The sequence below is a fragment of the Barbus barbus genome (assembly GCF_936440315.1).
Source record: "Barbus barbus genome assembly, chromosome: 25".
Taxonomy (NCBI): Eukaryota; Metazoa; Chordata; class Actinopteri; order Cypriniformes; family Cyprinidae; genus Barbus; species Barbus barbus.
This window is the reverse complement of record NC_136753.1, coordinates 13,228,683-13,339,347: the sequence shown is the minus strand read 5'-3', so window position 1 is coordinate 13,339,347 and position 110,665 is coordinate 13,228,683. Positions and strand designations below refer to the sequence as shown.

General features: G+C 37.9%; 6 protein-coding genes across 10 annotated transcripts; 5 read left to right on the top strand and 1 right to left on the bottom strand.

Annotated features, from left to right (window-relative positions):
- Positions 1–2,229: 2,229 nt before the first annotated feature.
- Positions 2,230–19,113, top strand: LOC306845417 (gelsolin-like). Of its 3 annotated transcripts, none has more exons than XM_079378195.1 (17): positions 2,230–2,416; positions 5,049–5,234; positions 5,388–5,542; positions 6,710–6,871; positions 6,968–7,117; positions 13,920–14,009; positions 15,030–15,162; positions 15,233–15,321; positions 15,405–15,620; positions 16,230–16,363; positions 16,489–16,579; positions 16,821–16,991; positions 17,080–17,254; positions 17,382–17,497; positions 17,590–17,667; positions 18,201–18,261; positions 18,431–19,113. In XM_079378195.1, exons 2-17 carry the CDS (start codon positions 5,054–5,056, stop codon positions 18,589–18,591), a joined length of 2,163 nt encoding a protein of 720 aa, XP_079234321.1. In that variant the 5' UTR covers positions 2,230–2,416; positions 5,049–5,053; the 3' UTR covers positions 18,592–19,113. The 3 variants fall into 3 exon arrangements, with proteins under 3 accessions (XP_079234321.1, XP_079234323.1, XP_079234322.1); XM_079378197.1 differs by having other exon boundaries at positions 2,336–2,416; positions 5,031–5,234; XM_079378196.1 differs by lacking the exon at positions 2,230–2,416 and adding an exon at positions 3,970–4,181.
- Positions 19,114–19,406: 293 nt separating this feature from the next.
- On the top strand, positions 19,407–24,788 carry LOC306844865 (retinol dehydrogenase 8-like). Its single transcript, XM_079377283.1, has 6 exons — positions 19,407–19,605; positions 20,565–20,726; positions 22,037–22,216; positions 22,419–22,512; positions 22,826–23,009; positions 23,153–24,788. The coding sequence occupies exons 1-6, from the start codon at positions 19,509–19,511 to the stop codon at positions 23,390–23,392; spliced, it is 957 nt and encodes a 318-aa protein (XP_079233409.1). The 5' UTR covers positions 19,407–19,508; the 3' UTR covers positions 23,393–24,788.
- Positions 24,789–34,441: 9,653 nt separating this feature from the next.
- Positions 34,442–37,575, top strand: LOC306845481 (protein Dr1-like). The gene is made up of 4 exons (XM_079378323.1): positions 34,442–34,691; positions 34,787–35,153; positions 36,095–36,258; positions 36,407–37,575. Exons 2-4 carry the CDS (start codon positions 34,934–34,936, stop codon positions 36,551–36,553), a joined length of 531 nt encoding a protein of 176 aa, XP_079234449.1. The 5' UTR covers positions 34,442–34,691; positions 34,787–34,933; the 3' UTR covers positions 36,554–37,575.
- Positions 37,576–38,064: 489 nt separating this feature from the next.
- Positions 38,065–85,780, top strand: LOC306845480 (guanine nucleotide-binding protein G(I)/G(S)/G(O) subunit gamma-12-like). The gene is made up of 3 exons (XM_079378322.1): positions 38,065–38,282; positions 78,255–78,367; positions 82,913–85,780. Exons 2-3 carry the CDS (start codon positions 78,275–78,277, stop codon positions 83,036–83,038), a joined length of 219 nt encoding a protein of 72 aa, XP_079234448.1. The 5' UTR covers positions 38,065–38,282; positions 78,255–78,274; the 3' UTR covers positions 83,039–85,780.
- Positions 85,781–89,502: 3,722 nt separating this feature from the next.
- LOC306845049 (growth arrest and DNA damage-inducible protein GADD45 alpha-like) lies at positions 89,503–92,883 on the bottom strand. Its single transcript, XM_079377576.1, has 4 exons — positions 91,715–92,883; positions 91,225–91,326; positions 90,752–90,965; positions 89,503–90,239 (listed from the first exon to the last, which is right to left on the bottom strand). The coding sequence occupies exons 1-4, from the start codon at positions 91,762–91,764 to the stop codon at positions 90,126–90,128; spliced, it is 480 nt and encodes a 159-aa protein (XP_079233702.1). The 5' UTR covers positions 91,765–92,883; the 3' UTR covers positions 89,503–90,125.
- Positions 91,949–107,480, top strand: LOC306845048 (protein transport protein Sec16B-like). Of its 3 annotated transcripts, XM_079377574.1 has the most exons (26): positions 91,949–91,984; positions 92,819–93,005; positions 93,886–94,179; positions 94,513–94,613; positions 94,697–94,799; positions 94,925–95,009; positions 95,210–95,330; positions 95,502–95,647; positions 95,733–95,794; positions 95,948–96,086; positions 96,207–96,446; positions 97,200–97,297; positions 98,026–98,107; positions 98,913–99,030; positions 99,137–99,248; positions 99,335–99,440; positions 99,818–99,955; positions 100,048–100,155; positions 101,735–101,816; positions 102,008–102,349; positions 103,035–103,063; positions 103,210–103,308; positions 103,419–103,511; positions 104,092–104,191; positions 106,677–106,726; positions 106,803–107,480. In XM_079377574.1, exons 3-26 carry the CDS (start codon positions 93,920–93,922, stop codon positions 106,809–106,811), a joined length of 2,823 nt encoding a protein of 940 aa, XP_079233700.1. In that variant the 5' UTR covers positions 91,949–91,984; positions 92,819–93,005; positions 93,886–93,919; the 3' UTR covers positions 106,812–107,480. The 3 variants fall into 3 exon arrangements, 2 of the variants coding, with proteins under 2 accessions (XP_079233700.1, XP_079233701.1); XM_079377575.1 differs by lacking the exons at positions 91,949–91,984; positions 92,819–93,005 and adding an exon at positions 93,362–93,421; XR_013781955.1 differs by lacking the exons at positions 91,949–91,984; positions 92,819–93,005; positions 103,035–103,063; ... (1 more) ...; positions 106,677–106,726; positions 106,803–107,480 and having other exon boundaries at positions 93,782–94,179; positions 103,419–103,449.
- The last annotated feature ends 3,185 nt before the right edge of the window (positions 107,481–110,665 follow it).

Sequence of the window (110,665 nt, the reverse complement as noted above, 5' to 3'; positions counted from 1 at the left end):
ATGGTGCTTGATCTGTGCATATTTCTCTTCTGATTCAGACGAGACTGCTTTTTCACTGGAAAAAGTAATGTTTTAGATCGTTGACTCACGTTAGCCAGAAGCAACAGTTTGAAGTCAACGGTTGAAAGTTTTAATGATGGATTTGTTTATTACAAGCATGCAGCTTTTTTGCTTTACAATGTGTTAATTGATGTATTTATGTCGATTACTTTGGATTATTGTGATGCTTTTTTAACATTTGTTGTTTGTTCAGAATGGCAACTATTGCAGAAGTGTCCTTTGACAAATTACATAAACTGGTGAGGATATGAAAAGAGTCCAGTGCTCCAAATGTGCTCATAGATTTATTAAAAAATCTGTTTTATGCATAACAGTGAGCACAAGTTAATGCAATGGAAAACCGCCATAGACATTTGAGGAAACACCAGGCTAAGTTTAGCACGTAGAGCCTGTGACTCTGACTCACTCTGACTCACACACTCCACTCAATCTCACGCCACTCCTCCTCACTGTTATTCTCTCATTTCACAGTCCTCATGTTTTAAATCCACAGGCCTTGTTCTGAGCAACTCTTTAGGTAGATTTTGAACCTATGATTTCTTTACCCTTCACTTTATGGAAATCCTGCTTGCTAGCTTTATAACCTAAGGCTTATTCAAATAAAGCAGTGCGCTCAGGGCATTACATGATGGATCTGATGAGAATATTAAATAGAAAGCTTGGACCTTCCTAAGGCTGGTGTCTTGATGGAATATTTCATATTCTCCAGAATATTACAGTAAATCTTAGAGTCTTGTGTTGCCAGAGGTTTCTGCCAGCTGCTGTGAGGCATATTCTCAGGTCTGCAGGTGTAGCAGAGCTCAGCAAAAGCCTTGAAATTGTAATGACATTGGAGAGCCATGAGGGCTGGGTGGAGCAGTGTAGGAGAATGCAAGATCAGGGAAGGGTGGCACAAGTATTCAGAGAGCGTTATGGAGGGAATAACTGACATGGGGAAGAGTGAATTGTTAGCTGGACTGTGAATCTAATGTGCATGAAGCGCAAACAAACAGACCTGACTGGAGCTGTAATTACATGAAAGGTGTGGTCTGACCTTCACCAAGGACAGAATGCCACCTCACTGGAAATGTGAGCTCAATGAGATTAACCTTAACTGTGGGAACAATGCTTCACTTGAACAACCAACTGCAAAAATCATTTGAAATGATACTGTACAAGGAATGCATAACACACATTATGTCAATATATCAAAGGAAAATAGAAGTGGTAAACACCTCTTTGTCCTTTGCATGCACTAAAATGTTTGTCATTTGTTATTTTTCCACAGTCTTTGAGACATTTACCCTTCTGTACCTCGGATTCACATTATTACACTCATTATGAATAATGCATTTGACATGCAAAAGAAAAACAATTTGATCTATGCCTATGAACTATTTAATGTGTGGAACATTTGATCACATTTACTTGTATATGAGTGCACATGTACTTTACGAGGATGCTGAAATACACTGAATATGAAAACCTTTTTGGAAGCTGACATGTTCTGCAATGTGCATCTAACAGTAGTGCTGGGCAATGATGAATCGTGATTAATCACATCTAAAATAAAGTTTTTGTTTATATAATATATGTATGTGAACTGTGTATATTTATTATGCAGCCTATAAAGACATACACATAGAGTTATTATTTTGAAAATATTTACAAGTATATTTTTATATTCATAGAATTGATATTATATATATAAACATATTTTCCTTATCCTTATATATATATATATATATATATATATATATACTGTATACACACATAATAAATATAAAGAGTACACATACATACATATATATATATATATATATATACTATGTACACAAAAGCTTTTGTTTTGGATGTAATAAATCGTTGCCCAGCATTAATTATAATTATTATAAAATCTTTATTATAGCTAAATGATGATTAATTAAATTATAAAAACAAGCTAATAAATAACCAACTAGGTGACTAAAAAGACCAGCAATAGTAGCTAAAAGCTTCTTTTTTTTTTTTTTTTTTTTTACTGCTGCACCCAATAATATAATGCATTTCAATATAATAATTTATAGTATGTTGCCCTGTTCTGTGTCTATACAAGTAGAAAGAATAGGGTTATGCTGGTTTATGGTGTGATTTGGTTTGGGGATGTGCCATAAAGTTGCATAATGTGGTTTAGAGACCACTGCCTGAGGGGGGAGAGAAACAGAGAGAGTCATTGGCTGAGGACTCGCATCTGCCTCTCCCCTGAAAATACGGCAGATCATTTAAAGTCGGGTCGCATCTATTGAAACCCGTGAAACTGAGTCTGGACTAAACCAGGAGCAGCTTCTCAAACCAGATCTGTCTTCATTGCCTTCTGTGCATTTCTTTGACCAGGAAGGTAAGAAAACTGAACTCGCTTTACTTTTAGTCTCATACTTCATTGAGTCTCTGAAAGTCAGCAGAATAAACTGTTATTATATCTCTGGGTTATCACTTTATATCTGTTATTTTCTGGTGACTTTCTTTCCGGGATGCTTGAGGTAGCGGATTTTATTTCTTTGTTTGCATTTAATAGACTAACTTATCCAGGTCCCTGACGGAAAATGAAGAACAGGAAATTTCAAACAGTTTCATTTCAAATGTAGACGTGGAGGGTAGCTGCAGACCGCTTTTATACTATTGCAAACTCTTTATCTATATTTACAAACATTGCTATTATTTTTTGTGATTTGCAGACATGCATTTGCGATCGTGCGCACTTTTTAGAGCATAACAGGGAAAAAACGAGTTTAAATGATCGGAGAAATCTGAGAATGATCTGAGAAAATAAAAAATAAAAAACATTTTGTACACTGAATGTGCTTACGGACTTTATTGGTTCTTATTTAATTGAAATTGTCAAAGTTCTTATTCAAACAATTTGTTTCTTTAAAATCCTGGTTAGAACTTCAGTATGTGGGCGTGTCCATTCAGACACAGGCATGAAGCCCTTACGTGATTTACCATGGTTACCATACTTTGCATCAAAATATTTAGGCATAAGTTCTAGTTTTAAGAATTTAAGTTTTATCTAATTAAATTCTTAATGGTTGAAAAGATACAATTAGTTTTTAATTGCAAGGTGTAGGCAATATTTACACCACTTTGATTTTGCTTAAAGGCAAAGGTAATTTTGAGTTATTTTTTTTCAGTGCTGAAGAGTGAAATTAGACAGATAAATTCATATAATCTAGCTATGTATTGTGTGAAAAGTAGTTGTCTGGCTGATAATTGCATTCAAAGTTGGTTAATATTTCTGTTATCCTTTATAGTTTATGGTAAATCGCACTGTCAGGTAGGCCTATTTATTCTAATACTATAAATCTGTAAATGGCAGATCTCATGTACATGCAAAGTGTGTTCTTTGCATATGTTTTTTTCTGGTAAACTCAAAGGAACGGGAACGCATGTCTGCCCACAGCTGTAATCATGCAGCATGACTCATATGTTGACATTCTCACAGAGCCGGGCACCTCACGTGTGTGTGTGTGTGTGTGTGTGTGTGTGTGTTGGGGGGAGGAGGGGGGAGGTTCGTGCAATCTGTGATTGCGTGCAGACGCTGACGCTCGCTAAAGCATGCAATCGCTTTCTTATGTGCGCTGTTTTATTGGTTTCACTTTCGCTTTTGAAATCGATCACGTTCAGCAAGGAGGGGAGAGGATGGAAAGTGGGAGCACAGTAACTCGTCGGCCCTGCCTTAGCCCAGTCAGGTGTGCCGTGAAAAATTATCCATACTTCATATCTATATTATAATTCGTCATTATTATTTTGAATCAGAGGGTTTTAAAATGTTTAACCAATGCCAATCATTAAAAAGAGCTTGTCAGTAAAACTTCGTAACGCCATTGGATCGTCAAGCTCTCAGCGAAAGCTCGTAACTCCACCCCGCCTCCTTTCAGATTGACGCGCCACGCACAGCCTGGAGGAAACAGATCTCCGCTTTTACGCAATGCAAGGGTAAATAATAACTGAAGTTTGAATAGTACAGCGTTTTCTTTACTCAGCAGGCTCGTCCAGGGCGGGCACTATAGTGACTCACAGGACGGGCCAGGCCCCCCATTGCCCCCCCAAGGCGCCGGTGTTGCGCCGAATTCTGCACCCTGCCAAATTATGCACCCCTATTGGTAGGTTGCTACAAACGAAGTTAAAGTGATGAGTAATGAAGTTGGGCTCAGGTTGTTGTGCTGTGAGATGTGTTTCCCATACATTTATTTATTTGTGGCGACCCGCCACGATATCAAAACTGACCGATTTTCCAAAAGGCTTCGTTGAATAAACATGAGCACGTAATGCGCGTTTAAAAATCAAAACGATGCGCGGGTGTTTTTATATCACTGTATTTCTGAAGGAAGACTGCATGTCTTTAAAAAATGTTCGATGTCATTTTCATTGCATCTTGCATGTAACATTAATGCCTGATAACGCAGCGTTTGTAAGCTCAGCCCTGCTTTATCTGTTGCAGTTACCGCTTCAAAGCGCCTCCTGCTGGCAGAGAATGAATTTGCATTTTTAATAAGTCCGTCTGATTTATGCAGCAAACATTTTGCTTGTTATCAAAAAATAATCTACTCTAGAGGGATTTATAAGATATAGCTGTTGTTATTGATTCTATTTGGATGTCTACCGGAAGTTAAGTTAGGGCCACATAAGTGCGCATGCGTAGTAATGTTTGTTTATGTTGCCGTTGAAACCGTCTATACTAGGTCTATGTGGAGAATGATGCACATCAGCTCATTTTTATCGGTTTTTGCAAATGAACTATTCATATATATATATATATATATATATATATATATATATATAGTATGTAGTAGATAAAGAAAATTTAGGTCTTTATTGTTTTTTAATGTTGTTGCTATTCCAGTGTTTTCCTTTATAAGATTAATTCTGCACCTGTTTATCACCCTTCCAGTAGTTTTCGCCTTCAGACCATAGGTCTTTGAATTGTATGGATTTTCATAGTTCAGCCTCAGTATTTTTGTATGTTCCAGGAATCATGGTTTTCCATAAGGAGTTCCAGAATGCAGGCAAGGTGCCTGGTCTGCAGATTTGGAGGATAGAGAATATGGATCTGAAACCTGTCCCCAAACAACTGCTTGGAAACTTCTTCACTGGAGATGCATATGTTGTCCTTTACACCACTTCTGCTCCATCCTACAATGTCCACATGTGGTTGGGTGAGTGACAATAACCACATTTACAATTCAGTGCCCTTTCAAAGACGTGGCACTTTTTTTTTTTTCTTGTCGGATATGTAGGCTAATACAAAACACACCTTGACACTGTTTATTTAGAGTATTTGCATTACTCTGGGTCTGTTTAAACTGCAGGTAATGAGTGCTCTCAAGATGAAAGTGGAGCTGCTGCCATTTTTGCTATGCAGCTGGATGATCATCTGGGTGGAGCACCAGTCCAGTACCGTGAGGTTCAGAACAATGAATCTGTCACCTTCCTTGGCTACTTTAAAACTGGAATAAAGTACAAGGTAATAATGTCCTACAGAGAGCTGAATGAAAAAAAGTCAATTCTTTCAGTTTTTTGTTGTTAAATCTGACAAACTCTGTCATATTTGGTAACATGCTTTTTTTTTTTTTACATTTAGTGCTCCATATAATCCCACCCTTTTAATTATTGGATATGTATTATGTCAAAAATATGCTGTCAGAAGAATATGATTTAATCTCTGCTAGCATCACTATACATCACATTTCAGTAATTTCTATAATTAAAGCCTCTTTGATCGAAAGGTAAATAGAGATAATAGGTACAATTCCAAAATGGAAAATGTCATTGAAATCCTATATTGATAGACCACTAATCTAAAACAAAAGTGTTGATTTGTCAACATCAATGTATATGGTGGCTAAGGCCCTGGGTAGTAGTAAAGTAAAGTCGTGACGTATTGTCAAGTATGGTGACCCATACTCGAAATTGGTGCTCTGCGTTTAACCCATCCAAGTGCACACACACAGCAGTGAGTAGTGAACAAATGCACACACACACACACACACACACACACACCGTGAACACACACCCGGAGCAGTGGGCAGCCATGCTGCGGCGCCCGGGGAGCAGTTGGGGGTTCGGTGTCTTGCTCAAGGGCACCTCAGTCGTGGTATTGAGGGTGGAGAGAGCGCTGGACATTCACTCCCCCCACCTACAATCCCTGCCGGCCGGGGACTCGAACCCGCAACCTTTCGATTACGAGTCCGACTCTCTAACCATTAGGCCACGACTTCCCCCTTAGTAGGGAATGAGAGTTATTATTCCTCAAATAATAAATGTATTTATGTAGAAGGGTGTCGAAAACCACATTCAAATCAACAGTGGAAACTTCCTAAATGATTTTCCCTTGCAAATTTATGGTATATTTTGGCAGATTTAGTCTGAGATGGTTTTAATCATTTAAAAATAAGAAATAATCTAGCAGAACACATCACAGTGTATTGCTGTGATGAATATTTCTCAACTCCCTTTCACATATGTGCAATTTTCCCTCTCAGATTAAGTGCATTTTGCATTTTACTTTTTGATATAATCTCATCTGCAAGTAATTTTTGTGTATCATCATAAGAAAATCTTTTTTTAGTTTAATTGTAATTTGAGAGCTACAAGACATTTTGATATATTTTATTCTTTTCCCCCTACACAGCAAGGTGGTGTGGCCTCTGGATTCCAGCATGTGGTGATTAATGACATGAATGTGAAGCGTCTGCTTCACATTAAGGGGCGACGTGCTATTCGTGCCACAGAGGTGAATATGTCTTGGGCCAGCTTCAATCGTGGAGACTGCTTCATCATTGATCTCGGCAAGGTCAGAAACACATGGGGTGAAGTAATGAATGAAACTGCTGTCCTGTTGAGAAAACCAAAATTCACAACCTCACAAATCATATTTTGATTTTTCTAGGACATCTACCAATGGTGTGGGAGTGACTGCAACCGTTTTGAGCGTTTGAAAGCCTCCGAAGTGGCTATTGGCATTCGTGATAATGAGAGAAATGGGCGTGCCAGTCTGCAGATGGTTGAGGATGGTGATGAGCCAGAGGCTGTCATTGCCGTAAGTCTTATCTCCTTATACAAAACAAAAAACGAAATTCTGGTGCAAGTTTAAACGTGCAGTGCAAAGAATGAGCATGTCTTGAGTTGCTCTGACAGAAAGTGAAAGAGTAAGTTATTGGGTCAGTGGCGGCAGGCCTCAGTGAGGTGTTCATTTAATGAAACACAAATAAAAGACAGCAAAAATAGCGAGACCAGCAACAGCACTGGTTTTCTTGATCAGTTTGTTCTGGCTTTTTTAAGTTGTAAACCACCTGAGCTCCCTCAAAACACAGTATAGACAAGATATTGTGACTATAAACTGGTAGAACATCAGGCTATGGACACTATCATTTTTCTAAATTTACATTTGTTGCGTGGGACCAGACGGAGTTAGATCCATTTGCAGCTCTTTATTCGGAATAGTCAAACAAGCAGGGTCAATCAACAGCAAACTGAGCAATGTAGGCGAGGCAGAGAGAGTTGTGAATACAGGCAGAAGATCGGGGCAGGCAGCAAGAATCAGAATCCGAATTACAATCCAGGTCAGGGCAGGCAGCAAACAATCAATAACGGTAAACAGTCCAAGGTCAAAACTCACAGAAAACAAACACGGGAAATAACGCTCAGAAATGACAGCCGGGGCAAATCAAGACTTCGCGAAGAGTCTGTGTGTGTGAGCAGCTTATAAGCGTGTGTGTAAATGAGGTTCAGGTGTAAGTGCAATCAGTCCCAGGTATGAGGCCTTATGGGAAAATGGAGTTCATGGAAAAATTAATACTCAGGCGATTGCTCCCTCTGGTGGTGCGAGGGAGGCGGTACAGGAACCTCCTCTGTAACAGAGCCCTCCCCCTGCGAGTGGCTCCTGAAGCGAGGAGGCAGCCGACGCCGGGGTCTTCCTCGAGGTCGGGGGGCCGGCTTCTCCGGGTGCGTGCGGTGAAACTCCTCAGTGAGAGTGGGGTCGAGAATGTCATCAGCATTGACCCATGAACGCTCCTCCGGGCCGAATCCCTCCCAGTCAACCAAGTACTGTAGTGTACCCCCCCGGCGTCTGGAATTGAGCAACTCGTGCACACGGTACGCCTCCTCGCCGTCAATCAGGATAGGCGGGGGGGTCTGGGATACGGTTCCTTCCTCCGTCGCTCCGCTCGGACCACCAGCGGGTTTAAGCAGGGAAACATGGAAAGTAGGAGAAACATGATAATTAGCAGGCAGATCCAAACGGAATGATACTGGGGTAATTTGTCTAATAATTTTGAATGGACCGACATACCTGGGACTGAGTTTCCTGCAGGGTAATCTGAGGCGGAGGTCTCTGGTGGATAGCCAGACCCACTGACCAGGGGTGTATGCCGGGGCAGGGCGTCGATGACGGTTGGCTTGATGTTCTTGTCGTCTGACTGCATGGAGCAGATGGGTGTGAGCCCGATCCCAGACGGCCTCGCTATTCTGTAGCCACTCCGTTACTGAAGGCAGGTCGGTGGGTTCCCCTGACCAGGGGAATAGCGGTGGTTGGTAACCCAGGATGCATTTAAATGGAGTCATTCCTGTGGCAGGTTTGGTGAGGGAGTTCTGGGCATACTCCGCCCAGAACAAATATCTGCTCCAATCAGTTTGGTTCCGTTGACAGTATGATCTCAGAAATCGGATAACTTCTTGATTAAGTCGTTCAGTTTGTCCGTTGGATTCTGGGTGATATCCGGATGTGAGGCTGACATTGACGTTGAGATGCTTGAAGAAGGCTGTCCAGACTCGGGAGGTAAATTGTGGTCCTCGATCAGACACAATATCTTCAGGGAGGCCGTAGAATCTGAATACTTGATTGCAAAGAAGTTCGGCGGTCTCTAAGGATGTGGGCAGTTTGGGCAGGGCAATAAGGCGGCAGGCTTTGGAGAAACGGTCTATGATGGTGAGTATGGTTGTGTTACCTTGTGAGTTGGGCAGGTCAGTGATGAAGTTGATAGCAATGTGTGACCAAGGTCGTTGTGGTGTGGGTAATGGAGTCAGAAGGCCGGCTGGTACTTGTCTGGGAGTTTTGGATGTGTTGCAGCTGGTGCAGTTGCGAACGAATGTGACAGTGTCCTTTAACTGAGTGGGCCACCAGAAGCGGTTTCGTAGGAGTTGTGTTGTGGCCGTGATTCCGGGGTGATCTGAGCTGGGTGTTGTGTGTACCTGGGTGAGGAGTTGTTTGCGGAGGGTCTCGGGAACATAGGTGAGGTTGGCTGGACATTCGGTTGGAGGTGTCTCTTGACTGTTCAGCTGGTTGATTTCTGTCATGATGTCCCATTGAACGGGGGCTACGAGCAGGCTCTCGGGGATGATGTTCTCAGTAAGGGTGGTAGGAATCGATTCTTCCGTTTGGCGGGATAGTGCGTCGGCTTTCGTGTTCTTAGATCCTGGACGGTAGGTTACAGAGAAGTTAAATCGAGTGAAGAACAGCGCCCATCGGGCCTGACGTGGGTTCAAACGTTTGGCTGAACGGAGGTATTCTAGGTTTTTGTGGTCGGTGAGTACAATGAAGGGATGTGTGGATCCCTCTAACCAATGTCGCCACTCTTCAAGAGCCAATTTCATTGCCAGGAGCTCACGATTGCCCACATCATAATTGCGTTCGGCCTCAGACAATTTTCGAGAGAAGAAGGCGCACGGATACATCTTGGCCGGTTCTCCATGACGTTGCGACAAGACTGCCCCCACCCCTGTGCTAGAAGCGTCGACCTCGACGATAAACTGCCGTTCAGGATCTGGGTGTCGCAAGATGGGTGCTGAAGTAAATCTGGCTTTAAGTTCGTCGAAGGCCTGACGTGATTCTGTGGTCCAACTCAGACGGGTTGTGTGGCATTTTGTCATGGTGGTTAAAGGTGAGGCGATGGTACTGAAGTTCCTGATGAATCGGCGGTAGAAATTGGCGAATCCTAAGAAGCGTTGGAGCTCTTTCACAGTTTGAGGTAGAGGCCAATCCAGAACAGCACTAACCTTTTTGTCTTCCATGGCTACTCCCTGCTGACTGATCACGTAGCCCAGGAATGATGTACTGGTCTGGTGAAATTCACATTTCTCAGCTTTGGCATATAGTTGATACTGGATCAGACGACTTAGCACTGACCGGACATGACGAACATGTTCTTCCAGGGTGTTTGAGTAGATTAGAATATCATCGATGTATACTATCACCCACTTGTTAAGCAAGTCCCGGAAAACATCATTTACGAAGGACTGGAAGACAGATGGACTGTTGGCTAGGCCGAAGGGCATAACGAGGTATTCATAGTGCCCACTAGTGGTCGAGAAGGCAGTTTTCCATTCATCCCCCTCACGAATGCGGATGAGATTATAGGCATTGCGGAGATCTAGCTTTGTATAAAATTTGGCTCGGTTGAGCTGTTCTAATGCTGCTGGTACCAGTGGTAGCGGGTAACGGAATTTCACAGTGATCTCATTCAGGCCACGATAGTCAATACAGGGTCGCAATCCCCCATCCTTCTTTTTCACGAAGAAGAATCCCGCTGAAGCTGGTGAAGATGAAAGCCTGATGAAGCCCTTGGCTAATTCTTCCTCAATGTAGCGTTTCATTGCTTCAGACTCGGGTTGTGACAGGGGAAAAATTCTTCCCTTTGGGGGTGTGGTACCAGGCATAAGGTCAATCGCACAGTCTACAGAGCGGTGTTCGGGCAATTGAGAGGCTTTTCTTTTGCTAAAGGCCTCGGTTAGATCAGAGTACTCGGTTGGCAAGTTTAGTTTATCAATATCTGGAGCAGATGAGTCAGAAATCTTACTTTGGATTCTTGAGACTTTGGACAAGCAGCGATCTTGACAAGAGGGGTCCCACTGAATGATCTGATTCTCTCTCCAGGAGATGTGAGGGTTATGGGTGCGCAGCCAGGGTAGTCCTAGGATGATGGAGTGTGTGGATGAATTGATGACATAGAAGCGGATGGTTTCTGTATGCAAAGTTCCAATGAGAAGTGTAGCCTCCTCAGTGATCTGAAGGATCCTCCCCTCGCCGATTGGTCGTCCGTCTAGCGCCTCCACTGCCAAGGGGGAGTTACAAGGGGTTAGTTTCAGTTGGCACTGAGTAGCAAACTCACTCGAAATAAAATTTCCTGCTGCCCCAGAATCTACGAGTGCAGATGTCTTAAATACTTTCTTCTGAGTGATTAACTGAGCTGGTAAATTAAAGCAAGATGAGGAGTGGGTGTTTGTGGATGGTTGACTCACCGGTTGAGATCTTGATGAGGGGCGCACGGGGCAAGAGTTCCTCATATGTCCCGGTTGACCACAGTAAAGACAGAGGTGATTCTGCATTCGGCGTTCACGTTCCTCAGGCGTGATGTGGGTAGTTCCGAGCTGCATTGGTTCCTGATCCGTGACCGTCTCGTGAGAGACACGGACTGGGGCTCATGTAGAGCGTCGTGAGCGGAGCAGATTATCTATTCGTATGGTGAGATCAATGAATTCGTTCAAGTTCTTACCCACGTCACGACAGGCCAGTTCAGACTGTAATTCGGTCCTTAATCCTCTTCTGAATAGCAGTTTCAGTGTGTCTTCGACCCAGGTGGTTTGAGCTGCGAGTGTGTGGAATGAGAGGGCGTATTCAGCCGCCGAGTTCCTTCCTTGAGTTAAGGTTAACAATTGCTCACCAGCATCTCCTCTCTCCGTGAAATGTTCGAAGACCTCCCGAAACTGTTGAAGGAAAGCCTCGAACGTGGGAAAAGTGGAACCATCCGTTCGCCAAACTGCTGTTGCCCACTCTAACGCTCTCCCGGTTAATAGTGAACAAACAAAAGCCATGCGGCTAGATTCAGTGGGATATAATAGCGGTTGTTGATTGACAAACAGAGAGCACTGTAACAGGAAGCCCTTACACTTAGTCGGTGTACCGTCAAACCGCTCCGGGAAGGCGAGGCGCGGGCTGACCAGAGAAGGTAGTGACGGTGCGGGGTTGCTGTGTGCTGATGGCTGGGCTCCCATGGTGCTGGTTGTCGACGGATGGAAGCTTTGCAATGCTTGAACTAGCTCCTCTGTCAGGGTCATCAATCGATTCAGCTGGTATTGTTGTGATGCCAGCTGAGATGCTTGAGCAGATAATTCGTTGGAGAGTTGCGCGAGGGCCGCTGGATCACTGTCTGGCGAAGTCTTCTGTTGCGTGGGACCAGACGGAGTTAGATCCATTTGCAGCTCTTTATTCGGAATAGTCAAACAAGCAGGGTCAATCAACAGCAAACTGAGCAATGTAGGCGAGGCAGAGACAGAGTTGTGAATACAGGCAGAAGATCGGGGCAGGCAGCAAGAATCAGAATCCGAATTACAATCCAGGTCAGGGCAGGCAGCAAACAATCAATAACGGTAAACAGTCCAAGGTCAAAACTCACAGAAAACAAACACGGGAAATAACGCTCAGAAATGACAGCCGGGGCAAATCAAGACTTCGCGAAGAGTCTGTGTGTGTGAGCAGCTTATAAGCATGTGTGTAAATGAGGTGCAGGTGTAAGTGCAATCAGTCCCAGGTATGAGGCCTTATGGGAAATGGAGTTCATGGAAAAACTAATACTCAGGCAATTGCTCCCTCTGGTGGTGCGAGGGAGGCGGTACAGGAACCTCCTCTGTAACAACATTCATGCATTTGGCAAACACTTTTATACAAAGCTACTTGAATAGCATTCAAGGTTCACATTTTATCAGTTTATGCATTCCCTGGGAATTGATCTCATGACCGTGGCGTGATTAGTGGAATGCTGTACTGTTTGAGCTACAGAAATGTAGCTCAAAGCAGGTTACTGGTATTAAAATGCATGTTTCTTTCTTTCTTTCTTTTAAATTTTAAATGTCATAAATCAATCTTCCAGTGAAACAACCAACTTTTGTGGTGACTTATCCTGGAATTTTGTCCGCATAAAACCACCACTTAACTGGAGTCCCAGCCATACATTTTTTCTTATGGATGATCTAATAAGACACTCTCTGCAGCTAATGGGTTTAGCATGATCTAGTTAGCTTATTCCAAAAAGCAGAAGTGAGCTGAGCAACTGCCATTGAAATGAATGGGAATGCTAACGGTGTCAGTCCGGTGTGTCATGTGTTCCCGCCTCATGTTTCCATATTTGGTTTGTTTCCTGTCCTTGTTAAATGTAATCATTAGTTCATTCTTGTCCAGCCGTGTTCGTCTTGTTATCTATGATTAACCTGTGTATTTATAGTCCTGTCTGTTGAGTTGGATTTCGTCTGGTCTACTTGTTACCCCCGGTGTTTCCTGTCTGTAAGCCTTGCCTTGTCCTGCCATGTCTTGTCCAGATGTCTATTATTTGAGTTTACGTCCTCGTCTGCGTGTTCCTGTTTCCTCCTTGTGTGTGCACCGTGACAAACGGATAGCTTTCTCCAAATTTTGTAGACCATCTTTGTAGCTACAAAAACAAAGTCCAGTAATGCAAGCAAGAAATCAACACAACATGGAATGAGAGACACTAGAATCTGAATGAATCTGTAAACATTCACTTGGTAGTCACATTAATCCCAAGCGATTTACAGTGTATTCAAAATCATGCATTCTCTGGGAACTGAACTCATGACCTTAGCATTGTTAGCACAATGCTCTAGTGTATAAGGTTCAGAAACACTAAAAGAAAGATGGAATCTGTTTGCCACAGTAAATAGTAAATGTTTAATACAATTAGAGTTGCAATCAGCAAAGAGAGAATCCCAGTCCATCTGGTTTTGATTTGAACTTCTTGGTTAAGGTTCAGCATATTGGTCTTTTTTTTGTCCTGGGTTGACTGGTGCCATGGAGAAAACTGGTGGAAACTCTTATTGTGTTTGTTTATTTTTAGGCTCTTGGGTTGAAGCCCAACATCCCAGCAGGAAGCCCTGACGATGAGACGACTGACAGAAGCAATCAGAAAAAGGGCTCGCTCTACATGGTACATTTATGTATTATGCACACCCATTGTTGGGTGTAATTAGTTTCTAAGTAAGTAGTTACTGTAATTTAATTACTTTTCCCTTGAAAAAGTAAAGTAAGGGATTACTCTTATTTTTTCTGCAATTTAATTACAATTACTTCTTATGTAATTAATACTGTGTATAGACTGTAGAACATTTATACACAATACAATAGTGAATTTAACATCAAAATTAAAGTCTAACCTTAAAATGCATGCTTTTTATGTAGCCTTCTCACCTTAAATACTTTGGTGAGTTAATAAAAATATTGGTAACACTTTAGTGTCCATTTCTCACTATTAACTAGTTGGTTATTAGCAGGAATATTACTGGAATATTGGCTGTTTATTATTACTTAAAAAAACACATATTAATGTATTATTCTGCAAGACTTTATCCTTAATCCTACCCAATTCTTAAACTTAAAGGAACACTTTTTTTGAAAATAGGCTCATTTTCCAACTCCCCAAGAGTTAAACAGTTGAGTTTTACCGTTTTCGAAACCATTCAGCCGATCTCCGGGTCTGGCGGTATTTTAAAAAAATTGGACTGTTCCTTTAACAACTACTTTACTAAGTATTAACAAGCAGTCATTAGGAGAATATTGAGGCAAAAGTAATAGCTAATAGTTAGTTAATAGTGAGAACTGGACTCTAATCTAAAGTGTGACCAGAATAATTTATGTAGTTATCAATTATGATATCTGATTCTGATTTTGATTATTTATTTGAAAGAATTAAAAGAACTGTTTCAGGTCCATCCTTCATTAACTTGTCGAGGTTGATAAAGGATTTAGAAAGTAATTAGTAATAGGTAGTTAAATACTTTTTGGAGAGAGTAATTTGTACAGTAATCTAATTACACTGTTGAAGATGTAATTAGTAACTAGTAATTAATTACTTTTTTAGAGTAACTTATCCAACACTGTGCACACCCTACGAGCACTATATTATGCTAATTGGGTTAAAGTATGCATTCATGTGTTCTGTATGGGTTAGGTGTCTGATGCTGCAGGCTCTGTGAAGACATCTCTGGTGGCCCAGAGCAGCCCTTTCAGACAGGAAATGCTCAGTCCCACCGAGTGCTACATCCTAGACAATGGAGTGGACAGCAAGATCTTTCTTTGGAAAGGTATGGTCAAAATTGTTTTGCCCTTCTTATATTACACATATTGACCATTTCATCTGTTTTAACAACTCAGGACCAGATGCAAATACTGAAGAACGTAAGGCAGCCATGAAAGTAGCTGAGCAGTTTATCAAAGACAAGAACTACCCCAAAAACACACAGGTAACAGACTTAGATCCAGCATGTTAATGAAAGTAAGTCAAGTGCAAGCCAAATTCTAACCAGTCTACCTTTTTTGTGACCAGATCCAGGTTATGCCAGCCAGAGGTGAGACCACACTGTTCAAGCAGTTCTTCAGTAACTGGAAGGATAAGGACCAAACCACAGGTCCAGGCCAAGCCTACAGCATTGGCCGCATTGCCAAAGTTTCACAGGTTCCCTTTGATGCCTCTAGTCTGCATTCCAACAAAACAATGGCTGCCCAGCATGGCATGGTGGATGACGGCTCTGGCAAGGTCCAGGTAAAAATATTGAAGCTAATAACACCAAGGAACTTAGAACTGTTCAGTCTGGTCTGAAAACCCAGAAGAGAATTAGCCATGGGTTGCCTCAGCAACTGGTAATGGATTTTCATTTTAAAGGTGTAAAACTACAGAAAATTCTGCCAAATCTTGCATGCAAAAATGTCCACTGTTCATTGTCTGTAGTGTAGCAATGTATGAAGCACAGCTCACATAGATTTCATTTTCAAACTGGGAAGCTTTCTTTTGGTCAACACATCAAATTCTCATGAATAACCCGTAACGCAATCTATGTATAGAAATCTTTCACACTCACAGAAAAATGGTAAATGTAAACTGTATCTTTGACTAACATTACTTTAAAAAATTCATGTAATTTGTTCTACAACATGTATAACACACAGTCAAATGTCAAACCTGATTTTTGCTAATGCTACTATAGCATTTATTTTATGTTAACTACAAATTCATAAATGAAGCTCTATTCTAAAGACCCATTTGAACCCATGACTGAGCAGCTATAATGGCTAAAAATTCAATAATGAGGTTGATTTTATTGTTAACTACAATGCCACACTTGTATGAAGTCCATTGCTATGACTTAAGCAGATATGGCGCATTGAAGGTGGGGATAGAGTTCCTTTGGACCCTTCCAGCTATGGGCAGTTCTATGGAGGAGACTGTTACCTGATTCTCTACACCTATCGCCAGGGAAGCAGAGAGCAACACATTATCTACACCTGGTAAGTGAAAATAGCCACAGGTTGACATGTTGGAACATGTGCTCATTAACCACCCACTTAGCCAATATTTACCCAATCAAGTCAATATTTAATAATCTAATTAAATGTATTAATTCTTACATCAGGCAAGGACTAAAGTGTACACAAGATGAGCTGGCTGCCTCAGCTTTTCTAACAGTCAAGCTGGATGATTCCATGGGAGGTTCGCCTGTCCAGGTATTACCAAACACAAGTCTGTCTAATGTTTATGCCTGTTGATAATAGGTTTTGTTGTTTGGTCATTCTGTTCTACACTACATGTCTAAATTTTAGGTCTAAATCTCTAGTTTCCATTTTATAAAGGATTTATTTTTATTTACTGCTGTTGTCATGTCTAATACGATACAGAGAAGAGCTTAGTTTATAGGAAATAAAAAGGTCTACACGGTTTACAATTCACTGTTGTGTTGCTCTGCAGGTACGTGTCACTCAAGGCCAGGAACCGGCCCATTTGATGAGCCTGTTCAAGGGGAAACCCATGATCATCCACAAGGGTGGGACTTCACGTAAAGGTGGTCAGAGTCAGACTGGCAATACACGCCTTTTCCATATCCGCCAGAGCTCCAACCGTGCAACACGCGCTGTGGAGGTCAGTGATGACGGCAGGCACATACATGGACACAGTCAGCAATGACCATCAGACAATCATCTTTCTCTCTCTCTCTCTTCACAATCAGGTGGAACCCACTGCATCTCAACTGAACACTAATGATGTGCTTGTGCTGAAATGTCCTAGCGGCCTGTTTCTGTGGAAAGGAGTGGCTGCTTCAGAGGAAGAAATGGCTGCTGCTAAACACGTCTGCAGCTTCCTTGGAGGCAGTGCAACAGAAATTTCAGAGGGCAAAGAGCCGGGTGGGTGTCTGCCTTTTGTAAATGTTCAAACGTTGTAATTTATACAGTTAAAAGGCATTCCTAAACTAATCATGCTTCCTTTTCTTTTGAACTGATTGGTACTTATCTATATCTTTGCTTCGCTCAGCTGGGTTTTGGTCAGCTTTGGGTGGAAAGAAGGACTATCAAACCTCTAAAAGTCTGCAGAAAACTGTTAAACCTCCACGTCTCTTTGGCTGCTCCAACAAGACTGGATGTCTAATTGTGAGTTAACATAAATGGAATTTGCAGCTTATTTAAATTTCTTTGTTAAATAAATCCATATAATTTACTATACCTCTCTTATTCCATTTCAGGCTGAGGAAGTGCCTGGAGATTTCACTCAGTCTGATTTGGCCACTGATGATGTCATGCTGCTGGACACCTGGGATCAGGTTAGCATTTCAAGTACTGATAATGAATTAAAGACAACATGAAATTATGTTTGCAACACATTTTACTTCTGTAATCTAAAAAACTTCTGAGTGAAACAGAATTTTCAAGCAGAAATACAGAATGAATATAGATTTTTCCGTAATTATTTGACTGGTTCTTGAAAATTGGGCATTACATACCAGAAGTTGAGTTATAGAACTTAGTCAGGGTAGTGCATATATTCATTTATTTTTTTACAGGAATGAAAATGAGGCTTTAAAGTTATAGAAATACAGTGTGTTCAATGGATTGTACTGTTGTTTAACAACATACCAATAGTTTATGTGCTGACATAACTGATTTCTAAAAAAAAACAAAAACGTCATTAGACAAAATTTCAATAAAACAGTTTTGAAAGTCGTGAAAATTATGTTATCTGTGTCCATCCATTACAGCCTTGTTATCATGCCTGTCAAAAATTAAATATAAATGTAACCTGACTTAGGTCTAATGTTAAACTTTAAATGTTTAATTCAATTTCTTCTTCTTTTAGGTCTTTGTTTGGATTGGTAATGATGCCAACGAGGTGGAGCGGAATGGAGCAGATAAAATAGGTAAGTTAAGATGCTAAAGTACTAACTAACTTTAACACATACATTTAAACAGTTAAGGTACCAAAAAGCAAAATCCCAAATAGCAGTCCATAATTGAGGATTCAATTTGATTAACATTGCCATTGAATGTAATTCCTGATTATTAATGTGCATGTTTCTTTACCGTTAGCCAAAGATTATGTGGATTCTGACCCCTCTGGTCGCCGTGGCACCCCGGTCATCACTGTAAAGCAAGGCTTTGAGCCCCCAACTTTCACTGGCTGGTTCCAGGCTTGGGACGGAAAGATGTGGGACACAGACCCACTGGATCGCATCCGTGCTCGTTTTTAAAAGCACACGCGTTCAGACAAGCAAACCTTTATATACTTTTGCATAGCTTCCAGGATAATCACCTCCATAATCACCACCTTGTGTTTCATGCATTGATGGTCTGTAAAGGATGCAGATGGGAACACAGTATGCAATAATGCTGCATGTTAAGCCACTATGTACTGTATTTTGCCACTATTAATGACTTTTTGCCTTGTTGACTCCTATGCATTGACTTTGTCTTTTTATACAATTAAACTCTTTTATATGCTTCTGTATTCAAGTGAGGTTTTTTTGACTGCACATTCTTTATGATTTTTTGAATTAAAATTAAAAGAAATGGAAAGGGAAAATGTTTTTTATATAAGCAAGACAATAACATTTGTCTGTATTCGACAACTTGGTGCCATTGGATTGTTAAAAACTGTACACGTGTATGGATAATGTCTCATAAATTTGCAAATTGAAACATCTGAGAGAATATATTGTAGTTGCTGAAAAAGATTCTAATGTATCTCTACAATTTTTCTGAATCCCAGTATAATTAAGTATAATTACTTAATTACTTAATTTTTATCCCAGTATAAAAATTTTTTTTTTTTAAATAGTGCCGAGTTATGTGTTCGTTGATGTGGGGACTTACTGACTGAGCCCAACCTTTTGAAAAATATGCATTTGATGTTGTGTTTTATCAGATACTTCTTTTAGACCACATTGGTGTATAGACTTGCATCTCAGCAGTCGTAATGTTACGTATTGTCCACCACATGTCTAGACTGTAGTGACACGTGGGACGTTCTGCTGAGTCTTTATGCTGTGGATTAGCAGGTGTTTTAGCTCATCTCTCAAGCTTCTGTCTCTTTATCTTCTTTCCAGTTCTCCTTAGCCTTCATTTACTTCTTGTTCTCTCGTCCCACCGTATCATCAGAGAAAGAGCCATGAATCAGAAGGCTGTACTGATCACTGGTTGTTCTTCTGGGATCGGATTGGCACTTGCTGTTCGTCTTGCCAAAGATGAGAAAAAGAGGTTTATGGGTAAGGCCCATAGGATAAGTATAATAGTGGTGTAGACACTATTATACTTATCCTATGTACAGTAGTACAGTTGTAAAATGTTTGCTTTTTGTTGTACTGAACAAATACTGTTAAAAATTAACATAGATTTGTTTTTCTTCAAAAGATGCCATTATCTGTTTATCAACCAAATGTTAAAAACTTAGCTGGGACGTTTGTGACACTTATTAGTGCGCTAAATTAGATAGGTTTACATTTAAGTGAAACACACTGACACATTTTATACTCTTGACTGTTTTGAATCATTTTATTATATGTATCACTTTAGTATTTTTCTTATGTTCTTGATTATTTTCACAGTGGTGACAGATGTACATTCTCCCATTAGTGCTGTCAACGCAGGCATGTCCCAAAACAATTATTAAGGACAAATGTGAATGTGCACATTAAGAAGGGAATGTGTAATATTCACAGTGTTACACCTGTACCCTGTTACAACTTCTTAAACTTTCTCCTATATAAATTGACTTTGCGTGTAGATTACTCCAAAGTAAGCAGATGAGAAGCACTAATCCATTAGTCATTAAATAACGACTGTAATCACAATCTGCTACTTGGAAATATGATCAGATCTTCAAATGAAAGTTAGCCTATATATATATTGAGTTTGGCAGTGTATGCCATGGGGAACTCCACACAGATTTTGACAGTACAAACTTGCAAGAGAAGGGAAATATGCAGTTTTACAACTGTATGCTGTCTGCAGCTGCACTGCTTTTACTAAAAATGCAGCTTAAAATGTTTCTTCATGCGTAACTTGTGTATTCTTCTAAATAATTATACTTCGCTTGTAGATTTTATAAAATAAGTAGCTGAGTAGCTTTAGGAGTCATTAATGATAGTCTCCACCTGTTATCTGAAATCACTTATTAGCATACTAGTTCAAATGAAAGTTAAGCTAAACGTTTTGGCTTTGGCAGTGTATGCGACCATGAGGAACCTGGCTAAACGTGAAGCTCTGGAGGAGGCAGCAGGTCGTACTTTGGGCAGCACACTGGAGATCAAGCAGCTCGACGTCTGTGATGAGAATTCGATCAAAGCCTGTGTGGACAGCCTGCCCATGCGCAGAGTTGACATTTTCAGTAAGGGTTTCCTAGATGTATTTCTTACATCAAAACACAAATGCCATGCTTTAACTTTGTGGCCATTATATCTAATTTTTCCCACATAGCATGTGCAGGGCGCCTATATAGGCGGAGACGGACACGCAGGGATTTTCACACTGCCCTTAACCCCGGATTATTTCAAATCTAAACCCCGCTTTTAACCCTGGGTAAAGGAACGTTTGTAATTGAGAATTGGGTTAGCAGCACCACTTTTTTTACCGAGGGTTATGAAATCCTGCTCTGTCTTAATTAGCATAATTAATAATAAATATGAATAATAAAAAAATAATAAATTCTGGAATTTATAAGATAGCATTTCACACTGTACTAAACTTGAACGTTCCCTTACGGAAATTAACCATGGTTTTATTATAGTAAAAGTGTATAACCATTTTTCTTTTTTTTTTGGCGCATTGATTACCCTTTGTAGGCTGTAACCACATTTGTTTTACTACAAATTTTCGTAAGGATTCTTATTTGCTGCATCAGTGCTTTTGATTGGATGAATGTAGAATGCAGAGCCATGTAGACATAGCATTAACCTGGGGTTTAAATACAGTATGAAACGTCAGCTACTGAACACCCCAGATTACTTTTAACCCCAGGTAAAGTATGAGTAGTGTGAAACATGAAGCAAGATAACCCACGATTTTATTTACCTGGGGTTTTAGAATGACCCAGGGTACTGTGAAAAGCCCTAATGCTGTAATAGGCCTATGCTGTATAAACGGAAGTCCTGCTTTCAGCTAAAAGAGCCAGTCTGCTTAGAGAACAGCCGGAATTCTTTGTGGCATAGATATAACAAGAACCTGAGAAAATCAGAGATTCTGGTCTATGCAGAGCAGATTTTATAACATAGTACAGTTGGTGTAGTATATTTGGCCATTAGAGTACATCCAGTTTCCTGTTCTAATAAGAAGTGAATATGGGCTTCTGCTGCTGCAGTCTATCCACTTCAAGATTCAACATTTTGCATTCAGCATTGCTCTACTCTGTAGCACTGTTGTAACACAACATTATTTAATTCCTTCCTGTCACCGTTAATCTGTCTGTTAATCTGTCTGTCTGATCTCTCTCAGAAAATATCATTACCCACGCAATTGCTGTTGCTGTTGAACTGTGCATGAAAATCTCAGCAGTTTATGAGACACAATCGATAAAATAAAATATGCTTTTGCAGCTGTAGATAAGATAAAACTGAAACTCATTAAAACTTCATGATTTGCTTCATTTGTCTTCTGTGAGTCAGCATTGTTGATGCTACCCTTCCATTATCTGTGTTTCAGTTAGTAATGCTGGAATGGGAATGATTGGCCCCATTGAGTGTCAGACCATTGATGAGATGAAATCTGTCATGGACACTAACTTCTTTGGGCTTGTGCGACTCTTGAAGGAGATTCTACCTGATATGAAGAAGAGAAAAAGTGGCCACATAGTGGTAATCAGCAGTGTAATGGGGATTCAAGGTGAGTTGTTAAAAAGGGACAACAACCAGCTTTTATTAATGACTGGTTTTCTTAAGCTGTTATTTGCATTTGAGCTCTTTATACCAGGGGGTGAGAGGTCCAATTTAGATACTTAAAGGATTAACAACAATGACTAAAGGAGCTCTGAGAGGATTCAATCAGGGTTTACCATCTCTAATCACTGTCGTGTTCACGTACACAGGTATTTTGTTTAATGACATTTATGCTGCTTCCAAGTTCGCTGTTGAAGGTTTCTGTGAGAGTCTGGCAGTTCAAGCTCTGAGATTCAATCTGAAGTAAGTGATCACACTCATATAGGTGTCCAAGCATTGAATGGTCCCAAATACCTCACTACCCAGGAGTACATTTACATTTATTCACTTGAACATAAATCTAGAAAGAGTGGACATGAACCACATTGCCTCATCACATCCTGTGGTTGCTCTGTATGACTAGAAATACTCAAATTTACAAGTTTATAAGAGCTCAGTTTTCTTGTTCATGATAATAGATTGCAGCAGTCATTTCAAGATTCTCGATGTGTTTTGAAAGCTTTGAACCCCACATTAAAGTTGTGATTGTATGTATATTGTATTTGCATCTGTGCAGTATCAGCCTCATTGAACCAGGACCCGTCATCACAGAGTTTGAGCGTAAGGTGTATGAGGATGGTTTGAAGATAGACCTCTCCAAAGCTGATAAAGTGACAGCAGATATGTTTACCAACATCTACTTGAAGAATTACAACCAGATATTCCAGAGTCTTGGACAAACTCCAGAGGATGTTGCAGAGGTACTTGCACAAGCATGAGAACTTTTCCAGAACATTTCATGCAACATTTCATTTATTTCATTCATCTATCTTTCCAATGCTCTGATGTTTTTGTTTTGTCTCTGAATTACTAACAGTCCATATGTTGTTTCTTTTATAACCAGCACACATTCAAAATGATTACCATGGACAACCCACCATTTCGCCATCAGACTAACCATCTGTACACACCCATGACCACCCTAAAATATGCGGATCCAAATGGTGACCTTCCCATTGAAACCTTTTATAAAATGGTGTTTGAACATGACAAGGTGTTCAATGCAAGTCTCAATTTCCTCAAGCTCCTGCGCTGGAGAAGCCGTAAGAGCTTCTCTTTGGATAAAGACAAGAATGTCTCTTAAAGAATATTCTGCTGGAGACCTGGGGGTATTCCAGAAAACAATTGAACAATTTAGTTAAGCAATTTAACTGGGTAAGTTTACCTAAAGTAAATGGACAACCTCAACTTTCGGTTCCAAAAACTCAGGAAATTTCATGGTACTGTATGTAAGTAGCCATACAGCAAATTACTCTCTAAATATAACTTGCTCCGGAGCAGGATTTGTTCCAGTGTTGGTTTACTTGAGATAAATGCCTCTCAGCCTCATAGATATTCAGCGTATTCTTGCCTTTTTGTTGAGGCTCTAGTGGGCGTGACAGCAAAGATAAAGCATGATATTATAATTTTAAGGCATTATAATACTAAATATTTCTATATAATTTATTAATAAAAAAAATACCACTAACGTACACATGAGATACATCACACCTTATCACCAATATGGAAGTAAAATGGCTATATCTAAAAAATCTATAGACATACTGTATATGGCAGGGAAGGTCTAGTTTGCTACTTGAGGGCTACACTGATGCTATATAGCACTAAATCTTGGTGCTTCAGTGGTTCTTCAGCGGCTCTTCATTGGTTCTTTGGCATGACTGAGGGACTATATAGCACCGCTACCATATACAGAACCTGTTAAGCTCCTGTGTGGTTCTTCAGCGGTTCTTCAGCCAAAGAACCACTGTTGGTGCTGTTTAGCACCATTTTTGTTGAAGAAATACAATGCAATATGGCACCTCTTATGGTTCTACATAGCGCCATTTGACAAAGGTGCTATACAGCACTTTTAAAGCTATGGTGCTATATAGCACCAAAAGAGGTTCCCCATATGATTACGAGCCAATAACCACTTTTAGTGCTATATAGCACCATTTTTTTTTAGAGTGTACCGTCCTGCAGAGTTTAGTGCCAACACATCTCCCAAGAAATTTCTAGTGATCCTGAAGACCTTTATTAGCTGGTTCAGATGTGTTTAAGGCGGTTTTTAAAGGATGTCAGTGGAGGAAAGGCTTCCATGCTGAATAAACTGCTTTTGTGAGGAAACAGCTTAACACAGACAACCTATTGACTAATCTTCAAGATGTTTACCAATAAACATTCATTTTGGATTTTTATCTTTTTTTTTAGAACAAAAAGTCACAGACTATTTTACAACAGACTTTATAGTCTGTTCTGTAGTATCTCCAGTCCCTGCTTCTGGAGAGCTATCATCCTGGGGTGCATTTCCCAAAAGCAACTATGGTCACAGGCAGTGGCGGATTAAGACTCTTTGGTGGCCCTCAGCAATGATACCTAGAGTGCCCCCTCCCACTCGCCACAAAAAATAAATAGATAAAAATGTTCTGTTTTTTTTTCTTTTTCTGGAAAATGTTATATTAATAAACTGACCTGATAACAAGGCTACACAAATCCTTACAAAATCAAGTTACCACTTTTTACAGTGTATTCTGAAATTATTATATTATTATATAATACTATAAAAATTATCAATAACTCGTGATACCACCTCTTACATGTGTAATCTGTTCTAAAATGAGATGAAGTAAAAATTAGTGAAGCCAATTGTTGCAGGTATAATAATCCAATCTGTTAATCACTTCAATCTCTATGGGGGAAAAAAGGAGAGTGTGGATAATCTTTTTAGAGTCATTGTTGACCTCAGCTCATTTTTCATTAATTTATATTAAATGTTTTAAATATTTTTTAAAGTTTTACTCCCTTGTGTAAAAAGGGTGTTTTCAGAAATGCAACAATGTCTTGTTTTCAATTACATGTAGTGCTTAAATTTATTAGGCCACCACCCAATGGTTTGTGCCACAGCTGCCCTAAACTAAGTATTGGTGATTACCAAAATATTTGTTTTTATGTTTCTGTAATGGTTAATCCAAAAGTATGTGTAAGAGCTTTAGTCACAGTATGTTTCTAATGCTAAAATATTATTATTGTTGGGATTGAATGGATTTGATGATAGACTGCACAAAATTTTCATCAAAAGCAACTTTCTGGAAACTATTTGAAAGTCAGTAACAACAGAGATTGTCAACAAGACTGCAAGCTTTTATCAAGGCCAAAGGAAAAATGTGAAAAATAATGCACGGTGCTTATGTCGACCGTATGTGAATACACAGTGCGGGCATTTAGACACTCCGGCCTGGTTTCACAGACAGGGTTTAGACTAAGCCAGGATTAGGTTATAGTTCAATTAGGGCATTTGAGTAATTTTTATTAACATGCATTAGAAAAAACATTACTGGCGTGCATCTTGAGAGAAAACAAATGCACTGATATGTTTTAAGATTAGTCAGTGCAAGGTTATTACAGTTGAAACAGCTCAGAATTACATTTTAGTCTGGGACTAGTCTTAAACCTTGTCTGTGAAACCAGGGGTCCGTGTTTTGAGGCGCACCACCGAAGATTAGGCTACTATGCTTGTCAATGTTCCACTCGGACCTCGCGTGCAGAAAACATCCAGTCAGAAGCGGATTGAGTTCCGTTTCGCGGCTTTGAGCTTTTAATACTTCTTTTTGATATACAAAATGTCCAGCATATTACTGTCTCGTTCATTCACTTTCCTTTACAGTCCCACCCGCTGAAAGCTGCACGGAAAAAGCGAAAGTAACCGGCGAAATGTTTCAAAATATAAAATAAATAAAACGTGGAAGTCGTGGCCTAATGGTTAGAGAGTCGGACTTGTAATCCGAAGGTTGCGGGTTCGAGTCTCCGGCCGGCAGGAATTGTAGGTGGGGGGAGTGAATGTCCAGCGCTCTCTCCACCCTCAATACCACGACTGAGGTGCCCTTGAGCAAGGCACCGAACCCCCAACTGCTCCCCGGGCGCTGCAGCATAAAATGGCTGACCACTGCTCCGGGTGTATGTTCACGGTGTGTGTGTGTTCACTGCTCTGTGTGTGCACGTTGGATGGGTTAAATGCAGAGCACGAATTCCGAGTATGGGTCACCATACTTGGCTGAATGTCACTTCACAAAGGGTATATTTCAGTCCTGTCACTTTTTTACATACTTTTTACACTTTTTCTGCTGTTCAAATTTTTTTTTAAAAATCCTTCTTTTCGCTACCACGAGCAATCTTGAATCCGAGTTAAGAGTCTGGGAATCTGTCTGGCTCAGGAGCGCAGTGTAAACACGCAAATCACCACAGAAAAAAGATTACCGTTTACTATTAATATTTTTTTGAAAACCATCTTACATACTCTTAGAATAAAACGGACTAATATGTGAATCTCTTTAAATAAATAAAAAGCTCTCTAATTGTCTGAGAGGCTGCATATATTCATTATTCAGTCTCCTTCACTACAGTGGTGCTGATACAGGCGAACTAACACTTTGCTTGAAGTAGCAAAACCATGCCTATGTTTAGAATACAGCTAGATCTCAAACAGTGGATCGTTTAGTATTGTTATATATCACAATATTGGCCAGTAAATCTGCTCAGTGTAAAGAAGTGTTAAGCAATTATAGAGGTAACAGAACTTACTGTAAGCTGCTTTGAAACGATGTGTAATGTGGATGCTGTGCAAATAAATAATGAACAAAGTCGAAGACTCTGTTAGAGATGCGAACAATCAATGCAAGCGATCAAATAAATGATAATCCTTACAAACAAGTGGCAAGGATCAAAGAGCTGCCACAGATAATATTTCCATATATGATTTTCTTTTATTTGTAGTGTGAGGGCTTACAGTTTAATGCAAATCACTGTATATTAAATAGGGATGAGCGAGTACAGCATTATCTGTATCTGTATCTGTATCTGTTAACCATATGAATTATCTGTATCTGTATCTGTACTCGGACTGGGCGGGGCCTAACCCGGAAATGGGCGGGATTTAACCTGGAAGTGGGTCGGGTTGTCTTGAAATAGGCGGGGCTTTAACCGGTATGTTATTTTAAGCATGCAATTGATATGGGTTGCTTAATTTGTAATATTATACCACAACTACCTTTATTTTTTTATATAAAATACAGCAAGAAAGTGTCACTCAGTGCGTGAAGTCAAAAAACTGGTTAGAGCCAGCAGACGGTTAAAAAAAAAAAAAAAAACTGATGACCGGCAGAGAGAGGGAGAGAGTGCGTGTGTGTGTGTAGCTAATTAATTTGTAATATAGTTTTTTGTATACCACTACTTCGAACCAGCAGACGGTTTAAAAAAAAAAAAAACTCCGATGACCGGCAGAGAGAGGGAGAGAGTGCGTGTGTGTGTGTGTGTGTGTGTGTGTAGCTAATTAATTTGTAATATAGTTTTATACCACTTCTTCCTTTATTTTATTTTTTTATGAAATGCAGCAAGAAAGTGTCAGACACTCAGTGCGTGAAGTAAAAAAAACTGGTTAGAGCCAGCTGACGGTTTAAAAAAGAAAAAAAAATCTCCGACAGGCAGAGACGCGAGTCGCATTCTACCAAGCACCACGTCTGAACAAACCCCACGTTTACCAAAACTCTACTGGTTAATAAGTAAGTACTACAAACCAAAGTAAAAAACAAACCTGAAGAAACCCTAAACGTTAACGGAAACAATCCGCGAACCTGAGTGACTGAGGGAGAAACAGAGAGAGAGCGCGCGCTGTTCTTTTCTCAGTGTCAGGGGCGCTGTGACTAGCCTATCACAGAACGCAGACACAGTCAGCTACCCAATGATAATTTTTATTCAATCCGAGCACAGATATTGACTCGTATTACTCGTATGATACTTGTACTCGGCAAAAGTGCTTTATCCGTACCGGATACTCGTTTCAGCCGAGTATCCGGCTCAACTCTAATATTAAATCTACAGAGATCAATTATTAAGCCATATCTTATTTGAGTTGTTACCGAGTTGCAGTTTAACTTTTATCCGAGATCCGTAACTTATTAGTGCATGTAGACATTTTATATTATTTTATGTTTATGTGATTAAGATCGCGTTGGAATGATTAATGCTTACTGTATCAACAGCGTTAATCAAAAGCAGAGGTATTTCATGCAGACACTAATAAGGGCTAACTTATGGCATCTATTAATGTATGCAGGAAGTAACATCTCTGCTTTTTCAGCTTTCTAAGGCTGAAAAAAGCACGTTTTTCACACCGGCCGTGTATAGGGCTATGGCAAATGATGTAAAGTGAGCCTTAACCACTCCAACGCGATCTTAAGTAGAATAATAGAAACATTAAATAATATCGACGTCTATATTCACTATATTATCCAGTCTCCGCTGTAGCTCCTGTGACCTAAATTCCCAGAATGCATTGCTGCTGTGACGACACAGTCCCAGACTCGCTCTCTACAGTCTACACAGTAGTTAAAGAAAGTTTTATTTTATTTTTAGACTACTATAAAGCATTTGACACATTAGAACATGAGTTTTTATTTCAAGCACTAAATAGAATTGGTTTTGGTGACTCCTTCTGTAATATGGTCAAAATGCTGTATATGAACAGTAGTAGCTCCATTAAATTGAGTAACGGTACCTCTCCCAGATTCTTCTTAAACCGTGGTGTTAGACAGGGATGTCCAGTATCTCCCTATCTTTTCTTAATTGCGACACAATTTCTTAGTTTACACATCAAAGCAAGCCATCTAAAAGGCATCAATATTGGCAATACAGAGATAATTATTAATCAGTTAGCGGATGATACTGCTCTGTTCTTAGAAGACTCTCTGCAAATACCAGCAGCCTTACGTACTCTTCATTTCTTTTCTAAAGCCTCTGGCCTACATCTAAATCTTAATAAATGTGAACTACTTCCGATAAAAAACAGTATGTTCTCTTCAATTTGTGGCATTGCTGTTAAAAACTGTGTTACATATTTGGGTATACAAATAACAAAAGATAACTCTAGATGCTCTGCTAATCTGGACCCAATTATTATAAAAACAATGAAACGCCTGAACTGCTGGCTGCAGAGAGACCTTTCTTTGAAAGGCAGAGGTTTGCTTGTTAAAGCAGAAGGTTTGTCTCGCCTTACTTATGCTGCTCAGTCACTGTACATTGATAAGCACACGTGTAAAATTATTGATGGAATCTTAGTTAAATTTTTATGGAAAAACAAACCCCATTACTTGAAAAAGTCAGTGATACTGAATTCTCAAAAAAACGGTGGCTTAAACTTCATTGATTTTAGTTTACTAAATAACACAATTAAAATAAATTGGCTTAATCGATTCCTTAAAAATCCCTCTTCTATTTGGAATATTTTCCCTCAGCTTGTCTTCTCGAAAATTGGTGGTGCAGAGTTTGCTATAATGTGTAATTATGATATTTATAAACTCCCTGTCAAGCTATCTAACTTTCATCAACAAGTTCTTTTGGCATGGACTCTCATATACAAACACAATTTTTCTCCTCATCGGTGTTACATATGGAACAATAGGAGTATTTTATTTAAAAATAAATCTTTGTTTTATAATCATTGGTTTAGTAATGGCATATTTCATGTTAGACAGCTTTTTAATAACGAAGGTCTACTTTTTAGGTATGCAGAATTTCTTTCAGAATATAATATACCTGTAACTCCCAAAGAGTTTGCCACAGTTATGGATGCTATTCCATCTGGCATACTCATGCTTTTCAAAAATAACACTCTTTCGTTGGGTTCATTATCTTTCCTTGAACCTGTCAACACTCCTATTGGTGAGACATGTTTCACTGAAAAAAAAGGAAGAAATTATAAAGTGAGAGTTCTATTCCTTGAGAACATTATTTCTGCCCCTCCTGCAATCTCATATTGGAATGGTCTTTTTGATAACTTAGATTGGAAAAATATATGGTCCGTGCAACAAAGATTTCTCCTCACAAACAAAGTAAAAGAAATATCCTTTAAATTAATTCATAATATTTACCCAGTCAAATATTTCTTAAAAAAAAAATTCAATTTTGATTTTGACACTAATTGCTCTTTCTGTCAGAATGACACTGAAACTATTCTTCATTTGTTTTGGTCGTGCAGTTACACTTTGCAACTTTGGAGAGATATTAGTTGGTTTATCTCAAGCAATATTTTGCAAAATTTCTCTATGAATCCCAAAACTGTTATTTTTGGCTTTTTTGAAGCGGATTCAAATGCCTGCTTTATAATAAATTTAATTATTTTCCTATGTAGATTTTATATTCACAAATGTAAGTTTTCAAAGTGTAAACCAATTTTTTTGGTATTCTTACAAGAGATAAAACATTATTTGATTACAATTTCTTCCTCTCTTAACCCAAAAGCACTCAGAACATGTATGATTTGCAAGACATACAAACTCTTTTCCTTACTAAATGTTTAGATATCTTTTCTTTTAAGTAATGCCCTCTGTCTTTCTCTTTTGTCTTATTTTTGTTTCTTTTATTTTATTTACATCACTATCTATCTGTTTTTTGTTTTGTGCGTTGATATTGTTGAAGTGTGTTCTTTCATTATTGTAATATTTTTGTTATTTGTAATAATTATTGTTGTGTTCTTAGTTTATTATTTTACATTGTAAACTGAATGTTCAAATAAAGCATTTAAAAAAAAAAAAAAAAAAAAAAAAAAAGTCTACACAGTAGTTTGATGTGATTCGTGACTCTCGCGAACAGCACTGAACACGCACTGTGGCCGGAAAAAAAAAGAAAAGTATTTTTATTTTAAACCTTTTATCAGCTTATGTAGGCTCTACAACAAAGGAATTGCTGATCTTTTGTCTAATTTGTGTAATAGATTATTGGTTGGTAACGTAGGTCAATAGATGCTTGAGAATACATTGCTTGTTTTACCGCAGATATTTTATTATTATTATTATTATTATTATTATTTATTTTTATTTTTTGCGTGGTGCCCCCCTGGACGTGGTGAAGCCATATAAAAAGTCTGTGCTCATCATACGCTATGCAATTTTCTGCAAAATCTGTCAACAGCTGCCGAAAACCTGCAGGCTGGCTCTGACTTTCAGCATTTAGCATCAGTGTGTCCAGACTGAAAAAATCTGGACACACTGGAATATACAACATGGGCAAAAGCCATGTTGTGTATTCCAGCCTTAACTCTAGACCACCTTTCTAGAGCCAATCAATCGCACATGTTCTACATGTTAATTAACTGAGAGTTCAGGATTTATATGGCACTAAATTAACCTTGTTTTCTGGAATACCTCCAAGGACAGCTGACCTTTTTTCATTATTTCAGAATTTCATTATATGTGAATAAATGCAATAATGCATAATACCAAATACTGTACAATCTTTTATTATAAATCACGGAGTTAGCTAAAAGTTTGCAAAATTTTCATAATAGTTACCTGCGCTAATTGATTTCTATCCATCAGTTGAAGACATCTGAATAAATTAATTGTTCATCTAATCTTTTCTCTCTTTCTTTTGGTCATCTTGAAGTCTTGTCATCTACCTTGACTGTAGGTTATCCTTATATAGCCTATAGTACCAAACAAAACTTAATCTCTGCCAAACTTAATCTGGATAAATTCCTTGATACAAAAAAAATATAAAAAAATAAATATGAAGAGTCAGGACATGAGGGAAGAGATTATATTCTTAATTTTGGGATTTTAGCCAATTAATCTATGTATGTCATGAATAAAAATTTTATATTCTTTTACCAACTGTTGGAAGAAGAACATGAACAGTTGAAGAGCTATATAGCAAATGCATGTGTCAGGCAAGGATAAGGAAAAGGTGAGGACAAAAGTGCAAACATCATGTTGCCATTAGATTACATGCACTTGAGGATTCAGAGGGAATAAAAATGGTTTAAATAAAGCTTCTGCATTCTGCACAAAAAATTCAAATCTCTTCTTATAGCACCACCTTGTGGCCAGTTTTGTACATCACAATTGTCATAATATTCAAATAACAGAAATTATCTTATTGGCCCAGTTGTTCAGTTTAGAACAATTCTTCAACATGGGTTGTAAAAAAGAAACTGAAAAAGATTCAGATATTGGATTAGATCCAGTCATTCAATCATGGTTTAATTGTCTGTAGGTGTTGTTCAAAACTTTGATCTTTACCTTTGATCCAAAAAAAAAACACTATTATACTGATCAGATTGGAACTCTATAGAGCGCTCTCCCTCAGGATACGTGCAACCATGGACAGTTGAAAAGTATTGGGCAATAGTAAAAAAGAATAAACCTCATACTTGGTGTGGGCAGAATCTGGACATTCTTTGGAAATTAGACAAATTGACCAGGTTGGCCAATGCAGTTGACAAAGCTTTCACCAGAGTTCACTTTGTGCTTTTAGAAGAGCAATGAGACAGTGTTGTTCCACAGACAGACTGTGACTCCTTCGGGTTCACTCCTTTGGGTTCGGTCTTTCAGGTTGAAGTTTTGGCCTGACAAATTTTTCTTAATATCAGTATTACCAAAGCAAAATCGAGTGTACAGTTCCTGGTGTATTGCTCCAGTGGTTTTGTGTGCTCAACACACGCCCTTTGATGGTATCCTCTCCTACCAAAATAGTGGTGGCGAAGAGCAATACCTGACATGTCAGTGCCTCGCTGTAAGTATTTTAAGAAAGGGTGAACAATCTCTCTCTCTCTCTATACTTTGGCTGCTCCCATAGGAGTTGCCAGAGCGGAATTATCCACACAGCCATTTGGCAAAGGTTTTACACCGGATTCCCATCCTGATTTCACCCAGGACTGAAAGTGCAGGGAAAGGCTATATAGTGTGGCTGTGTAAGTGTTTTTTTTTTTAAACACACACCAATTAAACATCAATTAGCTGATGTGCTTTGGCTTCTGTTTAATTGAATCAATTATGCTCAAGGCCAGTAAACTACCATGTCCACTACATTAGAGTGGTGGATCCAATGTTGGAGAAACTCATGCTTTTATGACTTTATGCTTCAGTTGTAGGAACTTTTAACTCTATTCAGGGTGGAAAAGTGAATAACAGAAAGAAATTGGAGTTGACATCAACTAAATTGCCTTCTTGACAGAAGAGGGTGATGGAGGTGAATCCTCACTGGCAGATCCAGTAGTCATTGCCACCAAGGCTCAAGCTTTAAGCATTCTTTGCTAAATGATGATGATGATGATGATGCCTATAAGTCACTTCTTAAATTAGAAACTCAAAGAGCAGAAGTACAATTTGTCTGGCAGTGTAACAAATCACTCTGACCAAACTACTGCAAACCAAAGCCACATTTGAAAGCTGCCTCCTAAAAGCTGGCTTCAAAAGTCTAAATTAAGAATATGTGCTCAAAATATCCACAATGTATTTGTGATGTATATTTGTTTGTTTTATTTATTTGTTGTAGGTCAGATTAGGGCTCTGGCTGTTGAAAAATGAAAATGGGTAATTTGTTGGATATTTTGTGCTGTTTTGTGCATATTTGAATTGAAAATACTGACTCCATGCTAAATGTTCCACCCATTGTTCTTTACTTAGAAGCCTACATTGTGATAATTAGTTCAGAGCACAGATAATCCAGATTTGGTAATCTAAACAAGTGTATCATGCTGATCTAATCCAACTTTGCTTTGAAAAACTGGCACAGAAATAAGATTACTTGATCCTGAATAGCAAAACAAGGGATTATTCTAATCCAGATTAAATTTTTGGAACAACTGGGTCCTGAATGACGATTTGATCTGTTTTTCACAAATTCTGATAAATTCTTCTGCTTCTATTTTCAGGCATGCAGCTCTTCTACCAAATACAACCCCAAAAGTTTCAAGTTAATGTCCTAATCACAGTTAAAGGATTATAGCATCCTAAACCATGACCTAAACTTGAATTTGGAGTGCATCACCTGTTGTCTGTGTGTGACAATTATAACTGAATATTATTATATCACATAATTATGCATAACATAAGGAAGAAGGAAGAAAAGAAAACCAAAACAAACGCAAGCTGCTTGGACCAAAAACTATAATCTATAACCCCGTGACCTCCCTTAATCTTGAGCTTGCAATTTAATTTTTGTTCTTTTTTAGTACAAAATGTCAGGGGTATACACGATACAATGTTAGAAAGATTTCGAGTTGCTGTGGGTAATAAAAGCGTCTCGAGATCAAATTTCGTAATTTGCATTTCGTACAGAAGGCGACAGTGTCGAGCAACCCCACGAAACAATAACAAGCAGGAGAATCACCGGATATCCGGAAGTGTTGCATTGTGGGGTTTATTTCGTTGATAGCTAACCGAGTGGGTGAAGTAATGAATTAAGAGCTTCGAATGCTTAAAAAAAATACGCCCCGGGTTTTAGCCGAGCGTTTATCCAGGCAGCTTGAGAATGAATGATCGGAGTTGAATCATGAATATAAACGCGCACAGGAACAGCAGCTCTGATGTGTGGATGTGGAGAGTCAGCGTGAACTGATCAACCGAAAGGTACCGACTCCTCTCATCCTCCCTTCCTTGTGTCACACACTTTGCCTGAATTTGAATTCAAAAACATATTCAAAAGTATGCCTTCTCTCTGACAGTGTTTTAGTGATCTGCTATAAGAAAGCCGACAGCATTTGAATCTCCACGCAAAGTCGCCGCTGTGGGTGTTTTTTTCCATTAACAACCCATTGAACTTCCTCGCCTGCTTTCGATTCCCTTCAAAACGTCTGGACAGCTCATCCCTCATGGCCTCTTCATCGGGCAACGACGATGATTTGACGATCCCGAGGGCGGCGATCAATAAAATGATTAAAGAAACGCTTCCCAATGTACGAGTAGCGAACGATGCCAGAGAGCTTGTGGTGAACTGCTGCACAGAGTTCATTCACCTCGTCTCATCAGAGGCCAACGAGATCTGCAATAAATCAGAGAAGAAGACTATATCCCCAGAACATGTTATAAACGGTGAGGATGTCACTTCTTGATGACTGTGAGGTCACTAACAGCTAATTAATCCATTTGGATACGTGGAGGATTTTTTTCAAAGTTTGCGTTAGTAAGCTTGAGTTAAGGGCTAGTTCACTCAAGAATTAACATTAATTTTCATATTATTCCAAAACCTGTATTTCTTGCTTGCTTCTGATGCTTTGGTGTCATTGGCTCATTTTACATACAGTTCATGATGAAAAACCAGCCTAAACTGCTCTGCTGATTTTAGCTACTCTTCCACTCTGTGGCCAGTTGCATAAACATAGCCAATATGTTAAGACTTTATCTTAAGAACTAGTTTGATTACATTTGTCCCCTGGTCAGGCTTAGTAATTTGACTGATTTTAAAGGGGTTTTGCACAATTTTTAAATGTTCAGTCTTGAAGACTGGCTGAAGATGGTCTGGGGGACCATATTAAACTCTCTCATCTGATGAGATTTTTTATTTTTTTGTATGCTCTTCATTCTTCTTTGGAACACAAATTTTGGAAAAATGTTGTAGTGTGTGTTTTTTAGTGCAGTGTTGTATTTCTATGAGCAAAAACGTTTTAAATTGTATGCAGTTCTTCACAGTATCTCTTTGTTCCATAGTAGGAAATAAGTCATACAGGTTTGGAGCAGCATGAGCTATCCCTTTAAATATGTTCATCAAATCCACAATGGTGATTGGATTGTTGTCCCTTTGTGGGTTTGAACCTGCAACCCTTTAGGTCTTCCAAGGTCTTGGATTGTATTAACATGCAGACTTAAACAGGTTAATCTAAAGATTAATTCAGTATTTTGGTGGAGATGGATAGACAAGATTGTTACAGTCATGATATAGATTTAAAGTATGAAGGTGATGATTTTTTGGTTTACTGGTTGTACATTTGATTTCCAATAGATATATGTAACAGTGAATTTATTTTTGTCCTCAGCACTTGAAAGTCTAGGTTTTGGCTCATACATCGCCGAAGTAAAAGACGTTCTGCAAGAGTGTAAAACTGTAGCACTTAAACGGAGGAAGGCCAACTCCCGACTAGAGAACCTTGGCATACCCGAGGAAGAACTTCTCCGTCAACAACAGGAATTATTTGCCAAGGTAAAAATGCTGCAAGAGCTTTAACAGCATGTTGAAAAGGATGAAATCGGTGCTCTTTGGCTTTCCATTTTATGCCTTGTATTTGTGTAACAGCATGAGAACGCTGTAATTTCAAGTGGCTCTTCTGATAAGTTCTGCTGTTTTACAGGCACGGCAGCAGCAGGCTGAGTTGGCGCAGCAGGAGTGGTTACAGATGCAGCAGGCCGCCCAGCAGGCACAGCTAGCGGCGGCTTCAGCCAGTTCCGCTCAGCAGGCCGGATCTTCCCAGGATGAAGATGAAGAGGACGACATGTGAATCCCGGCAGGCTTTCACCGAAGCACACAGATAGATTGACAAATATATATATTTACAGACATGTTCGGTCTCCCACACATGCTCTGTTCTCTGTAACCTTAGCAGAGAGGGACCTCTGCAGTGTTTTCTTCTATATAAACTTTTAAATCCCAGATCACCAGTATAAATTCATACTGACGGTTTAGGAGCAATCATGGGTGTTCTCCTGTGATTTGTTGCTATGTTTGCCTCGATTCACTTGTTAACTAGAATTATTAGCTTTTGAATATCCCTCTTTTCTTTCTCATTTGTTCCTGATTTAATTGAAGGCAGTTGCGTGTGTCAGCGTTTGTGTGTGGGAAGGATGTTAAGTCATGTGATGTGACTGTGACATGAGGCGCACCATGTTAATTGTCGTTGGTTAACTTCAGGAGCCGGTGTTTTGAATCGCATCCTGTTTTAGGCGATTTGCGTATTTCTCTTATATTTGTCTTTGTAAAATAGCTTAAAGAGACACATTTGGGGAACATTTTTTGGAAAATGATTTTTACAGCCGTTCATCCCCGCTTCTGTATTTCTCTTTGTTCTGCTGAGTGAGATCAGAGAATGTGATTTGTAATGTAGGATGTTGCTTTTTGGTTCTTTTTAGTTCAAGTGAGGATAAAGATTGTGTAGATAGGCTTTTACCTGCCCTGTGTTCAGAACAGTATTCCAAGGAAAAGATTTACATGTGCAGAATAAAATCTGTCTCATAGTACCAAAGATAGAAAAACTATGGAAATTCAGTCACCAGATAGGCTTCGGAAATCTGCTCATGGTATTTGCTCTTTGCATATCGCACTGAGCGCTCCGTAACTCACTTCGTACAATGTTTTGATAGCAGATTTTTTCCAGGTGCAATGTGTAAAAGTGGAGTTGTGAATGTGTGGTTTATTCATATCTTGTGATGACTGGTAAGGTGTAGTTGAGAAGCGTATTCACATGCCTTTGCAAAAGCTGTAAGCTGTATTCTCTAAGCAATAAAGTCAACCCGTTTTATAGACAACCCGTGTTTTGTTTTTGTTAATGAAAATATTTTAAACAAAACTTTTGAGTAAAGTGTTTTTGATGGTAATTTTCAGAATTTAAAAAAAATGACAAAACGAAATAATGCAGAAAATGTAAACCTTTGTATAACTGAAAATAGAAATAGTGACCTGTAGTTTTGGAACAGGGTGGAGGTTATATTACGGTGCGTCGACAGATGGCGCTCCTGTGGAGGCGATAGTCCTGCTATGGCAAAGGCTTAAAACATTAATATTAATGAGGCAATCTGACGTTCTCCCAGTAGCCAAGAGTGATTTGCTGAATCATTTGCTCATGAATATTAATAGTTTACGTGACTGGACGCTGCCCGAACGTTACCAGGCAACGTCTGTTTGGCCTAATTAATATTCATAAGCTCTCCCTCTGCCATAGTAGAGAAACTGTTGCGCTCCGGTCCTCCACCGTTCCCACCATTCCGCCTTATTTACGCGTACAGAAGTGAAAGGTCGATCGGTTTCAGAGTTCGGCTGAAGCAGATAAACAGAGACAGTTTTGCAGAGCATTCAGGTCAAGAATAATAAGTTTGAGGTGACAGTTGTTACAGGCGAACTTTATACACTTGTGAAGAATTGCCATCGACAGAACGGTCTGTTTTGCCAGTATTACACCAAGGTTGTTCTTCTATTGCCGTTTTTTCCTCCCCACTAAACCCAGCCAAGATACGGTAAGTGTCAAACTGACAGCATGTGTAAAATATGTATAAAGGCGTTTAAAAGTGTACTGCACTGTCATATTCTGTTCAGGGGTAAATAATCGTGTACATGTTTATAAACACTGTTGCACGGCTGATTTGTTTACCATATTGTTTTGATCTGGCTTTAGTCAATATTATCTGTCTCGTGTTTGATAGTTGCTGTAAGCAGAAGCCCATGTTCAATGATTACCATGGCTGTTGAGATTTGTGGTAACGTACATTTGTTTATTTGCTTTGTATGTGTTTCCAGCTACATTGCTTACAATATGTTTGAGATCAGCTGAGATGTTTAGCTGTCACCTTTAGAAAGATTATATCTGGTAATATGAAGAAATTATTCCTGTATGGGAGCTACTATCGTTACATTTCTTCTGTTCTTTATGCTTTGGAAAGAATGATTATCAATGTTCTGCAATAACAAATCAAGATGTGAGATATCACAGGAAATTCAAGATCGTAGTTCATGTCATCCAAGAAGAAAGCCAGAACAAACTCATTCATTCCATCTGATATGAACCAGATATGTAAACTAACTGTAAAGGACTTTGCACATTGATCTGTTAAATGCAGGCAGTACATTTCAGGTTAGACTTGAATAGGTATTCTGGGTATTCTCATAAAAAGAAAAAAGAAATGGTGTGGAAATCCGAGTCTGTTCTGTCAGTGGCATTATATATTATTTATTTTGGGAATGTTTGCTACAAGATATTAATATAATATTGTATTTACTCCCCATTTGAAATAATGGCTGTGGATGTTTTTAGGCTGTTGATACTGTCTTGTCACTCTTTACCAGCTTTCCATGCTTAATTCATTTATTGGCCTTTCTGGTTGGATTTATATAGCTCATGAAAATAGGTATAGCCTAGTTCACACCACCCCCACCATTTCATGTCATAAAGTTTTCCCGTTATTTCTTATAGGAAATCTGCAGTGTGCAAAACATAAAGAGTATTGATACTTAAAGTTTATATAAGTGAGATAATTTCTGTCTGAATACTACATGCTATCAGCCCAGAGTCATGTGAGGAATGGGGGGAGTTGATCAATAAATGTGGATTTACCAGTTTGGTCCAGCTTCAGGTCCACGCAAGTTGCAATGTTAGCCATTGGTTTTCCCTCTTTACGTAATCTGATTGCTCTGCAATGGACATTCATTTTGGGATTTGCTAAAGATTACCTTTAACATTTTTTATAAAATTATTCATGTTTTTAGAGATGAACTTTTAAGTGTTTTCATTCGGCCAATATATATTCAACATTAATCAATATCAATAAATGAAAAGTCGTCGTCTTGTGGATTGACAGAATGAGGTTTCTGCTTTTTAGATCCCTTTCTGTCCCTCTGAGTAGATCAGAGGTTCTCAGACTTTTTTGTCCACCGAACCCCATAGACGTAAAATATTTACTTGAAGTGTTCCCTGAGCTTTTAAGATAATCTTTCAATAATTTAACAACACATTTCCAAGGTTTTCTGATGTTGGTTATTATAGTCACATGACATGTAAGTTAACTTTTTTTAGTAAGATATTTATTGATATTGTTTGCATTTATATTGTAAAATTATAGAGGGAGTGGTCAATAGATAGATAGACTGTTCATCCTATCACCATTTAAACAGTCCTGTCACTCATCTTGTCACAGTTAACATCACATTTAGTTTAATTTCATACTGCATTGGACAGAAATGAAGCGACACATTGACCTTCTAGTCTTTCATTCCTAGAGCTCTCCTCATGTGTTTGCTCGATGCATTTTAAAGTTAATTACTAAATATATCTTTATAAAGTTCACAGTGTTGTTGCAATATACTGCAGATAACATTATTTTTTATCAGGTTAGATTTTGATTAATTACTCAAATCCCTTTCTCTACTAAACTGTCAGCCTCGCATATCTGCTATTTTTGTGTTTTTTTTAAACACTTGTAGTTCTGTTGAATCCTCATCCGACGTGCACTGGGTTGTGGGCACTGGTAGTATTAGCTATTAGTGTGTGCATGGATTTGCACTTTGAATTTCCACCAAAAATAACATTTCATGTACCTTCGGAATATACCTTTATTTCAATGTACTACGATTTGGGATACATTAATTCTAATTAGAGTACTAATTAGGACAGATGGTGTGCAAATTAGGATGCAGCAATATTAAAAATGTTTTAAAACATGTTAACAACATGCTAAAACATGTTAAATCATTTTGACAATGTGGAAACACATTCAAGTGCCCCTATTATGGGTAATAAAATGTTCATATTTTGGTTTTTGGGAGTCCCCAACAACAGGCTGACATTGCATGCAAGGTCCAAAAAAACTTTTATTGACTTATAATATGCATTTATTTTTACCTACTTGCTCAATAACTAATAATAATAATAATAATATAGTAATTTAAATAATAATAATAATAATTAAATAATAAAATTTTAAAATGAAATAATAATTTTTCCAAACCAGGAGGGGGGTTTGCGTGACGCAGCGTTTGTGAACGCAGTGCTGCTTTATGTACAGCGTTGCCCTACTTTGGGGAAAGCGCTATTTTTACCACACCAAAAGTGGGAAAAGTGGCAAAGAATGAATTTGCATTTTCATTCAGATTAACCAGAACACTCCAACAAGTGGGCGGGCAATATGCTAATGTTTCATGCTGATGTCAACATGAAACGGCTTGGGATTGTTTTAAAAACAACTGTTTTCAATGCTTCAGTCGGCTCTTTATTTTGAGAGACAATAACTTTATATACGGTGCACTTTCCGATTTAAAATTTTGCAGGATGTTTTTATTCACCTAGAGCTGTGTTACACACTGCATGAAAGGCAGACTTTATGTACACTACCAGTCAAAAGCTTTTGAACAGTAAGATTTTTATTATTTATTAAATCATTATCTTCTGTTCACCAAGCCTGCATTTATTTGATCCAAAAATACAGCAAAAGCAGTAATATTGTGAAATATTTTTACTATTTAAAATAACTGCTTTCTATTTGAATATGTTTTAAAATGTCATTTATTCCTGCGATCAAAGCTGAATTTTCAGCATCATTTCTCCAGTCCTCAGTGTCAAGTGATCCTTCAGAAATCATTCTAATATGCTGATTTACTGTTCTAGAAACATTTATTATTATTAATAATATTAATATTTAAAATGGTTGAGTACGGGGGTGTTTTACGGGGGTAAATTATAGAAATTAATATTGTTACTATTAAAATGTTTATTGAAAATATTATGTTTTTTTGAGCAGCAAATCGGAATATTAGAATGATTTCTGAAGGATCATGTGATTGGGTTAATGATGCTAAACATTCAGCTATGAAATCACAGGAATAAATTGCACTTTAAAAAATATTCAAATAGAAAACAGGCTATTTTAAATAGAGATTTTTTTTATTTTTTTTACAAATTTTGCAGTTTTTGCTGTACTTTGGATCAAATAAATGCAGGCTTGGGGAGCAGAAGAAACTTCTTAAAAAAAAAAAAAAGAGACATTAAAAACATTCAAATTCTTATTGTTCAAAAATGTTTGACTGGTAGTGTATAGTTTTAATATGTGATTCCTGATATCATCGTCTGTGTCCTCCCAATGCTTCATCACTGAAATTGCTCGCATGGTGCAACCTTTCTAATATGGTAGCATGAAAACTGCAAAGGCCGAGTTTTTGCCCCAAAATAGAGCTGTCAGTGAAAGTTTAGTGCTTGCTTATTTTAGCCTGTTGGCACTGAATCTCAGTTTCTCCATATATGTATGGTCATCTTTCTTTTATCAATGGATGATTAAGCCACACAAGGCAATAAATGTGTTATGACAGACATGAAGAAACATAGTTTCTGTCCCTTTTATAAACACCCTGTGCTAGGATGTGACGCATTGTGCCACTGGCCTGTTGATCTCTAAGCAGCAGTTATTCTCATCAGTAAGCAGCCTTGCTCTGTTGATCACAGCAACGCCAGAGTTATTACTTTTTTCCATAGATTGATTTGCAGTGGTGTGTTATGGCTGATTTGTTTCTTTGTTTTGAAGTTTTTGACCTTTAAAGGTCAAGTGTCTCATTTTTTGTATTAATATAGCAGTTTAATGTACAGAGCCAACTATAAGTAATCCATTCAATAGTTTTACTGATAAATGTAAACACTCTGGCTTTATGGTACTTTGAAAACATTATGACGTGTTAACCAATAGCATGAGTTTGAGGTGGGACTACCTGCTTACCCAAACAATGTCAGATGAGGGGTCATTCACTATATTATTCATACCAACTTTAAATGTCTCCATGAAAAGATTGTTGCTTTTATTCTGTGTGTTTGCTTTGAATTCATTTGGTAATGTGCCTCTAAATGGGTGCACAGTCTTGGGCCTATTTAGCTATCGGATTTGGGTGCCATAGAATACATCGATACAGTATTTTAAATTGTTCTCTGATATCTACATAGAAAGTATGTGGCTTAGGTAAGGGCAAAAAATCTCCAGAAACGATTTTACATGTCCATTTACAACCCTAGGATTTCTCTCTAGAATGAAACGGTCTGTTATTGGCTTATTTGGCAGGATCATGAATAATAATGAGCTCTGCTCTGATTGGCTGTTTCACAGTACGGCTCATCAGCAAGATGGGGCGGATGGGAGGGTAACATTTATATATGTGGCTACAACAACCAGATACATTGACACTTGTCCAGTTGCCCCTGTAATCCATTTCAAACCAGTGGTCCCATTTGCAACAACAACAACAACAAAGTAGGGGTGGGCGATATGGCAAAAATATCATATCACTTTTTTTTTTAGAAATATCACGATTTTATCACGATTCTTTGTCATGTTGGTTTTACTATTTTATCTGAGCAGTGCAGCCAAAATAATTTCCCTATTATAAAGACAAAGCCTTTCAAGGTTAGAAAATATAAAAAAAGAATGGTGGATATTTAGGCCAAAGTGGGTTAAGATAAAAATCTTTGTCATTATTTTATGTGTTTTATTAAAAATAAGAACAAAGATAAACATTACAAATACACATAATATACAAATAAAACAAACAGTGCTTTATTTTTAGGTACAATAGGCATATTTACCAGGAGCATTCAAGAAACTGACTAAACAAATATAAAAATAAAACACTATATAGATTGATTCCTATTAAAGCAACTGTATTATTTTTTTCAGTCAAGAGTAGTGAGTTTTTTTTCCTTTGCTTTTTGTTGTTTCAACATTAAAAAATAACAAATCTGTCATCTGTCTGTCGATTCTGTTCTAGTGTTTTATATTTATACCATCATTTACTCACACAAAATTAGTTTTAAACCTGAGTGAGTTTCTTTCTTCTGCTGAACATAAATGCTATTTTGAAGAATGTGGAAAACCAAACAGTTGCTGGTTTTTTCCTGCTATCAAATTCAATGTGGACCAGCAACTGTTTGGTTACCCACTGTCTTTAAAATATCTTCTTTTGTGTTCAGCACAAGAAAGAAATTAATACAGGTTTAGGACAACATGTGAGTGAGTAAATAATGACAGAAATTTAATTTTAGGGTGAACTATCCCTTTAATGACAATAAATGCAGTGTCTCGTGAGAGTAACTCTACCGCTGAGTTAACACTGATATGAATGTATGTGGCGTTGTACAGTATCTTGATACGGCGGCGCCAGAACTGTAACTGATAGAATGTGCGCTGTAGCCTGATACTACGATATTTCTTCAAAAGCAGATCGTGGAGACATTTTTATCACCCACGATCAAAAATCTTCATACCGCACACCCCTACAACAAAGATTTTTTTTTGTATTTTTTTTATTTGCAGTTATAATAATAAATTAATTTAGTTAAAATGAATATTGAAATAAATATTGGGATCACTGAATTATTGACACCAATTTGTGAAAAAAAGTGTATTTATTCAGTAATGAAACACTGTGTGTTGCCTCATGTTCACTGGAAGTGTGGTTGTGACAAACAGTTTAGGGCATTTAGGAAAGGTGCAAACATGTAGTTACACTTGGCTCATACAAATAGTTAATTTACTGCATCTTATTTGGGACAAAATCATTATTTACAGAGGGACACATAAGCCTAAATCACAATGCAAGCATAATGTTCTGGTGTAAGCTTGTGGTGTGGTAGACGGTGTGATACATCACTTAAAGGAACACTCCACTTTTTTGGAGATGGGCTCATTTTACAACTCCCCTAGAGTTAAAACAGTTGAGTTTTACCGTTTTTGAATCCATTCAGCCTATCTCTGGGTCTGGCGGTAGCACTTTTAGCGTAACTTAGCATAGATCATTGAATTGGATTAGACCATTAGCATTTGGTCATCAAAAATGACCCAAGAGTTTCGATAATTTTCCTATTTAAAGCTTGACTCTTCTGTAGTTACATCGTATACTAAGACCAACGGAAAATTAAAAGTTGCGATTTTCTAGGCCGATATGGCTAGGAACTATACTCTCATTCCGGCATAGTAATCAAGGAACTTTGCTGTTGTACCATGGGTGCCTGAAAGTAGTCCCCAGATAGGTAACTAGTTATGATATAGCTGGGTGCTACTTTCAGGCGCTGCGTAATATCACTTCGCCTGCTGCACCCATGGTACGGTAGCAAAGTTCCTTGATTATTACGCCGGAATGAGAGTATAGTTCCTAGCCACATCGGCCTAGAAAATCGCAACTTTTAATTTTCCGTTGGTCTTAGTGCACAATGTAAAACTCAACTGTTTAACTCTAGGGGAGTTGTAAAATGAGCCTATTTCCAAAAAAAGTGGAGTGTTCCTTTAAGCAGCTGGGAGGTATTGGTTTATCCTGGTGGAGACCAAACATTTGTGTTTCATTATTACCCAGCAATAAAGGTTGCAATAACCAGTAGTTGAAATTCAGTATTGGATATTCGCAATATATTTTTGGTGATTATTTTTATTATTATTTAAAGGAATCAATAGTTTTATTGAGCAAGGATGCATTAAATTGATCAATTTTAAAAAAGTAACAGTAAAGACATTTTTAATGCTACAAAAAAGAAAAATTCTGTTCATCCTCAAAAAAAAGATCATTGTTTCCACAAAAATGTTAATCAGCACAGCTGTTTTCAATATTGATAATAAGAACAGTTTTTTGAGTAATGGATGTTGACAACTCAGCTTTGCCATTATAAGAATAAACTGCATTTTAAAATATATAAAAATAGAAAAGTTTATTTATTTATTTTTGAATGTTTACAGAAAACATCTTCTGATGCACAACCTTGGACACATCATCAGTGTTGTTTCCAGGAGTTACTGGGTGTTTCGGGTCTTACAACATACACCCTCGTCCTGGCGACCCAACCGAGGCTGATCAGACCCCGGCCTGTGTCCAAGTGGCATACTACTGTCCCCACTGCTCTCCCCTCTTCAACCAGAGCCATCTGGAAGCTTTTTCTGCTGCCTCCACGTTGTTGCCTATGGCTCTTCTTCGGTTAGCACCTGTTATGCCCAGCTGTTGCTCAGGGATCCCCTTGCTGATTGCCTCAGCGATGGATTTGAGAACCTGGTCATGCCTCCATCGATATCTGGCCTCACTCAGCGCCTTGGAGCAGCTGCTCAGGATGTGTTCTAATGTCCCTCTTTTGGAACAAAGAGGGCATGCAGGTGTTTCTGTTTTGCCCCATATGCACAGGTTGGATGGACATCATAGACCCCCTGTATCAAGAACTTGATCCTCTGGGGGTTCCACTTCCAGATGTCCTTCCAAGTGACGCTCCGCTCCATCTCCTGCTCCCACTTCATCCAGGCGCCTTGCTGCCGCATGGCCACTGCTCTGCTGGTTTGCTCTTCCTCGACTGAAGTTTGCACCTCCTCCTGTACCAGCCTCTGCCTCTCCTTTCTGCTGGTGGAGTCATATCGGGTCACTCTTAGGCTCCCAAGTCCGGCTCTGCCTTGCGCCACTGTTCCAAGGATGGCCTTATGCTTCAGCCGAGTCTCTGCTTGCTGAACTGCCTGAGCTGCCCTCCACTTCCTCCCTGTCTTCACAAAGATCCCTGCACCGGACACTTTGGCATCTCTGGATCCAGAGTACTGCAGGTGTTCCCGTGCCCGTGCAACGATGAATTCCTCCCTGACTGAGCTAAAAGGGAGCCTGAGCTTGTTGGTGTTCCCATATAGCCAGATACTGTGTAGGCTACGCGGTAGACCCAGCCATCTACGTAGATAGCTGCTCACTTTTTGCTCAAAACCTTCCACCACAGTCATGGGGACCTCATAGATAAGCAGAGGCCAGAGGATTCTTGGGAGGATTCCATGCTGGTAGACCCAGGCCTAGAATCTTCCAGGGAGCCCAGACTTATCCACTGTTCTCAAGCATCCCTCCAGGTCAGCACCGGTTGCCTTGATGGAATCTCTGTCATTCAGTCTGCAGTTGAAGACCTTCCCAAGGCTCTTCACTGGTCTCTCAGTGACTGATGGGATCTGGTGTTCTCCCAGCCTGAAGCGGAATCTGTCTGTAACCTTCCCCTTCTTTAGAACCAAAGACCTGGACTTTGCAGGTTTGAAGCTCATGCGTGCCCATGACATGAGTCTCTCCAACCCCTTAAGGATCCACCTGGCTCCTGGTACTGCTGTTGTTGTCACTGTGAGGTCATCCATGAAGGCTCTTATGGGAGGTTGCTTTACTCCAGACCTGCTAAGGGGACCTCTGCACTCTGTCTCAGCTGCCTTGACCAGCATGTTCATTGCCAGCGCAAAGAGGGTCACTGAGATGGTACAGCCAGTGATTATCCCGACCTTCAGCTGGTGCCAGTCAGATGTTAGCTGGCCAGTAGAAACTCTCAAGCTGAACTTGCTGTAATAGTCCAGGATGAGATCTTTCACCTTCTGTGGTACATGGTGTTTCTCCAGTGCGACCTACACCAGCATGTGGGGTATTGAGCCATAGGCATTGGTGAAGTCCAGCCACAGAAAAGCCAGGTCCCCTCTACCTTTTCTTGCTTCCCTGATGCGCTGGGTTACCACGCCTGTGTGTTCCAAACAACCGGGAACACCTGGCATACCTCCCTTTTGCACAGACATGTCGATATACTTATTGCTCAACAGGAAGTTGGAGAGCCTCTTAGCCACGATGCTAAAGAAGATTTTACTCTCCACACTGAGCAAGGAGATGACCCAAAACTGGTCGATATTCTCAGACTTCACCTCTTTTGGTATGCACACTCCCTTAGCATACCTCCATGGCTGGGCGATATTCCCTCTCAGTTCTTATACACCTTATAGGTCACTCCACTTGGGCCTGGTGCTGAGCTCGATCTTGCTGTCCTCACCACTTCCCTTAGGCGGGGCTCCTTCAGGTCAAAGTCTGATGAAGGCTCTGGTGGTGTTCTCAGCGCATCGTATGGACCCAGCGGTTGTTCTATGATGGTGTCACTATAGGTGGCCTTGAGGTGGTCGTTTATGGCCTCCTTGGAGCAGGTTCTGGCCAAGGAGCTGCTTGGTCAACTTGAATGGATTGGCCAAGAATGCTGCCCTCTTCCTGGCTCTCTCCTTCCGCCTCCTTCTGTGGAACTCTGCCCTCCATAAGGTCAAGAGTTGTTTCCTTAGGATTGCCCTCAGGTCTGCTAGGCCGGCTCTCTTGACTTCCCCCGCTGACTTGTATTGCCTCTTTAGCAGCCTGAGTTCTTCCCTGAGGCATTGGATTTTCCTTGCTCTGTGGCTTGGAGCATATGCCGATGGAGCAGGCTTGGATGCCTCAGTTCCAAATCGCTCAGCTCCGATGTTCACTATGAGGGTGGTCATCGTTCTCAGTCGGTGGCCCACATCCCCCTTAGCTGTTCCCTCCAGGACCTGGCTTACATCCTTGTCAAATTGTTGCCACTCAACTCTCTTGGAGGATTTGGGCCACTTTGGGTTCTTCCTTACAGAAGACATGGTTTGGGCTGCCAACCCTCTCCACTCCAGGTTGCCGTCTCTCCGGCCGTCATCTGTCTCTCCAGATGTCACCACCCTCTTCGTGGTCGTCGTCACCCAGTCTATTCCTGGTTGTCACTGGTGCTCCCAGAGTATTTCAGTTTACAGAAAACATCTTCTGATGCACGACCTTGGACACATCATCAGTGTTGATATATAGAAAAATGCTTGTATTTTGTATTTGCTTTATCCATCCATCCATCCATCCATCCATCCATCCATCCATCCATCCATCCATCCATCCATCCATCCATCCATCCATCCATCCATCCATCCATCCATCCATCCATCCATCCATCCATCCATCCATCCATCCATCCGAACATAGTCTAAAATAAGTTAAGAGTGATTATATATTGAATGATATTTATTGTGAAAAGCACTATACAATTAATTAAAATTTGAGTTAAAATGTTCTTTTCAGGTCTATGCATCAAATATTAGTTTAAAAGCAGACAGAATAAATGCAAGTCAGAGTAAATAAAAGTCAGCTTACTAGAAAGCTATATATTTACAAGAATTGTTTTAATCACTTCTTTTGGCTTGAGTGCAATGTAAAATATAAAGCAATTATTTAAACAAAATTATTTATTTTAAGAAGGGATATCTAAAAGTTAGAAAATTTGGTTACACCTTATATTCACTAGTAATTAACTCCTTATTTTCTGCTTATCAGCTGTTAGTAAGGTAGTTGTTAAATTTCGGTCTGAGGTAGGATTAAGGGATCTAAAATATGGTCATGCAGAATAAGGCATTAATATGTACTTTATAAGTACTAATAAACAGCCAATATGCTAGGAACATGCATGATCTTAAGCAACTAGTTTATAGTAAGAATTAGTCCTTAAAATAAATTGTTACCAAAAATTCCTCTCATGAACAACTTTAAAGGGCCCTTCATCCTAATTATAAGACCTGGGACACAGTTTCTTATATATTATTACTTTTGGATATCTTCAGCTACAATTGGTGGTTAACATGATCTTATTTCACATGGAAGCCACTTTCTCCACTAGGGGGAGTCACAGAGCTGTAAAAGAGTTTTATATTCCTTCAACATCAAGTTTCCTTCAACAAAACGACTGGCTTCTTTAATTGCTGTGCACCAGGTCCAGCGTGTATATAGTATAGTTCTGTATATTATCTAATTTAATCCCACCATTATTTGGTATTATATTAGACTATTTGCATGCTGGAATGATTATGCTTATTGCTCCTTCATCTCTTCTCCACTTCTCCCAGAGGAATAAAGTGTTTTCAGAATGAAGGCCCTGTTGTGGTGTCCACTCCTTAGAAAACAAAATTCTTTGTGAAAATCTGAAGTTTCATTGTCAAAACTAGCCTAGTATTGTAATAACATGCTCAAGCATATCAGTGAAGGCAGGTCAGGTGTGCTTATGGTTACTCAGAACACAGCTGTAGTTCACATGAATAAAAGTGTATTTGTTAAATGTTTAAACAGAGAGCGGGCTGGAATGCATAAAGTGTAATACAATCTGTGATGGAGTGTCATATTGAGCTGCTTTAGAGGAGGGAGGCTCTTCTTGGCTGAGAAAGGCTGTTTTCACCCCTGCTGGAGGAAGTGTGGGAAAAATTCCTTCTTCTTGCAGGACAACAAGAGCAGCCGGTTTTGGTTTCAGTCTTTCTTTTGTGTGGATCAATGGCTCGCTCTCTCAGAGCTCATAACCGTGTGTGCTCTTGGCTGGTGGGCTTGCATTAATGATATGCTATAATAGGCACAGCGGATGTGAATGTGAATTCGTCTTTGGGAAATGTATGTGCAAGAGACGTGGAAGCAACTCTGGTATCCTGTGGAAGTTTTTAAGCAGAATGTGTGGTTAGGAATGCATTTGTGTGCCTGCAGGAGATACATGCAACAATATGCGTTTGCACGAGTTTATTTGTTTTTGTCTTCTATGAACGTATGAAATACCCACAAGTGAGATGTGAACAGTGTTGTTAATTGAAATAAATCTTCAATTAAATAAAAAATTATAATGCATATATATTTATTCTATTTTTTTAACAGTTCTTTTCATTTTTAAGGTTACAAAATTACCAAAACTTTAAAATTAAATATAAAAAAATGAAACTATACATGCATATATGTGACCCTGGACTATAAAACCAGTCATAAGTAGCATGTGTATATTCGTAGCAATAGCCAAAAATACATTGTATGGGTCAAGATGATCAATATTGCTTATATGCCAAAAATCATTAGAAAATTAAGTAGAGATCATGTTCCATGAAGATATTTTGTAAATTTCCTACCGTAAATATATCAGAACTTAATTTGATTAGTAATATGCAATTCTAAGGACTTCATTTGGACAACTTTAAAGGTGATTCCCCCCCCTCCAATTTTTTTTTTTTTTTTTGCACCCTCAGATTCCAGATTTTCAAATAGATGGATCTTGGCCAAATATTGTCCTATCCTAACAAAGCATACATCAATAGAAAGGTTATTTATTCAGCTTTCAGAGTATGTATAAATCCCCCCCCCCCCAAAACAAAATGACCCTTATGACTGGTTTTGTGGTCCAGGGTCACATATTAAAAAATAATAAAAAATAACAGGCACAGAAAACTACTAAAAAAATAAATAAACAAATTAAAATAAAAACTGAAAATATGAAAAAAAAATTGATACTACAATAGTATATAAATAAAATTAAAATAGCACTATGCCAACGTGAGAAATTACACATTTGGCCTACATTACTTCATGATCTCTTTATTATAGGCCCTTCCCATTCAAGACATCTCTACCTTCCTGTTTCACAAACACCTGCACATATATGGGCAAAGCATTTATATGAACGTGGTTGAGTTCCGTCCACCATTCTTTTAGCTCCCCCTTCTCAAGCACATAGACTCACACTCTCCCACATCCTCTGCACAGTCACACTCACTTGACATCCACGCAAACCGGCCCAAAGCGCAGACAGGCGTGGCCTGGCAGGAAGTGATGTTACTTGGCTTTGTAGGACTGGTCTTTTTGATCATGTGTGTAGTAGTGTGCCCCACAGGAAAATGAGGAAGTGCTTCATTTAGTGTTTGTTGTTCTCTCTGTCTGTTAGTGCGGGTGCTGACCACAGATAACTTTGTAGTTGCTTGTTAAGAGAATATGAAGTTCCTTGTTCCTGTGTGTGTGTGTGAGGGTCATGTTTTGCCTACACTGTGGAGACAAAATGTACAACAAGAATAACAAAACCTGAAATCAGCTGCACTTTGAGGATGAGCCAGTAGTACCAAAAGAAAACAGTTTAATAAATGTACAAAATAGTCATTTAAAGTCATTGTGAATTGCAGTTTGCCATACAAATATGTCCCTCTCTCTAAACCCTTATGAAACAAAAATATATATATGGGAATATACTGGAAAATATAATGCGATATATTAAGTTATACATTTCCATATATGGAAAACTATAGGCTTATAGTTTTCCATATATAGGCTATATATTGATACATATAAAAATACATAGCAATGAAGACAAAAACTCCTCTGCATTTTTACATGCTTTATTGAAAAATTCAATTTCTTAAGAATTCTCGTTGCATGTCTTGTTTGCATAGATCTCACACATTTGATAGATGAAAATGTGCGTGAATGTATAGGAAAAAAGTATTTACTGAAAACAAATTTTAAATGTTTTGGATTTTTGGACAATTTGATGGCAACATGGGTGGAAAATGAGATTTGACATTTGTAAGATAGCATTTATGATATTTGTGATAGCACCCTTTGCAGCTTCCCTGAAAACAGTGGAAAAGGAACATTGTTTTAGAGGAAGTGCAAGACAAACAATTTTGCATTCACAGTCAAAGTTCAAATATGCATTGACGTTTAATTTGACTTGAACTGAAAATCTAAAAGTGCAAAACGTTTAATTTAATTAAAGGGAACAGAAAATATCATAAGCTCAGTATTAAAACAATTGAAGCAATGTACAGTGTAATCTGTGACAGAGAAACAAATGTGTCTAATTGTCTGTTGGTTTATGCCACTGAGGAATAATCTTGCCAGCTGCATCTTGTGACTTGTAGAGCAGGTTCCAGCTCATGACCTCATTTAGGGAAAATAGGGAGACACGCTTACCTGCGTGTCTGCTGCCTGGATCAGTCACATCCGCTTGTGCACATAATAGCTCTGTTCTAAAACCTGGTGAGCTGCCTAGGCAGCATTTAAAGGCATCATATGCATTCCTTATGTGAAGGCTGGTCCAAATATATTATAATTGTTTTGATTTTAAAAATACATTGCAAGTCAGTGTTCTATTTAGTGGAGAAGGCAGTTCCAGAATGCATTGTGTTCATAAGACGGTAGAGGAATGCTGTTTATATATATTTCACTCAAGACCAAAAAATAAGTTCAGTTTAATTATAAATGTAAAGAGACCTGCACATGGAATGCAGAAGAAAAAAAGCATATAATGTGGTGGCTATGAAATAAGTTCCCATGATTTATTAATTTGTGGCCACAAATGTGTTTCCTCATTTTAGTTCATTTGTAGCTACGATTTACTAATTTGTTCCCTCATTTTAGTTAAATTGTGGCCATGTTGCGCTAATTAGGTTCCTTGCACATAGACTATGTGCACCTATAGACTAAACACATAGGGCCCTATCATACACCCTGTGCAATGCGGCACCAGGCACGACACGTGATTTTTGCTAGTTTTAGCCTGACACAGTTATCATTTTCACATCCTGCGCCACGTTGTAGCAAATGCATTTATGCCCATTTGTGCACCCATGGGCGTGCTGGTCTGAAAACGAGGTATGTTCAGGTGTGTTATAGCGTGCATTAGTAATATGCGCCTATAAGCTGGTCCACAACACACGTACACTTTGCTTATTACACACACAGGGACACGCAGCAGCACACAAACATGCCAAATATTAAAAATTAAAGGATTACAATGTAAAAGATTATTATTGTGTAGGCTACATAAATATAAAAATGCCTACATGTCATAATGGATAGTCATTGCATGTATCAGAATTAGCTTACCTATTTGCTCTCGCACGAGCAGCTCCGTTTCCTTTCCTTTCTGGAGACACGTTCAGTCTTTGCGCTTGCAAATTCTGCTGTGTAAATAGCAAATCTGCCATGGCGCGAGCGCAGCTGGCTCTTAAAGGGAATGGGAGATGAGACTCTGATTGGTTTATTGCACGTTATGCCCAAAACACACCCATTACTCATTAAGAGAATAGGGACAACCCTTTTAGACCATGCGCCGACCATTTATCCCATCGTTAAACTAACAAAAGAGGATTCGCACACGCCCTGTGCAGCTGTGCCGTGACTTTAGACCATGCGCTTAGATCGTTGAAATATAATAATGGCCTATAATAATGTGTGGAAGACATCACCATTTTTACAAATTTATGTAAGGTTTTACAAATGTATGTGTTGTTCGGTGGTAATTATATTGTTTTCAAAAACGTGAACATTGAAACCCGTTTTCAAAAGTTTTCAGGTCCCCAAAATGTCATTGTCATGAAAATAAACTGCCAAAATGGATTAAAAAAAATTTTTTTACAGCATCAGTAGTGATTAGCTTAGCAACATGCTAAACTCATAGTAAGTAGTATTTGTTAAAAATATTTTGCACAATGTGTAATAGTTTTTTCTTGTTATTTGTTGTACATTATAATGGTATGTAATGCCCAAAGAGATTTAAAATGAGAGATATATATCAAAGTAATGAAAAAATTTACTACCCAGAAAATGGAACAAAAACTAGACTAAAACAGGTCATTGCCTTGCAGCATGTTTGCAGGAGTTTACTTTTGTATAGGATTTCAGTTCTCATGCTGCTTTGGAAGCCAGCCACCTCTGGAGACAGTCTGTTGAGGCTGCTCACAAAGTTTTTGAAGACAGTTTTTAAAGAGTTGTTTAATACAGAGAGGTATGAACACACACAGACACACAATACTACTGAGACACTTGGACCAGAGCTAATTCGTTCACAGATCTCCCTCATGGCTGAATCTGTCGGATGTCTTGTGCAGTCATGGTCTCCTGACAGCAGTCAGATTTGTTTAACAGTAATAGCTCTGATAAGAGTGTCTGAATCCTGTGTTGTTATGTACCTTCTGCAGCTTTCTCCTCCGGGAAAAGGGCCAATCCAAATCTTACAGTCACTAATTAACTTGCAGGAAACAGGAAGTGCTCTTTATGAGTATATTGTTGTCCACCCACAGTGTCAAAATCAGGGCTTGGACATTTGACTTTTTTGTCCATTGCAGAAGCGTGTGGTAAGATTATCTGGGGAGTATCAGAGCGCTGTGTGTGGGTTACCTGGTCCTTGTCACACTGGCCTATTTCACCTCCTTTAACTGGGTCATCTCAGATCACATTCCTGGAACTCAGGCTTTCTTTCTCACACTGACAATGCATGTCATTCGTGGGATCCAGTCCAGATGCGTGCTAGCAATTATTGTGTATTTAGTTTGCCTGTTGGTATGATGCAGAATGTTAAACTTTATCTCAGCTGTACCTATACTATGAAACTTTATTGACATTTTTATGCATTATCTTCCATGGATCAGAAAATCTCCAAACATGGGGCTGTAGAACATGTCTCAGTGGCAAAATGTGGGCTCATGAGTTTTTTTTTTTTTGTTTTCTCGAAAGAAGCTGAAGTTTGCAGTTTCCAATGGAAAAAACAAAAAACATTGCTCTGTTTGTTTGTGGCAGTTTAATGTTACATTTTTAGCAGACTTTACTTATCTGAATGAGTTCCTATATGATTTTCATCTGAGGGACAATAAAAAGTATAGGCATCAACCAATATAGATTTTCTTTTGATGGCCAATGCTGATATCTTGGAGAGGTGGCTGATGGCTAATATAAAGACAATATACCTCACACAGATTTCATTTGACGATACTAAACAAAATATGCTGCAATAAACTGCATATTTATTTGACATAATATTTACTAAATTATGACGAATGACATGAATCAACATGTAAAATGATTAGAAAAATTACAATCCTGTTATTATCCTGTAATCCTATTGTACTAGTTTTCACAAATAAAGAAATTGTAAAAAACAAAACCACAACAACTAAAAAGTAAGAAAACAGTAAGTAAACAGTTAATGCAATAATCTTGTAATTCTGTATGCACTTGAATCATATCTTGTCAAATAAACACCAGGTAACAATGTACAGTACATACTACAACTAATTTTACATTTTTTTTCTTATCTTTTTTTTTCTTTACAATTGCACACTTCATAGACTCTAACAGCTGAAAGTTTACAAGGTTTGAGGGATTAAATATTGATTCACATGCATTTGCTGAATGCCAAAAGCACATGAGAAAATATTATAGTGTTTTCCTTTCTTTTACTAATTAGACAGAACTGTTAAGCAAAGACAGTAAACTAATGAAGACTGTGAGTGTCTGTGTGTCAGGTGGTTATGTTCTCAGTGCTGTTAAAATAAAAGTCTCGCTTATGGCATTTATTGGCCAAACAGAAGAAACTTATCAGTTGATGCCGGTATAATATATATGTGTATGTAATCTGGAATCATTTCCAGCAACCTTGCCTTCAGCAGGACATGAGATATATTCAGTGATGATCACAGGTCAGCGGCATGTGACCAAACCCTCTGTGGCCTCACAGGAAAAATCTCCACATGCCTGAAATTCTGTTTGCAGTCTGCCTTTCATGGCGTTTTTTTGTCCTCTCTCTTTTTTTTGTTTTTGAGGTTCATTTGAAGTGATGTCTCTTGGCAGACAGAGGAAAAGGAAATATTTGTCTGGCCATAAATAAATAGAATTTAATTGCAGCGGCAGTGGCTGTCGGTGGCCAGAGATTATTAATGTGTTGGAAAGTAGAGGGAGGCAGCTTTGCCAGTCCTCTCACCCCCACAGTTTAATGAGTGTTAATATTCCAGTTTCAGTACAAAATAAACTCTCTCTTTTTCCACTTTTATCATTTCTTACATATTTGCACACTTAAAGAACATTACATTGTTATTTTTTGTTATCAGGGATTAATCACTAGAAATGCCCTAGAAATTCTGACAGCCTGTCTTCAAGACTTAACAAAGTGGATGTCCTCAAATTTCTTGCATCTTAATGAATCCAAGACAGAAATCATTCTATTTGGGTCAACATCTGCTACGACAATGCTTAGAACAAAATTAAAAAAGTTTGAACCGAATATGAGAGCATGTGTCAAAAACCTGGGCTTCCGAATTGATAACGAGCTTAAAATGGATAAACAAGTCAATTCTGTGGTTCGACCTTGTTTTTTCCATCTACGTCAAATTGCAAAAGTAAAACCATTTTTAAATTTTTCAGATACCCGGAAAATCATCCACGCGCTGTTACTCTCGCGTCTAGATTACTGTAATTCGCTCTATTGCGGTATTAATAAGTCAATTCTGGATTGGTTACAACTAGTCCAGAATGCTGCTGCTAGACTCCTGACTCGGACACGAAAATATGAACATATCACTCCCATTCTGATCTCCTTAAACTGGTTACCTGTTAAATATAGAGTTGAGTTCAAAATTCTGGTAATGGTATTTAAGTCTATTAATAATCACGCTCCAGCTTATTTGGCAGATCTCCTTGTAAGACATGTTCCTTCTAGATCACTTAGATCTAGTGATCTGGCACTTTTGACAGTGCCCAGAACTAGATCCAGGTATAAAGGTGATCGGGCGTTTGAGGTCCAAATTTGTGGAATAAATTGCCACTAGAGATTAGAATGGCACCATGACTATTTTTAGATCCAAGTTAAAAAATCACCTACTGTCCTTGGCATTTTAAAATGGATGATGTTTTTTTTTTTTAGTTTTAATGGTTGTATTTTCATTATATTGAGGTATGATTGTTTATTCTGTAAAGCACTTTGGGCAACTTAGTTGCATTTTTATAGTGCTATATAAATAAATAAATAAATAAATAAATTAAATAGAATGTAACATTAAAATTGAGAATCTAAAACTGAAACAGTAGTATATTTTACCAAATCATGGTTATCAAATGTAAGACTTGTTTGTGGACTAAAGTTCATGTGGGCAGAAGAAATTCCTCCAAAATTAAAGCTTTAGGAATTTGACATGTTCAAAGTTTGAGAGTTTGAACATGTGAAAGTAAAATTATTTGACATAAATTCAAATATTTGTATTGTAACTTGCATTGGAAATTTTGTCTTTTGTGTCTGGATGTCTCAGCAGCAGTATGAAACATTTTCATGAAATATCATTTCACAGTTCAATCGCAATTGCAATACATAATAAAATAATCACAATATGTTTTGGCCAAATTATGCAGCCTATACATAAAATAAAATAAATCAATATCAAAAACCCAAATGTATAATTCCACATTTAATGTTAGCGCTTTTTGTAGTAATAAGCAGAATAATATTAAAAAGTAATGTATAATCAAATAATACTGATCTTCATCACTATGTTTTTACAGTATGATACAGGCCAGGTTCACTTTTAATACTCATTGTCCCTAGTTAGAGAAATGAGTGACCAACCTTTAGTGGAACAGGGGAATAGAAATTCATTCAAACTGAATGCTAAATAATCAACAGCTTGAAGCACTTTTTGGCCTTTGCACATAAATTTAAAAGGAAAATTCTGCATTTTTGGAAATTTTGAGCAATTTTAGTATCCTAGAAATATTGTGTCACTGTCACTTTATATAATGCAAATGGTTAGCTTAACTGGACTTGAACCACTTTAAATTACAGCTCTTTTGAAGTAGTTTCCCATCACTGCTGAGAATACATGTGTCTGCATGTGGGTGTAATGTGCTGTTGTGTATGTTTAGTCTGTGTGTATCACAGGCAGTTTAGACACTGTGTTTCCTGTAGGATAAACCTTGTCTCCCAACATGCACATCAAGATCAGACATTCGGACATAGACCCGGTAATTACTGGATTTCAATTAAAAAAGCATTAAAACTTATGAACAACTTACAAGTGGCATGGTTCAGATGCTATTTGTGTACTTGTAATGTATTGTCTTACCGTGTATATATGTGTGTTGGATGAGTACATTTTATACACAAAATGTTTCTTAGAACTGCCTCAGTGTTTATATGAATCATATCTGCCATTGAAATCCTTATCTTATCAGCCTTATTAATATTTATATTAGTGCACATGATGAACAATTTCAGAGCAGGTGAGTGGCACATATTACACATCACTTATTCTGCTTCATTCGAAATGCAGTTAAAGGAATATTCTGCGTACAATTTTGCACAATTAACCTAGATAGCCTAGATTAACCTAGATAGAAGGCGTGTTTATCGTATCTTTACACTCTAAAAAATGCTGGGTTAAATATGGATGAACCCAGCGGTTGGGTTACTGCCCAGAAGGTTGGATTAAACATTTAACCCAACTGTTGGTTGAAAACAACCCAGCAAGTGTTCTGTCCAATATTTACCCAGCACTGGGTTATATTTAACCCAGCATTTTTTAGAGTGTGGTATTCTTTTCCATACTATGGTAGTCAATGGCTACTGTAAACTGTTTGGTTGCCAACAATATTCAAAATAGTTTCTTTTGTGCTCAACAGAATAAAGAAACATACATATTTGGAACAAGTTGAGGATGAGTAAATGACCTCATTTTCATTTGTGAACTACACTGTAAAAAAAACAGTTGAGCCAACTTAAAATTTTAAGGCAACCAGCTTCAGAAGATTTTTGAGTTTTCTCAACTTGTTGTTTTAAGTTTATACAACAAAAAGTTGAGAATCTCCTACAAAAATAAGTTGAGAGAACTAAAAAATCTGATGAAGCTGGTTGCCTTAAAATTTTAAGTTTAAGGTTTTTTTTTACAGTGTATCCCTGTAAAGTAATGGAAAAACATACAGTATGTTTGCATGTGAAATAATTTAAAAAATCATGTGCATCATGTACAGGTGCTGGTCATAAAATTAGAATATCATGAAAAAGTTGATTTATTTCAGTAATACCATTCAAAAAGTGAAACTTGTATATTGGATTAATTCATTACACACAGACTGATATATTTCAAATGTTTATTTCCTTTAATTTTGATGATTATAACTGACAACTAATGAAAGTCCCAAATTCAGTGTCTCAGAAAATTTGAATATTGTGAAAATGTTCAATATTGAAGACACCTGGTGCCACACTCTAATCAGCTAATTAACTCAAAACACCTGCAAAAGCCTTTAAATGGTCTCTCAGTCTAGTTCTGTAGGCTACACAATCATGGGGAAGACTGCTGACTTGACAGTTGTCCAAAAGACGACCATTGACACCTTGCACAAGGAGGGCAAGACACAAAAGGTCATTGCTAAAGAGGCTGGCTGTTCACAGAGCTCTGTGTCCAAGCACATTAATAGAGAGGCGAAGGGAAGGACAAGATGTGGTAGAAAAAAAGTGTACAAGCAATAGGGATAACCGCACCCTGGAGAGGATTGTGAAACAAAACCCATTCAAAAATGTGGGGGAGATTCACAAAGAGTGGACTGCAGCTGGAGTCAGTGCTTCAAGAACCACCACGCACAGACGTATGCAAGACATGGGTTTCAGCTGTCGCATTCCTTGTGTCAAGCCACTCTTGAACAAGAGACAGCGTCAGAAGCGTCTTGACTGGACTGCTGCTGAGTGGTCCAAAGTTATGTTCTCTGATGAAAGTAAATTTTGCATTTCCTTTGGAAATCAAGGTCCCAGAGTCTGGAGGAAGAGAGGAGAGGCACATAATCCACGTTGCTTGAGGTCCAGTGTAAAGTTTCCACAGTCATTGATGGTTTGGGGTGCCATGTCATCTGCTGGTGTTGGTCCATTGTGTTTTCTGAGGTCCAAGGTCAACGCAGCCGTCTACCAGGAAGTTTTAGAGCACTTCATGCTTCCTGCTGCTGACCAACTTTATGGAGATGCAGATTTCATTTTCCAACAGGACTTGGCACCTGCACACACTGCCAAAGCTACCAGTACCTGGTTTAAGGACCATGGTATCCCTGTTCTTGATTGGCCAGCAAACTCGCCTGACCTTAACCCCATAGACAACCTATGGGGTATTGTGAAGAGGAAGATGCAATACGCCAGACCCAACATTCAGAAGAGCTGAAGGCCACTATCAGAGCAACATGGGCTCTCATAACACCTGAGCAGTGCCACAGACTGATCGACTCCATGCCGCGCCGCATTGCTGCAGTAATCCAGGCCAAAGGAGCCCCAACTAAATATTGAGTGCTGTACATGCTCATACTTTTCATGTTCATACTTTTCAGTTGGCCAACATTTCTAAAAATCATTTTTTTTGCATTCGTCTTAATTGATATTCTAATTTTCTGAGATACTGAATTTGGGACTTTCATTAGTTGTCAGTTATAATCATCAAAATTAAAGGAAATAAACATTTGAAATATATCAATGTGTGTGTAATGAATGAATCTAATATACAAGTTTCACTTTTTGAATGGTATTACTGAAATAAATCAACTTTTTCATGATATTCAAATTTTATGACCAGCACCTGTACATGCTGTAGATTACAATGAAGCAGTTGGAGGTAAATGGGGCTAATTTGTAAATTTTAAAAATTTTCATTAGTTTAACCAGAAGGTGTGAATGGTTGTCACTGTAATCACCACAAATGCTGTTGAAACCAGGTTTAGTGTTTTTGACAAAAAAAAAAAAAGCTTTAGTCACTGATGTATAAGGCTGCATGGACACTCCTTATGTTACATTAGAGGTTGTGTCCATGAGATTGTAGAGCTGTGAAAATAATACTTGAGACCAACCGTGCCAGTTTGTGCTTTCTAAACTATTACAGACTGATTGAAAAGGCTCCTTGCATTGTTTACGGGGGGATTTTTTCTCTAAGGTTTTCAGTTTTTCCTCACTTCCTTCTTGGGAGGCTGAAACATGAAAAATGAATAAGAAAGAGAGGAGGGACCTTCCCATGAGTCGTCTGACTCCGTTCTGTCTCTCTAAGGGTCGTATTAGCTCTGGCCCCCCACTAAGGTTGCTCACAGTACACATTCCACCTGCAGGTCAAGAGAACGGCCTCCAGACCACAGCAGGACCCGTGGTCGGTCACACACATTTACAAACACACACTCCTACCTTGTTCTGTCCTCCCACCAGAGCAAAGTGGACGACCCCATGTGCATGACTTTCATGGAAAGAGATTGAGTAGTGAAGGACGAGTATGAGTACAGAACAACATTGTTGTGTGACTTTAGATAGTTTGCATTTGATTTTAATGCACAGGGCTCTGATTCAAGCATTTGAATGCCTGCTGCACTGCATTTTAACAGACTCATCTGTTTCAGGGTTTTCAGTTCAGTTATATTTCCATTTGCTCAGCCTAACCGTAAGACAATCACATCCTTTTTATAGACAACTGTTTCTCTGAAATGTCTTCATGGCTTTTCCCTTTTTTTAACGGATATGTTATTGCTCAACAACACCACAAGCAGCCCCCCTCTTGTCCTTGGCCCTGCAGGCACTGTTTTTTCAGGTAGGCTTATCCTTTTCCACCTGTTCAGAGAAATCTTTCAATTTCACTTCGCTAGAAAGAGTGCTGGCACTTCTAAGAATCGAGGGAGGAACTGAACTGAACTAACGCCCATCTTCCAGTTAAGCATTAACTCTGAATTCTCTGCAATGAGGCACCGTCTCAAGATTGCAGCCGTACACAGAGGCCAGAGATTCAAGCAGGGTGTAGAGCATTGCATGTGTGAGAAACAATAATATATTAGATATTCTTCAGGCTTCTGATGATATTTGATAACTATATCTCTATATATTTATATATTGGTGACACTTTATAGTAAGATTAAATTTGTTAACGTTAGTTAACTAAATGAACTAACAATGAACAATGCTTCTAGCATTTATTATTCAGTTGACTAGGATCACTTGTATCTGTTAGCATTAGTTAATGCACTGTGAACTAACATGCACAATGACTAATTGTATTTTATTAACTCACATTAACAAAGATTAATAAATGGTGTAAAAATATATTGCTCATTGTTGGCTCATAGTTGGATAATGCATTAACTAATGTTAACAAATGAGACCTTATTGTAAAGTGTTACCAATTTGCTTTTGGAGGGCTTAGATGATTTTTAGTTGTTGTTTTTTTTTCGGTTAAAGGAACATTTGTTCAAACAGCCATTTTGGCCAAGTAGATTTGAATTGTTTAGGGCTTCTTCTTTTTTTATTAATTCCTCAATTAATCAGATATTCTCCCTCTTGCCCAATGATCTCCTCCAAACAATATGCAAAAAGTCAATTAGGGTTTCACAATATACTATTACTGCATATCAGTTATAAGCCTAATTGGATGTTTTCATGTAATCTCTAGCAAAACTCAAAATGAATATTGGAAATATCAGTTATCGGTTACACATATATAAAAATAATTACCTGCTTACAAATATCAGACAGAATTGTATTAATTGCACATTCTGAGCTGCATCTAACAGCTGTTTTGATAACTGATTTATCTGTCTATTATTTCTTTATTATTTCTGATATAAATCAGATATTGTGCAACAGTTTCCAAACAGTTTGCAAATATAGGTCTGTATCACATATGCTATACATTTTGTGTGCAATATTGTGTTAAACACAATGATTAAAATATACAAAAAAAAAATCACTTATTTTACAATTTGAAAGCAGCAAAACAGTTTAGGTGACCACAGTTACCAAATGAAAGTGTTATCAAGCTGTAGACTGTTCAGGAACACACACATGTCCTTGTTTAAACATGTTACTGCAATCACATTACTTTTATGTAATGCATTGGTCTCAAACTCAATTCCTGGAGGGCCACAGCTCTGCAGAGTTTAGCTCCAACGGTAATCAAACACACCTGATCCAGCTAATCAAGCTCTTCAGGATCACTAGAAACTTCTAAGCAGGTGTGATTTGGAACTGGTTGGAGCTAAACTCTGCAGAGCTGTGGCCCTCCAAGAATTGAGTTTGAGACCAATGATGTAATGTAAGGGACTATTTTTATTCATTAAAAAAATAAGGTCTATTTTTTTGTGATACCAATAAAATTATTGATATAAAAACCTAAACTAAAAAAAAACAACTAAATTTGATGTTAGACAAATGTTGTTTAAATTCAAATGAATGCATTTGCACCCTATTTTGTTACATATGAACATATAAAACAAAATATTTTTCAAATAAGTTTTCAAAAATGACTGCAAAATTTAATAACTTCCTTGTTGTTAGGATGCACGTGATGACGTGCATTAGATTTTGTCATACAATATGCAAATGTTTGTGTGAGTGTGTGTTCTTTGAACTGCACTGAGGAGGTAACTAACTATGCAGGAATGTGTTCTTTGGTCAGGTGCTTTCTCATCAGCTGTTGAAATGTTCGAGAATCCAGCTTGATTTCCCCGTCTTACTTCTTCCTACCCACTGAGGTCAGCCTGAGCCTGGCACACACACACAGTTTAGTTTAGTTGTGCAAGTTTCCCACAGATATTTGTTGTTACTTAATGTCCTGTTAATGTTTCTTGTCTCATCACATTGAAATAGGAAACAGAGTACTCTACATGAATCACGTGAATGAAAAAGTCTATTTTCAGTTCAAAACTGCAAAGTTTGACAAAAAACTACTTTGCATCACTAAATATTACTTTTAATTGTTTAACATTTCTGTTGCAAAATGTCAAATATTAAATGTTTAGCTACTTCTTACCTCATACAGTAGAGCTCACTTTCTTTGTTTTGATTGGCCACCTCAAATATTTTAACATGATATATATTTAATATACCGCTGAAGCAGACCACCCTAATAATTTGCTCTTTCTGAGTCCATCATTTGTGCTGTACAGTGGGGTATGTGAATAATGGCTGTAAAAAAATTAACCACAATTCTTAGCGAGTAATAAGAATAATGGAAATTGCATATAAACGGGAGTAAGAGCTTTGCTCTTGACATGTAAACATCAAAATGCGATTAAGTCCTTTCTCTGATTATTGGAAATAATCACATTATTTGTGCGCATGTAAACATAGTCAGTGATAAGAATGGCCCGGGCCAAGAGCTTTCATTTTATCATGGCAGTTTTGCATAGTCATTGCATTCAATGGTCATGTGCCAAACTTAAACATTTAGTCATTTGTAGTATATTGAATACTGTTGCTGTGTATTCTGCTGTTTTAAATGTCAGAAAGGTGACATGATCTAGTTGACTCACACAGATTAGGCAAGATTGACAATAGTCCTGGAAGCATCATTTAGAAAGTTATGAAACAAATCACCATATGCCATTGCTTTCCAAAAGTGTGCTGTTGTATGAATTTATAGCTTGCGTTTGAACTTTTACCAACTGTTTTTACAGTTAAATTAAAATATGTATGTATGTGGTGGGGCCAGTTGAAATATTTGAATCACAGTGGAAGAAAATACTTATTGTTGCGTAGTACATAATGACATTCTCAATAATATTTAATTATCACATTGTCTTTTAGAGAAATAAAAAAAAGATAATTACTCATAATAGTACAATTACAAAGCTGTAAAAGGAAATCAATGCTCTATAGCATACTTCACTTAGAAGTCTTAGAAGATATCATTGAGAATTGTTAGAATATCTTGGCAAATATGAGCAGAGTTGTTTTATACTGTTGAATTTTCATAAACTCTGGAGGACACGTGAGAATAATATAGTTGTTTACCATAAGGCTTGCAAAATTCCTTATTTGCCCCTCATATAACGTCATTGTTGTCTAGAAGTACCGATTGAGATATTGAAGATACTAAACATTTGTGATTTTTTTTTTTTTTTCTTCTTTCTTTCCTTACGGGTGTGTGAAAGACTGTCGCCATCTAAAAGATAACAAGAGCATATAACCTCACAGTGTACATGTGACACCATGTTTAAGAGATAAGAATGTACTCTTCTACTGTAAAAATCAGCTTATGTGTGTGTGTGTGTGTGTGTGCAGCTGCACCTCACATTCCTGCCTCATGCCATTACTGTCTTTTTTCTGCTGTATGTCTCATGCCTGCTGTCAATTCCACTGAAATATCATAATCTCATCCGCACTGTTTTTGTCATAACAGTTCTTAAGAAACAGCAAATAGTTGTAAAAATATTTTTGTGCATATGGATGGGTTGATTAAAGCAGATCAAAGTAGAGGTAAGTAAAGGTGATTTTAGGAGATTGAAATATAACTTTTCTATAATACGTCAGTACTGTCTTTCATTTTTGATGTTCTTGGCAAACTGGAGAGTAAACAGATTTACATGGAAATGTGACGTCTTAGCATACAAGTCACTGACGCACAGATTAAGGCTACTAAGCAGGCTGATGCATGTTTCCTTTTTTCAACTGTGTGGCACAGAATAGTCATACTTGTTTGCAGCATGCGCACATTAGTAAGTATGTGTTGCATTGTAGCCAAATCTCACAGCAATTGGCTATGCGCATCTGTTACTCTAGTGTGTCTTTGTCATGAAAGTAAGCTGCTATTCTTAACACAACAGAGATGGTTTTTAAATGGAAAGAAGGTAAAAGGTGACTAAACAACCTTGCCATGCAACCTTGATGGGTCAGTTTCAGGAACACACCCAAAGCTTTACTGTACTCACATCTACAGCAATTTCTTGATCCTGTGCCTGCTTTCACTTACGTTATGAGCTATTGTGCTTTTGTACTTATGCACACATCGCCTGCGCACTCATACAAATCCTTGCTTTGCTCTTTTACTGTGACTGTTTGTGGAAAGATTTAGATGTTTGCATAGAGAGTAAATAAAGTTTACATGCAAAGTCGGACAGCAGCATATGCACTTTTGTATCTAACTGGCCTATGAGGATTTGATGTGTTAAGACACTTTAAGGCACATTCATAGAAAGTATCTCTAACATTGTATTAGATTACTACAGCAAGTGGTATTTATTTTATAGAAAGACATGCATAACTTGGTGGCAAATTTGTCCTGATATGATAAAGAGACAAAGATTATAAAAACATTAAAAGTATAAACCATGCAACCAACATACAAAAAAAGAAAACAAGAAATTATATTACAGTGAAGACCGCTAATGAACTTTGTCTCAAGGTCAATAAAATATCAGATAATTTGAGCTTTTTATGTCAAGGTTAGTTCAGGTTGTAAAATGTCGTGTTATACAACCTATCAAAAATCGTAATGATATTTATGAATTAATAATGCATGATATTTGTTAAAAATACTTATTACAGTATATTTAAAAAAACTTAAGAATTATGACTGATGAAGATACTGTAAAAAAAAAAGTTAATTTTTACTTGCAGGTTACACCACATGAGATTTTAGGGTCATTATACTATTTTTAAGAAAATAAAGTTTTTTTTTAATCCAATGTAAATACAACCATTTGTCATTGACTCAGCTCAGCTTGGTTTGATCAACAGCTCAAAACTTAATTTGCAGATTTAGTTTGATTGATCTCATGCAATTGCATTTATACATTTTAAATGTGGCTTATGTGTCTAAATACTTTCTTGAGGTCACAGTATGTGTTAGCGTGAGGAACCGTGATTCACAAGAATTCAGTTTCAAACAGTGTTTGAAACTGGATTCTTGTGAAATGAGCTCAGTCTGGCCTGGACCGTAGACTTGGAATGGATTCGTTGGCAGGACCTAAATGTGTTTTTAAATAGTCCAAAAATAGACTAACCCAGAGCTCAGGGCTCCAGGAAATGGTGTGTGAAGGGAAAAAATGGGATTGAGCTCTTGTCAGCATCAGCCCCTCCTCTGTTGACCTTGGGGAGGGTACTGTGGCCAAACCGCTCTGCTCAAGCGTAAGGTACACACTCTTCCTGTTGTAGCTTTCCTGCGTGGAGGCTTGCTGGGGAGCCTCTGTCACTCTGTCCCTCACATTTACTCCGCTGAGAAATGATGACATCCCTTCCTGCTCACTTGGAGCGCTTCACGACTGACGGACGTCAGAGATGTGCGTCTGTACTGTTGCGCAGCAGGAAAAGCAGAGTTGAGCAGCTTAACATGAAATACTCCAGATACTCAATGGCTCTTCCAGGCTTTACGCAACTATCTAGCATATTCCAGTAAATGACGGTAGTGATGTGGTTTTGTTTTGAAGCTCGAATTAAAGGGGTGGTTGACCAAAATATAAAATACTGTCATCATTTACTTACTCTCTTGTCAATCCAGACCTTTCTTCCATATAACACAAAATACTCTGCTCTTTCCATACATCAGAGTTAGCAGGGACAGGAGCTGTTGAGCTCAAAAATTAACATAAAGAGCTCAGAAAATAATCTTGTTAAATAAAGAGCAACATTAAGTTTATCAACTCTTTGCTATATTAAACTGTATTGTATGTTGTTTGTTTTCAGATTTTCCTTCATTAAGACATTAAGACAATTAACAATAGTCAATTATATAAATTAATATTAAACAAAAATATTGTATATAAAAAAATAAAAGCTTAACTTCATTTTCCTGCTGAAGCCACTGCAATTTTTTTATTATTTTTGCTTGACGTTGCACCAGTCAGTTGGTACAATGCAGAGCTGTCAGAAAAGTTTACAAATTATAATTATGAATTATACAAGTTGAAATCTTGTAATTATGGTCATTCTGACATGCACGCACTTTAGACCAAATTAGAATTTAAAGACCAAAACATAAGTTCTTTGATGATGATCTCCACTCCTGCATATTCTAATTCATATTCATGCCTTAAACCATGTCAGGTGACTGATCTTGAAATGATGAATTGGAATATTTTCAAAGAGTCAATGAGGATAAGTAAATTATTTATTTATTTGAAAAATAATTTTTCTTTCATTTTCTATGTAGTGACTTTTATTTCTTCTAGGTTTGCATTTTTGTCATACTTGCATACGTGCTTTTTCATACTTGCATACATGCTTGAGTGTTGTTACTCAGAAGTGGTGTACTTGGCTAGGATTCAGAGATTCTTCTGCTTCCGTAAGATGAATATAGACCTTCACCAATACAACATTTTCTCACCAGGTCAATGAGTATTTAAAATTTTGAGGAACCGCAAAACATATGCGCTACTGTAATTTCTGGTAATCTTGATGCAATCCTTCTCGTATTTTAATACTGAAGCACACATGCAACCTCAGCTTCCTTATTGACTGCAGGCAGAGATCACCGAATATAAGGATCCGCTTTGATAACATGAACCGTGAAATGACTTTGAAAAATGAAAGTGTCTGTTGTGCATCGTTGAAGAACAAACAGGGTCCAGACAGACTGCTCGTCTTCATGTCTGCTATGTGTTATCAGGTTTTTAAAGGTGAGTCAATGCTTCATAGTGCACGTTCTGTTTGTACAGAGACAGAAGAAAGCCTTTCTACTTTCTCACCACACACAGAGCCCCTATCAAACTCCACTCCACGATAAAACACCTAAGACCCAAACAAAAGCTGTGATCTGCACATAAAGGCTTTCAACGAAGGTGAACATGCACACTGTCATAAAAGATGACCTTTGCATGACTCACTCGTCCTCTTTCATCTCCTTAAAGATGCACTTATACATAACATGACAGTAGGGTGAAGAAAAGGTGACAGGCCACCAGCAGCTCTGAAGATGTTGAGTGATTTAAAATGTTTGTCTCTTTGTCAGTGCACTTAACACAGTGACAGTAAGGATAAAAGCTGCTGATGCCACAAAAGAACACAAAGAAACTCTGAGTCAGTTTCAGCAGTTGCGCGTTCCTGGATGTTTTTCGTTGTCCCATTTGGTGTATATACCTTAATGGATCTGTTTCCACAGGGTATTAAGATGTTTTTAGTGATCTGATCATAAACGGTCAGCTGTGACATATTTGCATTTACACCTGGTCTTAACATGCCTTTAAAAGGCATCTCCTATGGCAACTTATGTTCAGTTTTTGTCTAGACCTTCCCTTCCTATTTTGTTACACTCTACATCACTTCTGTGGGGCAGCGAGTTCAGTGCACAAGCAAGACTGAATGAATGAAGCCGTTAGGCTGCTTACAAGTGGGAAAGGAAGTGATTCGAAAGGAGATGAAAATGATCAATTGAAATCAACGTTATGATTCGTTATGATTCGCAAAATACAATGTGTTTTGGCATAACATAGCAAAGTATGAATCAACTGCGTTTTCTCAAAATGCTCAGAACACTCAAAAGTTTGGTTGAGCCTTTTGTGGCAGTTCAAATCTTTTAACCACATGAGCGTCTACATTACGAAAGCAATCCAGTTGAATGCATTTTTGACTACCTCTGGAAGTGATTGAAAGTGGTCAAGCTCAAAACATTTTAGACCCTCTTTAGCAAATGGTCCACTTGTGATTGCATCAATGTAAATGCATTATAATTCCTGGTGTAAACAGGGCCGGTGACTCATCTGGAGATGAACTTTCATGAAGTTATTGCGTAAATATCAGTACTTGGAAAGCAACAAATTATTTCCAAATAAATAAAGGGGTGCCCAGTTCAGTTTCCTAGACTTTAGCTCCAACTCTAATTAAATACAGCAGAACAACCTAATCAAGGTCTTTAGGATACTAGAAACGTATTAGCTGCATCTGAAATCACATTGTCATAGCACTGAGTTTGGTTTAAAACTTACTTTGCGGCCGTTAAAAAGTATGTTATAAAAAAGTATCAATATAGTATGAAAATGGCTTGTATGAATGAAATCCAGTTGTACTACATTTGAATGTGAGCTTGCTGTCGATTGTAAGAACAGTTTAAGTGGACAAAATGATTGGAGAAGTTTGGAATACGTCACCAAAGAGAAATCTGTTGTTTTACGATAAGACTGAGTTATGACATTGTTTATAAATTACTAATTAAAATAAATGTATAAATAAAAACATATGGATGGATAAACAGTCCATGCATTAAAAAATGAATTTTAAATTCATACTGACTTTAAGAGTCAGGGCAAGGGTGGAGCCTCGACTTTTGCCTCAAACTTATAAGTACAAGTACTTAAGGGGAAAAAAATGCTGCAAAAGGCCAGTTGAGGCCACTTCAAGGTGCAAGCACACCCTCAACCCATTTAACCAGAATTTAATGCCAGATTGTCTCAATCAATAGCCAAGGTCTAAAAGCAAACAGACTTATACTGCAGGTCTGCATTCTACTGCATTCTCTCCCCCACCCATCTCTCTTTGTGCCATACTGGTATATTAATAGAAGCAGATGGTGGGTTCCTTCATTGATGTTGCATCTGGTTGTTCCTGACTGAACTCTCCCTACTGTGCCGCACCATTTCCTGTCCCACCATACCTCAGAAGGGCCACCCTTCCCAAATGCAAACATCCTTCCTCTCCACTGCATTTGATGGTGATTCTCTCCTTTGGCTATCATCCTGCCGTGCAGATGTGGCGAGATGCTCATACACTTGAAAGTGAAATCAGAGTCTCTGAAGTCTCTCACCTGGCCCGTCCACATTACATTGGGCAGAGCTGTGTGCGGGCCAGCTTGAAGAATGTATGAGGAGAGAGAGATCTGATGTCTGTGCATTTGGGGACTGAGAGATCAAATGCATTTTACCGCCGCACTTTTATTCGTTCCAGCACTGTCTCGTGTGCTCGCATCAGATACTAACATTTTTGTGCCAGCAAATGTGAAAAACAAACAAACAGTGACATTTAGATGTACTGTAATTACACAGACTGTTTAATGCAGCTCAGAGGTGGCATGAATGCATTTACGCTGCATTTGCTCTATAGTTGCATTAATAATGCTATGAGATTTTTATTCTGTGTAAACATGGCATTACGAGACTCACACTTCAAGGTAAATTCAATTTCTAAACACTAACAGCGTGACTGTAGCCATAGCCAGAACGAAGAAGAAAAAAATGAATACTGTCTGAATTAGACATGGTGGAGGCTGTTGGGAGTCTTACTGTCCCAATTTTGTGTCGGGGGATGTAGGTGTGCATTTACTTTTCACCTCTTTTCTTCAGTCCGAGACACTCTGGAGACATGGGAGAAACTCACAAGCTGTGACTCACAGGCTAAATGTCCAGAGTACACACTGTAAATTAAACAACCTCTGCTTAGTACCTATACCTGACACCTCTAAGGCATTCCCACAATCTGTCATCTTTTGTCTGTCATGATCAAATATCTTAATGTGCTCTTATCTATAGAATTACCTTCACAGTCAGCGCTAAAGTGTTCAGCAATTTTATGTGGGTGGGAATCTTTTTTGTGACTCCCATCTCTCCAGTTAAACAAACACATGCACGCACACACCTCTGTCAACACTCCTCACCCCCTCTTTCTCTTCCCAAAGCCCTGCGTCACTGTGAGAGAGGCTGTCTCCCTTCTTCCCCACGCTTCATGGCTTCAGCCTGTCTGTCTGATAATATCAGGCTCTCGGAGATTAGCTCCCATGAGGGTGCTGTTAAACTGGTTACCTCTGCCTACCATGTTTTGCTGTCTAGCCATAAGCTATCTCCCACTTTACAAGCTGGAGTGCGTCGGTTCTCTGATAGCACAGTCTTCATTGTCCTTTCTGTGCACTATGCATCCAGGAAGCAACAGCCTTATTGTGTTACAGCAGCACAAGGCACAATTTTAGCCACAACCGTCGCTTAGCAATCAGGCCGTGTGAAGAAGAGATAATAGACCTGGCAAAAGAACACTGTGGGACAGGGGAATAAAAAATAGCTTGTTCTTCTTAGAACTTTGTAACCCACACCGCCACCCAGTCATTAAGGAACACAGTGCTCGATTCATGTACATCTTGAGACGTTATGTTCAGAATGCTGAAGACTTAATGTGCATACTTGCTGGATTCTGTCCCAGCGATGGTGGTCCAGTCAGACTTGGGCTGTCACTGTGGTCAAGGGCTCTCATGTGAGGTACGACCAGCTGACAAATTCCTGTCTGAGCATTGGAAATGCAGCTGTATATATATTTCTCCAAGTCTTGTAAATTTTTTTTAAAAACTCCTACTGCAGTCTGTGAAAATGAATAGCGTTAATGTGAAAGGCGTACTGTAGTGTACATACCAACAAATACTCTTGCGGCATAGAGTACATAGTAGTACTGAGAAATGCATTTTTTACTTTTTTTTTTTTTCATGCCTAAAGTCAGTGGGGGTAGTTATTAGCTGTATTTAATAAGGCAAGTATCGTTATTACTATTGCTCATACTAGTGTTTATTCACCCTTCTCTCTTTGTCAATCGATATATATATATTTTTGTGCAATAAATTTTCCCACTGTAAATGGTGAACATTATATATTAAATAATTATAATGATTTTCTAATAAAATTATTTTTTATTAGAAATTACTTTATTTAACAGAAATAAAATTAACGTTTTTTATATTACCAAAACTTGCAAAAAGGAGACAAAAAACTGACAATCCAATATTGTAAGCAGAAGCTAAACCATGCATTATTGATGCTCGAGAACAAACCTCATTGGTTCTCACACATTAAGCAAGCAAGTTTAATTGTCCATTTCCATTTTTTGAGAGCACATCATGCTGTATGTGTGTTGATATATGTGAATTGAAGCCTAAATTAGATCTTTTCATCAAAATGTGGAAGACTTGGAAGACTGGTTGATTCATATAGATTATATTTATGATGTCTTTATTAACTTTTTGAAGCTTGGACGTTTTGGCTGTGCACTTTCAATCTTTCAATGGATAAAGAAAAATGATAGAGAATATTAAATATGTTTTCTGGAGATGAACAAAAGTCTTATGTGTCTGAAACGACATGAGGGTGAGTAAATGATTTAATAAGTGAGTTAATTTTAATTTCCCGCTCTCTGTGTCACTGCTGTGGTGGTCTCAGTATGCCAGTGCTCTATTATTCCTGGAGTGCTACATCAGAGGCTGGGCCGATGACTGGAGCCGCCTGGTCCTGGCTGAGATCCAGCAGGCAACGGCAGTGCCAGAGCGGGAGGGAGGCACGGGCCCGTCTGCAGAGGTGTGTGGGTGGCCCAGTGGGCAGCTCAGTCAGCAGCAGTATTGCTCTGTGCCCCAAGGTGGTCTATACTCTGCCTTTTGGTGGTCTTACTTAGTTTCCCCTTCTTGTTGTTTGTTAGTGATTCAGCTCGAGTCACACACTTCAAAGCCAGTTACAGTCCCTTCTCTTTCTCTCATCTCACTCGCCCTCTCTCACACTGTTTCTACACGTTTGCAAGACATACAAACATCCAGCCAACCCCTCCTGACCTCCATCGTTAGATGAGCACCAGCTATCCAATGCAACACCTTATTTAATTCAGTCTTTTTTTGGTACGGCTGTTAATGCATCTGTTTAGACTGGAAGAAACATTTGCATACCATGCATACCATCAATTCTGAATTATTATTTTTTTTAAATCCATGTTTACTGAATTTTGTAGAGCTGCACAATTTTGTGTAAATTTTGTAAGTATATATTACTATGGCTATATAATAATAATAATAATAATAATTTATCATAAAAAAAAACGGAAAAGGCTTATTTTTTGTTGATAAGCGCTTCTCATTACAAGAATATGTTGCGTTCCCAAGCTTAATTAATTATTTAATACTTTTTATGAGTGGATCATATGACCAAAACTTTATATGAGTGATTAATTTAAAGATAGTAATATATATAAAATATAAATTTTCTGTAAATAAGGTTGCTATGACATCTACATTTTAGATGCCAGCAAAATTTCACAAATCTTGATACCACAGCAGAATGTAAGTTAAAAAAGGCCTCAAAAATGATTGAAAAATAAATAGTCAGTAATACAATAAAAACAAAAGCCTAAGGTCAAATACAATAGAAAAAAAGATACAAATGAAACAAACATTGCTTTAAGTTTTTTAGTCTAAAATATTCAGCCTACTTCAGAAATTGAATAATCGAATGTAAACTAAAACAGCATAGTCTTCACTGTAAGAATTACACTTGTTAAACTTCTTATTAAAGCTACAAAAATCATTCAGTCAAGAGCAGTGTGTAATTTTCTCTTTGTAATTTGTTGTTTGATTAATATTAGGCACACAGATGGCTGAAGGAATATTACCTGTTGTTGCTATAAGAGCTGCACGCATCCAGTATACTATTACACACATATTTTCATTCTCAACAGTTTATGTTCACTTAAGACCTAACTGAGGAGGTTTTACACGAATAATCACCAAGTGCTGCATTTTGACACATTTTTGCATGTATTTGACTGTTTAAGCTAAAAGTTCACTTTACTTGTCCGTGTTCTGTTCTGTGTCATGAATGAATCTAAACATGAATTAATCAAGCATGTCCCATTTTGCGAAAGTCATGTTACATGATTTTACTGATTTGCACTTGAAGTTTGGGATTTTATGGAGGAGTGAATAGGGAACAATAATCGTTTCGTCTCGATTACTGTATTTTCATAATCGTTGGAAGCCAAAATCGAAACTGTATTTTGATTAATTGCACAGCTCTATCAGCTACCGTTTTTTTCGAATTGGTTTGATTGTTTGCACTAGAAAATCCGAATTTTCATGCCAAACATTTGTTAGTGTGAACAGGCCTTCACTATTGAAGCGTCACAGTTGTTTTTGGGGGCAGGGTCGCAGCGAGGGCAGAGGTGAGAGAGATGTAACAAAAGACAGAATTCTGCGGCGTCAGCCTGAGCTTTTAAAGTGTGCTTGACTGTTGGGTCTCTCTCTAAAGCTGTAATTACAGTCGAGACGTCCAGATGTGCTGTCCGGCACAGTTCAGTGCACCTCGAGTGTCCTCTCTCTTCAGTGGCCAGCTGTACTGGCCGGCATCCTGTGTCCACTCTGCATTTAAGTCAGCGGTTAACCTGCGGGATGATTCAAAGTCAGTGTTGCGTAGACAGCAGAGGGCAAATATTAAGAGCACTTTAGTGGCGGAAATGTCACACACTGACTTCCCAGCACAGAAAGGACAAATTCTAGAGCCATTCAAATGAAGGGTTTTATTGGGATGAACGTGAGAGGGATGAAAGAAATCCCGTGGGTCCGGATATGCAGTTATTAGCGAACCCTTTCTCCTCTGAGTCCAGGTTCACAGACGCCCCCCGCTTCCTGTTCCTTTGCTATTTATACATTCATACACATCTTTAATCATTTATACTGCAGGGAGAGGAGGGAGTGGGTTAATGAAACGGATGTGGGCTCTAAGGCTCGCTGGGTGCTGGTTTTGACAGTTAATCATATTGTCATCTTGACTCTGTCTCTACACGTGAACCTCTGATTGGCTGGTGTGAGTTGATGGGCACAACGATCGGCCTGAGGGGTCAGAGGTCACGAGTGAGCGAGTAGTTAGAGGAGTTTGACTGGCACATCTCTTGAGCCGTGTCTGTCTGCGTCACAGTTGTGCTCTCTATGCTGCGTCTGCAGAAAATTGACTCGTTGTCCCTCAGAGCTACTCTGAGCGATTGAACCATTACCTCACAGGAACACTGTGCCCTTTCACAGAGCTGCATTCTTACTAAACCTTGACTGAGATCAACTGAACACAATCTGTCCTCGGACAAATGACTTTGTCTTTTTGCATTTGCTCAACTGAGACTGGTACGATTTCAGATTAAATTAGACTCTTTCATGACATTAAAAATAGTAAGAATTATAGTTTTGTGTTTTATTGTGCATTTTCTTTCATTTATTATGTATTTTATTATTTGTAAAGTGTCCTTGAGTGTTTTGAAAGGTCTATAAATAAAATTTATTATTATTATTATTATAGTTCTGACCAAGTAATCAATAACTAAAACTAAACTCATAAACATAATTTTAGTTACTTGAAATAAAATAACTGTATACTGAAATAAAAGAAAATCTAAATTAAACTTATTTTATTTCATCTAGTTGCCAAGACATAATTTTTTAAGATTTCTTTCAGGTGAACTTGATTTACTAAAACAACTAAAACTGAAAAAAGAATTACATTTTAAATGTTTAAAAAAACAATTAAAAAACTAATAAAAATCACTAAAACACACTAAAACTAACTAAAATGAAAATGGAAAATCTAATAATAAAAGCTAATTCAAAATATAAAGCTATAAAGCTGACATCCCCCCCCCCCCAACATGTACACATCTGTTTGTGTTTTGATGTCAAAACCAAAGAAAAACAATGTGGTTTGCTCATCTTGTTGGGTTTTTAGAATAAATATTTATCTTTTTTCTCAATTATCTTTTTTTCTCAAAACATACTAACAAAGCAAAATAAAAATAATTTGAATATTTATATAAAAAGTTATTTTATATGAATTTCAGAGAAAATATCAGATAAAATATTAATAACAAAAGTAAACACATAAATACATACAAAAAAAATCACAATGCTAAGTTATCAGCATTGTGTATTTAATTCTTCAGTTTTTATTCCTTCAATTACATATTGTGTTGTATACCTCTGCATATAATATATATATATTACAACTGCATATAAACGCATGTATTGTTAATCAGTTTAGCCATTTCCTGCCTTCAAGTAAAAGACATGGATGCAAACTTAAAAAAATAATATTTTTTTGCTAAAATAAAATTAGCAACCTGGGATGCTTTATTGGCTGGAAGGTGTAATAGTTAGTAAATTGCTGTTGTCAGAGGTGTCATGTTTTGTCTATGCTTGTTAAGTTGCAGCTAAACAGTTTGTTCTCTGGACCATAATGTATGAATGGCCCCTTGACCTCAGGACTTGTGGGAGCAACTGTGGCCTCTGTCTCACACTAATTATGTCACTGCATTAACAACTAGTTGTTATCCAAACCTCTTAACCCCTTCTAAGTATGTCTGGTGTGCGGCCAGATAAGGTCACCCCCAACATGGACCTCCATGTAGAGATACCAACCCTGTGCCAGTGGAACAGGAGACAGCCGTACACTCTTCCTCTCAATTCTTGATAAAGCTTTGTCTGGGCTTCTCAGGAAGTAGGATATCAGGGTTTGTTGTGCTAGAGATTATGTAGCTGACCATGTAGCAATATGGAAGCCACTCTGTTAAACATTTCCCATGTTGTTAAAGCTGACACTTACACCTTGTCTACATCAGACATGAACAGCGAAACAAGAATCTGTTGTATTGCTAATCCGTGCTGAAAAAAAACAAAACAAAACAATAGAAACCATCATAGAATTTCTAATGGTTTAACTGGCTATAATAGGAATTGTACTGGCTTTAATGGAAACTGTAATGTGCCTGTTGGTCTCTATTGGTAATTGGTTGCCTTCTATTGGTGGCTTATTAAAACCACTAAATCCTAATGGAGTATGTCCCAAAACACTACAGTACAGAAACCCGGTTTTTAATGGTTTAGTGGTTGACAGTTGATGCTTTGTAATGTTTGTAATGGTATTTGTAGTGGCATTTCTGTGATGGTTTCTATTTTTCAGCAGGGTTGTTTCATTATCAATCAATATCAACCTGTCATGTATCATCATTGCTTTATTTCATTAGCACTAAATTTAGGAAGTTAGAAGGCTAACCGTCCTCTTTTTATCTCCTGGTTGATGAGAGACCACCCGTTTGACTCCACCATTTCCTTTTTTAAAAACCGTTTACATTGCACAACTCCTTCTGCTTGAGCGACAGCACTGCTGACTCTGTCTCTCTCCTCTTGTGCACATGTGTTCATTGTGTAAGATGAGTAGGCAGAGTAAACCGGTGACGATGGTTTACGGAAAGCGTGCTCTGCAGGAACAGACAGAAGCTGCAGAGACTGAACCGCTGGCAGCATGTGATCATCTGTTCAAACACACACAGCTTGCTTTAGTTCTCCCTCCTGCAGTCGTAAAGCAGACCCAGTGAAAAAACCCCTCACTGGGGGCCTGACGCACTAAACACCCCCAACCTCTGTAGGAGTCAAAGGGGCCCTGTATACCTCCTCAGAGAGCTTTTGCTGTCTCACTATGCGTGTTAACGTACATACAGACAAATTTCCTGTTTTGCATGCATTGTAAGAGAATTCTATATGTAGTTCATGAATCATGGGACCTCAATGATGTGTAACTTTGATCTTCTGCAGGCTGCTTATAGTGCATGTCAAAATCAACTTTTCATTTGTTTTCAGGTCTGTGAAGATAATCGAAGATGTCGTCTAAGATGCAAAGCTCTAATAATATAGCCCAGGCCAGAAGGACTGTTCAACAGCTACGGATAGAAGCTAACATAGAGAGAATAAAGGTAAATGTATCGTTCATTTCACTTAACCATGGTAATGTCAAATACTACTACTTCATGGATTCAATGTCTAAATGCCACTTATAAAATTATGTTTCTCATGATCCTAAATGAAAGTCGATTGTGAAGGAAAAATAGATAATAAATGCCTAGTGTATGTCAAGACAGTTGAAATGGCACACTAAAGTGGCACTTCATGAATTTAGTTGAGAAAATGAGTATGCAGAGCAGTATATATAGAAAATGGGTGGCTTGCAGAAGCTAAATTATAGGATATTTATAATTTTTTTGCTTAATGTAATTTCCTGTATTTCCATTTGCGTTACTTTTAGGGCTGTCAGTTTAATATTTTAGTGAATTTTATCTTTTTAACACATAGCAAATGTATCCCCAGAAAATCCCCAAATGGCCTTTTTTTAAGCTAGAATGAGAAGAGCCTCTGTAACCCGACTCGTGGTGAAGTTAGACAAAGAAGTCAGGAATCAGGTGTGAACAAGGCTTTTTAACAAAAATAACGTTCAACACAAATTCCTGTGAGGCTCCCTGCCATACACAGTCTCTCAGCCCAGTCTTCCGTGTTCCAAAAACCGCTCTCCCATTCACAGGAGAGCGAGCTGCTATATCCGTCTCCCCACCAATCATTGGAATTAAAGACAGGTGTTAGTCATCATTCACTTGGCCTCCTTATCACCGCTCGTCTCCGCACTCGTTCCCCCGCTGCAGACTCTGTTCTACCACGCCCCCCTCTCCACAGCCTCCCTACCCACCTTGGCCAGTCTTTAGTCTGCACAGCTTCAACTGCCACTACTGGCTGCACTAGATTTACACAACACCATTTTAAACTAGAGACAGGAAACATGGCTGAAAACGCACGTTTTTGAAAACGGTTTTCAAAGTGCAAGACTTTAAAACAATCACTTATTGTCTCTGTGTAAACTACAGAAAGACAAATTTGGGAAAACTGACATCATACTCATGCATATTACCTGTTATGCAGTTATGCAGGTGTGTAGTGTTTCTTTACAAAGTGACTTCACCAATTACTGGCCTGGCATACATGTAATACAGAGTGTTTCGTTATTTTCGCAGATCCGTGTAAACAGGGATCATTTTGACGAAACTTTTCAAAAATGCAAACAAAAAACATTTTAGTTATTAATACATCATTGTCATGCCTTAGACTTTTGATCTTTAAACAGAATCATAAATATGGAGCAGCAACAGACAGACAAACTATTTAAAAAAAAATGTGATTCAAGAATGCCTTGGGTGAAAAGCCCAAATCTACAGTCCGTCAGACTGATTGATAAACTTGTAAATTGGACTGTAGACCACTGATAGGCTTATGCTCAGTGATGAGATTCATACTTCACTGCATTGACAGAAACAGTGGAAATATTCTCCTTTTGTGTATTGCAGAGTCATAGAATTGACCAAATTTAAATTTTTTAACGAACTACCATGTTAAGGACAAATTAATAGTTAATTTAGTTTTACACTAATTACACAAATCTGTATGCACTTCTTCTGGGAAATGCAAAAGAAAGTATTTTGAAAAGTCAGTGGGGTTTAATATTGTTAGCTGCTTCTATCCACATATTTTGGTATATCACTTAATCGATTTAAAAAAAGTGTGCATTGGCTACAAGTTGGCATTTGTGTCACGATTGTTTCTAACATATCTGCATCAGTAAAAAACAATATATTTATAATTACTAGTGGATGCGCTATACTTTTATTGTTTAGAAAGTTACCAATATTTTATGTAGAATGATTTTTCCTCTCTAAATTGTTTCTAAAGTGCATTCTCTCATTTTAATTTAGTGATTTTAATGCTTTAAAGGGATAGTTCACCCAAAAATGATAATTTTGTCATCATTTACTCATCTTCAAGTAGTTCCAAACCTGTATGAATTTCTTTGTTCTACCAAACACAAAGAAAGATATGCTGAAGAAAGTTTGTAACCAGGCTGTTTTGGGGCACCATTGAATTTCATAATAGGAAAAAAAAAAAAATACTATGGAAGTCAATGGTGCCCCAGAACTGCTTTGTTCCCCACATTCTTCAGCATATCTTCCTTTGTGTTCAGCAGAACAAAGACATTCATACAGGTTTGGAACTACTTGAGGGTGAGTAAATGATGACAGAATTTTCATTTTTGGGTGAACTATCTCTTTAAAGAGGAATTTTAGATTGTAATGTTCTGCTAACTATAAAAGGAACAGCTGTCATAAAACCAGAGAGAACGGCTCAAATTCTTTGATTCATAACAACAACAACAAAAACCTCATGCGACTTTGCCTCAACAGATCATGTAATAGGATGACCAAACTAACCAGCACACCAAACCCATCGCAAGCCATCTCAAATGTTATTTTAATCATTTTGAATGCCGAGGCAAAGTCCATCATTAAAACGACTTGGTATGATCACCTCCCATAACTGTCTCACACGATTGCATTCCCAAACATCAAGCATTTGAATTCAAGATAACATGACAGCATTTGTTGCAAATCATTTACGGTATTATGTAAGAATAAAGAGCCACAGGCTTCCCCAGCTGCAGAAACGTTCGTTTTATTTACTCATACTTTGCCAGTATTGCAGAAAGTGATGATGGAAACAGATGAAATGGAAATGGTGCTTTATTTACAAATGTTTTATGCAGTATTCTAATTTCCTTAAAAGTTAAATTCACAACTTTGGATGGAAACATACAGTCAGGTCCATAAATATTGGGACATCGACACAATTCTAAAAGTTTTGGCTCTATACACCACCACAATGGATTTCAAATGAAACGAACAAGATGTGCTTTAACTGCAGACTGTCAGCTTTAATTTGAGGGTATTTACATCCAAATCAGGTGAACGGTGTAGGAATTACAACAGTTTGCATATGTGCCTCCCACTTGTTAAGGGACCAAAAGTAATGGGATAATTGGCTTCTCAGCTGTTCCATGGCCAGGTGTGTGTTATTCCCTCATTATCCCAATTACAATGAGCAGATAAAAGGTCCAGAGTTCATTTCAAGTGTGCTATTTGCATTTGGAATCTGTTGCTGTCAACTGTCAAGATGAGATCCAAAGAGCTGTCACTATCAGTGAAGCAAGCCATCATTAGGCAGAAAAAACAAAACAAACCCATCAGAGAGATAGCAAAAACATTAGGCGTGGCCAAAACAACTGTTTGGAACATTCTTAAAAAGAAGGAACGCACCGGTGAGCTCAGCAACACCAAAAGACCCGGAAGACCACGGAAAACAACTGTGGTGGATGACCGAAGAATTCTTTCCCTGGTGAAGAAAACACCCTTCACAACAGTTGGCCAGATCAAGAACACTCTCCAGGAGGTAGGTGTATGTGTGTCAAAGTCAACAATCAAGAGAAGACTTCACCAGAGTGAATACAGAGGGTTCACCACAAGATGTAAACCATTGGTGAGCCTCAAAAACAGGAAGGCCAGATTAGAGTTTGCCAAACGACATCTAAAAAAGCCTTCACAGTTCTGGAACAACATCCTATGGACAGATGAGACCAAGATCAACTTGTACCAGAGTGATGGGAAGAGAAGAGTATGGAGAAGGAAAGGAACTGCTCATGATCCTAAGCATACCACCTCATCAGTGAAGCATGGTGGTGGTAGTGTCATGGCGTGGGAATGTATGGCTGCCAGTGGAACTGGTTCTCTTGTATTTATTGATGATGTGACTGCTGACAAAAGCAGCAGGATGAATTCTGAAGTGTTTTGGGCAATATTATCTGCTCATATTCAGCCAAATGCTTCAGAACTCACTGGACGGCGCTTCACAGTGCAGATGAACAATGACCCAAAGCATACTGCAAAAGCAACCAAAGAGTTTTTGAAGGGAAAGAAGTGGACTGTTATGCAATGGCCAAGTCAATAACCTGACCTGAATCCGATTGAGCATGCATTTCACTTGCTGAAGACAAAACTGAAGGGAAAATGCCCCAAGAACAAGCAGGAACTGAAGACAGTTGCAGTAGAGGCCTGGCAGAGCATCAACAGGGATGAAACCCAGCGTCTGGTGATGTCTATGCGTTCCAGACTTCAGGCTGTAATTGACTGCAAAGGATTTGCAACCAAGTATTAAAAAGTGAAAGTTTGATTTATGATTATTATTGTGTCCCATTACTTTTGGTCCCTTAACAAGTGGGAGGCACATATGCAAACTGTTGTAATTCCTACACCGTTCACCTGAAATTCACCTCAAATTAAAGCTGACAGTCTGCAGTTAAAGCACATCTTGTTCGTTTCATTTGAAATCCATTGTGGTGGTGTATAGAGCCAAAAATTTTAGAATTGTGTCGATGTCCCAATATTTATGGACCTGACTAGCTATTGACATTCATTCCATAGCTAAATAAAAAAAAAAACTATTGAAATATTCTATCTTTTGCATGAGAGCAAAAGTCATAGAATTGACAGACTTTTGAACGAACTATCCCTTTAATGACTATTGAATTGTTAATTTATAAATCATACAAATCTAACAATTGTTGTTCATATTTTATCTCTTCTGTGCAGGTGTCTAAAGCTTCTGCAGACCTCATGCATTACTGCAATGAACATGCCAAGTATGATCCTCTACTTATGGGTATCCCAGCTTCGGAAAACCCTTTTAAATATAAAAAGCCATGCACTATATTGTAGTGGGATGCTTGAACTGTATGTTTTGATGTTTCATTTTATTTTATTTTTTTTAATAGAAAGAATATGATTTTTAAACATTCATTCACTGTTCGCCTTAAAATGAGCTAAACCCCAAGCTTTTATTTGATTGTATCCACAATAGAAATGTTCCTGTTGTCTATGAAAAGGAGAGTCAAAGCTCCTAGTGAACAAATCATTTGTGGTGCAAAGACAAAACCAACCCAAGAATGAATTTTTCGCTTTAGGGCACAGCACAGATGAGTTGTTTGCTTTGTGATAGCGTCCACTGATGTAGTTGTGTCTTCTGCAAATAAAGGGTGAGGTCAGAGTGGGCGGCTCTCAGTATCATGAAGCACAGGAAACGATCATTTTTAATGACTGCACTCTGTTATATATATCTGCAGATAAGCGGTGATTTGACCCCATCTGATGCTTTTAAAGGCATCCAGTCACAGGGAGGTGTAGAAGGTTGATGTGAGGGTTGAAATGTCAGCATTACAAATGTGTGAAGGGTGCTTGTGCTCAGTGGAGGAGGAAACAGGTGTCTTTTAGAGGCGTCACATTGACGCAATGCTGCTCTGGCCCTCCCTCATTAACTCCCTGTGTCTGAACAATGGAGTGATACAAAACTAACCCCTCCTGTTAAATCACTACACGCTAGACTGTGCTCTTTTTATTTTCTCGCAGTAAACCATGTGAACTGTGTTTCAAAAGTTCATCAACTGCCAAAACTTTCAGATCAGCATTTTAAGAGTAATACAAAGTGATGCGTTCATGCATTTGTATGGAAGTGTTCTTTATTTCCTATAATATTTCTTTTCTTATTTTAATTAGTGAAACAAAATTTGGGAAACGCTTTACAATAAGGTTGAATTTGTTAACATTAATGTATTAGGAATCATGAACTAGCAATGAAAAGCATTTTAACAGCATTTATTAATATAAATTAATGTGAATTTATAAATGTGCTGTACTATTTTTCACTTAATTAATAACTTATTGCTAATAATTCAATGTTAATTAATACAACTTGTTAACAAAATGTATTAGTATACATTACTATTCAAAAGTTTGGGGTCAGTAAGATTTATTTTTTATTTTTTTTGTATATTAAGATAAAATGTATATTTCTGTTAAGCAAGTTGATCAAAACTGATAGTAAAACATTTTGCATACCAAGGCTGCATTTATTTAATAAAAAATACAATATTGTTGAAATATTATTACAATTCAAAACAACTTTTTCTAATTTCAGATCTTTTAAAATGTCATTTATTCCTGGTGCAGCAAAGCAGATTTTTCAGTAGCGATTATGTCAGGCTTCAGTGTCACATGATCCCCCAGAAATCATTGCTGCATATGCTGATTTGGTGCTCAAGAAGCATTTTTTATTATCTACGTAATATAATTTTAGAAACTTTGTTGAACATAGAGAAAGTTCAAAATAACATTATTTATTTATCTTTTTTTTTGGTAACATCATATTAAAAAACAGACAAAAATAAAATAATAATAATAAAATCTTGACAAACCCAAACTTTTGAAGAAATGAACATTAACCTAACTAGCCATTATAGGTTGCACTTTAAAAAAATATTATTCATAATTAGTTCATGATACGTTTAACTTTTACGTTTTATATTATTGCAAAGTGTTACCAAAATGTGTTTTACCCATTTTTCAGTAAATGAGATGAGATTTCCCCTACTCAAAACATCTGAATTTGCATTAGAATACTTTGTCTTGTATATTAGATACAGTAGCAATACTTTATTGAAGATCATGGTACGTAATATATTATAACCCTTTAATGATTATTTACGAGATACCTTATGTTAATGTATGCGTTTCTTCTGATTGTTTTGATTCATAATCAATCTCTTTTTTATGACTAAATGTCATTGTGCCATCTCATTCTGGGATCTAACCAGCAATAGAAACTCACATAGGGTAGCATATGATTTTTCTGTACACATACACTGAGCACATGATGATTTCTCTGATTGTAGTTATTTTTGACTGTTATAATCATGCATTTTGACATCATTCCATGTTTACAGCTCCTGTACCTTTTTCGTAATACTCTTGTGAATTGCCATGCATTTAGTGAAAGTGAGTGTGTAATGCCTTCATGACACAGCTGGCAGAGAACAACTTCACCAGACCAGCTGAACCAGCCTTAATGAAGTATTCCTGCTCTGACTCGTTCATTGCTGCGCTCCTGTCTCGAGACGACAGCCAGAGTTAAAATACTGTGAACCAGCGGCACTGTGATCTTACGGACATCTTCACTGTGTCTTCATCATTACACATCTGTCTCATGCCTCAGGCTGGATAGATATATGCCTGTGCATCACGCATCTGAACTTGTACATGCATTAAGATTTTGCTAAACCACAATTTTAATCTTGTTTGGACAATTTCAGCCTTGCTTTCTTGTCGTTTCTTAATGTTTCCCAACAGTAGTATTGGGTTCTCTCAGTGGCCTGTTGTTAATTGGGCTGTTGTGTTTTTTCTTGATGCTGTGGTCATTTCTGAAGGTGCTTTTGTATTGAAAATACTGTATGACATGCACAAGCTCTTCCTTATCTCTTTTTGCCTTTAAAAAATATCTTTAATATGAAGAGCATTCATTGTCGCTGTATTTGAGTGAATTTTCCATCTTCGTTTGTGCTGAAATTCCAGAGCTGGGTCCCAATGTACTGGGTTGTATGTTGTATTTTTCCAACTAAATATAGATTTATTCTCAATCTTGTTGTCTTGTTTGTATATGTTCTCTGGTGAGTCCAGTCTAACATTTACATGTATTTATTCACTACAGGAACTAATATTAATAAATGCCTTAGAAGTATTGTTCATTGTCAGTTCATGCTAAAGTAGTAAACTACTTATAAAACATATAAAACCTTTATGGAAAGTGTTACTGAAACATGTATTTCAAATAAATTCTGTTCTTTTGAACTTTTAGTTAATCAGGAAATCCTGGGAACAATATTGCATCACATTTTCCATAAAGATATTAAGCAGAACAACTGTTTTCAGCTTTGTTGACAGTAAACAGAATGCTTCTTAAGTGCCAGATAAGCATATTAGAATCATTTCTAAAGAATCTTGTGGATGCTGAAAATTCAGCTTTACACTTGCAGGAATAAATGATGTTTTACATTTTTAAAATGTAACAATAATTTGCAATATTACTGCAATATAATAACTGCAAAAAAGCTAGTTAGCAAGTCTTTTTTATATATCGTGTGTATATTTTGGCATTTCAAGTTTATTTTTGTGTCATTATTAGGAGAAGATAATGTGTATTTAATGGCTGCCTCATGCTTTCCCTCAGCAGCCAGGTGTTCATGGTCTCATTATTCCCACTTGCTCTAATTTCTCTGATATTGTTTTATTGGGCTCCAGGTCAAAGCCCTGTTGTTATGCAATGATCCCAGTAGAGCTCCTCTCATACCTGCTACACTCAGAATCAGGTCAGGCTGTATTTACTGCCCTACATCGATGTAATCAGCGGAGCGTCTTGTCTATGATTGATGAACTAGCTTTGTGGTCGTGTCATTTTTAGTGATAGAGTTACCTGTCAGCTCATTGGAAAAGCTCCAGGATAAACCCCGTAATCCTGTATGAGGGAAACAAGGAGCCTTTGAGTACATCACCTGTTATTTATTTGTTATTATTCAGCTATATACCAGAGCTTTGTGAGACCACAGGTGTCCATGCACACGTCTACGTACTCTCCTGAACATGAGGCGAAGACTGACACAGAAGAGAAGAAATTGTTGAATAAAGTCGTTTTTTGTTTTCTTTGTGCACAAAAGTATTCTTGTAGCTTCATAACATTACAGCTGAACCACTGATGTAACATGGACTATTTTAATAGTATCCTTATACTACCTTTATGGGCCTTGAACATGTCAGTTCCGTTGCTGTCTGCAGGGTCAGAAAGCTCTCGGATTTCATAAAAAAATCTTAATTTGTGTTCTGAAGATGAACAAAGGTCTTACAGGTTTTGAATTACACGAGAGTGAGTAATTAATGCCAATTTTTGGGTGAACTATCCCTTTAAATTGTCCTTAATACTCTCCGGGTTTGCTCTGTGGCACTGCAGTTGATCCTTTCAGAAACATTTGCATTCCTCATGCGTGGGAACAGCCGACGTCTCACTTCCACCTAAACTCATGGTCCCAGTGAAGCTGGAGTTTCCCAGCTCTAGGCACAATTGGAGAGAAAGTACCACTGTGTGACTCCACTTACCTGCAAACCTGTATTTAGGAGGATGAGGTTAATGGCAGACTGGGCGGTAGAAACTCCAGAGGCCATTGCAGCAGGGACATAATGTCAGCTCTGTTTACTTCTAGTCAGCTTAGTACTGAAATACCCCTCCCAAAATGGCCCAGCCTGGCTCTCTGACTGGGCTTTTACACCACAGCTAGTGTGTGGAGTTAGTAAAGATCCCAGTGTAGGTTCAAAATTTATTTCTCAACTAAAACTACTGTATTTTTACCCCTCCTCCCTCCACACATCATTTTAAAACAAAGGAAGGACTCCGAAAAATGATCACCTTGCTTGGAACCCAAAGATAGAAACAGTCATTTAGACACTGAAAAAAAAAATTGGTGCAAGATTTACTTTGAAATGTAGACATTTTTGCTTAGAAATTGCAAGTAAATTTCACAAATAATTACAAAGTAATGTAAGGAACACATAGCATTAAATGTAAAATTCTGAAGTGGAAAAACGGAAATCGTATTTTCTTGTAAAACTCCAATAATCTTTGTTTTATTTACAACTTTGGAAAACAATCCAGTGCACTGTGTGAGAATGAAACTTTACATGACATAAAAATTGTTTTTATTTCATAGTTGTCAATAGAATTATTATGCTATTCGGCGATGTTTTTAAATAAATGTCAAAATGTCTGATCTTTAGAAAGCAGAATGGTCATCAGTAATAATGTCAGATTCTTTATATATATATATATATAACAAAAATTCTCACAAGACAAAAAATTGCAGATATTAAAATTCTGCAGTTTTTTTATATAATTGTTTGAGATTTTTTCAAATGGGTGGTACAATAAAAATAGATATTATGAGATTTGATAAAGATTACATTTAACAGTGTTAATGTTTTTAAAGATTAACAATGAGTTAAATCATAACAAAGCATACACAAATGAACATCCCAGAAATGTAAACATTTATATGCATATATTGTGCATCCATATAGTTTAGGGGCAACATCTCAAACTCTCCTGTTTGAAATGCATGACCCAGTTTCTACTAAAAAGTTCTACTCTCCAGCATCAACTGCTTGAGCAAAGCAGCAAAGCTTTACAGTGGTATTCAATGTGTATTAGGGTTTTTCCAGTCCTCTCTCTTTGTCCTGTCTCGGTAAACTGAGCAAAGGGAACAGGGCTATTTTTAGTTGTCAGCTCTCCTGCTGCAGCCTTGAATGGCCTTGACTCACTCTATCTTTTTTTTTTCCTTTTCCTTCTCGTCCACATTTTAACTCAGCCATCCTTTAGCATGTCCCCCACCCCTGCTGATGCTGTCAGGTATGATTCACTCTCTCAGCGCTGTTTCTATTTCTGGCTTGGGCAGGGCCCGGATTATCTTGTGTTTTGTGTAAAGACACAAGGCCACGATTACCCGACGTCATGCGTCTCCCAGCTGCCTTAGTGAACGTAATGGAATTCTCTGTCCCGCCTACTTGTGGAAATAGCTTTTTTAGCAATACAAGTGAAGAAAGCTGTTGACAAAACAAAGCCCAATGACACTTTAAAACTGCCCTCAGAATGTGCCTGCCTTGTGAAACCTTTTGCATACAGTGCATTTATATTATCAAAATAAGTAGTTTCAAAAATTTTTTTGTGCAAATAAATCTCCTTTGTGGTTTTTGTACACACTCATCGACTGTGACACTGACATTAAAATCTGTCTAATTCCTACAACCCAATAATATTATTTTAACTTTAAAGCTGACAGCTGAAAAAAAAAAAAAAACTGGCCTTAAAAATCTATTGAAATGGTACACGTTTAAAATTAATTAATAAATGAATAAAGTATTTTTGAAATGCCATAAGTAGTTTTAGGCATCACAACATCATGTACAGTACAAAAAAAAATAATCTTAAAATATTCTAAGATCTATGATTTTAAGGTAAAATTTTAACAGTGAAGTTAATTAGCATTTTTATAGATAAACATTGAGCATGTACAATCATCTAAGTAAATGTTAGATGATTGCAAAGCTCATCTAAATGTAAAAATACGGACAACAAGAGATTACAATATCCAAAAACACTGCATGTGATTTAAAAACTTTGTAATAGTACGGATATATCGTCAGGAGTGTTTTCATAAAGTGTTTTGAGACACTAGAACATATGCATGAATGTAATAAATACAAGAATATGCATAAAACGTATGCATTTCACAGACAACAGAAACACTGATGCACATGGGTCAGACATTTTATTTTTTTACATTTCTGACAATGAACGCAACAATAAATACAATTAATAAATTTAAAATTAACAGTTTAAAATACGGAACATATTCCAGAATGGTTGAATTAAAACAAGGAACTCATTTCTATCTAAATCAGTAAAGACTGTAGTCTATTCTCTTTTAAATAATTATAATACAGAACAGCATTAACATCATAAGTTACGGTCTTTAAATTGCAGTATGTCTGCAAAAGGGTCATGCCCATTATTTAACAGTCCATTTGACCTCCGACAGCCTGATCACATTTCATTGAGTAGATTCCAGTTGAATCCTGCATGTGTGATTCAGTTTCCTGTACAGTTCCCGGCAAACTTGTCGCTCCCTGGCAGCACTGCGAACACAGTGCTGAGTCATTCTTCCTGCTCTGAGGTGAAACCATGAATCGCCTGTCCAACCGGACAAACAAAACCCACAGTTCTGATCATTGGGTTTGCTGGAAAACATCATCCATTGCATTTTGTCAATACCCCTCATGTCTCATTCTCAGTGGCATTAGGCTTCATCCAAAGCAGAACACAAATCTAGTGCAGGAGCCCGTAAAAGCTCTGACATTGTTTGACTGCTTCCGTTCATCGTTCGGGCAAATTGATAACTGGCACCCACTGGTCCAATCCCCGACTGTCTCTGCAGAATCGATTCAGTTTGCTGAGGGCTGGATCCTTCCACGTGGATGACTGTGGATTCTGTGAGAGAAAAGAGAAAAACTGTAAATTGCACAGTTCAGAATGTCCACAGCAAGAGTCTGGCGCGGAGTGGTTTTAACAGCTGCTGGTTATCGGACAAGCACTTGTTTTCAAAGGGCCTCTCTCTAATTTGTTAAAGATGGTCACCTCACAGGGCTTTTCTTCCAGGAAACCGTGTTTGCAGAAATGCCCCAGCGCTGCACAGGAAGTTCTGCGAATACTAAAGGCAGCAACAGAAGTTCAGCACTGCTATTAGATCTCACTGAAGAGCTGCCAGTTTACTGCAGCCCCAGACCGGCTGGAATTCCACATCACAGACACTCTAATGGATCATTGAACTTTAAACTACTTCAGTCGTGCTGCCCTCAAAGAATTTAACTAAACCTTCCTGGCAGTTAATACGAATATACATGAACAATTCTGCAAATGTGCAGCTGTGATTAATATGCGCGCTCGAGGCTACCTGGTGTGCAAGCAATAAACTGATACTAGGAGAGTGAAATGACACATACTGTAACTAATATGCAGTGGAGGTCCATTGACTCTCCTCCCGGTTTCACACCTTCCAGGATCTCTGCCAGACGGCTCATGTTGTTCACTCGTAAGATATTGATGTCATTCTCGCAGCAGAATGCTTGAATCAAGGTAAAATGAATCTGGAGCGCGACGTCTTTCACATCCTCCTCGTCTGTGGCCAGCAGACATAAAACCACGTTGTCTGGGTCCCTGCGAAAATGACAATGAAAGTACATTTAAAAATGTGCAAAAACATGAAAAGACAATGAAAAACAGTTTTCGGTTTGTGAAATCTGTATCTTGTGTTTTGTTAGTAGTATTTGTGTTTGTCACTTTGTAGTGTCATGACCTTAAGACTAATGATGGCAACATAAAAAAAGAGATTAATCTGTCGACTAGCATTTATCGCATTTTTAAAACGTGGAATGACCCATTTATGGTTTAGAAGGGATCTGCAATGACCACTTACACGTTAAGTGACTTCGCTGCCTCATAAACTCCCACAGTGACGCAACCCTGAGGTAATGCAGCAGTCAGGACCTCTTCTAGTGCCTTTTCAACAGAGTCCATTCTAAAGAAGAAAAAATAAATAGATTAAAAACACACGTTATATTTCATTTACACACAAAATTACCAAATTCAATTCTCTTAAAGTATAAAATGTAGGGAAACGTTCTGCATGAACGCGATTTGCAGCTGAAGAGGACATTTAATCAATGTCACGACTATTGACTGCTGTCCATTGATCAAACTTCTGCACGCGATGCAAAGCATTTTAAGCAAGGAACTGGAGACACATGCACCGTTCGAGTTAAAGTCATTCATAAGCACACGCCAAAAAGAGGAAATCTGAATTAACATTTCGAGAAATGATTTGTGAACCTCGTGACAGATAACATACGCGTGATGTTGGGCTCAAACAAATGTGCAACACCGGTAAGTTTTACATGAAAACTTACCTTTCCGTTGCGTTGTCTCCACACGGTTCTTCAAAAGTCATATTGCACATTAGAAACGGATATCCTTAGTATGCGTCTCGCACTGTTCTCCTTTAGCATGTAATCCTGTGCAGTCGGGGAGCACAGATATGCTGCTCGCGTTGAGTGGAGTGATAAAATGACGCTCGTTGTCAGGAGACAGTAGAGTACTCACTCCAGCCTCATTTACATACTGTCGCTGATTGGTCAGCTCGCGTGGACGCGCATTCAACAAGACGAGCAACAACTCACGTAAGTCAAGTTACTTTTAAAATATATTTATATATTTTTCTAAATATTTTGCATGCACCATAATTTGTAGGCAATCACAGAAGAATACACTGCACAGAAAATAACAAAATAAATTTTACTTCAGGCCAACAATAATCTTTCTAAACTGCGCAATTTGAGTGATCAACGTGATGAAAGTGACATCTGGTGGTGATTAGTGAAGTCTTCATCGAAATACCTAACCTCATCAGAAGCTGAAATATAAATATGGAAAGTTTGCGTAGTTTTAAAGTACATAACTAGTTTGAAATGCATGTTAGTTACAACATTCATATTTTTAAAGTTCAAAGCATTAGCCAAGTGCTAAACTAGATTATGTAGCATAACCTTTAGCTCTTGACTGTAAATTATTTATACTTAATGCATTGGTATTATATAAAAATAATTTAGAGAACCGTAAAGAATGGAGTGAATGGCAATAGAATACCATACAAGGTACTATACTGAGAGACCTTGCACTGACATACCCTGCCAAAGACTATAGAATACCCCTGCGTCCCAATGTGCATACTATCCGTCCTAAATTCTGTGATAGTAGTCATTTTCAATACTATTTAGGACAGATAGGGTGGATAGTATGCACATTGGGACGCAGGCATAGTAATTTTGTTGACTGATATTAATGATTGAAGCCTGATCAGTAATGTGCATTAGTTCACAAAGATTAATTACACACTTTTTTTTTTTTGCCTAAATCAAATGTCTTAAGAATCGCCATCAAGAAGTGCTTGAAAAGGTTCAAATTCATTTTTTTTCTGTAATAATCTAAATGCATAACTTCACAATTTTGCACAGTTCCCTTCATAACATGGCAGCGATCTCCTCCCATGAGTAAATGCTGTGTTCCTCCGATGAGTGTCCGAGAAGCTCCAGCATCTCTGCGCGATGATTCCACTCGACGTGGCAACTTTGAATTTTCCAAATATGGGAGTGAGTTCAGAAAGCCCAGGACGCCTGTCAAACCTCTGTATGCAAACATACTGTAAGTCCTGCTTTGATTTATTTCACATTTACCGTTATTTATGGGCAAAATAACTTATTTTTTATGTTTAGACGCGTATAAATGTATGGCTTCACTTATGTATTTAGAGTAAAAATGAAAAAAGCCAATGTCCCAGCTGTTGCATAGGGCTGACAACAGCTGTTTAGAACAGCAATGAAAAGGTTCACCAAATATACGGTGTACTTTGACTTCCTTGAGTTCTGTATTCCCTTTTAGAGGTAGAAAGGCAACGAAACACATGGAGAGACTTTGAGACTACAGTAAAGCAGGTTCATGGTTCAGCTTTTTGTTTGTGTTGTGCTCTGAAATGATGTGGCATGTGCACTTTGAAACTATGACAGGACACAACTCACAGTCAAGAGCGCGTGTGTGTGGAAAACATCTCAAATAGACCTGTGAGTTATTTGAAAGTTTTAGGACCCACGTTATATTAACCATATGTGCTAAGATTTCAATGAATAATTTGATAAAGCACTAATTGTGTAGATACATGTTTTTATCATTGTACTTGTATTTAAAATATAATTAATTTCTGTACTTGCATCTATAATTACACAGCTGACCCTAACCACTCTTAAACTGAACTATCACCACTATTTTTTTCCTTAAGTACATAGTACTTAAAAAAACCTAGTATATAAAGCAGGACAGATTTTTCAAATCTCATACTGATGTCTTTAAGTATATCAAAAGTTACCACAAAAACACTGACAGACTAAAAACAAAGGTTGTTTTTGATTTATTGCTCTCTTCCTGATAAACAGCCTCTGTATCTATGCTTACTGATAACGTTTGACTTACAGCAGACAAAATCCTCCCTGTTTTCACTAACAACTGACTTTTGTCTGTGCAAGTGCAGTTTGCTTTAAGTTTATCCAGCACTGTGTCTTGTGATGGAGCGCAGAGGGCAAGGGTGGCACACGCCAGGCTATCAGTACCAGTCTAGTAACAGAGACGACCACTACAGATCCTCCCACCAAACACCGTATTACTACCCACCTACAGACACGAGAGGGAGAGAAAGACAGTGGGACCATGTGGATCCTCACTATGGAAGCTACATGGCTAGTCCTCCTCCTAAACCAGAGTATATTCCTGGATATAGTAGTGCTTATGCATCAAACCAACCATTACACTTCAGACCTCACTCCAGGTAAATCAGTAAAAATTGTTTTCTTAATCAGTACTTCACCACTATTTTCAGCTGTTTTCAATGTTAAATTAAAATAGAAATAAATAAAAGAAACTAAAATTAAAAATGTTATTTAAAATTGTAATATTTCACAATATTACTTTTTGCTGTATTTTTGATCAAATAAATGCAGCCAAGGTGAGCTTACGAGACTTATGTGACTTAAGAAACTGCAATCTTTTGAACAGTATTTAATATTAATATACTGGGATATATGGGCACCTTGTTTGTTAGTATTTGTCAATGTATAAGCACAGTCTAAAATCCCAGGTCTAACTACTAATATCTGTTCAGGCAGGAATATGACTACCCCGCGTCCAGCTACTGGCCCTACAGAGAAGACTACGGGTATTATGATTATCATGGTTATCACAGATCACAATACAGCTCCCCAGGTACAAAATATTCAATCACATGCCCACAGTTTTTAATTCTCACCAAAAGTCAAACTCACTTTAAGCCCATTGGTGTTTTGTAGATGGTGGTGGCTGGAGCCAGGCAGATGGCTGGAGAACAGAGGGGTATCAGGGCAGAGGACTGCAGCAGGAGTCGGCAAGAGCTTCGTACTTAGATCAGCAGGGGTCTGTCAATGGCATACACTCATACATTATATTCTCTGTCATGCCTGAAACATGTTTTCAGAAAAATCAAATCATTTTGTACATTTCATATCAAGTGACCTTACACATTTATTTAACAACTATAGCCATAGAACAGACAGTCAGTATGACCATGGTGGCTCAGAGAGACAGCACCGAGAAAGTATGGAAAATGGAGATGGAATTAAAGAGGTTTGTTTCCACAAATGACTTTTCATTGGCTTTAGTGTAAACTTGCCATTCTTGCTCATTATTCAAAGTTTTGTGGTCAGTAAGCATTTTTCAGCTTTTATTCAGCAAGGGCACATTATTTATTATCCCCCTAAACAGTAGTGTATATATTCCAGCTCTTTTTGATTATCCCTCAGGCTGTTTTGTTATTCCTTCTTTAGGTGTATGATAGTGGAACTCTTGCCAACTCTAAAGCTTCAGGTCTATCCTCGAGCAGCTATGAGCTCAGCCAATACATCAATGGCGCTGAACAGAATGAACCTGAGCTCATATCTCACACAGGTTTGTCACAACCAGGGTTCTTAATACTGAACTTTATTTTTTTGTGTTTTTGCACAGCAAATGTGTGCTTGTCAGTTTTATTTAATTACAGCAGTTAGTTACAATCCTCGAATCTAAATGGTCAGTGGATGTTGTCAGAATGGCTGTGATTTATTTGGTCATTTGATTTAGATGCTTTACCCATGGAGGTGGCTCCACTGAAGTTCTGCATCCCACATGTGGCAGTGAGCTTTGGGCCTGCAGGTCAGCTGGTATGGGTCAGTCCAGCCCTTGCCTCTGAGGGTGAGCCTGCTCAAGTGGAACTCCACAGTCTGGAGGTAACGAGACATGGTACAAACATGAATTTTAAAGCATAATATGAAGTATTATGGTGGATTAAATATGTTCTTTTAATGATTTCAGGTAATTCTCTGTGACACACATGAACAACAGGATATGAGAGATTTTCCTGGACCACTGGCTAGGTATGATATTCCAAAATATCCCTCTCTCACAATAATACTTAAATTTGCAAGACATTAATCCAGTCTGAAAAGTATATGTGTGTATATATATATATATATATATATATATATATATATATATATATAATTGCTGCTTTTCTTTTTTTCATGAAGGGAGGATTTGCATAAGGTGGATGCCATTAATTTTGCTCTCCAAATGTCAGAGAAATGTCTCAAGGATGAGAAATTAGAAGATGCCACTTCTGCTGCCCTCTTGTGGCATCTACTAGTATTGCTGTGCAGACAGAATGGAGTAAGTTCCATTACTCATTACACTGATCTCATTACATTAAAGTATTTTAAGACCGTTCTTTTCAATTCTGTTTGTGTGTCCCTTTTCCACTGTTAATGTGAGTATGTGTTGATGTTCTAGAGAATCATGGGTTCAGATGTTGCAGAACTGCTGATGAGGGACTCCAGTTCTTTGGGAGCATGTGGGGTCTCTGGTGATGGAGATGGAGAAACTCTCATTGATCTGAGTGAAACACCCATATCAGAAAAAGAGACCCTCAACTTTGCTGACCTCCTGACTGGATATCCACCAACTGACAAAGAGGCTGCAGCGCAAAACCTTCAGAGATACACAAAACTATTGCTATCTGGCAGAAAGAAGGTTAATGCTTTTATTGAAATGCATTCTCGACCTTGAGTCTCTCAATCCAACCTTTTTCTGAGCTTTTTTGACCGGTAAAGACCAATGCATTTCTTTTTTTGTTGTCATAATTTCTACTGAAAATGGAGATTAGGGCAGGACATAATGAAGGACTTCTCCTTATTTAATTTCCCCCCCTCTTCTTCTTTATAAAGCCAATGGCGTCATTATAGAGGGCATTTTATTGAGCAAAAATATTTTTTATGACTCTGTGAAGAAACATCATCAATATACTGTATATGCTTTAATCTATTTCCTATTAGATATTGTACACTGTAAATTTGTACAATACAATTAAAAGTTTGCAGTTGGTAAGATTTTATAAATGTTTTTGAAAGAAGTCTCCTATGCTCACCAAGTCTGCATTATTAATTAAAAATAGATCAATATGTTGTTTTGATGCTCAAGAAAACCAGAAAGAACAGCAGTTATTTTAAAGAGAGTTATTTTTCTAACAATGTACTGTCACTTTTTAATTAATTATAATTAATTTAATGACCCTTGCTGAAAAAAGTATTAATTTCTTAAACTTTTGAATTGGAGTATACATTTGCTAAAAGCTTTTTAAAATATTGAAATTTGTATTTATTTATTTATAATATGATTGCTTTCTTTTATTAATTTTAGTGATGTTCACTCCCTTGCCTCACTTGTAACAATCTTTTGAGATCTCACTTGTCTTATCTTTTCTCCGCACTTTTTCCCTTCCTGCAGGAGGCGCTAGAGTCAGCCATGCAGAGTGGTCTTTGGGGTCATGCTTTATTTCTGGCCAGCAAAATGGACAGCAGGTCCTACAACATAGTGCTGAGCAGGTTTGTAGCACTGTAAAATATGACTGACACAGCCATTGCGAGAGGGACATCAACAATCTGTCATGTTTTCAAATAGCACAAATCCCTGAATCATCTTTTCATGTCACAGTGCAACGCCTCTATAAAGTCTGTGCTTTGATTGGTCTATGCATGCATTTTAATTGCAGTTACACATTTTACACTCTGTAAACACCCTGGAATGAGGTCAGATCAAATATACTGTGAGTGAAGACAGTTGCAGAGCCACAAATAGGTCAAGGTTATATTTATACTTCCTGACACTTTGCCAGTTCTGAGGAGTCTGATATCTATTTCATGATTAGCACTGGCGTACTTTAAAAAAATGTCTCATGGAGAAGACTCCTTTACATAAATTAGTAGCAATCCCAGTTGTGAAATTGTAAACCCAGAAAACATTACAGTTAGTGAGTTATTTTTACACATGCTCATGAGGATACCAGCAAAATGATAAGGCTTAATTTCTGAGTGGGACTTTCCGTTAAGATTGCATGCACATGCCTGTAATGTTTTAGCTGGTTTAATTTTTTTGGAAATGTCACTCCTTTTGTGCTGTGTTTTAAGTTAAGAAGGTAACATTTTTGTTTGTTGATATGTAAGTTATGAACTTGCTGACTAATACGTTTGTGCATGCATGCTCTGTGCATAAGTGTCACAGCCCAAGCTAAACGTGTCTGTTATAGCAGATTGAATATTTATGTGTTTGACAGGTTTACAGGGAGTCTGGCTCCTAGTGACCCTCTGCAAACCCTCTTCCAGCTGCTCTCTGGGAGGATTCCAGCTGTTTCCATGGTATTCTACAACATTTTGTGCTCATGTTCTGTTTATTGTAATTAAAGGCAATTTATTGCTCTCATGTTGTTCTAAACCTTTTTTGTTGTTGTTTTTTATCTGAGTGTCAAATAAGAAATTTAAAGAATTTTTACACGGTTCATAAAACACAACAGATTTTAGTGATTTCATTATGCCAATTGTTGATATGGACTCTGGCTAGACGCATTGAGAAATATTATTACAATTATGATTAACACATTTATTTATTTTATTTTATTTATTATTATTATTATTTTAGTTTTAGTTTACAGCATTAGCCCTGGCTAGATACAAGCTTCAGTTGAGGTTAACTTTTTCTCTAAGCTATGGTACGGCTTTGAATCAGACTACTTTCAAAAGTTCTTGATATCTTACAATATTACAGTTTTTACTGTATTTTTGATCATATAAATGCAACTTTGGTGAGCATAAGAGACTTTTAGACACATTAAAAATCTTACTGACCTGAAACTTTTGAACAGTAGTGCATTTGTAATGTAGTGATTCCATAGTATTTTTGTCATTCTGATAAATGTGCTTTGCAATTCTTCTTCAGAATTTCAAATTTTACGTTTCATTGAAAAAAATAGCAGCATAAGGATTTGCAAAAACATGAGAGTGAGATGCTAGTAATGACAGAATTTTGAACTGTTCCTTTAAATGCAAGTGTAACACAGACCCCTCCTGTCACAGCTCATGTGAAAACTCTTCTTTTCCTCTAAATTGTCCCCTCTGGCTTTCTCTTCTCAATGCTGTCATTTTGCTCTCTAATTCCGCTTTTCAGTCCTGGAGTAGTGAGAAGTGGGGAGACTGGCGACCACATTTGGCTGTTTTGCTGTCCAATGAGACAGGAGACCCCTTTATACATCAGAGGTCCATCATCATCATGGGTGATACCCTGGGTAAAGTCTAGTCCTAATTCTGGAAGTAACCATCTCCTTGTATGTTCTGTCATATTTTGGCTAGTATCAAATGATTATACAAGTCGATCTCATGTTCTCATCTCAGCCTCAAGGCATATGCTGCATGCCTCCCAGATCTGCTACCTCACGGCTCAATGTCCCTTTGGCTGGTATACAAACAGATCTGAACGCCTTGTGCTTCTGGCCAGCAAGCAAAGGTGAAGATTCAGTGTGAGCACTAAGATATCTAAATGGCTGAGTTCCTGAATACAAATAGCTCTTTCTTTTAACTCTTTGATTGCAGTGTTCTGTTTTCCAAGTTCTGTCACAACTCTGCCATTCGCTGTACTGAACTCTTTGAGTACTGCCAGAGGCTTGGAAATGCTGAATTTATCATTCCTGCTTTTCAGGTATTCATACTGTAAATTAACTACCGGAATCTTTAGCAAATCAGGGATTATTTAATTATAATAATACAAAAAATCATTACACGTTTGATCAAAATTTAATTTAGTTAAACATTTTCTTCTTTATTTATTTTCCTTGTTTTAAATTGTTCAATGTGGTCTCAGAATTCTGAACCTCTCCGTATATCCTAATTTATGACTGTTTATGTCAGATTTGTATAGGTCAGTATTTTAACTGGTAAGCACTACTTAATTTTTAAATTATTTAGATTATATGAATATATTTCAAATTAGTTTTTTACCATGTTACTATGGTTCAGTGTGTTCATACTGTATGTTTTATTTATTGTATAGTTATTATTGTGTTGTGTTCGGTGTAGGTGTATAAGTTCCTATATGCATGCCGGTTGCTGGACTGTGGTCTGGTTTCTCAGGCTTTCCACTACTGTGAGGTGGTGGCAAAAGCTCTGCTTAAGATCGAGGAACCCCATGTGGTGCTGCAGGGAGAGCTTATTAAAGTAACACACACCTGCACTTACAGTGCTTTTGTCTTTTCTGTGTATGTATTGAAAAGTGTTTTGTGATCTGTCTGATTTGTTTGCCTCCACAGTTGGTTGACAGACTGAAGTTCACCGAGGCACAGCTCAGTGACACAGGTCAACCTTTCCTGGATCCCGACTGGCTGGCACAGATTCGCTGCAGACAACTGGCCATGCTGGTAAACCAGATAGTCATTAGTTCACTTTAAGATCAGCAGGTCTGTTTATAGCAAGACTTAATACTATCCATATGAACCTTCAGGTCCTTTTATACCTGGTATTGACATCCATCTTGGTGTCTTGGGTAAAACGGTCACAAGTGGTTATACATATAAATCCAACTAAGTAAAAACATTTTGAAAAATATAAATGTATTGAATTTTGCATGTATAGATATGTATGCTTTACATGATTTTAACCTGTGTTTTGAAATGATTGATTGACAGGTGAGTCTGCTGTCTTTCGCAGTTGTATGGGGCACATTAGAAGCCATACTGCAAATGCAAAATGGTGTCATTTGTTTGTTTTCCTTCATACGTGGTTTCTGTGAAAAATGTTTTGGACCCCATTTATCGCTGTATTTATAGCTAAAACATGATCATTCTATATGGATGTAGCAGAGGTCCCACCCTGCAAAAACTCATTTCAGGGAGGTAGCCTCACTCCAGTGTATAGTATTGCATTATAATATGCCTCTAATATAAAATTATATAATATGTGACCCTTGACCACAAAACCAGTCATAAGGGTAAATTTTTAAAAATTGAGATATATATACACCATCTGAAAGCTGAATAAATAAGCTTTCCATAGATGTATGGTTTGTTAGGATAGGACAATATTTGGCCAAGATAGAACTAGAACTTTGCAATGTCTTAATATACTTATAAAAATACTTATCAAAAATTAAGTTTTGATATATTTACGTTAGTAAACTTACAAAATATCTTAATGGAACATGATCTTTACTTAATATCCTAATGATTTTTGGCATAAAAGAGAAATCTATAATTTTGACCCATATAATGTATTTTTGGCTATTGCTAAAGACTGCTTAAGACTGGTTTTGTGGTCCAGGGTCACATATAATATAATAGGAGATTTTATGCCTCATCACATAGTACAGGGGTCATCAAACTTAATCCTGGAGGGTTTAGCTCCAACTTGCCTCAACACACCTGCCTGGAAGTTTCAAGTATACCTAGTAAGACCTAGTAAGGTTGGAGTTAAATTCTGCAGGACACCGGCCCTCCAGGACCGAACTTTGTGACCCCTGACATAGTACATGAATACAATATCTCTGTAAAAGATAGTCAGCTAATTTAAATTTAAATGACATTAGCACCAAAGTTACAGCTGTCCTCTCTTCTCCTATTGCTCACTCATAAGTTGCATTACCCGGTTTGGTTAGTATTCATGCACTGGACTCAGAGCTCTTGCAAAGGAGATGTAAAGTGAGATGAATTCCAAACAGAAATGGTCAAATGAGACCCTTTTAAAACACTTGTATACCAGGTGGAAATGGTCAATTCATCTGGATTGACAACTTGCGATTGAATCACCAAAAATGCACTTTAATGCTCAAGAAACAGAGCGTTATATATAATTTGCAGGCATCAGGGAGGCATCAGGTGGGATGTCTGATTTTGTACCAGGCATAAATGGGGCCCTACACATCTTTAGGGGCTGTTTTGCTTAATCACCAATGTAGTGACCTTTCCCCTGGTTCCACTCTCAGTAAAATGTTTATTTTATTAGGAGAGGAGCTACTGTAGAGAAACGTATCAGTCACCAGTTGGGGAGAGTACTTGGAGTCATGAGGAGAGCAACATGTGTTCAGGTTTAAAACATTTGCCAGATCTTTTTGACTATGTGCCCATGACACTTTCTCTGAGCCACTAGGTGACAAAAAAAGTCTGTCAGTGTTGCCTGTAATTTTAGAACATTGTTAATGTGCAGGAGAAAAGTGTTAACAGTTTGTCAGTATGCAGTAAAAAATGTTGTGTTTTCTCTCTTGGCTTCTCTGTACAGAAGGCTTCCAGACAGATGCGGTTAACCACACCAGCACTGAAAATGATACCTCAAACCCACCTCAATACATGATACCGCACACTGATGCCGGGTTTCAGGAGTCTTACTCTCCAGTGAGCCACTCTTACTCTTCTGAAGAACAGGCTCCTAAGACTGTGGCCCCAGTGCCACTGTACCCAACCCAGCAGCCAATGACACTACCCCCAGTCTTCCCTATGGAATTGTCTGGACCTCCACAAGTTTCAATGGACCAAAGCCACTCTAATCTCGACAGCAGCAGTAAAAATTCTAACTTTTACACTGCTGCTTCCACTTCACTTTCAAGAAACTACAACAAAACAGGTTAAGATGACTATGGATGACACAATCAATATGATACAATTCATATATTGTACTTCAATGATTTCTTGAAAAATAATGGATTTATACTGTACACTGCTATTCAATGTTTGGAGTCAATAATATTGATAGATTTTTTGGAAAGAAATTATTATTTTATTCAGCAAAGACATTAAGTTTATCAAAAGTGACAGTAAAAATGTTTTTTTTCTTTTTAGTATGTTCCAATTAATTCTGTTAAAAATGCTGCTCTTTTGAACTTTCTGTTCATCAAGGAATCCCAAAAAAACTTAGGGTTTCCAAAAAATAAAAAATGAATCAACACAGCCGTTTTCAACAGTGATAATAATATAAAATATTTCTTGAGAATCAAATAATATCAAAATGATTTCAGAAAAATGGAGCAATGGCTGCTGAAAATTCAGCTTTGCCATCACAGTAACAAACTACAATTGAAATAAACTATAATAAAATAGAAAAAAAGTTATTTTAAATTGTAATAATAATTCACAATATTGCTGTTTTTACTGTATTTTTGATGATATAAATACAGCCTTGGTGATCATAAGAGACTTTCAAAAACATGAATAAATCTTACCCACCCCAGATGTTTAAACCGTAGTGTACATATTTGCAACACTTTTATTTATTATTATTATTACTAAACTTTTACATTTTGTTTTCTAAGGTGGTGACTTTTCTGTTGATGAAATAATGGTGAGAAAAACAAGGAGATTTCTGTTCATTTTCAGTTTTAAGTTTGAGAAAAACCTTGAAGTGAAGTTGTCTTTGCATGTTCAATAGAGGTTGGAAGAAGTATTTTAACACCAAAAATTACATCCATCACCTCTATGAACACACAGGGTGCTGCTGAAAATGAAGCTATGGTCGGTAGTGTTAATCAGTCCGGGACAATTCCAAATGAGGACAACCAGAGAAAGTCCAGCACACAATCAGCGAAGGTATAAAGTATATTATATGAAATATTTACATGATTTCCTCTGTACTTTTATTTGTATGTATTTATTTATTTATTTTTGTTTTATTATTGTGTTATTTCATCTCTCAACAGAGCTCTAAGCCTGGATGGTTCAGTGGCTGGTTCAAGTCTAATCCTAAAGAAGATCCAAAAGAACAAATCCCAGGAACCAAACCCACCACAAGGGTAAACATTCTTATTTCCTATCATAAAATAATAGTTTAAGGAAGTTTGTATCTAAATCAGAACTTGTCATAAACTGTTGTTCTTCCTTATTATATAAAATAACTGTATTCACTAATCATGTGACCGAAAAGAGGGAAAACTGAAACCCTTGTCAATTATGTATTAAAATTAACCATTTGTGCCATTGCACCTTTGAAGTGCCATATTCTATAGTTGGTATTTCAATAATTGAAATTATTTGGAGTAGTCCGCTATTCAAGTTCATTTTGTCTTGCATGGAATAAGTATCCGTCTTTACACTCATTACATTCATCAAAGTGACTTAAACCTGATAAATTTTCCAAGATGTAAATACATTTCTTTAGTTCATCCATACAGTGGTCCTAAAAAGCAACTGGATTACTTATCCACATTATACAGCAAAAATATCAAAGCAAGTGACGGTTTTCAACCAAAATAGTTTTTACAGACATTAAGGATGGCAAACGTATTCAAATACTTTTTGGGAGCACTATATACTGAAAGTATTAATGATGCATCTTTTTTCACTTAAATTTTTTTTTGGTCTGTTTCTTGTTAGGAATCAACAGCCAACTTTCCCTTCCCTTCTCCTCCTCCACCCATTCCAAAGACATCACAGCCCCAACTCAGTGGGATCAATCCTTTTTCTAGGAGCGCTGGTGAGTAAAGATCTTTTGTACGTCTGCCTGGTTTCGGCATCACTGACCTGAAGCTTAGAGACGGTTACACTGAATGAGTGTGAGCTGACAGAATCAAACTTTTCCTGAATCACCGCACTTGTCGTTCTGTTTGACAACTGTCAATTTTAACCTCCAACCTTGATCATACGTCCCTTGGAGAATTAGTAAAGAGGGATAATAAAATGCAGTTTGTTAGTTCTTATTTATTAGGGTGAAAATACAAAATAATTAAGAGTATGTATACTTTAGAACTAGTTAATTTAAAATGTAGTTATTTTGTCTTGTGGACTGTACAGGCGCATCTCAATAAATTAGAATGTCATGAAAAAGTAAATTTTTTCTTGTAAGTTATTTCAAAAAGTGAAACTTTTATATATTTTAGATTCATTGCACATAAAGTAAAACATTTCAAAAGTTTTTTTGTTTTAATTTTGATGATTAGAGCTTACAGCTCATGAAAGTCAAAAATCAGTATCTCAAAATATTAGAATATTTACATTGGAGTTTAAATTAATGACCATCCCAACAGTATAAATTCTGGGTATCTCTTGTTCTTTGAAACCACAATAATGGAGAAGACTGCTGACTTGGCAATGATCCAGAAGATGAACATTGACGCCCTCCACAAAGAGGGTAAGCCACAGAGGGTCATTACTGAAAGGTGTGGCTGTTTACAGAGTGCTGTATCAAAGCATATTAAATGCAAAGTTGACTGGAAGGAAGAATTTGGGTAGGAAAATGTGCACAAGCAACAGGGATGACTGCAAGCTTGAGAATACTGTCAATCAAAGCTGATTCAAACACTTGTGAGAGCTTCACAAGGATTGGACTGAAGGTGGAGTCAGTGCATCAAGAGTGACCACGCTCAGACGTCTTCAGGAAAAGGGCTACCAAGCCACTTCTGAACCAGAGACAACGTCAGAAGCGTCTTACCTGGGCTGTGGAGAAAAAGAACTGGACTGTTGCTCAGTGGTCCAAAGTCCTCTTTTCAGATGAAAGTAAATTTTGCTTTTCATTTGGAAATCAAGGTCCCAGAGTCTGGAGGAAGAGTGGAGAGGCACAGAATCCATGTTGCTTGAAGTCCAGTGTGAAGTTTCCAATGTCAGTGATGATCTGGGCTGCCATGTCATCTGCTGGTGTTGGTCCACTGTTTTTTTTTTAAGTCCAATGCGGCCATCTACCAGGAAATTTTAGAGCACTTCATGCTTCCTTCTGCTGACAAGCTTTATGGAGATGCCGATTTCATTTTTCAGCAGGACTTGGCACCTGCCCACACTGCCAAAGGTACCAAAAGCTGGTTCAATGACTATGGTTTTACTGTGCTTGATTGGCCAGCAAACTCGCCGGACCTGAACCCCATAGAGAATCTATAGGGTATTGTCAAGAGGAAGATGAGAGACACCAGACCCAACAATGCAGATGACCTGAAGGCCGCTATCAAAGCAACCTGGGCTTCCATACCACCTCAGCAGTGCCACAAACTGATCAACTCCATGCCACGCCGAATTGAGGCAGTAATTAAAGCAAAAGGAGCCCCTACCAAGTATTGAGTACATATACAGTAAATGAACATACTTCCCAGAAGGCCAACAATTTACTAAAATGTCTTATGAAGTATTCTAATTTGTTGAGATGGTGAATTGGTGGGTTTTTGTTAAATGTGAGCCTAAATCATCACAATTAAAAGAACCAAAGACTTAAACTACTTCAATCTGTGTGCATTGAATTTACTTACTACACGAGTTTCACAATTTGAGTTGAATTACTGAAATAAATGAACTTTTCCACGACATTCTAATTTATTGAGATGCACCTGTATGTAAACATCTGTTATGTGAAATAGCTTAGTTGTGGGATTACTAAAAAAAAATCCTTATTTTATTTTTTATTTAGAATTTATTAAAAATTAAGCCTTTTACCATTTTATTTACTTAATATATAAAATACAGTTCATTTATTTTTCTTACTGTTCTTGATGTGGAAATATGGAAAACAGTGAATTTTACATTTCTGATGTCTGGGGTTAAGGCTAGAAGGGATACTCATGGCGCCACGGGGCATGTGCGCATCAATACAGCATAATTTTTGTCACACTTTACAACAATAATTACTATTTTTTCATTATTGTAAGGGGTAGGTTTGGGATTGGGGTAGATGTAGATGTTAATAAAACAGAATCTAATAGGAAGAAAATTTATTTCATTTTTCATTTCCGGTCGGAGCTGTATCTGGGAGCAATTTCTGGGTCTTGAAGAGTAAAGATGAATGAGATCTTAAAAAGCAAAAAGAAAGTTGTGGAAATTTGTTGGTCAAAAGGTGCTTTTATCTGGAATAAATATGCAATATTTATGTTTGACATCCATATATGGTCAGTATTTTTGCACTAATTAGATATTTTAAAGTTCAAACAAGAAGTTTTTTTTAACAAGTTTAATATAAGCATAATTTTCTTTCTCTGTTACAGGACAAAAATTGTCTGGGACAATGAGTCAGAATCAAGGGTCCATGTCACAGGTAGAAATCCTGATAAATGCATATATATTTATCACAACTGTCATGCAAATATTCAGGTTAATTGTTTTGTTCATAGGGTCCCTAATGAAGGTTCTTAATTGAGGAATAATCACCAAATGAGGAACTCAGGGATGGACTTTGAGCCTCGTGACTAGTGCTCACATGACCAAGGGATTCCTCAGGCACACCGCTAGTTCCACTAGAGGAGGTTAGAGGGGCCTGTGTATCTTTATATACAGTAACATCTGTGGTTACAGAAATACACTGAGGACATAGAGACCTTGAAATAATCTGTGAAGGGTTTGGTGCCCAGTCTTGTTTGAATGAAGGCACTGAACAGCTGAGGCACAGCTCCCTGTGCTGACTCTAGGGATTTGTGTTATTCCCCTTGGCAACGGGGACATGATGGAAATGGGTGCTGAGCAAAGGTGCTGTGACCTATGGAAACCCGAACTTAAGATGTCTCCACAGCTGGCAATGTCAGTATATTGTATAACATGTAACACTTCCATCCCTCATCCCACCTCCCCACATGCAAAATTATTTTAATAATTTAAGTGGCTTTTCACAATTCAAATGTTTATGATATGGAGACGGAGAGTTGTGAAGATGTGGGAAATGTTGTAATTGTACAGGTGGTTCCTTTGGGCCACAGCCTTGATTTATTCCAGAGGAAGAGATATTGATGTTTTATTCTCTACCAATTTGTATTATTTTGTTGTAAAAAAATCTAATAAAAATCAATAGTATTTGTATATGCCAATGTATTTGATTAACAAGTAAAAATATAATTAGTTAACTAAAAATATGGAAATATGAGCCAACATCTCTTGCATAGCAGGACAGTAGAATTTGATGTATGCCATCTTCTTTTACCATGAGTGTGCAGATTTGGCAACGGAGGGACAAATGTTAGCAGAAGTGTGGAACTCTGGGAATTTGGTCTTGTGTCCTATTCATACAGAGGGAACAACATGATTGAGTCACTATTCCAACACCCTCTCATGTTTCCAACACTACATTTCACACATGAATCCTGAAAAATACTTTTATTTAGTCTGACTATGTGACATTTTTAATTGAAAAAAACCTGCATTTTTATTTTTGATGGTAATGACATATTCACAATTATACAATGTGTGATTTATTGTATGTCCAAAAGAAAAGGCAACAGTTCATAATTAAACTCATTATATAACTTGTACCACCAGCCCCATCCTCGCAACCTCAAAATACAATTACACATTTTCCCCTACTGCATACATTTAGTACCAAAATATAGCACTACCATATGGTAATAGTAATACCATATAGCTTTAACAACGTATCTTGTAACTTGAAATAGCTCTGTGCATCCGACACCTCTAAGAAAATTCACAATATTCTTTATCACTTTCTCTGTTTCTCTCACACACAAAATCTGCCCTGTTTGTAAGATGCCATCAGCTGCCATTAACTTTTTGCAAATGGGTCACCAGTGTGCTTACAGTGAATTATTTGAAACCAAAGTCTTTCATCAGTGGTCCCCACAATTACCTGCAGTTAACACGAGTAAAAATAAGTACAAGTCATATGTTTTTGAAATGCTAGGTATAACTATGTTGTTAAGGCTGAATTCTGATTGATAGATAGATAGATAGAATAGCCCAGCCTTACTTACTATCCTCCAGTTGCTTCCGTTCGAAATGGGTAGGTTTATGAAATGCAAATTGCAGCGTCAGAATGGCTTTGCATGTGCTCTGTAAGCAGGGAATCCTGGGGGAAAGATTTACTGCACTGCCCGCATACAAAGATTGTGCCATCTCCATGCTGCTCCTGATGCTTCTTGAGTGCCGCAAGGTGTCTGAATGACATATCGCAGCTTTGGCAGTGATAGGAGCGAACAGCTGTGTGAATACGCTGGTGTCGCACTAGCCGGGACGCCATGGCGAACGCTACCCCGCATTCTGAGCACTTGTGTGGCCGCACTCCACTGTGAACTGTGAGATGTTCAGCGAGGTTGGAGGACTTGGTGAAAGCTTTGGAGCAAATGGAGCAGGTGTAGGGACGCACACCGCTATGGATTTTACTGTGCTCTGTCATGCGACTGGCCAAGGCAAATGCTTTCCCGCACTCCGGGCAAATAAATGGCCTCTCACCCAAATGCGTGCGCTCATGACGGAGAAGAGACAGGGGTTTGTTGAAGGTTTTGCCGCACTGCTTGCAGAGGAATGGCTTGTTGTTGATGTGCATGTTGCGCTCGTGCTTCCGCAGGTCTGAGGAACGCACAAAATCCTTGCCACATTCCTCACAGCTGTACGGCTTCTCTCCGGTGTGCGTTCGGATGTGTTTGCGGAAATCAGAGGACCAAATGTAGCTTTTCTCACAAAATGGGCATTGGTACGGTCGTTCGCCTGTGTGTAACCGCTTGTGCTGCTGAAGAGTACCTTGGTGCGAGTAGGCCTTCCCACACAGGTCACAAACATGTGGTTTAAGACCTTGGTGAGTATCGATGTGGCTCAACAGGTTGCTGGACTTTTTGAAAGCCCAGCTGCAGTAAGGGCACTTGTACGGACGGTTTTCCGTGTCTCCCTCCACTCCTCGCTTCTTCATGCCTGCGAAGACAAAATTATTTTTTAAAACCTGCTTCTGAGAAGAATTCAGGCTGTCCGTTCCTTTTCCCTCAACCTCGCATTCATCCCCCACAATCTCCTGCTGATCTCTTGGAATCGCTGCCAGTTCACGTGGGACAGTGATAGCCACCTCCTGTTTCACTTTCATGCTGGTAATGCTGGTTGCTTTCAAGTGCTCATGATTCAGCCGGGAATCAGATCCAGACTCGGGGTCAGATCCAGGCTCAGCCTTAATTTCAGTTATATCCACTTCTCTCTCCTTTCCAGAGGACCGTTCAGAACATTTCTTTGGAAGGTGGCATGAAGCTAGAGTTTTTGTATTCTCTTGGATTCGTATTTCTTTTTTTCTTTCATCACAACTAATAGAAGCACTGATGTCCTCTTCACTGGGTAGATCAAAACTTGTTTGCATGGTGTCAGTAATGTTACTCTTCACAGGCAGATAATGCCTCTTGCTGATGAGAATCTTTCTAAGACTTCGTTTTGATATGTAGACATTATCTGTAAAAGCTGTTGAAATCATCAGGTCATTTGTTTTGGCCATTGTAGATGTTTCTTTATGTAGTTTCTTTAGTGCACCTTTATTAACAAATGTCTGTGTAATCTATGTTTGCAATCCCTGAAAAAGAAAAATCATAAGTTTAGTTATGTTAGATTTATATACAGTATCTTGAAAAAAAAAACTTCATCTGCATTTTATAAATTGTGTGAAATGTACAGACTAATACTGTTCACATAAAATAACAAAATTAAATTTACTTCCATATAAAAATACATTTCTGTTTACCCAATTTAGAGCAATAGTTTTGGATATAATAAATATCAAGAAGGCAAAATTCCCTACAATGCTGGGAACTGCATTATACATCAGATACAATAAATTCTTAGAATCCCTTGTTTGTTTTATTTTAGGCCATATGACTCTTGATTTTGTGAGTACTGATGGCGTAATGAACTATTAAGCCAGCATAAATTATACTAACTGGAAACCCTCCAGTAGATTCTCTTGGAAGAGTTACACACTCTGTGAGCCAGCAAAGACTTTATTCTCAGCTGTCATTGTGCATAGTACAGACTTTCAAGAATCATTAAAACATCCCACACACGCAAAGAGTGTCTTACCTTGGCAGCACCAAGTACACCAATGGTGATTTCAAAGAGTGCAATTAACCCACTTCCTCTTCATGGTAGGAGGAGCCAGAGCGCAGATAGACTTACTTCACATGAGGGAGTGCAACATCTTTTGGCAGTGGTCAGCACTTTAGCAAAACCATTTGCTGTTGGGAAAGATCATCTCATTGACACCGTCACCCATGCCAGTTGTGAG

Coding starts and splice junctions, on each gene's coding strand:
- LOC306845417 (XM_079378195.1), top strand. CDS start 5,054: ATGGTTTTCCATAAGGAGTTCCAGAATGCAGGCAAGGTGCCTGGTCTG. Junction 5,543..6,709: donor AAACTGGAATAAAGTACAAG/GTAATAATGTCC, acceptor CCCCCTACACAG/CAAGGTGGTGTGGCCTCTGG. Junction 15,163..15,232: donor CAAGATCTTTCTTTGGAAAG/GTATGGTCAAAA, acceptor TTAACAACTCAG/GACCAGATGCAAATACTGAA.
- LOC306844865 (XM_079377283.1), top strand. CDS start 19,509: ATGAATCAGAAGGCTGTACTGATCACTGGTTGTTCTTCTGGGATCGGA. Junction 20,727..22,036: donor GCGCAGAGTTGACATTTTCA/GTAAGGGTTTCC, acceptor TCTGTGTTTCAG/TTAGTAATGCTGGAATGGGA. Junction 22,217..22,418: donor CAGTGTAATGGGGATTCAAG/GTGAGTTGTTAA, acceptor TCACGTACACAG/GTATTTTGTTTAATGACATT.
- LOC306845480 (XM_079378322.1), top strand. CDS start 78,275: ATGTCGTCTAAGATGCAAAGCTCTAATAATATAGCCCAGGCCAGAAGG. Junction 78,368..82,912: donor CTAACATAGAGAGAATAAAG/GTAAATGTATCG, acceptor TCTTCTGTGCAG/GTGTCTAAAGCTTCTGCAGA.
- LOC306845481 (XM_079378323.1), top strand. CDS start 34,934: ATGGCCTCTTCATCGGGCAACGACGATGATTTGACGATCCCGAGGGCG. Junction 35,154..36,094: donor CCCAGAACATGTTATAAACG/GTGAGGATGTCA, acceptor TTTTGTCCTCAG/CACTTGAAAGTCTAGGTTTT. Junction 36,259..36,406: donor AACAGGAATTATTTGCCAAG/GTAAAAATGCTG, acceptor GCTGTTTTACAG/GCACGGCAGCAGCAGGCTGA.
- LOC306845049 (XM_079377576.1), bottom strand. CDS start 91,764: ATGTGCAATATGACTTTTGAAGAACCGTGTGGAGACAACGCAACGGAA. Junction 91,327..91,714: donor GGAGACAACGCAACGGAAAG/GTAAGTTTTCAT, acceptor TTTCTTCTTTAG/AATGGACTCTGTTGAAAAGG. Junction 90,966..91,224: donor GCAGCGAAGTCACTTAACGT/GTAAGTGGTCAT, acceptor TCATTTTCGCAG/GGACCCAGACAACGTGGTTT.
- LOC306845048 (XM_079377574.1), top strand. CDS start 93,920: ATGGAGCGCAGAGGGCAAGGGTGGCACACGCCAGGCTATCAGTACCAG. Junction 95,795..95,947: donor TTTCCTGGACCACTGGCTAG/GTATGATATTCC, acceptor TTTTTCATGAAG/GGAGGATTTGCATAAGGTGG. Junction 99,956..100,047: donor TGCAGGGAGAGCTTATTAAA/GTAACACACACC, acceptor TTGCCTCCACAG/TTGGTTGACAGACTGAAGTT.